Genomic DNA, 144,179 nt, shown 5'->3' with positions numbered 1-144,179 from the left:
ATCTACTAAAAGAAAAGGATTGAAGCTGAGGGAAGAATCTTCTTTCGCCTGCCTTCAACCTCATTCATTCATTCATTCATTCATTCATTCATTCATTCATTCATTCATTCATTCGATTTCTATAGCCGCCCATCTCGGTAAGTGATAAGATGCTTAGTTTAAGTGTAACAGTTCTTTTAAGCTGCCATGAGTCTGCAAAGATTGGGTGGCCTGCAAATTTTAATAGTAACAGTAACAACAACGCCATCAGCATCAGCAAGTAGAGATTTCAACTTAACAATGCAAGTTGTTCATAGATGCAATTCTGGTTAGGAATGGAAAGCTAAACAGAGGATATTGTTTGAATTCCCTGCATCTCTTTTTGGGGGAAGAGAAAAGCACAGAATTTGAACATTCATATGTTAGAATGTGTTAAATATAGCCTGGCTTTAAATAAGAAAAAGCACGGGGACTTTTTAATTATTCTCTGGTCTATTGGTATAACAAGGGCTGGGAGGTAATCGATGATTACCCTCATGTTTTACACCCCATTTAGAATGTATTGATTTTCTTTGATTTAAAACTTACCTGTGATGCCCTCCCTTCCCTCACCTGGGATTCTGGGATGGTGTACCATAATTAATTAAAACTCACCCTAATTTGGCGCAAAAGATTTATCTGTTGTTATTCCCATAATGGTAGCCTTGGCTATGAAAAACAACAGAAAATGAATCAATGAATAATGTTAAATTATTTATTAGCACCCCATTCTGAGTGTCAGGCACATCATCGAAACACAGATCCCTATTCCATGAGATTATCATCTGGATTCTCCACAATTTGGAAAAGTGTCTGATTATTTATTTATTTTTATTTATTTTACAACGCTTATAGCCTGCCCCAGTCTCAAATGGCTCTGATATAACGATAAAGTAAAAATATATAGCCCTGAAACCAAAAATTAAATACACAAGTTGAACACTTTCATTTAAGGAGACATTGGAACAATAGAGCGTTAGTTTGCCTGCAAAAAATATTAACAAGGGAGGGGATGGATGTCCTTTTGGGGAAGAAAGTTGACCCCCCCCAAATAGCTGCATTATTTTAGTTATTTATTTATTTATTAAATTTATATGCCCCCCATCTCCCCCAGAGGGGGTCTCTGGGCGGTTCGCAATTAAAACAAAACCTCAAAAGCAGTTAAAAATATAAATATAAATATCCACATTAATTTAGTTAAAAAGTCAAACTATAAAATGACCATGTAGATAAAAAAGACTAAAAACATTCAAGATGCCGGGGGGGTAGAATCAATTACCCCATGAGCCAATTCCACTGGTGCAAGCCCCCATCAGGTCCCCAGGCCATCTGGCATAGCCAAGATTTCACACATCTCCTGAAGGCCATGAGAGTGGAGGCATGCTGCATCTCAGGTGGTAAGTTGTTCCACAGAGCGGGGGCCACGGCATTATGACACGTCATTTATCCTATTTTAAGAAAGTTGGAAAAGCTGAGCTTGATCAGATAAAAACTCATCCGGTTCAGCATCTGGTGTATCACTGTGGCCCACAAGCAGATTAGGACAATAATATTTCCCTATTCGCAATAGCCCATGAATGTTTGTCCTGAGGAGGTATTCTTTATTGGCTAGCCCAATTTTTGTGTATCAGAATTGGAAGTCACTCAGAAAACTTCCCTGTGTAAATATGTCCCAAATCACTCCAATTTTTCTTTTTCTTTTTTACTTCAGCTGTCTAGTTTAGGGAAGAAGTGGAGAAACTCCATATGTTCCTGCCACAGTTAAAACACGGAGAGTTGGAAATTCTTACTAGCTCATGGCAGCCTTTCAGAAATCTTCTCTGTTGCTGCAGGAGTGCTATAAATCAACTTTATTTTTTATTTTATTCCACTTGGATGCTGCCCAACTCCAACCAGCTCTGACACCATTGGGCTCTTAACCTGGGAGAATCCATATTTTCATGCTGAAAGAACCAAGGAGAAAGGCTAAGGGTTGCAACTTCTTCTGGACCGAGGACCGTTTTAAGTTTCAGAAAGAGTGCCCCAAAATAGATGGGGGAAGGGGCAGTCCAAGAGAAAATCCAAGCTTGATTTCATTTCATTTGCATGTACATACAATTCAGTTAAAAGAGTTGATTTGTTACTTTCCAATGTTGCATGTAATATTTATGAATATTACTTATGAAGTTATAATTTGGTGGCAGGTCTTGGAGAACTTTGAGGTACGCACCTAAGGTATATGCTCTGTTGTTCTAGTCTTACTGAAGGTCATATGTTCACCAGATTTCATAGGCTAAAGATCCATGGAAAAATATCAGGAGGTTGTTGAATACGGCTTTTATTTTGGCAAAAAAAAAAAAAAAATGCAGATTGATGTGTCTGTTGAGAGTGTGCACCACACACACATCTCTTCCCATCTGAAATAGCTTTTACTTTCCATGAAGTAATCCAACCTTGATTCCTACAGAAGACTCTTATTTGGCTGTTCTGCTGACTGGGCAACTAGATGAAATATTTGTGGCAGAAAGAGAAAATAAAGACTGTATAGTGGGAGAGAACTGATTCTCCATTCCATGACAATGTTGTCTAATTCCCCATAAATGCGCTTGATGTTTGAATGGGTTGAAAAGCAAATTTCTCCCTGTTCTTTTCCGGCTGTTAAATTCCTGCTGTGTAAAGTGTTTCCTATTCAAATTGCTGCTTGTTTAGGACAATTCAGCCACAGAGTAAGTGAGCTAATTGGTGCCCGTGGGACTCTTTTACACTCTGCTCAGTTTGATCCACTTACAGACAACTAGTGAAACTATTTTTTTTTGCCTTTCAGCCCTTTCCCATAACTTGCCATTTTTCCATACCTTTATGGCTTCTATTTTGTACTTGAGCCAGCTGCAAAGTTATTGGGACAAGTGTCTTAAGCAGGGGTACTGATGATATAAAATCACTAGCACGACTTCTGGTTCTGGGAACTGAGTCAGGTGTGGGCTGCCCATTCACACAACACAACACAACACAGCACAGCACAGCACTTCCATTTGTTGTTGTTGTTGTTTAGTCGTTAAGTCGTGTCCGACTCTTCGTGACCCCATGAACCATATTGCGCCAGGCCTTCCTGTCCTTCACTGCCTCCCTGAGTTTGCTCAGTTTCATGCTCATTGCTTCAGTGATGCTATCTAACCATCTCATCCTCTGCCGTCCTCTTCTCCTTTTGCCTTCAATCTTTCCCAGCATCAGGGTCTTCTCCAAGGAGATCTCTCTTCACATTAGGTGACCAAAGTATCTGAGCTTGAGCTTCATTATCGATCCTTCCAATGAGCAATCAGGGTTGATTTCCTTTAAGATTGACTGGTTTGACCTCCTAGCAGTCCAGGGGACTCTCAAGAGTCTTCTCCAGCACCACAGTTCAAAGGCATCCATTCTTCGGCGCTCGGCCTTTTTTATGGTCCAGCTCTCACAGCCATACATTACTACTGGAAAAACCATAGCTTTGACTATGCGGATCTTTGTTGGCAAGGTGACGTCTCTGCTTTTTAATATGCTATCTAGGCTTGCCATGGCTTTCCTCCCAAGGAGCAAGCGTCTTTTAATTTCATGGCTGCAGTCTCCGTCTGCGGTGATCTTGGAGCCCAAATAAAATAGTTCAGCCTTAAATGTTCTATCTTTCTGTAAGGTAAAACATCAAAGCTCTGTTCATTTTGATAAAAGCCTACAGGTAATATTGTACCAGGGTTGTACATAAGTTTGATTTGGAGATTCATTGTGATGATTCAGAGTTTGGAGATTCAAGGTGAGTATTCAGAGATTCAGTTTGATTCTCTGAAGATTCAAAGTTTCGAGACTCAATTCAGAGGCCCAGTGCAAAGATTTAGAGGTTCAGCTCAAATCACACTGACTTTCCAAATTGAATTGGAAGAGATGGATTGAGTCATTAAATTGGATGTCTTCAAATCAGTGCAGCTCGTCTGAGTATATTTGGGCATGGACCCAGATTTATTTTTAATTGATTCAGAAACCTAAATCAGGGTGACCCAATTCAACCATTTGATTCAGATGTCTGATCTGAACCAATTTTACAATCTGCTTCTATTGAATTGGGTTAGATTGATTTTCTGAATCGAATCATATCTGTCGACGGTAAGGTTAGCTTTGGAGATGACCCTATGTCCTCTTCTTTCCAAAGCAGTAGCTGCAGCTTCACAAATTTTTATATTTCATATTTTTATACTCTTAAGAGTATAAATTAATTTATGTTCTTGGATTTTGCACAGCATTGCAACCTAGACAGGCAAACTGAGAAAAGATTGACATCTTTTTATCAACTATAGAACAATCCATTTTAATTCCATGCTTATTTAATTATGTCCCTGCTATGTCTCTTTCTCTCTTTTGCATTGTGGCTGATCCCTCTCCTGCTGTGCAGGAGGAAGAAAATCAAGCAACAATACTTTTATTTCCTTTTTTTTTTGTCCCCAAGCCGTTCAAAAATAGCCTTGTAACTATTTTAAATTGTCAGATGCAACTGTACGTTCCTTGGCTGTGATAACGTAACAAAAGGCCACCATCAATATAGCTGAAAGAAAAAGTTACCACTTTGGGCTGAGTTAGCTGCGTGAGACCATAGAATATTGAGGTCCAAAATAGTATCCTTGTTTGTTACACATCTAGCAACAGCAAGAACTGGAAAAAATGCCTATAAATACAGAAACTGGAACAAATAAAAGGAGGGTGTGGAATTAAATTTGTTTTTCATAAAACAACATTAGAAGAACACTGCTAGGTTCAAGCAAAGCTGTGTTTCATCTAGTTCTGTGTTTGCCAGCCAGGGTTCATCAGATCATTTGGTCTGGGAATGCCGCGAGCAAAGTTCAGGCACCTTATTACTTGCACCAGTTCCCATGCAGAAGAGGCCACCTATCCAACTTCAGCTAAGATGCAGCACCAACCTTTTTATAGCCCAAGGTGGAACTTCAGCTCTTCAGTTTGGCCAGGATCATATGAATTGAGAAACGGTTGCAAAATCCCGCTGATTCTGTATTACTCTTGCTTTCCAGGCTCCCTTATCTGGCCTGCGGAAATCCAGATGACTGTATATGTATGGTGGAGGAAGGTCAAAGGAGTTGGTGGATTTTCACAGCTGGGTCATGCAGTTAAAAAGAAACAAAGATGCATTTGATCTTTTCTATGTCAGGAATTGATGGGAGTATGAATAAATAGTGCATGGGTGTCATGACACACTTATCTTCCCAAAAGTGATAGATTTGTTTGGTGTTTGGAATTGAAATAAGTTGTTTTAGTGGTGATGAAGAGGCAGCCATCTTTGGCTGGCTTGCATACCTGTGTTAAAATATCATGCAAAATCTAGGAAAACAATAGCAATTTTTACTGGAGTTTTTATACCAATAAAGCAGAGTTAGGAAGAAGAAGATAGAGGATAATGACCTTCAGCCTCATCCGTGGCCTTGGCCTTCCTGTTAGCCAAACATTTGGAGTATTACCAAAAAAATCGCATATGGTTTGCTCTTTGGGGTGTTTTAAATGCATATTTAAAGGCAAGCAGCGTCTTTTCCATCTCAGTCTGTTGATAGCTAGCCTTGGAGGCCTCAAGACCATGGAAATAAGAATACGGATTCCAACCTTGCTTAGAAGATGCACAATTTATTTTGCAGATCGTTCCTCACCAGAGAAAGGTTGACCCTTGGATTCCTGGTGTGACATAAATCCTGAGATGAGCTGTCTGAGTGCAGCCTCAGCTATCCAGAAATCATGGCCTCAGTTAGGTTTTACATCATGCACCTTGGCAGATTTAGGGAAGATGCACTTTTACTGCTTAGGAGGCAAAATGTCTGTTAACCTTTGTCCTCTCTGTTCTTTCTCAGTCTTTATTTTCAGAAAGGAAGGGGGGAAAGGTAAAAACGGTGCTTTCCTGATTAAGGTGGCTGTATCTTGCTTCCCATTCATTCACCATGCTACATTTTGGTAGACTGTGGTGGGGCGTTTAGGATTTCCTCCTTATATGCACCTTGGAGGAACTGTGTGGTTCATGAGAAACGGTTCTTAATCTATGTTCAACATTTCTATCCCATTCTTCAACCACCGATGAACACATATAATCAATGAAAAAAGCACCTGCTTACAATCTAGAAGGCAATGCAAGAAGAAAGGAAAGATGCTTTCTTTGTTCAGTCCATATGGACCTTTCCAAGACTTTGAAAGGACCAAAGATAGAACGTTCATTTAAGGATCCCCCGACCCCCATTTTCTTCTCACTGCCTCCTCCATCACTATACTTTTTTCTCCATTGTTCTTTCTCCACTGAAGTCAATAGCTGTGATGGAATGGGTTGGTGAAGGCCGCACTCAGGGAGATAAGCATTTCCTTAGCCCCCAGAAAGAGCGTGGGAAGGTGAAGAAGATGAGACTGGCAGCACCCTAAGGAATTTGCAGTGTTTGCTTGCTGGCTTGGGAATTTTGGATTCAGTCTGGCAAGATTCTGTCTTGAAGGTGAAAGCTAATAAAGGCTATACAACTAAATCTGTACTGTCTTGTGGAGTTCCTTGGGCTGAACCTGACATCAATCTTGCCAGTTTCATCCTCTTTGCCTTCCCGTGCTCTTTCTGGGGGCTAAGCAAATGCTTATCTCCCCAAGCGCGGCCTTCACCAACCCATTCCATCACAATAGCCCAGTAATTGGGAGCGGGTTGGAAGACGAAAATGTTGAAAACTCTCTTGACATTATATTTTATTCCTGTTGCTGCCTTGAACGGAAAAATTTTGATCCATCTAATCATTTTGGATACCGAACGTCGAGAATAAGGAAGATGACCTTGACGGAAATATGCAGGAACTGTTACCTAGGCAAAAGGGGCTGAAACGTTGTTTAAGCCCTGAGGAACAAGATAACATTCTGAAGTGTCTCAGGCAGACACCTCCCTAATCCACAGGAGTGTAAGCAGGGGGAGGAAGTTCAGCACAATCAGGCTTGCAAGAGTCTCTTATGATAGCCAATCTTTTTTTTTTTTTAAAAAAGGAGTTTTAACTTTCCTGTGGAGTGGATTTCCTGCTGTGGCCTGCCCAGTGGGGCTGACACTGAATGGCATTTTGAATGGCACCCTCTCTTTGAAAAAGGTGCTGAGTACACACCAATGCTGTTATAACTAAGAAGAATGTAGATTTCCCTCCCGTGTCTTCCCTTCTAGTTAATGACCGCTGATTGCTAAATGTTGTTCATGATGTACTTGCTTTCTGTATTGCTAACTACCTGTCTTGACATCCTTCAAATGCATTCTTCTTGTGCTTGCCTTTCCTCGTGTTATGCTCTTCTTGAAGGCTCAGAGAAATGGAATTCAGAGCAGAGAGGGTTTAGTGGACTGTAATGAGCAAATGATCTGAAGGAAATTGAAATGGATGTTGTATTTCCATGATGGTGGCCACTTTATGACTTGGAGAAGACTTCCAAGATTATTTCTGAAAGTCAGCCCAGAGAGAAAAATTGTTAAAGGAAATTATATGTGACACTGAAATTACACTAGTCTGATTATTGCTTGTTTAAAGGATTATTTTAATTTAATTGCTCAATTAAACTAAATTATATTTTACCCAAATGCTGGCACAGACCCAGGATGGAAATATCTGATTTTCAAATGTCCACCCTATCAGCCTGAGCTCCTTTTAAAATGATTGGGCTGCTGCGAATGAAGTGGGTTTTTTTTTTAATTAGGATATTGCATGTTTTCTTTTGAACTGATTGTTTTCACAATCAGTTATAATGCTGGACAGGTAACGTAGGCTTAATGAAATATACCCAATCATTTCTGACCTTTGGATGCAGAAGGAAGCACTCTTTGATTATGTTTACATGGGAAAATTTAAGATGATTAGAAATGAAGCCACACTGGGAGATTTAGTTTTGGAGTAGGGTTTATCCTCCATCTGTTTGAACATCTTGCGTTTCTCAGTCTTTCCTGTGGCATTGTTTATTTGGAACCAGTTGATTTCTCCGCAAATTGATACACCAGGAGTGATTTGAAGAAGTTTGAGTAAATAGGAGGATTAGAATTTTGGTAAGAGACTTATAGGTGATTGTGAAAGTTCACCTTCTAGAGCAAGGTCCCTTGCACTCTCACATGTTTTGAAGAGAAGACCTCAAGGAGACTCCATGTTTTAAAGCTGGGCAGGTAATGGTTTAAATTAAACCCTTCCCCAGTCTGCTCAAATCACTCCTAGCCCATTAGGAAAAATTCCAGGGAATGGAGTGAAATGTTCAGCTGTGCAACACACCTACAAAATGCCCTTCTGGATGTAGAAATAGGTGAGCTTCACGTTCTCTCTTTTTTGAATGAGTCTAAACCTTAAGCTCTTCTTCCATCGTTTTTGAAATAAATTTGCAATTTTTAAAAAATTCTTTTTTTTTAAAAATGACCGAGATTCTCACGCATTTGCACTAGTCAAATTCAATAGGGGCGGTTCTAAGCATGCTAAATAATGTTTTGCACTGGGGCTATTAACATAGGCGATTTTCAGTGGGGAGAACAAGAGGCCGAAAAACAGATGGGGTGAGTTTTCTTCTAACTTCACATTATTTAAATGAAAATGTTATTTCAGTTCAAAACGAACCAAGTGGGTGTTATCCTAAACTTGTGGCAGACAACTGTTTTGTGGCCAAAGGTGGCCCTAAATAGTTTTGGGGAGGTGGAGGGCCAGATCGCATATCTGGGTGGAGTTTTTTCTCTGGAAGTTTGGAGATTTTCTCTGTGTTTTTAATTGAGATAGAACTCATGCTACAAATGTTCATTTGTTTCTTTTCTCTAAATGGGAGGGAATTGGATCATCAGTTTTCCACTGAGTAAGGAACTCCGAGGATGCGTAACCAAACCAAAACTTAATCTCACTCCTACTTACATGCCGTGCAAACAGACCAGGACTCTGCTCTGTCTACATCTCACCATTCATAATCATCAGTATTTCTTTTTAACTCCGGTGCAAATCCAATGTCCCCATGAAATTTCCTCCTTACAAGAACACTTTAACCAGAGCTGGCTCTGTGCGGGACCCTGCGCTGTGTCTGTTTCTTAAATGAGGATATCAGTAGCAGCTGATTTATGAAAAATGCATAAGTGTGACTTGGGAACAGCTTGTGCTTTCACACTAAATAAAATGAAGAGACAGAAGGGGGAACTCAAAATGTCTATGAATATATTTGTGTAAACAAATGACTGCCATAAATCTTTTTGCATGACTGATTTGCTTTGTGGTACATCCCAGGGGGAAGTACTGCAAGGAGGAGCTCTCCCCCCCCAAAAAAGTAAAGTAAAGTAACCCTACAACCTACTTAGGCAATTAAGGAGAAAAGAAGAAAAATGGGCAATATATAAGGCAGATTTAATTACATAGTTAGTATGGAATACATTTGGTCTCCAGGAGAAAGAAGAGAATCCTTGAGTGTGGTGAACAGTGATGGATGAGCTACTGGAAACTTGCTTCAGGTAGATTTGGATTCCGCCAAGCTATTTTTCACCTGTCCATTCACAAACTTCTGGAGAAATCATAGAATAAGTTTACTCAGTTTATGTATCTCAATTCATTCAGGCCACATTATGCGCATGACAAAACAGGGATTGTTTCTTTAACCCTCTCCTCCCCAGGTGCCAACCCCCCTTCACCTACTCATAATGTCTCTTCCATTCTAACACAGGGATGTGCAAGCTGTAGCTTTAAGACTTCCTGGAGCCCCTGAAACTCCATCTTGCCAATATAGCCTACTATTGTAAGGCAGGGAATCTATAGAGACAGTAGTATGAAGGCTTAAAAGGCTTGCTGTGGTTTTAAAGAACAAAGAATAGTCTCAGAATTAATGGGAACATATTCCACTTCATCCATGGCACAACCCCACCCATTTTGCATCCTTGTCCCACCTGGTGCAGCCCTTGGCCCTCACCTACCCAACGCTTGTCCACTGCTGCTCTAATAGAAGCCAGATAAACTGAGGAAGACCCAGACTTTTTAGCAACTACTTCAATAAGGAAAGCGATTCTTTTCTAACCACAGTCCTCACCAAGTTTTCTTTAGCGAGATTTGTTAAGATGAATGGGATGGTGTTGCAAGAATTCCAGCAATTGAACTAGTTCACATTTAGAATAGATACACACTTGAATGCATTATGGCGAGACTTCTGTTTTATTTTTATTTTTTTCTATGATCTGGCAAGAAGGCAGATTTATTGACAATTGAGAAGCTTACAGCTGGCTGTTTATATGATGGTCTCCTGAATCTTTATCAGTGTGGGAATCAGCTCTTGCATGAGCATCACGAGCTCCTGTTCCTTAGAACAATAGGATGAGCTATATCTCTAGTTGTACAACTGAAGATTAAACAACACTGCTCTATCTACTTCTGCCTGTTCCTGAATGTTCTTTTGACTCAAATTTAGGTGGCAAACTTATAGATGTGCAACCTAAGTTCTACGTATTTGTTTTAAAAAGTGTTCATATGGAAAATAAGTTGATGAGACTGAGTTGGTTGAACCAGGTTTTATAGACCCATACTGAATGTAATGGAACTCTAATTGCTGTTTTGGTATCCTGGATATTCTATCCATCATGCATTCAAATAATTGTTACTGATTAAACCTAGAACCCATTGCAAAGGAACCGCAAAGTGAACTAGAGATCATTTTGGTTCCTTTCCAAAGACCTCAGATATGCTAATCTAAGCAGGATCATCTCAATTTGCCATGAAATGGAACTCTTGTCCTCCTCCGTGTTTATGACAATGCATCTCAACAAGAGTTCAGTGCATCAGGCCAGTAGAACTTCTTTATGCTTAATCAAAGGTGTACCCCATTCCTTACAACCAGTTAGGATGAATCTATTCATTCATCTGTCTTGTTCAGTACTGTCTTCAAAAGCTTTTCATGGTCTCTCAGAAGTTACAGAACTAAACATGGGACCTTCTGCGTAAACTAGTGCCTTCTCTGCTGTAGACCCTGCCCTCTGGAACATTCTTCCTCCAGAGATTAGGATGGCCCTGACCCTCTTGGCCTTTCAGAAGGCCTTGAAGACCTGGTTATGTGCCCAGGCCTGGGGCCCTGAGTGTGTTAAGGGCCCCGTTTCCTGGTTATATTAACATCTCTGGTTATAGTTTTTCTCAGCTGCTACATATATTTATTTTCATATTGTTTTTGTACTTGGTTTTAACTGATTTTATGATTGTTCACCACCCTGAGTTACTTGTTTGAGATGGGCAGCCATAGAAAATGAATGAATAGACCATCTAGCTATAGCCCTCCCTACATGGAGTGTTCCAAGGCAACAGCAAGGTAATCACATAAGGGTTATTCTGTAAGAGCTGCAGATATGCTCCTTAATGGATGATGGAGGACAAATGAAAGGTGTAGCAGAATTATTCATTAGAAGCACAGCAGTTGCTTGCTTCCAAATGTTTTGAAGTCATGTATTTCTGGTTGTTGAACTTTCCTGCTGCTTGGAACACCAAGCTAACTGCTGGTGATGCAGATCCTGTACTTAGCTGACTGATGCATTCTTGGTAGAAACTTCACCATCAGTAAAGGATGCTTCCTTTTCTCTCTGAAAGCTGATTTCCATTTCTGTTACAGAGCTGGTAAGATGAAACCTCGTACTTCCAGAATGCTATCCATGCTTCAGGGCAACTCATGTATTCTTCAGGAGGCACGGTGCTGAGAATTCTTTCCATATTTTCTGTCCACTATATTCTCCCGGAAACAGAAAGGAGAAAGTTAAGATGGTAGCCACAACCACGTGACACGTGTAAAAAAAAAAAGGTGGGTGGGTGGGACTTCAATCTTATGGTTGTAGCCAAAACCAAGAGAAAAAAAAGGTTTGTTTCCCACCCTCAGTATGAGCTTTCTCCAAAGATTAAATATCAACCCCCAAACTTGGGTTTCTAAGGTTCAGATTACAACTTTTTGAGGGTCCTAGTTGGGTTTAATATCAGGTTTCTGATCAAGATGAGTGCATCTCTGGCTAGGTGATTCATTCTGAGCAATTCATGTTTTGAAAAAATATATACGTATGGGAAGAATGATGGTGCACCTTCCCTAGAGTGAGCTGATACAGGAAACACATTTCCCAAACTGCTGCTTAATACTGAAATATAAAGAAACATAGCTTTTTCTAGTTATTGACGAAGGAAAGTGTGTCTGATTCTACCACTTTAATCAAGAGAGATAGTGATTCAATAAACCTTTTGCCTGTAAGTTTTCTCCAATTACACCACAATGTTTGATGGCTAGTAACCAGCTCTCTGCCATTTGAAATCTATGAAAAAAGCTTAATTAAGCATTTATGTCCAGCCATTGGCAAATAAATTTATCAAGCAATTAATGATTCCTACCCACCCACCCAACCATGCATAGCATTCACCCTGTTATTATGATAAATATTACTATTATTACTCCAATATAAACTAAAGAATAAGAGATCATGGCAGAAATCTGTGGGTGAAAAGAATAATACTAAGGATTTGTGGGTGGGAAGGGTGGTGTTGTCATCAATTCCTACGTACAGTTCTGTAATTAAACTAATTTGTTTCGGAATTAGATAGTGACTTAGACAATATTATTGGTTGAAGTGACAGTACTGGTATACAATGATGCTACAACCAGGCCTTGAAGCAACCAGGCCTCAATAGGAGAGACTATCTGTAGCTCAGAGTTGAATTGTGGAGTTCTTGGTGGTCTCTGAGCTTGGTTGTTTGCTTGCAGACATTTCATTATCCAACTAGGTAACATCGTCATCACAAGGCACTTGCGATGATGATGATGTCACAGCACAATGATGACATCACCTAGTTGGGTAATGACATATCCCCATGCAAACAACCAAGCTCAGAGAGTGCGAAGAACTCCACATTCAGGCCTGGTTAATCAAGACGTACTACATCAAGTCCTCAAGCAACCTCTTCTTATGAAGAACTCTGTTCCTAAATAGTCACTGGCTTGCACACGGATTCCATCAAGTTTATCCATACAGTATGAAAACAGTGCTCAACTCAACACGAAGATGAGCAATCTGAGTCTTGAAGTGCCTTCTCAATTTGTTGCAGCAGATCTCTGAGGGGTCCAACACTAGCTTTTTTTGGTGGAAGATGTCAATAAATGCTCTACCACCATAAAGAACTGTGCCGTAAGTGGAGGCAATTAGAGTCCACGAAGTATTCATAGGTATGCCTTAGGCATGATTTGTTTGCACTAGTGTGTGTTCAATTGGGTCCCTGACAAGTTGTACACCACACATGCTGTGAACATCCCCAGGATGTTTCATCACCTCAAAGTTCACAGAAAACTAGGGAGATAGCTGGATCTTACAGTATTGAAGTTGTACTAGGAGCAGTTGTGTCAATAACCCATTCTCTTTCCCCATTGTGTAAGGCTAACAGGGCCCCTGGTGGAATCACCAGTTGTGGATTCTGGAACTTTCCTCAGAGGATTCCAGTTTTCAGAATCAGACTTTATACAATGATGTTTCTGGGCTGGATCATCAGAATAGGGTTCCCGTCCCTTCAGGAAGGGGAAACAATGCAGATGAGTGCAATTGTAATCTATCAGAATGGAATCCACTTGTTTTATAATCTGAAGAACAAATTGAGGATATGTCCTCTAGGACCACTCTCATGTAATGCTCTAAACCCAGACTTGAGACTACCTTAGCCATCTGTGTAGTTACTAGCAGCAGGGTGAGTAGGACACAAGCATTATCTAACTTGTCCCATTGACCCAAAGGCCCTTGAAACTTGTCATAGGCTGATTTTCTGATGAGTGAAAGAGCACCACCATCCACTTCACCCACCATAAATAGAGACCTCCCAGGTAGTTAATGGTGGATGACAGATACTCTCAGGTGAAGGTCTTCATTTGGTTCAAGGCTGTCAAGTAACCAGAGCATTCAATAGATCCTTGTCCAACAATGGAGGAACAGGAAGGGGCTGGTAAATTCAGAGTTCCAGAGAACTTTCACCTGTTCCTCTGATACTGAAATCCACAATTGATTGGAAGTCAACTGCAGATGTTGTAGTCAAGAATAGCCCTGTAGATGTTCTTTTTTTAAAAAAAATGTTATACAACCAAAGAATTTATCAGTGATGAGCTGAAATATCCTCTGATATAAGCCAGCACAGAAATATGATTCTCAATGGGCCCTTTCTGGATGCTACTTTAAGCATTTCAGCACAGCTGTTCTGTATTTCAAACCAGTCACATCTGGATGATCTACAGGTAAGAACAGACATTAAGAATGGATACCCTGCATGTTATTAACCATACCGATTGCTTCAGTCCTCTTCCAGCATGTGAAGTTTTTCAGTGTTCTGAAATATATGTTTGGACAGCTACTTGGAGAAGCAACAGAACATATCAAGAAAGAGCTTTTGAAATATAGGAAGCTGAACAGCCAACATTTTACCTGGATCAAAGCCATTTTCAAAAGGGAGTCACAGGGGTGGAAGACAAGTGTTCTGGAGTGTCCAGATGGTCATCACTGACAATTTACTAAGAAACGCAAAGAATGAATGTTGGTACGATTCGTAAGATAGCTTCCAGAGATGAGGAAAAAAAGAAGATAATATAATAGGTAGCAGAGATTTTCAGAAAAAGACTGAAAATGCACTGAGGAAGAAAGAAAAACTTCATGGGCTCATGTGTTTACCCCGTTGGTAACTTCTGGAATTGGCATTTAGAGTAGCAATGGAATTCCATCTGCAGCTACTTATTCTTTCTGAGAAGTTCATTGCAGCGTGTTTCTTTCCCAATTGGTTAATTTTTAAGCAATCCACAGAAAAACTCATATACATATTCATGGGCATTTCTCCTGAGTTATGCATTTCTGTTTACCCTTTTCTCTTAATGTAATGCAACTGTTTCCAAACAATGCTTTTTGTGGGTGTATTGTTTCTACCAAGATGTTTATGGTGGTGCGGAATGTTTTGATTTGAGAAGAATGTCAGAAGTTCAAGAAAAATCCTGATTTTCAATTGAGGTGGGAAGTGAATTATTCATGTCCTCATCCATACTTCTGATTTTTTTTCCTCCTCCATATTGAAGACCTGGAAGTAGTAAATCTCTGGTGGCCCAAAGTTGCCACCAAATTTTGACTAGAGCAAAACATTGAGCAAATATGGAAGGCACCGTATCAGGTTGTCTAGAAGGTGATAGCATCAGACTGACCTTATCTAGATTCAGAAACTAAGTAAGTTAATACTTATTGGTTAATACTTGGATGGGAGTTGACCAGGAAACCTAGGACTGTAAGCTAGACTAGGATGTTGAAAAATGTAATGAGCTTCTCCAAGTTTTGGAAAGAGGATGTTGGTTTGCAAAATATTACAAGTGCAGGATAATGAGTAACCACCTCCCCAGTATCTCAATGAGTGGTTAGCAAGAGGCTCAAGAAATCACTCTAATGAACTTAGAGAAATTGGGTGCTAAAGTAAATATATCCAGCTGTTCAGATGTCTGTAACCTAGTCCCCTTTCTCTTTCAATAAATCGGATTAAAGAAGTCTCTGTGAGAACCTTGCTTTTTGTTTCTAAGTGGCTGCTAAGGGCTTGACAACATCCTGGAAGAAGATAGTGGTAAACCACTTCCATATTATTGTCAAGAAAAATTGCGTTCCTGAGGTCGCTCAGAGCAGAAAGAGTTGTGTCACCTACCTTTATTGTACCCGATCAGATTAAACCTTTGAACTTAAGAAATAGACCTTTTTCCCTGCTATCATTGGAGCCTCCAAGTCCATCTCTCTTCCTGTTTCACAGTTCAGTGGTAGATGTGACAAAACAAGAGGGACAGAAGGATCACCAACCAACACAAGGACCTGAGAAATATCATTCAAAGTTTCTATTGATGCCATAGTAGCCATCTGAGAACAACCATGTGGCCAAGCAACCCTTGAGTATAGCATTTTGTGTTGCAGAATGGCTACTGGGTGCATTCGAGAAGCTAGCAAGTGTGAACAAGGTGATTGTTCTGTTCTCTGGAACTCCCCACAGCTGGTGTTTAGAACATCTTGCCTATCATTTAGGAAGTATCTGATAAACATCAAAATCTGTAACCCCTGTGAGTTTGATCTGCTATGGATTGGGATAGTCCTCTTTTAAGACCAACTGAACTGGCCATCATGCCATCTGATGTTAGCAAATTCTACAGGTTAACGATATGTTAAGCAGTATGACTGAGTGTGTTATTCTGAGTAATGGATTCAGATGGAGGGGAGGGGAGGGGAGGGGAATTCTCCTGTAGTTCAGCATATTACTCCAAGCCAGAGAAAAATTTAGGATCATAACATTATCTCATAACTGACAAAGCATCGCAATCTGTCAAGCTTATCTTTCCAGATGTGAATTTCAGTGCCATCTATAATTCCATCTGAATTTTCATGCTTTGGATTTACTGAGGCTTTTCCTTGTCCAGAGAAGCAAGGCAATTAATGTTAGGCTTAGTTGCTTACGGTGCGGTAGCAACAGAAAATTGGAGTTATTAACCACCCCAAGAGAATGGACGACACGTTTAAGGCTAAGACCTTTTCCTTTTTTTTTTTTTTAACTTGCTTTGCTGAGTTGCTGTGCATTTGGCGAACTTATGATCATGCCATGCGAGGAAACAAGAATGAATAATACTTTCTATTAAAATACAGCTGTGTAATATGATAAAATGTGTCAAGCCATTATTCAAGGCAAAATCCTCAGATAAATAGCTTTCTCCATTTGTTTTCAACAGGAAACAGTTGAACCCATCCAAAATCAGGTACTTAAAGTCAGAGTTGTCATAAATCAAAGAAGAGAATTAAGTTTCAACTGACTCAGCTGACCTTGAACCTCAGCTGAGAATGTTGAAAAATAGAGGCATTTGGCAATCTAAAATTCAAATATGCTGTAATCAGTAATTTTTTTTCCAGGCAAAAGGACATTTGGATCCCTTGAGTTGGTTAAACATATTGGTCTTTTAAATCCGTTTTTGTTTATTTGTGTTGTTTTTCCATGCAGAAAGTTGAGCCATCTGCTCGATCCATCTCTGTCAGTAGTAAAGAGAATATTTGCTGGGAAGAAGCAAATGCACATCTCGTAGAAAAACTGTCCATTGTTATTTCTGATATTTGCTTATCAATATGAAAAAAGAAAGACAAAAGTCAACTGTAGACGATTTTGCTATAATATATAAAGATGTACATGCAATAGGTTGAGCCAGGGGAAGGACTATTTGTCTTTTTGTAGGCAGAACAAGCTTTGGCAATTCTCTTTCTGTGTTGTGGAGCAGAACATCTGAAAGTGGAGAGGGCTAATATGTATGCCAGAAAATGGGTTGTGGTTCTCCCATCCTTGATTTTAAACACCCGGCTATTCAAAGGGAGCCATAACAGCTCCATAAATTTTCTTTTTTTTCTCCAGCAGCCCTAGAATTAAAATGATAAATGTGATCTCAATATACAATTGAGAATAGAATGAATGAAAAACTGGTATTTCTGGTGCTGCTTTGCCCAGCTTCCTCCTGAGTCAAGATGTTTAGGAACTGAGATCACAGCATAGGAAAGTGAGCGGATCTAACAAATATTTTCAGTACAGATTGGCAGCAACTTTCTAGGGAATCAGAAACTTTTCAGCGCTACTTGGAGATGCCAGGAACAAACTGGGACTGACTATATTCAGATCAGAGGATTACTGCTGACCTATGGCTTATCCCAATGGCTGTAGAGCCTTGGCCCATCTAAGCTAGTTAACACGAACAGGCAGCACACTCTGGGCTTTCAGAAAATGTTCTCAGCTCTACCAGGGACCTTCCACAACTAAAGCTCATAGACCATGCATTGATCAAGACTAATGTTGTCTACTCTGGCTGGCAACAGTTGTCTGTTGTTGGTGGTCATTTTCTGTTGAATTTGGGACTTTTGCAAGAACACATATTCTTCCACTGAGCTACAGTTCCTACCCAAAGCTCATTAACCACTAGTCCATCTACTATATTGTCCACTTCTATTGCAGTGGCTGTCTAAAGTTTCAAGAAATGTTCTCAGCCTTATCTGGAAGTCTATTTGCTTTCATTCCACCCCATCCCTCCCAAATCAGCATAGAAATGTCCATAAAGTCCCCCAAGAGTCAAGTTTAACTCAAGGGAGAGTTGATTGCAGGATGTTAGGAGTTCACTGTAAACATTGTTCTCTGCTCTTCCTGGCTCATATTTCTAAAGCACTTTGCATTTATAAGTCCTTCAAGTCCTGTTAAACCCATAATGGGTGTGTGTATGTGGGTGTTCAGACACACACATACACACATGCCTAGTCCCCTCCTTTTCCTCTTCTATTTTTCCTTGCTAGCCAATCGCGGAAGCTTTCTTCTCATTTCTAATCAAGTTGCTATCCTGAAAAAAAATAAAAAATCAAAACCTCCAAGAATGATGAAATGCTGCAAGGTTTTTGTCTGGAGATTTTTCATACTTGTAAAAGGAGCATCGTAAATAACTTACAGGAGCCAATTGGGAAGTGACAGGTTTTTCGTACTTGTTTTGGCTGTTTTTTTTCCTTTCTCCCTGTATTAAAATTTTCACTACCTTAAGACAGAAGCCTACGACTGTAGTGATCATAAATCCAATTTCGGCTTATTCTACCCTAGGCTCATCTCGGTGAGATGGGGTATGTGCTGGGCTAGAGATTGAGAAGAACAGAAACTACGCCTGCACTTAGAAAATCAGCAGGAGAAGGAAGAGGATTCTAAAATAGCCCCCTTGCTTACCTCTCTTATTTTTTGCTTTGCGTCTGATCGTTTTGCATCTCTCCTTGAAATCTGTTGACATACGGCGGATTATGCATGAATCAAAGATTCTCCAGCGCTGGAAGGAAAGGAAAGAAAATAGAAAAACACCAACTGGACTTTTCAAACAGGGCAGGCTCCCCCAAAGGAAGCAGTTTATTCTTTTTACCTCCTTTGGATCAGCCAGCTGCAAAGAGCAACCTTGAGATCTTAGCTGAGCAGCAGTTTTGGGGTTTGTCAATGGGCCCCCCAAAGGGGCACCCTTGGACATCGTTAAGAAAGACCCACGAAGCAATACTTTTCATTGGACAACGAAGGCAATATTTTATTTATTTATTTATAATTAGGATTTTTAAATGTGATAAAAGGATAGAGAATCAAGGGAAAGATAAGGAAAAGGAAAAAAGTGGGGGAAAAAATATAGAATTATGACTTCCGCCCTTCCTTCTATTGACTAGTTACCATCTTACTCTTCTGCTCCCTCTTTTTTTCCCTTATTTTATATTTCCCTTCCCTTTGAACCCTTTTTAATCCCCAAATCATCAATTCGGTCTTTTCTTTTTTCAACAAAACGTCCATATAAAGTTTCCAGTCTTTCAAAAAGGGTTTTATGGGTTTTTTCCCTGACCAACAAAGACAGTATTTCTAAGCTGGGGATTGACTCTGTGTGTGCTCCTTTGTGTTGGTAGTGCAGCATTAAGGCCCTAATTTTTCTTTTCTTCTTAACAGAGTCTTCACCTACCGGTCAAAGAAATGTGGTGCTCTTGACGCATAAAGGTGGTGAGTTTTTCTTTTGGTGTATTATTTCAGTAGCAACTCAGTAACTGGTAGGAAAGAAATGGAAATGAATGTGAATCAAATGGGGAAGAAAGTTGAACTGTCTGAACTCCCCCCACCCTTCCAATTCCAGCAATCTTGGCAAATTCCAAGCTATGTTTAGGTGGTTGTATCAACCTGCTCTTCCAACAACGCTAGTCATAATATTGGTGTAGACTAGCCATCTCCACCAAATGTGTGGTCCAACTCCCAGAATTCTCAGCATTGGTTATCCACGGACTTCTGGGAACTGAAGTCTGAAGTCCTGGAAGGGGCTTCCATAAAATTGAGTGGTTCTGCATGCAAGTCAATTGCTACGCCCATGTTGCTGGGGAAATTCTCCTGGCCCTTTGGTTGAGAGAGAGACGCACACCCCACCTATCACCCAAGCCTGTTTTTAGCCTTAGCTCTGACATGGGATTACATGAATTATATTGAGCAATGCATGCTTACTGGCGAAAGTCTTGCCTCCTTGTGAATCCATTTGGGGCTTGATGCTTTTAGTTCCTAAGTATGCCTGAACATTACAACGTGGTGTGGATTGCTATGGGAGAGCGCAGGAGAGAAGATTCTCTGGAAGAGTTTTGCAGGAGTTTATGGCCTGGTTGATGCATTGCACTCAGCTCTCTCTGTGTGATTGTTTTTATTTTATTTTGGCTTATCTTGGGCTATGACTAAGCTATCATGGTTTGTATACCATGATTTATAGCTCTGCGTGTATAAAGCCAACCCATGGTTCATATTGCATCTAGCTTCATTTATATTAAACCAGGACCAGCACCATGAAAAAGCCTGGTCTTCTCAACTGTTAGTAGACAACAACAACTATTCAATCCAGTCACAACAGAGAGAGAGTTGAGAAGAAAAGAGGGCAATTCTGTGCTGAAAGACCAAACTGAATCTCCATCATACTTTCCTTCTCCTTAAACGATATCAGCCTGGACATTTATATAACAACCTCTCTTTAACTTTTAGAATTGATGCCAAAGCCTGTTTTTTCCCCTCTTTCATCCCCATCCCTTTTTCCTTTTGTGCTGTTTGTATTAGATTGTAAGCCTACAAGCACGTTTGTCATCTCCCTTTCCCCCTTTCCCCAACTACATGTAAGCCACTGACTGGGCACTGAAGACATAAATAGGACGATGCTAATAGAACAATTACTTGAGCCCCCAAGAGTGGTTCCCTAGTGCCAAATTTGGATTTGCACATTGGAGAAGAACAATGTCAGCTGTCGTCGACTACATTTTCCAGCTGCCCCAGAGAGATTGGCCATTAGCGAGGCATCCTGGGTAATATAATTCAGCACCATTTGCAAAGCTGCAGAAAGGTTGGTTAAACTTTAGGAAGCACATTAAAGTCTTCTCTTTGCAGAACGCCAACTCCTGGGGTGGCTTAAAATAAAAAAGCCACGAGACCTGAATCTCAAAATCTCATTATTGGTAGTGGTTAAGAAGAGCATCAGGCAACAGTACTGTGTGGGCTGGAAGGCAATAACCCTGCATTTGGTTCTTGGAACCTGTGCTTGGAATACTGAACCAGGGTGTGACTCAGTTGCCTGCAGGCTGCCTCTTTGTCCGTTGGCATCAGTGATGTAGCTTGAGGGCTTGTCACCCAGGTGTGATCGTGTGCATCAGAGGAAATGGGGTTGTCCAGTGTAGTCTTGCAAAGAAGCCTTAGGTCTTCCATACTTTGCAATGTTACACACGCTGCTCCCAGGTTCGGCTTATGGTCACACACTCACACACTCACAGCCTGTTGAGGCAGGCGGATCTTGTCAGCCCCCCTTGCTTTCTACCTGGGTTTTCCAGAGAGGTGCGGCTGAAGCAGACGGACACACAGCCCTGGTCAACAGCCGGGAAATAATTAGGGATACACACAAATCACTTCCAACCAAACACTGAGGCACAAGAGGTTCTTTGTAATACACGGAGACCCAGTGAATAAGGCACATTTGCTCTTTCTCATACACACACACACTCATCCACACTTACCCACGTCCTTCCCAACTAGGCTACCAGGCACTAGCTAGAAGGATGGAAGCAGCCAAGCCTGGATCCAAAGGTGACTCAGACGACTCAGAAGACTCCAAGGACTCCAAGTGGGCAGGCTTTGGGACCCCTTTTATCCCCAAAAAGCCTTGCTTGGTTGATTTACCAACCAAGGTAAAGGTTGATGGGATTGGAGTGAGGGTTTCCATGTGCTCAGGCCCAACTTCTTTTGTCTGGTTCAGGTCCTTTGTTTCCTTAACGACTTGCTTCCTCCTTATCTACCACGACTTGCTTCCTCCTTATCTACCTCCCCGAAGGGATCTCATAGACAAGTTTCCTGGCTTTTGTCCTCTCTGCTTACCTGCCTGCTTCATCTTTAGGTTATGGCAGCTTCAGCCTAGTCTCACAGCAACATCCCCAAATCTAATGGAAGAGGCTCCCCTCTCTATCAGACCCAAGTAACGCGTGGGGGACAGGAAACCTTAAGAAACAATTACTTCTCTCTCTCTCCCTACTCCTTTGGAAAAGCCATTTCCCTCCCCCCTAATTTTAGTCTCGGGGCCTTGTTCCCTCACCCTGATGCATTTATATCTTGCTGTGACTACTGCAAACCCACTCCATTCCAAGATCCTTTTAGAGCGGTTACAGGGTGTCCCAGCCTTTGTAGCCTGTATTTCCAAGGGCGAGACAAATGAGCCATGGTTTTGCAGACCCACTGCCTGAGATTTGAATGGTCATCCGAAAATCTCACTGTAATAATACTTCCTCGTACTCCTCCACTGTTGGAATGATCAATAAGCAATGAGAGAACCACAGTGGCTAATAGGTGGTGGTGGTTAGACAAAACATTTTGTAGACAAGGATGGAAAACAAAATGTTCCCTTCCACCACCATGCTTTTCTGAGAAGCTCAAGTGATGCCACTATAGTTTCTCCCTAATTTTACTTTGCAACAAGCCACGCCCTAGATCTTTTTAAAAATCACGGAGAGCAAATATTGACTGTATTAAAAAATATGACTTCTCTGGTTCAGCCAAAAAGAAAAGCCCCCCGCATCAAACCAAAATACAATTTAGTTCTAAAGTAAATGTAACCCTGACCTTAGAGAGACTCTGGGGGGAAACTACATTGCAAAGGATTTTAAAATTATTCATCAATATACCCTAAGCGTCAAACCTTGTTTGAAACAAGCCATTCTTTTCTGCTGCATTTCCTGTTGAGTGTTATTTATATCTGCTCAAGTATTTATCGGTATCTCTGCAGTATTTGATGATTCCAAAGACACAAATCTCAACTTGAACTTTTATTTAGGTCAAAGCTATAAAGGAAAGGCTCTTATTTGAAACCTTTTCATTGATCTCAGAGAAATTCTCTGGAGCCAATTGGTTCTGGATTAAGGCCCCAGGATTGAAAAAGGAGCTTGGGAAACTTGAAGCACTTTTGATGCATCAGAGTGTTGAAAAAAGTGCTCTGGATCTAACCAAAGTTGTTTCTTGTCCTTTTTCCAATCTCCCCCCCCCCCCCCGCAAAAAAACTTCTCTCCAATACTGTTAGCATTACAATGGGAATCGTAGGATTGCTGAGAATTTAAGCACTGTCATCTGTCTATTTTTCTACCTCCTCTCTTCCTTTCTAATGGAAAATTAGTTATACAATACTGAGAGGTTTATGCTAGAGTTTTTTCTTTTTTGTTTGGGGAAATCAACAGATTTTTCATAGGAAATTCCCTGCAGACAGAAACCTAGAATATCAAGGAGAGCAGGTCAGCCATGTTTTCTCCCTGATAAATTACTTTTCTCATCTGCAGGGAATTCTTTTAAAATATGTTTTCAAATACTGAATACCCACCACCAAAACTGGCTGAGACCACAAAGACCTCTCTCGTTTACAGTTGCATAAACTCATTACTATGCATAGAAGCAATCGGTGACTTTAGCATATATGGAGAAGCCCCATTACCAAGTTCTTAACTAAACCATCACCAGTAGGTGATGCTCTAATATATCAAAAGATAGGAATCTATCCAATAAATGTAATGCAGTGTATTTCTAATATCAAATGGATCTTTTTCATTGAAATTTTATTCATATGATAGCTGGTTACATTACTCTTGTTACCTTGGGGGTGAAAAAGAATGAACAGAGGTTGTATTGGTACATGTTGCACTCTTTGCACAAACATGGTACACAACAGCTAAAGGCCCATCAGATATCATGAGAGTGTTCACTGCATAACTTCACAGATTACATTGAACTATGTTTCTTTTAACAAGGCACAGTAGTCCAAGTCACACATTAAGCTTGGTTGTTTTCTTGCAGTCATTTCATTACCCAACTAGGTAACATCATCAGTGCTAGTGAGGGTGGGGTTTGCTCCCTGTTTACATACAGTGGCTTGCCCTGCCAGGGTTGATGGGGGTGCAGCTTTCTCCTTGGTAGTTCCTTGTCAGAGTGCCCCAAAGAAAGGGGCAAGGAACTACTAGGGAGAAAACCACATCCCCACCAACACTGGAAGGGCAAGCCACTGTATGTAAACAGGGAGCAAACCCCACCCTCCCTCGTACTGATGATGTTACCTAGTTGGGTAATGAAACATTTGCAAGCAAACAACCAAGCTCAGAGAGCACCAAGGACTCCACAGTTCAACCCCGAGCTACACACATTCTCATCTATCTATCTATCTATCTATCTATCTATCTATCTATCTATCTATCTATCACTGCCCATCTCACTGCAGAGCGACTCTGGGCGGTTATGTTAACTATACATCATGGTTTACAAACCACAGTGACTGGATTCACCCATCTTGCCACATTAAAAGCAGGGAAACCACATGATTCCGTGATGGATTAGTGAAATCTCTGAACCTAGCCATTCTCTCTAAACTAATCGATGGCTGTGATAGATAAGATGATTGATCCAGTTGAAAAAAATAACCTTGCCAGAAGCACATGATCACAGATCCCCCCGTTAAACTGGTAAATGGCCATTTTGATGGCTCTCAATTCCTCCTTTTTTTTAAATTGGAGAAAAAATGTACAAACATCTGTGGTGGCCCCAGTCAAGGGAGGTTTACCAACCCCCAACCCCATTCTTCCCATCTTTCAGATCTTCTTATGTAGGCACAACATGGGTGAGATCTCACAAACAGAGAAAGAGACAGAGTTCCTAGAGCTGCCCCATTTTTTCTGGGCTGATCTAGGATTTCATCTCTCTGCTGATGGCTGCAAGAGAGGATTAACAGTCCATCTTTCATGATGGACCAGGATGGTTAGCTTAACCCAAAGCAACCCAAAACTTAACTCTGCTGACTGGGTTATGGTGTTCACATGGCACACTTCCCTTGCCCACTTCCCATTAAGCGTTTTATGTGAGCAATCAAGCAACTCACAGCCCACACGTCCCCAAAACAGCATCATCCAGCAGGGGGGAAAAAGAGTCTGCAGGAAACTTAGCAGAACCTCAGCTTTTGGAAAGCTAATGAGAAAGAAAGAAATCCTAAAGGGGGCTATGGAATGTATTTTGATTATGGAAGAAATGTTTTGATATCCAGGACCAAGCCCTCCAGGGCCAATGGAGCAACTCACCAGATTTTGTTTGCAACCAAATTCAAGCTGCAGTCATAAAATGATCTTAGCCATCAATATGCCTCTGGGCCTCCTCTTTGCAGAAAGGAATTAGAGACAGTTGGTAGAAGTAACCCATTGGTGAAGGAAGAGCACCCTTTGCGTGCTCGGAGGCTTGGTGTTTGGACATTCATAGGTGTTGGAATCACGGTCTGGCACTGGCGAGGAACGGGGTACCTACCTATCCCCACGTACGGAACAAAAGCATTTAGAAACAAGCCCCCGTTAACTCGGGAGCGGACAGAGAAGCCTGCCGCGCGCAGCCCCACCTCCCTCTTTGCCTTGGCGGGGGCAGAGGAGAGATGCCAGCCAGCTCCGTCCGCCCCGCAGCCCGCAGGGGAGCCAGTCCCTCGGCGAGGCCGCGCGAATGCAGGGGAGTTTTCTCCCTTCGCCTTATCCCCCTCCTCCCTCCCCCCCACCCAATAAACCACGTGACTTCGCCCCTGCGCTGTGCGAGGGGAGCGAGACGGAGAGGGCCAGCCACCGACCCGATTACAACCGCGCACGCAGGCGTGCGAGGACGCGCGCAGGGCAGGCAGGCAGGCAACCATCAAGCGCGATCGCTTCCCCTCCCCACGTTCGCCGCCCCCCGCCAACCCCGACCTTTGTACAGCTGTGGGCGCATCTCGCTCACCCCCTCTCCCTCCGCTCGCCGCTGCCCAAGCCGGCTGGCCTGCGTCGGCGGGGTGTCCTTCCTTGGGGCTGCCCCCCACCCCGCCCAGGCGCGCCGCACCCCCACCGTGGGCGAAGGGGGTCCGCAGCCTCTCTTCCAGAGCCGCCGGGGGCGGGGGTCCCTCCGGACTGGGAAAAAGACGCCGGAGGCGAAGGAGGTGACAGCTGCTGATCGGAACGCCGTGGTGCTGAAACGGACAGCTCCTTTGCGCCGGCTCTGCTCCGATTCGCTTTTGGCTGGTCCCTTCCTCTTTCGCATCCAGAAGTCGAGGGAAGGGGCTTTCTCAAGACTCCCTTCTGGCCCCCCAAGTTCCCCCAGGTCCTTCCCTTCACCATCCGCGGGCAGGGGCTGCTTGCCTTCGAGGCTGCCGCAGCCCCGAGAGCTGCCATGCCTTGACGCCCTCCTGACCCAGCAGCTTCCATGGCGGTTGCAAGGAAAATCAAAACTTTGTTGACAGTGAACATCTTGGTCTTTGTGGGCATCATCCTCTTCTCAGTCTACTGCAGGATCCAGGACCGCTCCCAGGAGCTGGTGCAGATTGTCCGGAGCGCTGACCGACGGATGAGGGGACGGAATGCCAAGGTGGGCGCCCTGCTGGATAGGGAGGCCATTCTGCAACGGTTGGATCATCTGGAGGAGGTGGTGTACAACCAACTCAATGGTGAGGAAGGGAGTAACATAAGTGGGGTTGGCAAAGCTGTTGGAAATTTGGGGGAGGGGATGTTAGATTGCTGATTAGTGCTGTCTAATATCTAGCTAAGTGCATGGTATGTGAGTGAGAGACAGGGGTGTCATATGCTGAATAGACCTTATGGAGCTTTCTAAAGCTTGGACAAACTGTAATATCTCCTATCCAGTCACTGACTTTACTAGGAGGGAGCAAAACTGGGCTAAAACATGGGACTTTCAGACCCATATTCCTTCTGGACATTATTTATTGTGGAATTCAAAGTTGAGGTGGTGCCAGAGGGGTTGCTGAACTTTTAACACCAAGAGGAAGTTGGAGCTGATGCGATACTTCAAACTTACTGCCAATTATTTTTAAGTGCACCTGAGAACAATCTGGATGAACATATATCAACAAACCTCAGACTGTACATAGCTGATAGAAAGCTATAAATACAGATCAGCAGCAGGTTTATTTTACAATCTCAGTTTGTCCCAAGGAGATTTTCATTCAATTTGGCCAGAGGACTAGAGTTACAACTCAAAAGTCTGTGGTCAGCTCCTCACATGCTACAGGGTCACGTCTTTGGCTTCAAATGGTGTAGATATGTAACATTTCTGCCTTCATTTCCTCTCTGTAAAATGGACTTCCATGTAAATGTGCACCTCCTGATTTCTCATTGCATGAACTCTGTACAGCTGAATGAACTGAATTTGCAGAATTGAGAGCAATGGGGAAGGGAAGATACTGAGATCCTGTATTCAGTTGTGGAGAAAGGCTGCCTTATGCCAATGATAAGGACATCTTCCTTTGGTAGTGGAAGATACAAGGGGAAGGATGGCCCCGTTTGATTTGGGTGTGGTCCTGTATCATCAAGGTTCATAAGATTGGTTGGTGGTGAAATAAAGGTAGAAGATGGGAGGTTCCATATTGGGACAATGATGTGCTTGATTGAGGAGCATTGCCTTGATGCTTTGCTGGAAAGCAATGGGGAAAAGAAATGGATACAGGTTTTGGCCAAGTCCCTTCCTTCAAACTGACTCCATGCCAATGGCTACTTGGTGTCTACAGTTCTTATGCCAAGGCCATAGAAAACCCATCTGTTTGAAGCACTGCGGTAGGAATGGTTTGTGGCAACTCCTTTGCACGTCTTAGTTTTGTAGTTTGAGGCTACAAGGCGAACAAAGTTGTGTGAGAGAAAAGCTGGCCATCCTTAAGAAGTTGGGGAGGATTGCCCAAACCTGGCTCCATGGTGGTCAGAAACAAGTGGAAGTTTGGCTCAAGTGGCTTGAACTGAGGCCCAGTGAACGAAAAGGAAGAACTACTTGGTGCTGAAGCCACCCTGTTTAATGACTAACTCTGTGAGTGAAAGAAGCAGCATATAGCGTCCTTTCTGTTGTGTCCCCAGAGCCAATGCACGCTGTGAAGCATTTTCCAAATTTTAAAACTGGATCAACAGGAGCAGGATAGACTGCTATGTTAGAAGTAAAAATTACCCTCTTTTCTGCTGTTCTTCAACAACACATTTCTTTAGCTTATTAGCTACCATTATTATCCCTCGTTCTCATGAATAAGAGCAAATATAAACTTTTCCAGTTTCTTATTCTCACTGCCATCCCTCCTCCTTCCGCTACTTTGGATAGTGTTTAATAAAAACTAATTTGATGCATATAAATGATATCACATTTACTGCTTGGTTTAAATCAAGCTGACACAACCTGATTATGTTGGTCCTAATCTTTCTTCAGAAAGTGGCCAATATCTGACAGGAGCATTTGATTTTACAGTTAAATATCAAAGCCTGTGACATGTGGTACTTTAAGGATGTTTTGCAAAAGTCTGAGAGGAGTTTATAAGACAAAGGGTCTTACTTCAGGTTTAGTGGTGCTTAAACCAGTGTAGGCATGTGTAAAGTGCACTGATTTAAGTGAGAATTAAACTGCGCTACTCATTTCACAGTTGGGTCAGACATAAAATGGAGGAAAACTTAAAATAGGTAATAATCACAATGGATAATTTGTCCCCCTAACATTTCTGTGGGTGCAATGCTCCCGGCCCTATTTGACTGACCCACAAAAATCAGTTTATTGAAATGGGTTGCAAGACAGGTTTGATGGTTTCTAAATTACGGGTATAGCTCTCCAGTGATTTACAAGACATCTGTGAGGAAAGAAAGTTACCAATGTGGGAAGGCTTAAGAATGTTTGATGACTATTGTTCTGTTCTTTCTGCAACCCCCTTGGGTGCACTTTGCATGTGAAAGAAAGAAGCCATTTACCTCTTTTTCATCTAGACCAGGGGTTTGCCACCCATGGCCCTTAACCCCTCCAAAAGGGGAAAAAATGGGCTGAAACATTTCAGCCATGCTCCTTTTAATAAGAACACCACATCACTAGATGCCTTTCTGCATCCCTTCCAAAGACCAAAGAATTTGAATTAAGCCCCTCAGCCCCTGAAATGTTGCCCACTCCAATTTAGGTGGTGAATAGGGAGCGTACAATCTTTCTGGTGTTCATTGTCTCTAATTCCTATTCGTTCCCTGTGGCTTATTCTCTAGTTACAGAGGCTGGAAGTTGAATTCTTAGTTGGAGAGCCATGAGTCCCTCAACTTTGGCCTACACCTAGCACATTCCAGGAGAATTCTTTGCGAGGGTTTACACACAAACTGTTCCAATATACAAGCGTGCCCATGATCTGCCATTTTGAAAGTCAACAGTTTCACTGGTGTGAAAATGATATGGCGCGAGTAATTAATGGATGCTAGTTGGCAATTTAGCCCATAGTGTAGAACTCTGGTCGGTAGAAGGGAGTGGAGAAGATGTATTATATAAACCCCATTGTACTAATCAAATTAGATCTATTGGTTCTTCCTATTTTGGGGCACTTTGTATTTTAAAGCAAAACACTGTAGAAGACCACTAAGTTCTACGTGCATTCATGAGGAATAAGATTGCAAATTTAAAATCAAGAGTTAGTCATGGTGTGTCTCTTTGATTTCTTTGTCAAAAGATTTGCGCACAAATCTGTTTGATTTCTTTGTCAAAAGATTTGCACGCAAAGAAAAAAATACAGTGCATAACATTGTTATGTGGCCTTTGCCTCATGAGAACCTGAGCATTTTTTAAAGGTGCAAAACTGATTGAAGATGGAACAGATATGTCAATGATTATTGGCTATACTTGTTAGCAGAACCTCCATACGTAGGACCAATGTATCCTGAAATATTTGATGGTTTGGAGAAAACCCCTTAGTTTCATATAAGCATTCCTTCCCACTTCCATGGATGTCTGATCCTTGATTAAATTGCTCATAAACATCTATTGTGTCTTCTTCTGAATAGCCCCTTCTTGGAGCAGAACAAGAAAGCTGTTGTTAAAAACAAATGATAGCCAGGCATTTCTTAGGACACATTATTGAGATTCAATAATTTGCCAACAGGTTCATTTTTTCCCTTACTGGCAAATATATATGTTTTTATCTTGCGGGGTAGGTGATTTTTTTTTTTTTTTTAGCTGAGGGACCTTTAATCTAGAGTTCCTTTTCTCTGCGAAGCTTGTTTCTAATTTTCATGCCATTGTTTCTGTTGTTGTTGTTTATGGGTTTCTTTTGCTTTTAATTGTTATAAGCTATCCTGAGCAATGGAACTGGATTGGAATGGCAAGGGAACCAAAAATAAGACAGAATGTGTTTCACTTAAACTATGTTCGTTAACCACAGGCAACTGTTTTATTGCTGGGAGATTTAAATTCCACTTCCTACTTTGACACAGATTCACTCAACAGCCTTGAGGCAAGTTGCTAATTCTTAACTTAATTCTTTCAATGAGGAATGAAGGAAGGAAAAGCTGTAACAGATTCCCCAGCAGTGGAAAGTACTATATATAAACCAGTCTACAGATGCCCCAAGATTCTTCCCTCTCTCCTCCCTAATTTATTTCCCCCTCCACCTCCAACATATTAAGGAAGTTTTAGGATAAACAAATAAAGTAAACTGTATTTTCCTCTGTGTATGTGGGTCACGGATGGAAACAGGCTTGATTTATATTGTTTGAATGAAATTTGCAGGAAGGAGGGAGTTGGAGATTGGATAGAAGTGTCTCGTTTATACCCTGCTGAAAAAGTTGGGCTGCTTGGCACGTTGCCTCTATGCACCTAAGTTTGCGCACTTCAGTCTACCCACTCCTGATTTCTGGATCTGCAGGGACTTGATAATGCTGTTCCTTTTTGTTTTGTCTCATCCTAACTCTTTCCAAGCATGCAGGCAGTTAAAAAAAAAAAAAGGAGGTTGCTAAGATTCCATAAGATTCTTTTTGCTTAGTTACGCAAGCAGGGCCTAGGGAGGTCCCACTCGGGAAAAGATGCAATGAAAATATCTCCTCCCCCAAACATGGAATTAAAATGAGGTCTTCTAAACCCAGTAGGATTTACTTCTTAATAAAGATGGGAAACAGGCATGGGCAACGGGGGAGCTGCTTGCACTCCAGCCCCATTTTGTGACCCCCAAACCACTTCCATATTGCACTGCTGCAATTCAGAGACAAAATTGTTGGTCGGCTGGTTACTTGGTTTACAGTGGTAACCAATCAAGTGTTGGTTGGTTGCATCTCATGAGGTTTGATGCACCAGTTGTGCATTTTCAGCCCTCCAACTCCCCCAACTGTTTTTCCCAGTGATAACCATGATATCACTGTTATGCCCCCGTAGCACCATGTTGGAGGCTCAAAAAAATTATCTTGAGCATAAAACAGTGTTCAGCCCTACTGTAAAGGTTTGTGCTGTCAAGCTGCTTGCTAAGCTAGAAATAACCCCCCCTTAACACAGTGAGATTTACTGTTGAGTAAATTGGCACAATATTGCACTGTGCATGCCTTGAGTAACATATGCTACCTGTATAACTTAAAATGTTCTGATATGGAATGTTGAATTGTACTATACTTAACCAAATTAGAGCCAGGCTTTTTTGTTTGAGAGAAGTACACACACACACACACAAAAGAATATCTCTTGACTAGCACCATCTGCCTAGGCTGATTTGGTGCTTCAAACAATTATTGCCAGTGATTGATCTTTCGTCTCTCACATTCTTAGAATATTCATCTTTCAAAAAGCTTCTAAGATGTGTAGTTGGTGCCTGGCTGTTGCCATAAACACGATAGGTGGAGTGGCAAAAGGTATGTTACTGATTTGTAGGAATGGATCCATGTAAATCAGCTGAAACTCTGCCTGAATTTTGCACAACAGCTCTTTCTGGTACACTTCATCAGTCTGCACCTCTGTATTGGTTACTGTGCTGTTTTTGTCCCTTAAGAGAAAGGGAGAGTTGAGCTGACCACCATTGGGACTCTCAGAGCAATGACAAGACCATTTTACAGCAGGTCACAGTAGGCTTGGACCTTTGGGAGCAACGCTGTTTGAACTCTGCTTATTTATTTTATTCAAATAACATTCCTTCCACACACACACTCAACCTAGGGCTAGGCAGCAGGATCATAACAGATCCCCTCACTTCTTCCAGTTTCATCAAGATTAGACATGTAAGCACTGGGGGCATGGAGACAAAGGCACCAGAGCTGGGAGCCAAGGATGCGGTGTGCTGGTCTCTTATAAATTGGATGGTTGCCTAGAAGTGGCTCACTTGAATACATTTTACACATTGTATTTCCTCCAATGTCTGCAGTTGGAGTCAATAAGAGAGAGAGAAAGAGAGAGAGATCTATAAAGAGATGTCTGCTTCTTGGGAGAAAGTCTATAATGAATCTAGGCCAAGTAGCAAAGCATGGAGACATCATATTGTCAGCAAACATATAAATAGTCAAGGCCATGGTTTTCACAGTTGTAACACATGGCTGGGAAAACTGGACCATCCAAAAGACTGGACAAAGAATAACCACTGCCTTTGAACTGTAGTGCTGGAGAAGGCTGTTGAGAATACCTTGGACCAGGAGAAGGACAACTCATCCAATACTAAATGAAGTAAAATTAGATTGCTCACTGAAAACACAAATAACAAAACTGAAGTTTAAATGTTTTGGACCCGTAATGCCAAAGCAAAAGGCCTCGGAGAAGACCTTGATGCTTAAAAAAACAGCAGGCTGTAGAGAAAGAGACTGGCAGAAGACAAGGTATTATCACTAATATCTCAAGCATGGGTTTGAGAAGGCTCAAAACAGTAGTTACTGTCAGATAATCTTGATAAACTGTTGTCCTCAGGTCATGAAGAGTTGGAAGCTACTGAATGACTGAACACCAATCAAATGCATAGATCGTAATTATGACATGTTCCATGATTAGCAGTTGGGGCAATTTAATATTAAATAGGTTAGCAATTGCTGCTCCTTTGTTCGCTCCAGAAAACTCTAGGAATTCTACCAAGGGTTACTATAAATTCACAACAAATTAACACTCTGCTCATAAATGATAACTCTCAAGTTTTTTTATCCTCCCGGAGTAAAATACCACAAAAGGAGTAGGTCTGATAACTTCCCCCTTCCCAAGTGTGCTTTTTGGAGGTTACTGTGATCACAAGAAATTAGCCACAGAAAATTGGAGGATTAAAACCTTGACAATAAAAAGTACAATGAGTACAGACTTTCAGAATCAAGCAAAAAAGGAGAAAGAAAGATATTTCAGTCAACAAGTAGAGGAAAATAATAACAAAAGGGCGAGTGAAAATCTGGTTTAAATATCAAGAAGACAAAGGTAATGTCAATCAATAGCTTAATGAACTCACAGCTTCAGCAAATAAGTGATAAGCTAACTTTGTTTTCTTGGACTCAAGAATAGATGATAATAGTATGCTGAGGTCCTCCTAAACTGGGAAAAACAAGGCTTCCAGAGAAATGCAGAACTTTTAGCGAGGTCAGCAAACTACTTTTTGGCCACTGGCAAATGTTTAACCACACCAACCTCTAGAGTATGATAATACCCAATATCATATCTATATCATGACAGGTTTCTCATATAGACATCCTCAATACACATGAAGAAAAAGCAACTCAGGTGTGATCTAACCATAGTTATACCTGCAGTACAATGCATTCACATTTAGCCAGAAATAAGTCATCCTGAGTTCAACAGGACTTAATCTCTTGTCTGATGAGTTCACGTCAAACCGTAGGCTGAATGGACTAGATTTCCCCTACAGATCTTTGCGTCTAACTGCATAGACAATAATTTAATATGAAGAGTTAGGGGTGGGAAAAAAAAAAAGTTTCATCTCTCCAGCGCGTGCACAGCTCTTTTATGCCAAAAGCAATTCAGAGGGTCAGCTTGCAATTTTACTGTAATTGCTTCTCCCCCTTTTTCTTTTTTTTTCCAGTCGTCTCTTCCAGTAATACACAACAATCAATATGGCATGTAATTAAATTTCATTCAATCTGAAAAAGATGAAGAGAGTTTTCATCTTCTTATTACGCATATGCTTTGCACGTTGTCCTACCCATGGCTTTCTTATTAGACCTCGTTGGCCTATTAGGGGTGGCAGGCATTCGAAGAATAACTTTTTGAAAATTCTGGCAGATTATCGTTCTTGCACATCATAATAATTTGATTGTGTTCTCTTTGAGAAGATTAAATACAGCAGTAATTTTAGGCTTGATGAATGAATCCGATTCCTAAGTGACAGCCTTGCTGATGGAAGGAAGAAACCGTGTGGTGCATTCAGTTGAGACCACCAGGAGTGCATTTTAGAGCACTCCGCTGGTTCTACTTAGCTGAAGGGAAGAGAGAAAAAAGAGGAGGGCAAAGCGTATTTTGGGGATAGAAGGCCCTAGAATAAATGTTAGCACCTCCGCTTAGTAAGACCGGGACCCTGTAAAGAAGCGTAACTTATCATGACCTTAACCCTGGAGTAATTTCCCTCAATCTGGATGACCTCCAAATGTGTGGACTTCAACTCCCAGAATTCCACAACCAGTATTGCCATTGCTGAGAATTGAGGGAGTTGAGGTCCACACATCTGGAGGGGAAGCCGTTTGGAGAAAACTCCTCGGAATCTTACACAGTGTGTGAGGATTCAGATGAAGTCAAGGGTGTTGTTCCAAAGTAGATCCTTCACAGGGTCTCTTCTTCAAATTTAGCAGACGAGTCCCTAACTAGAGGACCATTTCTTCACCATAAAAACGAAACATTGCAAAGTCAGGCAAGGATGCATTGAAGTAGGCAACTCACTTTGGAAGAGGCAGGGCTATACCTTGGCTAGTTTGCCTTCAAATGCCCTCTATAAGCACCAACTCCTTGCTGAGGTATCGTCTCCCCATATAATTATGGGCGGTTTTCACATGATAACTTTCCCACGACTAACTGAACCATGGTTTAATCGATCCAATTTTGAGGTTTGCACAACACGCCAGACTATAAATTAACCCCAGATTGGGTTCACACAAGATGCAAGGCTAAAATGTGGTTGGCTAGTTTGTGTTTCAACGTATTCTCTGAACATGCCCACTACAAGGGACCAGAATAGTACATCTGCCTGGGCTCTCTGGTTGCTCTCCAAGGTCCTGATCTGGCTCTGAAATGTGTAGGTGTGGTGACTTAATGTCTTAAGGGCCTCCTGGATTGACAGTATCTATTACACCTATTAGGCCTCAGCAGTGTAGCTGAAATTCACCTTGATGAAGAGCTTTGTGCAGTAGAAGTGGACACTTTTCCTTGTTGAGACAAAAAGGGATATAATTTGCCCTGACAAAGCACTTTACATCACTGTTCAATCACATCTAGCCATTTGAACAGAAGAAGCCTAGAAGCTGTTTCTGAAGTTTCTGGTAGCTGATTGGAACTCCTCTTCCACCTACTGGAATTGCTGGGACTGAACAGAGACCAAGTGATGTACAACCACAAAGAAAATTGAATCAGTCTCAATTGAGGGAGCTTAACGGGAGTAAGAAGCAAACGTTTGCTAGTTTTCCTTTTCCGCAGCCCTCTCCCAAAAGATGACTCCACCAACTTCCCAGTGGACAGACCCAAAAAAGATCAACATCCATGCATGCAAACATCCATACGTGTTTGTGCTTCCCAATGTTTTTGCAATCCATTTTGAACAAGTTTATAATAAATACCTGGAGTGGCTCTTGGCTGGTTTAGCAATGTAATAAAATGCTTAAAGCCAGCTTTTGGACACCTTGTGAATGCTAGTAGAATAAGGGAGAGAAACCCATTTTTCAGTGTGAATTCTAGTGGGTATTGGTTTCATCTGTGTGTGTTTAATTGCAGATTTCAGTTTAAATGGGATGGGAGAAATTGAGTAACTAACATGCAGAAATGAAATGGTCCAGATGTAGACTAATCTGTATATTTATTATCCATGATAAAGCTTAGCAAATTATTTCCCAGTGCAATTTAGCTCTGGGTGATGGAAATTTTGCAGCACACACCTGCAGTCAACCTTCTTGCCTCCATTAAACTTGCTTTGTAGTTGTGACAGCTGTATTCCCCATTAACATTGAACTTGTTTCTTAACACACAAAATAACAGAGTCAGTCTGTTAAATCAGGCAAGATCTGATTCAAATCATTGGTTTGATCCAGGTGTGCCACCAAATTTGATTTGGACTTACCAATCAGTTTGGAAAGTTGATCCAATTTGAATATCCAAATTAATGTATTAAAATGATTTGAATAAGACATCCAAATGGGTTAAAAATGTGTTTTGTCCATGCATGGATGTGTCCAAGTTATCCAAATTTATCCAGAAATGTCTGATTTAATTCAGTCTGATTTTCTGATTTGATTCAAATAGTCAATTTAATCCCTGTGAATTGAATCTCCAAATTGTATCTTTGCCTTTAGAGTGAGGTAATCATTCCTCCTTTATTTGAATTCAGTCATTAAAACACAATTAATACATTTTGGGCTTCATGTCCTCCCAGAGTTGCTGAGAGTTGGGCAGATGATGATGATGATGATGATGATGATGATGATGATGATAGGAAAACACTCATCTCCAGTCAAAGTATTGGTGATGGTGAAATTTAATCTGCATTAAATTTCGGTGAACATTTGTATGTATCTCTATCTGTACACACACACACATACACAGACCCAGTGGTGTGAGAGAAACTCCATTGAAAATAGAAATAGTTCATTTCTTCAAAAGGTTGGAGCATTAAAGTTCTGATTCAAGAGGGAAGGTGTAACCATGATTGTGGGTTTTGCATTAATGATCCAGCCTGGGCATGTATTTTGTCTTGATACACCCTGTACCTGGTGCAGATGTTTAATATGTTGGCCTGTGTTGCTGGTATTATTTGCTAGTCAGCCAGGCAATGGCTGAAACCATGGGTAGCTCTCCCATCCATTTTAGTTCCTTGTTACCTGCACCTTGGGGCTCTTGGTCAGCCTTGCTTACATGAGCAAGAGGATCAAATTGTGCACTGACTGACTAAAGAGTTGTGGAAACGTGGCTTTGGAAACCGAAAGGCGTGCTTCCCTAAGGGAGGAGACATTGGTTGTTAGGAGCAACGCTTGCTCCAAACACCTTCATTCCAGTGTGCATTCTGGTTCCTTTAGGTGTGTGAGTATCAAACCATGATCTCAGCCTTGAAACCTGTTTTTCCTCGCAGGGGCTATATCTAACATCTAACAGGAGGGTAAATTTGAGTTGTCTAGTAGGAGAAATGAGTTGACAACAGCACAGTTTGACATCCCTCTAGAGTACTTGCAAAAGCCAAATCTCTTGACTGATTGTGTCTCATGCAGTTCTTCAGGCACTAGCAAAACGCTCTCTGGTTGATTTTACTGACTTACAGCTTGTTTCTTTGGGGGCCAAGTCTGGTTGAGCTCTGGACAACCAACCAACCAACCAACCAACCAACCAATCTACCTACCTTCCTTCCTTCCTTCCTTCCTTCCTTCCTTCATGATTTTTTTTTAGAAAGAACCGCATTTGAATATGGAGCCAAATCTTTCAGTCTCTCTCTCTCCCCCCATGTAACTTTTTATTGAGAATTTGGATTATAATAGTAAAATCTAATATAAACTAAACTTAAAGAAAGAAAAGAGAATAGAAAGAAGGAATAAAAAGTGCAGGGAAAAAGAAAAAAGAAAAGTAAGAATATAATAAAGAGAAATAGCTAATGAAGTGACTTCCAACCTTCGTCACAAGTATAAACAAATTTAATAACTCTTCACCCTCTCTAAAGTTACCAACATTTATCTCTTCATCCCATATCCCACTCTTACCTATAAACAAATCCACAAAACATAATCTTTTCAGTCGTGGTTCCACAGGAAAGAATAAATAGAGTCCAGGTATAGAACACCTTTTTTTGGACCAGTGGGTGCACTGGGAGTTTGGAAGCAACTTGTTGACTGTCCTGATCTCATGAGAACATATCCCACCAACCATGTCACGGGCAGACTTACCTTTTCCATCCCGTTCCTTTGGTCTTGATTTAAGACTCAGGAGATCCCTGCCTCTGCCTCAGGCCAAGACGGATGTTGGAACCTGGGTTGGTATAGATCTTGCCTGGTTATTAAAGTTACTTGCTAGAATGAACTGTAATCAGTGGAGATATCAGGGATTACAGTACCTCCAACCCTGACTCTGCTTGGCTGCTGGTGGCAACTCATGGATTTAGACTTCAAAAGATAGCAATTGGCAGTGGGTGTTGCTGGTGGCTTGGATGGGTGAAGTTGCAATGCATGTAGGAAAGGAATGGGGGTTGCATCGTAATGCTGCTTACATCATTCTGATGTCTCTCTCCCCCTTCCTCCATCCTTTGCGAGGCCACCTCATGGCATGAACATCAAGCCATCCTCATTAATAATCATGCGCTTTGATTAAATATTATCAAACGGCAAACCTTAAGTGTTTGCTTGGGTTGTTTCCCGGTATTGTTAACCAGCATTCGTGCACTTAACAGGAACTCATGCACATTGTGTTTTTATAGGCTGTGCGAATCTGGATGAAACATACGCTGTTTTGCAGGGTTTTACCAAGGCATGGATAGTAAAACTCTGCCCAAAAGCATCTGGATGCTGTCATGTATGTGGATTTACTTTCTTGACTTTCTCACCATCCATTGGTAAGAATCAACAAAATAGCTACAGTAATTGAAAATATTAAAAGCTGAAGCTGCATTTTGGCATGAGAAGGAACATTGGAAGTGTCCCCGCCTGTTACTCAAGGTTGAGTTCTTGTTTGCCAAGATGATTTATTTTGACTAACTCATCCTTATCTCCTAGTTTTTTTGGGAACGAAACCTGGAGCTGTTTTGCCTTTCCTGATTTAATTGGTGGAAAGAAGAGACAATTCTGTTCCTTTCTGCCTCTGAAAGCCACCTGGCACACTTGGGTCTCATCAAAAAGTATTTGCTAACATTTTGTTCTGAACCAAAGTATATTTATAGAAAAGAGCAGGGCCTGTGTGTGTGTTTTTTTTTAACCCTCCTTTTTCTGGGGAAAGGTTTCTTCATTCTATAAATACACTTAGATGCAATTTTAATCTGGAACTGATGGTCATATTGGATGGTGGCTGTGCACTGTCAAAGAAATAATGAACAAGGGGCTGAATCTATAATTGGAATTATGTCCATAAGAATCCTTCTCAGAAAAGGAAGACATCATGGGAAAGGTGGCTTAAATTCACGGAGTATTTTAGAACTTCCTATTTCCACCTATCCGTACTTTCTTGTCCCCATCCTGAATAAATACTATCCAAAGATTTGCATTGGAAGAAGCGTTTGATCTTTTGCATTGGGGAAGTTTGCTTTGGGGAATTCGAAATTCTCATTATATTTATATAGTTGCAGACACATTCCCAACAGTCCTCCTCTATCTACTTAGCTATTTTTAAGTTTGGAAATGTGCATAACTAAGTCTGGAAAGAAATTAGTTGAATGAAAAATCTTGCTCAGTGGCTGAGTGGGCTGCTACCACACAGTTACGTTTCAGGTGGTGAGAGTTGACTCACTTATTGCCAACCCCACCAGGTAGACCAGACCAGGAATCAACTCTGCAGGAAGGCTAAGACTGCTTCTTTTGAGAGTGGCTACAATAACAGCATCTTCAAAGTCTGATTATGCTGCACCTCCTCCCCTTCTTATACCCAGGTGAATTAGGGAGGTCTCTGAGCCACTTCTACATACTTTCTGCTTGTTTTGGACTTAATTATTATTTTCCCCTTGTTGTTTTGATAACAGATCTCACCTACAGGTAGCCCTCACTTAACAACTGCCCTGTTTAGCAACCATTCGAAGTTACAATGGTGCTGAAAAAGTAACTTTATGACCGATCCTCGCCCTTATGACCATCACAGCGTCCCCATGGTTACATGATTAAGATTTGGGCACTATGCACCTGACAAGCATTTACAACCATCTCAGTGTCCCGCAGTCACATGATTGCCGTTTGTGCACTTCACAGTCGGCTTCTGACAAGCAGAGTCAATGGAGAGGCTGGCAGTGAAATTGTAAGTCATGGTCATGTGATGTCTTATTTATGATCCACAGTGACTCGCTTAACGACCATGGCAGAAGTGAGGTCATAAGTCTGTCGCAGTTGTATGATGTCTCACTTCACGGCTGTGTCACTTAGTGCCGGAGTTGCCAATCCCAACTGTGGTCAGTAAGCGAGGGCTACCTGTATTTCTATCAAGGACATCTTCCTTATTCTCTACGCTTGAACCCTTCTTTAATTTTCAGACTCTGCCCTTCCTGAAGAGAGAGATGCTGCTTTCTATTCTTTCTCTTAAGGAAGGCTTTGGCCACAACCCCTCTAGGATTATCTGGGTTGAACAGGGCAGGCCACAGCACCTCCTGGCTCACAGTTTACTCACTAAAAAAAAAGGCCATTAATTTAAGAAGCTTAGCAAAATGTGGCCAAGATGCTATAGTGTCTTGACTTCAGAAAGAAGGCTGATGTGAGGAGCTGGAAGTGGGATGAGGCAAGCATTCTTGCCAATGGAAAACTGCCTCCCATCACCAGCTCTAGCCTTAATGGTGCACAAGTCTTTGCAGGGCTGCTTCTTCCATTGTGGTTGAGTCAGAAGGAATCAGCTGAGCTACAAAAAGTAAGGATACAGGTTTAGCCCAAGTAGCATGTGTGGAAGAGCTTTTGCTCTCCTCAATGACATCCATGGGACCTTCAAAATCCTCATTTCAGCCTTAACCTAGATCTCTCTGGACCTATCAAAAGTTTTATCTCACTGCTTTTCTTAAAAAGTTGCCTCGTATCCTTTTCATTCTTTTTCTTTTGAGATGAAATCATACAAACTGACTTCTCTGGATATTAGAAGTCCTCCGATAATTCCTTTTTCTTGACAGCTCAGGGCTCTATGAATCTTTCAGTGCCACCCTGGAATATGAGTTATGTTTTGTAATATTCAATCCTTAATTCATCTCATCATCCTCATAGTCATGCAGTTATTTAAAGAAACTGAGTTAAGGACTAACCATGGTGGATGACACTGTTCATCAGAAATAATGCGCGCACACACACTGATGACACGCTGATAACAGTTCCATTTCTTGATGCAAATGCTTGATGAGATAAAGCCCTTAGGATATGAATGAAGGTGAATACAGGTGACAGGCCCATCTTGCGTTATGGTGTGCAGCCAGAGGTGAATTCCATGCAGAGACTTAATTATGGAACCCTGTGGGTGAAATCAATTATATGACTTGCATCTGCAAATAGGATGCTGGTGGGTTGTCTGCAATCCAAGTTACCCCTCCAGAAAGGGAAGGCCAAAGATTTCAGCATCAGTGAATGCATTAAGACTTGCAGATGCCTGAGGCAGATATTTCATCCCTTCAGACTTCTGAACACCTCCCCAAACAGACCCTACCTTTTAGAGTGCAGTCTGTGACAAGCTGGATAACTTTGGCGTAACCTTCTAATAGATAGACACTATGCACTTCTGTTCCAAAGTGTTGGAAAGAACCTGTAAGATTATATAAGCCAACCTTCTGATGATCGAAGGATTCATTGTTTCATCGTCCCCGTAAAACAGCCCTCAGCCTTTTCTTAAATGTCAGTGTAGGAGGATACACAGTGTGGTCTTCTCTGCTGTCCTATTGTAACCCCTTATCATCTGAATCCATGACTTGGAAACTAGTCATTGGAGTCAACAAAATGATTGGCTCCATAATCAATGTGATTTGGCCTCTAGCTTCTCACTGGTTCATCCAACCAGGAAGGTGGTTGATGGGTACCCAAAACCAGTTACTAGTTAGTAATAGGGTTAGATCATTTATTTATTTATATGTCACCCGATCACAATGACTCTAGGCAATTCACAATAAAATACATATTAGCATAAATCCTATTCCTCCCCCCATAAAACCAACATCTTATCACTAAATGCCAGAATTACAATATAATCCCAACAGAAAGGCAGCTCATCGCCATCCCTGGTGCTTGAGCATTTGTCAAAGTGGGAGATCTTTGAGAGCCTTCCAGAACTCCATTAAAGAAACAGCCAAGCAAATCTAAGGTAGTAAATTGTTCTGTAATGGCCGGGCTGACACAAAAGTCAGCTTCTGAGCTCCCATCCCCTTCAACTCTCTAAGCATCCCCTCTTGGCATAAGCCCATAGGATGGGTGGCTACCAGTCAGGAGAGATGGTCCTGAAGATAAACTGGAGCTGAGCTATATTAGGCTTCATAGGCAAACACCACCATTTTGAAATAGATCTAGGAATCTGTTGGCCACCATCTCCTTTGTTATAGGATCAAGGTGGCATCTCTTTCTTCTTTACAAAACATGGAATGCTAATCACTTTTTTTTTTTAATGATTGGTTTCTTAATTCTTTGTTTGTTTGATGTAGGTGGGTTAGAAACTAGGCTAGAAACCAGGAGATGGTGAGTTCTAGTCCTGCCTTAGACACGAAAGCTGGCTGGGTGACTTTGGGCCAGTCACTCTCTCTCAGCCCATGATGGCTTGGGTGACAAGCCAGTCAGTCAATTCCTGTTGCAACCAATGGATCAACATTTGGTGGTCTGAAAAGCAGACCCTACCCATGCGGGAAAAATGCTAGAAAGAAAAAAAAAGTTTGATGTAGGTGGGCTTTAGCTCATTTCAGTTTTAGACTTGACTGAAGCTAGTGTTCTGTTTTCTGCTTTTCTGCTGGGTTTTGAATGTGTGTCTTGCTGTATCTTGATTATTTTTCTTTTGACTTTGTATTATCTGGGATCTGTCCACCAGTTAGTGGTTGTATCTCATAAAGCTGGTAATACATATAACAGATTTCCCATATCTCTGAGATAAGATGAGAAGGAGAATGCCAGATGCTCTGCTGTTTCTCAAAAGATCAGCTCATTGTATCCTTTTGCATTGCCTTTGTTCATGCATTGTACTAACCATCATTTGTTGATCATGACTTCTTGAATAGCTCCATCTTTTTGGCTTGCACAACACGCTAAGATAAAACTAAAAACGTTATGACTTAGCAGTCATTCTGTGCAATAGTCTGAAATTTGCACCCTCAAGCACAGCGTTGCCTGTCTTTGAATAAATCACCCAAATAATTTCACTTCATTCTTAAACTAGAGAAATATACAATCACATACCCTGGACATCCATCACCCCATAATTCTCTCCATTTTCTTTTCTGTACAGGAAAAAACAGCCTAAAATGTTGTTGCCTTTTCTTAGATTGCGCGATGGCTTTTAGTGAGTTGGTTGGGTTAATTGCTTGTTTTCACTAAGCTCCCTTCTGCTGTTTTGTGCCTTTGGCTTCGAAAAGTCCACACTGCCCTTTTCAAAATGGAGTTCACTTCTTGTTTGCACCATTCTCAGATGCCTGTGGGGCATTATGCTTTTATAAATAAATATGCATTTTTATTATACTAACTCGTTTTCCAGCTGGCTCAGTGTTGAGAATGAACGGACATATTCTTTCCCAGGGATGCTGAATCAAGAACAGCGATAAAAAAAATAAGGCCAGTTGAGAAGGAATTGCACAACCCAATTGTAAGGTTATCTTCTTGATCTTGAGTAGATTCCAGATTAACCAGCCAGATGTATAGGATGCAAGTATTAGCATTTCTATGTTATCCTGAAAATGTTACTCAGCAAAGTAATAGCAAGGGTGAAATTAATAATAGGGATGCACGAATTGGTCTAAATCTGCTCAATTCCCATTTTGTATGCCTTTAGTCATCACACTGAAGACTGAGTTTTATTTGCAAGAAAATGTTTGTGCTGCCTTATTAATATTTCAATCCATATAGAAGTCTGAAAAAGTATGACTTTTCCCCCAAGTAATTGTTTTATTGCATTTTTTAAAAAATTGATTATGTGCTGTTTTTGACTCCTGGGGACCACATAGATTCTCTCCATGATAATCTATCCCTAACCTGTTCTTTCAAGTCTCCCAAGGGTACCCCATCACCACTGTAACTGAGTCCCTCCACCTTGCTGCTGGTCATCCTCTTCTTCTCTTTCCTTCCACCTTTCCTAGCATTAGAGCCTTTTCCAGAGAGCTGGGTCTTCACATCATGTGTCCGAAGTAGGATAATTTGAGCCTGGTCCTTTGTGCCTCCAAGTGAGAACTCTGGATTGATTTGGTCAATGATCCATCAGTTTATTTTCTTGGCTGTCCACAGTATTCTCAGGAGTCTTCTCCTATTTATTGCATCATAAGTTGTCAATAATACATTATGAAATACAGATTATTAATTCGATCCTTTTCAGAGAAACTGTAAACCAGAAGAAATTCTCCTTATGCAGTTTTGCTTCCCAATAATAACATGGGCTTTTCAGCAAGCTGGGCTGATTCATACACAAGCTGAAATTGTGTTCAGATTTTTTCAGGCATCACTACTATCCAGGTTTAACAATAGGTAGAAGGTTTGTCTGAGGAGCAATGAAAACCAACTCATAAGAAATAGAGGCCTGAGGAGAATGCAGTTTGAATGAGTAATCTCTGACTCCTTTCCAATTCAACAAGTTTTATCCCCTTCTTTTTTCATGCGTGCAGGATCCCTTCCTAATTCCATGTTTCATATCTGTATGTATGCCTGGCCCTATCATTAGGCCAAGGGTACCAATGTCCTTGGTTTGCAGATGATGGGAGGTGAAAACAAGACATGAGGTTTATGAACTAGACCATCTTTCAGTGCAATGGAAGATGTTGTCTTCTCGCCAGACACATAGTCATGTTTAACTCTCAGTTTAGTTCACTGTTGTACATGTAACAGGAATGGCTGTCATCTTTGCCTCACAGCAGCAAAACATCTCTCCAAATCCAATTTACTGCACTGTGCTGTAGTCCAAACAGCCTCCTTCTGTCATTTGTGTCATTGGTATGTGCAAGTCGACTCCAGATGGTTGTGCAGAAGGTGCTTTCCCCCTCTCGTTATGACTTCAGAATATTTTGGGGCACACTGGACTTCATGAAAGTTGGTTTGCTTGCCTGAAATGTCCTTGGAAGAACTTGGACGGGTGTCTGACGTTAGATCATCATGACCGTTCCTGCTATAAAAAGCATTTGAAACATACCGACTCCTTACCTTACTAGTGAATGAATTGATATGAAAATAATTAAGTAGGCAATTGAGGTGCAGCAACTGCTGCTAATGATTCCAGAGAGGCCCGTTTTAACACTCGTGTGGTCCTTTTCTTGCGGGTGGCGTGTTCCTTTTTAATAGGCAGTACAGCAAGATCGGGGGAATTATAGCCCCCTTACTTTTTTTAATATCATCATATAAATCTTTCCCATGGGTTTTGCAGAAAGCATTATGTGCCAAAGTTGGGCACTGCTACTTTCCCCAAGACAAATCTAGGGGCTTTGTAGTGGCCATTGTCATAGCTGTGTCCGTTAATGATGGAGAACCTGTGCCTTTGCAGATGTGGCCAAATGACGATTCCCAGGAGCCACAGCTTTCCTTGACATGCTGGGAGTTGTAGTTCTACAACTGAAAGGCCAAAAGGTCTCCATTTCTGGTGTGTACGCACAGACTTGCTCAAATCAGCTGGAGGAGACCATGGTGGGAAATAATTAAAGAGTGGAAGATATGGTCTCTGAAGAAGAGGTTCTTGCTCTCAGGGATATCCAAGCAACAGCCCTCTGGAGTGAGAGGAGCTAGGACTTTCTCAGCCAAAGGTCCAGCTTAGGGCATGCTGGTCTCTTTAGACTGAGAACTTTGATGTAGCCTGGGGTGCAAAGTCCACTGAAGCACCGGCTCATATTGCTGATCTGTGAATTTTACCTGTCTGCAAAACAGTGGCAGACCTGAGCATTTCTAGAGGAGGCTGAACGGCTGATAAACGTACGAAATTCATGCGTTCGCCTTTTCTCATAAAATGCTCCGACGTAACGGTATTCGAGCTGCAGCTGGTATAGATGTGTGTGTGTGTGAACAACTCTTGCAGCATGCTCTGATTGTAAAATGCTCGGCTTTGGGGTTGGTGGTTATTTCCTCATCAACCGACTTGAGGGCAAGGCTGACTTTGCATGCTAATGTAGACGTTCAAAGAGTGAAAGGAGCTGAGAGGAACAGACCTGTATGTTCTTCTGTAAAGCAGAAAAGACAATCTTGGGGTAAATGGACTAACGTTCTGGAGGTGTAGCCTTCACTGATCTAATACCCTCCAGATACCTGGGGACCGTTATTTGCAGAATTCCTTGCCAGCATGGCTGATTTCTAGATGTTGTGGTCCCAGCGTGCTTGGAGAGCAAGGCTAAGCCAGTGCAATCTTAAACAGCTCTCTCTGTTCCCTTGAATCACTTGTTATCTGGCCCCAACAGCCAGGCATAATGAAACAGCCCCCCCTTCCATCGAATGCCTGAGCCAGCCCTTAGGAGGCAGAATGTGACTTTTAAGTTCAGGCACACAGAATCCAATCGATCTTTTTTTTTTCTGCAGCCTGCCTGAACACGCCATCTCCTATCATGCAGTCTTCCCTCGCAATAAATTAAATTATAATCTTGAATAAAATAATAATAATAATAATAATAATAATAATAATAATAATAGCCAAATCTACAAGAATGAAGAAGAGTAAGAAGCATGCCATTCCAACCTGCACAGTTGCAGATAAGGCTAGTGAGTGGGTGCAAATGTAAGATAACAGAATAAAGATGAAGGGAGGGGAAGGAAGCTGGCGGGGGGGGGGGGTGGAGAGAGAAGAGGAGCTAGGAAAAAAAAGAGATGAAAGTCCTTTCTGGAAATTCCTGACAAAACTCTGCAAGAAAACTGAGACTCACAGGCACACAAATGTATTTTCTTTGATCTACATGAGCCTACAAGTGTTAAATGTAGAGACTGTTGGGGAAATCTGGACACAGCGTGACTGCCAGTGAAATGGAAAGACAATACATTGGGGATTAAAAGCAAACACACACATCTGCAGTTGAAAAACGTATATCCGTCGATTGAGGTGGAACATTGTCATTGTGAATGCTCCTTAAAGTAAAAGAAATCATAGGGCGTGTCCGTGGCTTCTACTTAATTGGAAAGGCTGGGTCTATTGTAGTCCAGCACTTGGCCAGCATTGCCTGGATCCAGAAGCTACAGCAGGGTTGGACTTTGCTACTATTTGGATGGGAGATGACCATGAACCTTGAGTCTTTGGGCTAGACTAGCAAGTTAAAAAAAAAAACACTCAAAAAGAGACAATAACATACCACACATGTTTTGCTGCCTACGTGGACATCCACAAACTCTCCACTAACTGAGTTTGATTTGAAACATGCTGCATGATACGTCCCAGATGTATCCACCAGAGTTTGCAGTGTTCAGATCTGGCACAAGACCTTTGTTGTAGGTCCCTCTAAAAATGAGGAGCTATCAATATTTTGTTTTCTGAACCTGTGGGGCTCTAAAGACAGTGCTTATCCCATCTCCTCCAATTGTGCCTCCTTATTGGCAAGGCTCTTCAAATTGTTTCCAATTGCTTCTTATAATCCGATGGCAAGAAGAGTCTTTAGTTTCCTTGAAAGAAAAGGTGAGGGAAGAGGGAAACATGGTTGACACGGTTGCCTAGCAGCACTACAGGTACCATAGCATTAGCATCACTTGCCTCTCTCTCTGATGTTGAGGTCATCATTCATCTCAGGAGTCTCCTGCCTGTATCTTTGCCCTCCCAGATTTTCTGAAAACTACCAGTTATAAATATTCCACTCTTCTGATTCATACCTTGAGGTGGGAGTCTTAAAATGAGGGAGAGAGAGAAAAGGAGTCTTGGTGTGAATTTATTCAGTACATATAGAATCTTCTCCACTTCTTCACAACATGGATTTTGCAGATTGAAGACGATAATTGAGAAATGGGATCATAAATATTCGAAACAGAAGGTCTAACCCCCACCCACCCCACAGGAAGCATTTCTTGATGATGCAAGCATTCAATGGTGGAATAGATGTGAGGGTTTTACCTTTCTGAAAAGTTCAAAAAAAAAAATGTAAGCAAAAGATGGAAAGGCAGTAGTCAGAAACGATGTGGCTGCAGGGTTGTTTAGCTTAGAAGAAGAGACAGGAACAAAGTGGGAATGTGATTGTGCATAATGTGAACGTTATGAGAGACAGATAGATCAAAGGAATGGATTTCATATAGTCAAACTGAGGTATTGCTACCACTACAATGATCCTGGTAATAGAGCTATGTGACATTTTTCAAGGGCCACTTATAAAGCCATCTAACCATTGGACTGAAAATAGGTGAGATTTGAACAGGGAGCTTTACAGATTAGTCACTCTATGTTAGTTCTCTGGTGTGTCATTGTAATGGAATGTGGGAAAGACCTTGGGGGATGGGGCGAAGAGACACCGCCAAGGAACGGTCAGATAAGAGACAGCATAGCCTGCAGCAGGATAGTGGGAAGGGCAAGAGAATCAGAAGAGACCCTACCTAGAATCAGAAGAGGCCTTGCACTTTCAGATTTGCAAGATTGATGTTGGCCTCGTGGGGTAAACCAAATAGGAAACATGACCAGATGAGCTACTTCTACTTTATTGTAAATCTACATTGATAGAATCTTGCAAGTCTGAAAGTATCATTCTCCCCGCCCGCCCCCCACCATCTCCTTTACAGCCTGAGAAATTAGGGAGGGTCCCTTCTGATTCCCTTGCCCTGCCCACTATCCAGCTGTGGGCTAGGCTGTCTCTTATCTGACCATTCCCTTGGCAGCGTCCCTTCGCCCATTCTCCCAAGGTCTTTCCCACTTTCCATTACAGTCATTTCGATTCATCTGATGCTGCATGATACACCCCAAATGGGCCAGCCACCAGAGTTTGCAATGTTCAGATCCAGCTTCCCACTCCCATTCCATACACCAGAGTTATCTGGATGGGCCACTGAGTCTTTGACACTGGGGATGGAACAATGTCCTCCATTGCGCTTGAAGGCAGTAGACTAGCTTAGGGCCAGAGGACAGATGACATGCCATCTCCATCATCACCATACTTTCATCTCCCAGCACTGCCTCCCTACCCTCTTAATATGGCCGATCCAGCTAAATTTCTAACCCTCAAAAATCTTCATTTCTAGGTGCCAGTAATGGCAGTGGGATAGTATTTCACCAAATATATGCATGGGTGTGGTTGCCGCTGCTGTGAAACCTACTTCTAGCACCTTTTGCGTTGATCAGTTGTTGACCTTGATGATCTTCTGTTATTTGTTTATCTTCTTCCAAATTATCTCTTGTAATTAGAATCCATCTCCTCATCTCCAGGGGAAGCAGGCTTCAAATGAGGATTGCTTAAAAGCAATTACATTTTGATATTGGAGATCTGTACACATAAAGGTAGTATCACTTCCAATTAAAAAATCGTAATGAATTTTATGTCCTGAGAGACAGAGGCTAAGCAGTGCTATTGTTTCTACCGGTACCACTGGGATACAAGAGGAATACAACACAAGCCTATCTGCATGCTTTTTGTTAAGGTCTCTGGATCCTCCATGAGACCTGGATTCAACACCAGCCAGGGTTCAAACCTGAAACCCATTATGAATGATAGGATTTAGCTGGGGAACCTGGGAAGGATCTCTGAGACTACGTGAAGTTTGATGTCGTGAAGTTAGCAATTATTGTTACTTAGGAGTTACAGGCTCTAGCAAACCATGTTTCCTTCCTACCATGACCAGAACCTTGATTTATCCAGTTAGCAGCTATAAGATATACAAAAGAAAAAGAAAGAGAGAAGGTCTTCATATGAGATTCAACTTAAGAGCCATGTTTTGTATTAATTTTATTTGCTAGATGTACTGTATATCCCACCTTTATTTGAACAACTCAAGTCCATCCACCTATTTTCCCCACAACAGAAATCCTGTAAGGTGGATTTTTGGGCTGAGACAGAATGACTAGCCCCAGAATCACCCAACTGTCTTCTGTGCCTGAGGGACAGGTCTCCCAATGTTTAGTCCAGCATCTTAACCACTGTGCCAAAGGTGACAAACCACAAGTTTAGCCAACCACATTTTTATCTAAAGCATGAATGTTCAAGGAATGTTCTGAACCAATTGCTAGTCTTATAATTTCCCCTCCCCTGGTTGCTTCAGTCCCTGCCACTTTTTTTTTTTCTTGTCACACCTGAAGGCACTCAACACCTTCTCAACTCAAAGTTGATCTTCCAGCTTCTGCCATTTTTATCTTGTGGAAGTGACATGAGAAACGTCAGGAGGTGAACTCAACTCCAAAGAGATATTAGCTTTACTGTAATATTGCAAGGTAGTACAGCACGCAGGAGGGTCGTTGGTTGGCTTTGAGGGGTAGAGTTCATACCTCATCACTTCTGGCTTTGAATAAGTCCCATGGGAGAATTTCCTGCTGGATATCTTCTTTTGACATTTAACTGAAGTGTCAGCAGCCAGGAAGTCTGCTTCAGAAAAAGGTGGGCAGGTGAAAGAAAATGTTGATAAAGCACTAAGGATCCTCAGAAAGTTCTCATATCTTTCCACTCCTTTTCTTTCTCTTCTTCGGTATGTGCATTCTGTATTTCCTATACTGTAAAGCAGGTTGCAATCTTCACATTTAATTAACTGCTGTTTTTCCTGGTTGCTGTTGAAAACAACATTGGCTTCATTCTCTCACTCTAAATGCGGCATGTTGGGCCATGATGCTTTTTCGGTTGAGGGATGAGATGATGTTGGAGAGGCCCTCCAAACCATTAATTTCAGGCGACTGTTCTTTGGTACCAGGCCTGTTTTTTCATTAAGCAGAGAGCTAGTGCCAGATTTATGATCCTCAACAGTAGGAGTACATCCCACTGCCTGGCTATAGGAACAAAAATCTACAGTTGTCCTGGGCTTCTGCACTAGCCAAGGACCAAGAAACATGGGAATTGGTGGGGGTTGTTCCTTCCTCCTGTAAAGAATGAAGGGAAAGATCAGGTTGGATCCTTTCATCACCTAGAGAAGGACCCAATGCAAAGAGGTTGCATCTCTCTCCACTTAGATTAGAAGTGGGTGGCCTATAAACCATGTGCCCCTTCTGATGTGCTGTTAAACAATTGTCAATCCATTGCTAATTTCTGGTGGTACCATTTTTTTCTCACTTTTTCCCAAGGGAAAGGAGGAAAAGTGATCTCCTAAGGCTCTGCAAATTTTAAAATATTCATTTTGCATTTAAAGAATCCCTCAGTATCAGAAAAAAGACACTTTCATCCATGATGTCTGGTGTCTTCAAAAGCAACGAAGAGGAGAGTTTGCCCAACCGTAAGCTAGATAGAATTTAGAATGCTACACACCAGTTGTTCTAGGATAGTGTTTTCCACCCAGATCTACTAGAGGCATAGAATTCATTCCCAGAATTCCCACCACATGGGGAATTCTGGGAGTTGGATTCCCTACAGCTGGAAGGTACCCAGGTTGGGAAAGGCTGCTATAGGAGGAAGATTATAGCATCTGGGTCCAAGTCTGCCTGGAGAAGTCATATGAGGGACACTCCACTCCCCACCAGAAAGACTGTTCTGCTCAAATCCATGATTGTAGAAAAGAAGGAGATCTCTCCATGGTACCCAGTTGTAATCTAGGCAAATATGGGTTAAATTCCCACTTGCTGTCATGTCTTTCTCCAAGGAAGACACAAGCTAAGGGAGATCAGGCTGTCCTCATTTGGATCTAAAATTCCACAGCTCATTCTTTTCATGCTGGCATGATCCAACTGGCTTCTCAGCTTCATACTTCGTCTGCCATGTCTCTCATTTCCCTTCCCGGGTGTGTTAGTCTTGTTTTGTTTGCAAAACTGAGGTAAGGGCCCGCCTGTCACTGTTAAAACAATTATTTTCTTATAAAAATTAATTGTGGAGAGTTGTTTTGACAATCCTGGCAGATGTAAAGTGTGCTGTCAAGCAGAAAAGATGGGAGGGGGAGCAACTTCTACCTCTGGATATGCATGTACTGTACATGCGTGTACAGGTGCACATGTCTTGTGCTGAAAAAGCCTCCTGTGATCTTTTTAACAGTTCCCATTTAGTTTGATGGTGCACAAATTGCTTTTGATTCTTTTTTCCTCCCTTTTCCTTTGGAGAACAAAATTTCTCAGATTCTCATAGCTGGGTGCAAAGGTCTTCTACTGATTCTAGTCAGAAAGAGGTGGTGGAAGGTTGCTCATGGTATAATCAGCTCTCCCAGGAACTCTCTCTGGGGCTCTTTCATCTTGAGAAACAGGGAGCAGCTGGGGAAGCTAATTTTGTGTTTGTGCAAAGAATTAGATCTTGTATTGGACTGGAGATGTGTTTTCTACTGGAGAACCACTGAGGTCTGGATTGTACCAGATGGCCTACAGGTATCTAGTGCTATCATGTTCCTCCCTCACCCCCCCCCCCCAAATCCTTTTGGAAACAGATTTGTGATTTGTAGCTCCATCTACATAGTTTCCTCATGAAGAAATCATTTTCTTCTCCCAAGCTTTCTCAATCAAGGTACTCCTTAGATATGTGGGTTTTGGTCCCCCAATTTGCTACTTAAAGTATTAATCCTCTGTCAGTTGTTTCTTTGATGTCTTACATATGTTTTCCTGGACATACTGTACATGATTTTTTTTTCTTTTTCTTTTCTGTTTTATTGCTCTTTACTTTTTAAAGTGTAAGCTGCCCAGGGTGGTTTGGAGTTGGGCAGTCTCTAAATTTAATAAAACAAATTAATCTTACATGGCCATGACTGGGAATCTCTATGCATAAAACTGCCGGATGAATAAATTAGTCTTCCTTTCTTAACCTCCATGGGACCTGGATGGAACACCTGGCTATTCTCCTCCTTTTTGCATTGCTGCGTTTCCCCCCAACTCTTTTCATTCATTTGCTCCAAGGAAATCTCTTCTGTTAGAGCAGGCCTGGTCAAATTCCTTCCCGTGCTATCCCCAAAGAACCTGTGCTAAAGTACTGTCTTTGAGAACTTCAGATGCCCAAATGCAAATTGGAGATGCTATGCACAGCAAGGAAAGACTCCAGAATTTGAGGTCAGCTTGGCTGGGGGTCTACCATTTTTTTTTTTAGTATGACCCAGCAAGCAGTACGAGGAGCTGCAACTGTTGCTTTTGAGAGTCAAACAAAATCCTTATAATTATGTATGGGCCTCCATGCCTTCTTTCCGCTAAGAAAAATAATAACCTGTGTGATGTTCTCCACAGGCTAGATGCTTTTTGTCTCTCCTTAATACATCCACTTTTCTTCTGTGAATAGTCTGACACAGTTAAATGAATGCTTTTGGCAAGTCAGTGGTTTGTGGACTGAAGTTACAAGAGATGACTAGGCCGTGCCCTCCTGCCTCTGGGGAACTCCTTTCAGGGGAGTTGATCTGAAGCTCTCCAGAAAGCAGTTTGCTCATGGAATAGTAAGATTGATCTGGAGAATCAAACTCTCTCGGGAGAGAGAGATTTGGGACTGCCTCCTACAAATGCTGATGTCCCCTCTCTGATTCTGAAAAGGAAGCAAGACCCCAGCCCAATCTAAGACTGGATGCTTGACCTGATGCAAGGAATTTTGATTGGTGGGGTCTAGGCAGAGAGCCTTTTCTGCTGTAGCGCCCGCCCTATGGAATATCTTGCCGCCTGAGGTGCAGTGTGCCCCCTCCCTCATGGCCTTCAGGAAAGAGATCAGATCCTGGCTCTGCCAGAAGGCTTGGGGGCCAGAGGGGGGCCCGCACCTATGGAGATGGCTGGTGGGTTGAGGGGTTGTCCCCCCCCCCCAGCATCTTACAGGTTTTTTAGGGCCAAATTATAGGAGGTTTTTAGGCCTTTTTTATATATGTTTTTAACTATTTATAGATTATGTCTATGGCTGGCGAGTCCTGTGTTTTTTATTATTATTGTGAGCCGCCCAGAGTCACCCATTGGGGGAGATGGGCGGCATACAAATTTGAAAAATAAATAAATAAATAAATAAATAAATATGGGGGCAATTGAGTTGTGAATAAACACCGTTTAGTCCCGAGCGAAGATCTACAGTTGAGTCAGAATTCAATGAAGTTCTTTCTGATGGCTTGTAGCTGACAGAACTTGGGCTTGAAGCTCCTGGATCCAGGGGTCTGGAATAAGGTTGCTTTTTCCACCTTGCAGTAGCTCCGCGTTCCTTGCGGACTCCATAAGCCTAGGTAAACAGAGCACAACAACTGCCCCATTCACTTAACCAGCTGTGCCCAAAGAAATAAACCACATTATAGCTTAAGGCAATGGCCTGTTTCACTCTGTATGCCAAGATCGTGTCAGGGTTTCAGCCGATATCTTGAAACAATTTGGAATCCACGACTGAAAGTTGGCTATAGCATCTTCAAACTACTAAATCAACCTTGTTTGCCCAGCATACTTCATAACTTCAATGCTTAGCCCATTAGCCATACTAGATGGGAGGTACAGGAGCATTCCACTGACTGAGAGGTGGTCCTTGTGGTCCGAATGAACTCGAGACCCTATGGCACATGTTCTTCAGCTGCCCTTTCTATGCTGATTTATGGGCAGACATACTCTTATATCTTTGTAACAAAAACCCAGTCTCCAGTGAGGGAAGGGCAGTTCCCCAAACGGGGTATCACTTGAAGATTTGGGTCACAGTGCCTATCTCATCTGACCATTTTCCATGCTGCCTGGGGCTGAAAGGAGTTGTGATGCAAATTATCAAGAGAGGAAAAGTATCCTGGCCATCACATCATGCTGCCTTTCTATGGCTGTACTCAGATTAGACTGTTAACCTAATTATTGACTATTTCTGGGGTCACACTGGACCTTGAACCATGAAGTCACCAAACCAGCTGCATAAAACACTTAGAGAGAGAAAGAGACATACAAGCGTTCAACAAACCAAGCTTAACTTGTGGTATGAATGTCAACTAGGTCTTGACCTGAATGGATTCAGTATGAGCACAGCCTTTCCCTGTTGAATTAAATACAGGCAACCTAGTTTGCATTTGTTGCAGGTGATGGCTTTACTTTGTAAACAACTTAGCAAAATTGTAGGGGGCTGGAGCGCATCCCTTCTGGACTCTTCTTAAAGGATTGCCCATGCCCGTTGTTGGGGTGAGGTGCCTAGTGAGAGAATATAGAAATATTTTGTATTTGCACAATCCCATCTTGCTCATTATGAATGCCTGAAGTGAGCACCTGGGATTCGTAGGAGAGCAAGCATTTCATCGCTGTTCAGTGGAATAAGACCTGGCTAGTGGCAATTTCCTCAAAATGAGAGGAGCGTTGCAAGAAACCCAAACACGTGGCATGACTCTGGCTGCATTTTAAAAAGAGGAAGAGTGCCAATTTATTTCCAGCCAGACAAGGATGTGATTTTGTTTTAAAAGAGAAGTTTCTCCTGGGATGGTAGGACAAAGAAGGAAGTGGTGGGGGTGATGCTGGGGGGTGGAAATACCTAAATATTTGTAGATGTGATAGACGTGAATCATGCCCTGAGAGCTCTCTGAGTGTTTTGGACCACAGCTCACCTAATTCCTTACCGTGGGCCATGCAGAAGGGAGGGTTTCAGGTTTATTTCATTTGTTTTTTGGATTCCTAGCCTTCCTCCAGAGTAAAAGAAAGTATGCACAGCATTCTTCCCAAATTTTCCCCACAACAGCAACCTTGCAAGTAGGTTAGGCTGAAAAGGAGCAACTGGCCCCAAGTCACCCAGGGTTCTTCCATGGTTGAGGAGGGACTTGAACCTGGGTCTCCCCACTCCTAGTCCAACACCTTCCCCACTACACCACACTGGCTCTTGGGCTGAAAAAGAGGGATTAGCCCCAAATTCCCCAGGAAGTCTCTGTGGCTGAGGGAGGACTAGAACTTGTGTTCTCACCTCCCAATCCAACACCTTATTGTACTGCTCTTCCTGTCCAGAACATCTGGAAGGACTCCAGTTGGTCTGTGCCTTCAACTCACTCCCATGATTTTCTAAATTAAATGCATCTATATTTCCTTCTTTTCTTTCCAGGTCTAGCCAAGCCAATGGGATTAGTTGAAGGCCCTGGAGGTTTGGGCCAAGGAGGAATGGCTGCCACACTGAGAGATGATAGCCATGAATCTGAAACTAAATATGAAGAATATGGTTACAATGCCCAACTAAGCGATCGGATTTCATTGGACAGATCTATTCCAGACTATAGACCCAAAAAGTAAGTAAATTCTCGGCATTGCCACCATTTATGAAAATTGTTCTGTTTCCTGTAATGATCCTAAGGATTGATGGAAAGTTAGGTTAGGAATGATCCTAAAGGTTGTGGAAAATTAAATTAATGATATACTGGAAAGTTATAATTTGTAGCATATTAACGATATACTGGAAAATTATAATCTGTATGACATTGATAAAACTCTTGTTTTTCTCCTTTGTTTCATACTGTTTTATCCCTTTCTTTTGTTCTTTTTAATTCCTGTTCATATATGTTCTCTTATTTGTTGCATATTTTCTCTAAAATACCTTGTTAAAAATATATTTTTTAAAAAAAGGTTGTGAGAAAGTAATGGAAGGTCTATGTCCAAATAACCAAGTAACACCAAAGTTGAATACAATGGAAGCCAGTGTTATATATCTAACTAATGTAGGTTGAATTCAAACAAGCAGTTAACTAGTGGTAGCTTACATTATCCTACTTGGAAATCGCATTATCTGTAACAGCCAAGAGTTGAGACGGTTTTACTCGCCTGGACCATAAAGAAGGCTGAGTGCTGAAGAATTGATGCCTTTGAACTGTGGTGCTGGAGAAGACTCTTGAGAGTCCCCTGGACTGCTAGGAGGTCAAACCAGTCAATCTTAAAGGAAATCAACCCTGACTGCTCATTGGAAGGATTGATCATGAAGCTCAAGCTCAGATACTTTGGCCACCTAGTGCGAAGAGAGGGGTCTTTGGAGAAGACTGTGACACTGGGAAGGATTGAAGGCAGAAGGAGAAGGGGACGGCAGAGGATGAGATGGTTAGATAGCATCACAGAAGCAATGAGCATGAAACTGAGTAAACTCAGGGAGGCAGTGAAGGACAGGAAGGCCTGGCGCAATATGGTTCATGGGGTCACGAAGAGTCGGACACGACTTAACGACTGAACAACAACAAACAAAAATACCAATCAATGGGAAATAGTTGTAGGAGAGGAACTTTCCTGTAATATCTTACCAGTAGGACTTCCATTGACACCTCATTGGCCACAGTGAGAAGTAAGATGCCATTTTGGGCAGACCTTTGGCCTGCCCATCAAAGAGCCTATTGATTTGTTTGTTTGTTTGTTTGTTTACTTAGGCATAATTCTTATTATCTGCTTTCCATGATCATTACTGTATTTCTAAAGTGGGTGGTGATGGCAATAAAATGAGGAGAACTCGAAAATTACATTTTAAGACCACAACATTACAGCTTAGTTGAAAGCTGAAAAGCCCTGAGACACAAGCAGAAAGAAATTAGGCAAATCTGGATGAACAAGCTTCTGTTTACAAAGCCTGAAGGTTTACAGCCATAACTAAACTTTCAAGAGGCCATCCTCATTTAGTCTTCTCTTTTTCCTTTTCCTTCTCCTTCTCCTTCTGCTCCTCCTCCTCCTTACATTATTATTATTATTATACATTTACTTTATGTCCTGTGCTTGTAATGGTATGTGGGAATGACCTTGGGAGATGGGAGAGAGGGCAGCAGTTGGATAAGGGTCAGCTCAGCCCACCTAAGGAATGGGGAAAGGCAAACATTGAAGGGACCCTCCCTAGTTTCTTGGGCTATAAAGGTGATGGGGGAGAAATGTGCTTTCAGAGTTGTAAGACTGATGTCAGCCTTATGAAGTAGTCCAGACAGGAAGCATACCGAGAAGTACTAGCTCTACTTAATTGTAAGGTTACATTAACAGAAAGTACATCTCTCCCTCCTCACCTTTACAACCCAAGAAACTAGGGAGGATCCCTTCTGAGATGTTTGCCATGCCCCCATTCCTTCTGTGGGCTCAACTGCCACTTATCCGACTGTTCCACTGATTATGGCTCTTCCTCCTGTCTCCCAACGTCATTCCCACAGACCATTACAGTACTACTCAAGGCAAAACAGTGAAGGTTGTGTTTAAGTCAAGGTTAGCCTATAATTCTTGGCAGTTACACATAGCTGGTTAAATATTTGGACATGAGTCCACAGAAAACACCAGGGATGTACGTCCTAAAAAATATCAACATTCTGGATGAAGATGATAACAAATCACATTTGTATGGCTTTACCTTTACTGTTTTTAAAAGTAGAAAACAATGCTCCGTATTGTTTTATTTTCTGTGACTTTATTCCTTTCCATCCTTAAAGGTGTGCTACGTCTAAGCATTGGTATTTTGGGGTATCTCACCAAGACAGAGACCAAACTTTGCTGACACATAGACTTAGCAGTTGCACTTGTCCAGTAGATGAACCTTGGTCAGTTTTAACCTTGGCATTGCAAGTTTCCCATATAGCTCTTTCTAATACACAGAGCTTTAATGCTACTCTCTTCTTTTTGCATATTTCTTTCCCTGACATCTTCCTTTTTTACATTAATTTGGCTCATGCTGGCTTTTTAAAACATAAATCTCATGATGTAAGACCCTCTTTAAAAGAGAGTGGGTCTTAGTTTTCAAAAAGATAGACACCTCTGATACATGCTTTGGGGTGCCCACCTTTCCAAAATTAGCAGGTCTCACTTTGGCAGGCACCACAAATGTTTATCCTCACTTGAAGTGAGGTGCAGAAAACGTTATTACAAAGTGAGACTTGAAAGCTTTCCTTTTCTCTTCTTCTCATTGTCCAGATGAGATTCCCTCTCTAGAGGAACCGAAAGCTGCAACACATCATACTTGCACTGGTTTATTCAGATTTGTTGTTGCCGGTTGTTTGCAGGTTTGGGAGGATATTTCCAGGGAAACTGACAATGTATATCAAGGAAATCCTATTTATTTCTGTGCCTCCAGTTACTCAGATATTGTTGACTTGACGCTTGATGAAGATTTGTACCAACAGCCGCCATCTTATTTGTTCGTCTGTTAGCATAGATTTTAACACTGCTCCAATCTCATGACTTTGGGAGGTATTCTATAACCTTCACAAGCAATCTAGACATTCCCTCAGTAAAAAGCAGTCAAAAATAAATGAAAGGATGGTCAGCTTCTTTCTCCACTAGACCCCAGAAGCACCAACAGATTTTAAGGTTTTAAGAAGCTTCCTCAAAGCCAGAAGTGACCAGTCTTTAATATCATTTGAAGCTTTTCCAAGAATATTCCAAGAATTCTCTGATCTTGTCCATCACCTTATCTGTTGTCTTCTCTCTTTTCTATGTCTCTCAACCTCGTCAACCACTCATCAGCTTGCGTCGTAAAGCATGTGAGTTGCTGTTGGCTAATCATCTCCATAAGGCATTTATTTGGTCCATGAGTAATTATTTGGTTCTATTTGTGGTTCCTGGTGCTTTCATTATCCACCTTTTCCAAACGTTTCTTGTATCCCTGGGACATGTGGGGGCTAGAAGCTGGAAGGAACTAGTGACTCATACTTAATTGTACTTGGGAGTAACTGTCGTTAGAAAAGAACTTCACGGTCATTTTTTTCAGTCTACTTGATATTTTATTACAGAAGCACAACAAGAAAAACTCTTAAGGCTTTCTCCCAATTTGGTTGTATCATAGTCCCATTTATAAACCAACATGCACCATTTTATATCCTTTGTGTTCCTCTGCTTTGACTACCAGCACAACCCTATCTTGAATGGTGTAATTACGGTTTTGTTTTCATTATGGGACTTTCAAAATATGGTGTACCTGTGTCATTCTGATATTTTCCAAAAGCAGTGCCCTCCTTCCACTGTCATCAGGATATGACAATCAGATAATATCTTAATGCAACCTAAGGAACGTGACGGAGCTAAGCCATGCTCTGTAGACAGGATTGGAAGGAATACTTAATTAACTTCTAATAATCTCTGTTCCAAAATTCACACTAGAGATTTCCAGGCACAATTGAAAGTTTAAATAAAGTGCTTTATTAAGTGGGGAGAAAAGGTAAGTTGGGCACAGCAGAGTTTCTTGGAGAGATCCGAGGCAATTTTTGGATAGCTAGGATGAAAACAGGAGCCACTGTGGTGTAGTGGTTAAAGATACTGAAGTAGAAACCAGGAAATGGTGAATTCTGGTTCTGCCTTAGGTGCAAACCCAGCTGGGTGACTTTAGGGCAGTCACTGTCTCTCAGCCTTAGAGACATTTTCTAACATTTTTAGAAATGGTTTACCACTTCCTTCTCCTCTCAGCCTTCTAAGCCTTAGAGGCTGAGAGGGGAAGGCTGAGAAGGAGAGGCTTAGAAGGCTGAGAGGAGAAGGAAGTGGTAAACCATTTCTAAAAATGTTGCCATGAAAACTGCATGGACTTGGCCACGTAGTCACCAGGAGTCAAGACGGACTTGAAGGCACTCATACAACAATAAGATGAGAACAGCCAAGGCTTGTCCAGGGGTGTGGGGAGGGGGGGACAAGGGAGTCAGACTAACATCAGCAATGCAGTATGGTGAAGCAAGCATGTAACTTTCCTACAACCATCATGTTGTTGTACCCATGGCCAAAACAAGTGGTGCTTACAACATGACACTGCTTCTGTCATTCTGATGCTATTCTCTTGCAATGTGGATCCACCCCAATGTGATGTCTTCACTAAACCACAGTTGCTTGTGCTCTGTGAATCAGGTCACAACTCTTGGAAAAGTTTTTGCAACCAGAGAGGAACTACTTCCCTCTGGTATTTTCCCAACCCTTTTCCAGGGACATCTGGATCATCTACATCTTTAAGAGATGCTTATCCACTATTGTAACTGGCTTATTTGATCAGCTGCTGCTGCTTCAGCTGGTTGACCTGAGTGGTTTGCTAAATTGTCCTGATTAAGAAGCTCCTTTTCACCTGATAGTTAGCTTTCAAAATACAAAAATGTGAAACTTCAGCAACCAGGACTTCACAGTGAGGTATGATTAATGCAGAAGTCGTGCATCAGCTCTGAGCTGATTTTTGATACCATTCCAAGTTTTCCTCTATGTTCTCACCACCCTTGCTTGGCCCATTAGATACAAAATTGATTTCTCTTTGTTTGGCCCTAGCTAGGCTTTCTAATTAAACACCAAGTTTAATTATATCACAAAAGGGTGCAACGTAGATCTTAATTACTACCAGCAGCCCTTGGGGAATAACAGAAAGACAATGGGCAGACTGAAATTCAACCGAATGGTAAAAAAACAAACAACGATACACTTTATTCAAAATCCGAATGCTAGATTGAAAATGTGCTCCGTCCCTTGTTTGAGGCATCTATGCGGTCGTCCGAGCAACGGTGGAATCCAGTGGGTCTAATGAGGTTTAATTTTCGACCAGGCTGGGGAAACTGAAGGACAGCTCAATTCTTTTAAAACATTCTCCTTGCCTTTTCTTCATTCTCAAAAGTCCCAGGACGACGAGCAAAGGCTCGATTGACTTCAGAGAGTTTTGCATTGATCGGGGGTCTGCCATTGGTTCTGCCCGTCTTTCCCCCGAAGTCCTTTTCTTTTAGAAGGCCCCAGGAGGGACGGCAAGGAACATTTCTTTCTGTTTCAGCCCTCTCCCCTTCCCTTTTGAAGATGGAAGCCCAGCAGCAATGCCCTTCCATCAAGGCTTGAAAACCCAGCAGCAATGAAGGAAGGAAGCAAACGTCGGTGGAAACGAGTAGAAACATCTCCACTCGGCTAAAATCAGTGACATTTTCCCAGGGCTGCAACCGGTGAGCAGGGTGGCAAATCAGGGTGAAAAGGAAAAAGAGGGCTCAGCTCTTGTAGAACTGCTGTCCAGTTACAGAAGGCAAATGTCCATGCCGTGACAAACCACCCCAACATTTTCCCGGATTATTCCTACTTCTGCCACAGACAGGCTGGCCACCAGCCAGGAAGATAATGCCCAGTTTGACCGTGTCCTCATTCAGATGAAATCTAAGGCAAAGAGTAACAGCCTTCCCCATCTGGTGACTTGTCTCCTTGGTTTGGAGGTTTCTTCCTCTTTGTCCCTTGAGGACGTTGCAGCCCCTCGGCACGAGACAGACATGAAAGTGTTTAGGGGCATTGGTTGGATGGAACATACTTACTGGCTGATAGGAATGAAGTTGGAAATCTACGCCTGGGTGCTAGTTAGGGCAGGGTGAATGTTTGGGTGTTTCCATTTCTCCTTCCCTGTCAGCCCTCCCAGGTAGACCAGACAGGAAACATGACCAGATGAGCTAATCCTACTTTATTGTAAGGCTACATTAACAGAATCTTGCAAGTCTGAAAGTACAAATCTCCCACTGTCACTTTTAACAGCCTGATACGTTAGGGTGGATCCTTTTTAAGTTTCTTTCTTTGCCTGTTATTCACCTGCGGGCTCCTCCCCACTTTTATCTGATTGTTCCCTAGGCAGCATCTCTTCCCCCATCCCTCAAGGTCATTCCCACCTTCCCTTCCCTTCCCTTCCCCATCTCCATCTCCATGAAAAAATTTTTTTCTTCTCCTTCTCCTTCCCTTTCCTTCTTCATTTTTATGGGAAAAAAATCCTCCTCCTCCTCCATCAGCTACAGTATGGTCCAGTTATTATGCCAGTTGAGATATTCCTCCCACAGGGACCTTGCAGCCAGTATTCACATGCATTTCCATATAATGTGCACGATTGTGAGGGGTGCCCTTGCAGTTTGCTAGGTTATCCATTTTCTGTGTGTCAAGTTAGCCACACTCAATTCATTTTTCTGCATACTCTAATATATGCATCATGTACAGTGCATACAAAAGGCTTTGATATCTGTACACAATCTCCAGAATGCAAAAAAAGCAGGTCCTCAATATCAGTGGCTATTATACTTGTGTCTTCCTTGTGAAATTCACAGGCACATTCAAGTAGTGACTCTCTCACAAAATACTGGACCGGATGGCTTGATCTTCCATAGTTCACATTGCATTTTTAATTCTCTATATTGACAGAGCTGCAATTGATTCCTGTTATAAAATAACTGGAGCTCTGCCATTACAGTACGTAACATTTCCATTTGTCCTAGTGAGAAAGCAGACTCAGACTCCTGGTGACTTTACGCACATGAACATAGAGTTTGTGGATGTATTCCACCTTCACAGTCTAGTCTACAGATTGGTATTCTCTGGCAGTCTCCCATCAAAATACTAACCAGGCCTGATGCTGCTTAACTTCCAAGCCCAGAGAAAGTCAACCATGAGCCGCCATCTTGCTTTAGGATGGATTTTGATACTGGCAGAGTGATACAAAATCTAGTGGTTTTTTTTAATCCAAAAAAGTGTTTCTTTTTAAACCTGCCCATCTCCGCCACGCAAACAGCATCCCTTCAAACAGCATTCCTCGGCCATTTAAAAAAGAAGAAAAGGTGAGCCTCAGTTTACCTTTAGCATTTGGGAAGTTTAGAAGGGAAAGCAGGAACACACCCAATCTGCAAAGCTGCTGGTTAGCCATTGGGGGTTCCATAGCTTAGTGACCCTAAACTGAGCATTGCTGAGGTGGCTGCAGTTTCTGTTTCTCCAAGTTCCTTGATTTCAACCAGCAATCTCAAATCCAACCAGAAATCTCAAATCCAACCAGAAAAAATGGTCCCAAAATGAGACAATTCACCATCATGTCATTCATAGCAGCAAATGGTTAATTATCTGTGCACTCTTGGTTTTTAATTGTATGTAGTGACAGTTTATATGAGACTTCTGCTGGACTTTCTCATAAGTTCCATCTCCTGAAATTCAGCAGACTTGAATTCTATGGCGACATGCGTAGGATTGTACTGTGAGTTATTTTAAGCTATATCTATCTTTTAATGGAACAGAATCACCGAACCAAAGAAAAGATTTTTTAAAGAGAATGCATGTTTGTTTTGATGTAACAGTTGACCTGGGAAATTCACACATTCAAAGCTATTTTGAACATTCTACTGTAATTTGCAAATTTTTAAGGATCTACAGTTTCATCGGCACTGAGTTTATGATTTTAATTGGACCTGAAAGTATCATTATAAAAGCACGAAAAATATGAAAATAAACAACCAGAAAGGTAGAAATGTACTGCATGTAAAATGTTCTAAATGCAAAGCCATGAACACTTGCTAAACAGCACTGAATTTCCTCTGGAATGGACTTGTGGTCAAAACTAGTTCTGTTTCATGTTCCGCTAATGGTTGAGTTGCAATTTGCAAGTAAAATCTATCTGTTGGGGTGGAAAATAATATGGAACTTAGAACATCTACAGAAGTCAGGTAGTATAGAATTCCCAGGATAATCCCCTCCAGACTGCAGATTGGGAAATCTCTTACAGGTAATCCTCGACTTACGACCACAATCAGGACCAGAATTTCTGTCACTAAGCAATGCAGTTGTAAAGTGAGACATCACATGACCGCATCACTTAGTGACCGCAGTCCTGGCAGTCCCAGTTGCTGTTGTTAGCCAAGAATTGTGGGTCGTTTGGCTTGGACTGGGGTGGGTACTTGCCTTTCTGGGTTTGGTCCCTCCCAGCCTCAAGCCTCAGTAAGGTAAGAGACTGCCTCCAACTCCCCCCACCCACCTCGCTCCCCCCCATCTCTGCCCTTCTGGTTGCCCTGCACCCTGCCTTGTGGGAGGGCAAGCAGCCCCAGAACTGCCTGGCTCTGGGGCTGTTTGCCACACCCTGGGAAGCCACAACGGCCCCAGCTCAGTCCCAGTCCCAGTCGCACTCACCACCTGCACTCTGGGACTCCTGCCACCCTGCACTCGGCCACCTCAGATGACCTTCGCTGTCTTCTTGCTCCAAAAGGCCCCTTTGTGAAAAGCTCCTGGGTGGGGCTGGGCTGGACAAAGCTTTGGCTTGCTGCTGCTCAGGGACTGCTTTTGGCTTTTTAAATATCTTTTTTGGGCTGGGTTCAAATACCTTGGACAACCCTCCGGCTGACCCCATTCCAGGACTCTGGACAATTTTAGGGCTGCAAGTTGTTTCAGCGATGGTCAGAATCCATTTCCAAGCATTGTGATTGAGCTTAGTAGGGTTTAAAATTTTCCATTAAAAGGGCTTCATTCAAAATTAGAACTTTTCTAACATTTAATGGAGCTTTCTGTAGGCCAGCTGGCACGACCTGGAAGGGTAGTTTGATGGCCCAAACTTCCTGTAATAGTTGGGCTTCTGTTTTAAAACTTGGAGACTAGGAGGGGAGTTTCCTAAAAACCCAGTACTGTCAGTAGTCCTGTCTGTCTCTTCCTCTCTAGTACTGTAATACTCTCGAGTAATGAGAAGGAGACATGCTTTGAGATCTGTTTGGCATATAAACCCAAGTCATGTCCAGGTTAAGTCCCCCTTTGTTCTCGTTGAAATCCATGGTTCAGTATTCTGTATCAGCCAGGCTCCTGTGACTTCTCTAACAAACCATGAAAGCAATCTGTGGCCTAGTGTGAAATGTAAATCCAACCATGATTGGACTATGGGATTCAGTTTCATAAGGCATAGTGATGTCCACCAGCTTCCATTATTTTAAAGAGGGACTACACCAGTTCATGGAGGTAAATAAAACTTTCAGTTAGGGGTGGTCAGTGTTCCAGAGCTGAAGCTGAAAAATATGCTTGAGGGTGGGCTTCTGCCTCCACCCTCCCCCTGTCAGGGCTTCCTTTAAGAAGCACGGTCTTTTCTCTTTAGTTCTTGGGTTCACACGGTAGTTGCATGACCCCAGAAAAATAGGTCTTTGAGACGAAGAGCCATCAACATGCACCTACACCCACTCTGAAGCACCTTGTTGCACCCCATCAGTCCTCCTTAACTCAAATGCATGTTTTTGTTGATGACACGGTTACTGTGTGAGCCCAGGAAAAGGCATAGCTTTTTAAAGGAGATGCCAATGAGTGCAACCCCTGCCAGGACTAAAGGAAAATTTCAGTTTGGATCCAAAGTGCTGTGCTACTAGCCATAACAGCTGCATGATACCTCCTAGATAGAGAGATGCCTCTAAGTATCATTTACAGTGGGAAATAACAGTGAATGAACACCACGGCTCCTCTGGACATCTTTCAAGCATCTTGAAGGTATCTTTTGGTTGGAAAAGAATGCAGGACTATCTTATCTTACCTTATCTTGGCTCATTTGCTTCTCCAATTGAAAGCTTCTCCGATCCCTTTATCTCATCCAGCAAGATCCTTTTTCTGTTTTGATGAGAGAAAGAGAGAGAAATAATAATTCTGAGCCATCAGCTGCTGCTTTGTTATCACAAGCACAATGGCATTTTATAGTTCAGCGCATCCTGGTCCCCTAAGAACATTTCCAACCGTTGCCTCCTATCAGCGCCAGAAGGAGAAAAGGCACACCTGTAAATTTCCGAGTTGTGTTACGTTCCAACTATGCCACATCAAAGGATGAGTGGAGTAATAGGATGTGGCTGGCAGGGTCTCCTATTTCCATTCTTCCTCTAAGGTAGATAAGCACATCTCTGTTGGCTAGAAAGTAATCAATGGCCAACCTCTTTTGTAATACTGCCATGAAAATTTCATGGATGCATTGATTTAGGAGTCAAGTTCAATGTGATGGTATCTCTGCTTTTTTATATCCCTGTTTGGTGAAATTCTTTAGTCTGTTCTCTCCTTCATTTTTGGATGGGGCTTCACATTAGGGTTTTCAAATGAATTCCTAGGTAGCCTTAACTTGTAGCATGCGTGCATATATCAACAGCAACATCAATATCAATATCAGGAGAGAGTTAAAGGTAACATCCCTGGTGGATAATATTCCATCTACTCTAGCATTCTTTTCACGAGTTTCAGTCAAATCCAGATAACTATGTCTGTAGCCATGAGTCTTTAATTCAGATTTATGCAAACCAAGAAAGCAAATGCTCAATTGCGTCCCATTCTCATCACATGAATACAAGATATTCACAGTGTTCAGGGAAACAGTACCCTTTTACAATCTATTTCCTTGGCCTTCCAATAATTATCTTGTATCTTTACATCTGCTACAGCCCAAGAAGCAATACGTTAAACAGTCTGGGCAACGTGACCTCATTGGAATCAAGCTGATAGAAACTCAATACCTTGTGAAGGAGATTGTTGTCGCGTAGATGAATATAAGGGATAATGAAGCAAATAATGAGGGCATATTTTCAAATTGAGACTGGCCACATCTACAGAATTGTTCCACCAGAAAGATTTCTTGGTATCTCGCATTGATCGGTACGATTGGTGTGGCTTGAAACCTTTGTGGCTGTGAAAGCTGATTGTGCTTAATAAAACAAGACGATAAGGTAATAGATACCTAGTAAATATGTGTGTTCAAAAATATGGGGTTCCCACAGAGATGTGGTGCTTCTATATCCTCACTCCCTTCATCTCATCTCATCTAAGGTAGGCTTCTTCTCTTGGAAAAACCATACAAGGTAGGCCACATCTGGCCATGCAGATGGGTCATCTTTATAACCACAGTGTTAAATCAAATAGAAATCTTAATTTTGTGCTCCAAAGTTGAAGTAACAAATAGGATAATGAAAATAACCCAGTTCCCCCAACATGAGTCAATTAAGTCAAGCTTCTAAAATGACTTAGCAGCACCAGAATATCTGGATCATTTTGGATTGTTCTTGGCTGCAGAAATCTTCCTAGTTATTTGAATTTCTATCAGATCTATGTGTACTGCAATCCAAGAGTTTGCATAACTTTCAGAAAATCTGGGTGATGTTCATTGTTCTTTCAATGCCCTATGTGTAGGACAACCCTAGTTCCAATAGAAGCGAATATGTGTAGCTCAGGGTTGAACTGTGGAGTCCTTGGGGTTCTCTGAGCTTGGTTGTTTTCAAATGTTGCCTAGCACTGAAGATGTTACCTAGTTGGGTAATGAAACATTTGCAAGAAAACAACCAAGCTCAGAGAACCCCAAGGACTCCACAACCCTAGTTGTCAAAGAATGATTGAGAAAAAGTCATGGGGATGTAACGTGAAATGCAAATGTTATTTTAAGTGCCTGCTATAATTATCAACTGGAAAATGGCTCTTTTATAATCACACCTGCGTGCGTGAAGGCACTCACTACTGTACCCTGTAACACCTATGACTTTTTTATTTCTGCCAAGATAACAGTAGACTTAGAAATGAACTTATAAATTCTGTCCCATGAATTAGTTAAAGTAATGCTTTCTCTCTCTGTGTCAGTCTTGAGTCCTGGTGACTGCTTGGATGACCCCTGTGGTTTTCTTGGCAACATTTTTGAAAGTGGTTTGCCCTTGACTCCTCCTTCCTAGGGTTGAGAGAGAAGGACTGGCCCAAAGGCACCCAGCTGGCTTTCATGCCTCAAGCAGGCCTAGAGATCATGGTCTCCCAGTTTCCAGCCTGATACCTTAATTCCAAGCTCTCTAAATAATGCTTAGCTATTTTAAAAAATGGATTAAAAAGGACCCACTGTAGAGGTTGATGACCCTGTTATCAAGAGGGAGGCTTGATTTAAGCAGATTTCGAGTAGGTTTCAGAATTGGCCTTGATATTGACAAGCTCAGTTTGTGGTTGGCCTGATGCTCACAAGCTTGATTTGGAAGTGACTGCAGTGTTTGTAACTTTGATTCGGAACCTGTGTGAGCATTTATAGACTCACTCTGGAATTAGTCCACTGCTTATAAGATTAGTGCATAAGGGTTCTGGATGTTTACCAACTCAATTCAGAGCCAGGCAAGATGATAAAAACCTACTTTGGAGTCGGTCCATAATTCTAACGCTCAATTTAGAATTGGCCTGGGTATTTAAAAACTTGATTCTGAATTGGGTGCATGTGCCTTCTAGTGAGTGTTGACTCCTGGTGACTGCCTGGACAAGTCCCTGCAGTTGTCTTGACAAGGTTCTTTGGAAGTGGTTGGCCATTGCCTCCTTCCGAGGGCTGAGAGAGAGAGACTGGCCCAAAGTCACTCAGCTGGCTTCATGCCTAAGATGGGACTAGAACTCCTGGTCTTCCAATCTCTAGCCTGCTGCCTTAACCACTACACCAAACTGGCTCTGAATTACACTACTACTACTGGCAGCCCTGGTTCAGAATTGGCCCATTACTTATAGGCTTCATTGAAGTCCACCATCGATAAGCTGTCTCTCTGCCCTTTTAATGCTTCTAGCTTTCTTCTCTGCCCTCTCTTTTGGTCCACTCCTCCTCCCCCAGTAGGGTTCTTTACAGGAAAACAAAGATCAATTTAGCAAGGTATGCAAGTCAGCCAACAACATCTCAGCCCTGGGGAAGGAGCAGCCATGAGGAAGAGACTCCAAGTGACTGCTCTTTGATTCTGTTTGGTATAAGAGGGAGCGGAAGGAAAATCTGGTGTGCTGTCAAATTTCACTTATTGTATCCTACAACAAAAAAGTAGCATTCCTGTTGTCCTTACAATGTCTGTTTCCTAACCTGGCCTACTTCAAAGGGCTGACACATTCTTACTTGCAACTAGTTCTGTAGGATGCACATACAGAACAACGTACTTTCCTACACATGAGTTTATCATAGCCTGAACTCAATTTCTGATGACTTCATGGATTCATCTATTTAGGTGTCTTGTCAGTAATATGGAAGGGTTTGCCACTACCTCTATTTCAGGAGGTTCTTTTTATTCTGCAGTCTATCCTACAGGTCTCCCATCCAAGTACTAACCAGGACTGATCCTGCTTAGCTTCTGAGCTTAGAAATGGTCCGCTAGATATTGCTACTTCCAGAGACTAGAAACTCTTACTTAGAAGCAATTCTTATTGAATTCAGTGGGCCTTTTTTCTGCTGAAAGCATGCATAGATTTACAGCCACAGAGCTTAGCTGGCCATCATCATTTCTGAAAAAAGATGACACGTTTATTTAGAGAAATAGTCTAGTTTATTGTTTTAAAGATAATTGGTTGTATTTCCCATTGCCTGAAGTGTTTGGCTTTTTGTGAAGAAATATTTGTCTGACTGAATAATAAGTTTTGTATTTCCGTGTTTCTTATTATGCTCTGACCTACGGCTGAGACAGTAAACAGATGCAAATTTGTGCCAAAGAGGCTTAAATTGGTTTAACAATAATTCCCTTTCCATAAGGAGCCCAGGGAAATGTAGTTCAGCGAGGAGCCGAGGGAAAAGAGGATTTTCAATCACTTCACTGTGCGGTGGCTCCTGAGACTACGGGAAAGGGATCAGCATGCTTTTGGGGTTAGTCAGCACTTTTGGAATTGTGGAAGTGCTGGAAGATGTACCTCACCTTCGGTGGACCTCAGATATGTACTTTATCACCCCAGCTGAGCCATCTTAGTTTCTTCTGGGCAAGTGGTCACGTTTTCAAGAAAGCACAGGAGTACAACCCCCTTCCATTTTATTTACTAAGATATGGGCCACTGAACCACCACCATCACCTCCTATCCTCCTCCTCTTCCTTCTTCCTTCCTTCTTCCTTCCTTCTTCCTTCCTTCTTCCTTCTTCCTTCTCCCCCCTTCTCCCTTCTCTTGTCTTTCTTCTCCTTCTCCCTTTCCTTCTCCTTCTTCTTCCTTCTCCCTTCTGAACTATTTCTGCCATTAAAGAGATGCTGGAGGTGGCATTTTACTTTGAACTCCAGCTAGTTAAAAGAATATATTTTTAAAAGTCATTTATGATTAGAGCTTGATGACTTCTCCAGTTCTTAGGGAAGTATGAAAGTGGTATCAAACTAAGGCAAGTAGAATTGAGGGCTGAGATACACATTGCCACAACACGTAAGGGGGGGGGGCGCTTTTGAAGAGAGGCTCTGAGTCTCACTTACACACAAAGGTGCAGTTCTAAGTTGGGAGGGAATCCAACATCCTTGAGAAGGGGAGGTTGAAGTGACCGCCCATCCCAGAAACCATCAGAAAATTACCCCCTGTGCCATATTCAAGGAACAAGTGGTTCTAACAATTTTCCTTTCAATAGCATTTCTTACAAAATTGCCAGGCAGTGGTTCTGTTTCTTTCTTTTTCTGTAAGTTTGGGTTTTGACTTTTTCTGCACAATTCAGCTTACCAAGCAGGAGCAACCTGCTGAATAAATTATATATAAGACTTGAAAATGGAGGTGCCTAAAATATTATTTTCTTTGCGTTGTAGCAATATCTTCTGAACCAACACCCTTCTGTGCCCACCCCCAAATCTTCAACTGGAAAAAGGGTTTTGTTCAGTCTTGGCTTAGTTCACAGTTCATATTCTACTTTGAACACCGTAGACATCAGCCATGCACAGCTAAAGTCTTCTGCTCTGTCAGATTAAAGGTTAAGCAGAGCCTTGGGCTCAGAATGGAACCAGAGACCTGCTTCTATGCCATGCAAGTCAAAAACTCTGTTCACACAACATACTGTAGGTAACCAGGATAGATAACAACCCTACCATTCACACATGCTGATCTTGGTATATCTTAACATTGATTAGGATTTGGGGTTGCATTTGCTTTTTTTCTCCTGTTTGCTTGATTTTTGTGGCTGAGTATGTTGAATGAACCCAGCCTGTTTGCTTATAGTTCAAGATATTGCATGAACCCATAAAACGGGCTAATTCAGTTCAAGCATGTTGTACAAACACAACCCAAATCTCCATTAGACACCTGAACTCTTTTCATTTTATGCCAGAAAGGAATACTGCGGTCTACGCACTCATATGGCCAAGCCTGGTTTTCATAATGTACAAACCCAAATCAAGGGGGAAAAAAGAGTTTATTTAGTAGTGACACATCCTCATTTGAAACTATAGTTTGTTGTTGCTTTCAACAACTCCTGGCTTACTTTAAATATCATTTGTTATTGCAGCTAAATCCAGAGCCCTACCTTATTGGTTTGTTTTTCTACTCCATTTATTTCTTCTAAACAAAAGAAATGGAGAACAAAGCCAGAAATTGTCTGAACAAGCTGCAATTGATTTGATCAATTCCAAGAATACTTCAATAAATCAAGGTTAAAAAAAAATCTTACTTAGCATTGCTTGTAAACATATTTATTGTGATTTTTTCAGCTTCCCTTTCCACCTGAAAGGCAGACATCTGCAAGAAAGGTCCTGCCTGTTTTCACACACATCCTTTCTTTTCCAAAACGTGACTTGGAGTTTCAGCTTTTCAAAGTGAAGTCCAGAATCCAGACGAGTGGATTTTGCCTGAGAAAAAAAGCAGGCTGAAAAAAATGGCTTTAGAAAACTGCTGAGGTTTGCACACCCAGATTAGGACTGATTTTAGTGTGATGTTCAGTTTTACAAAGCCCATTATGGATGCTGATGAAAGAATGGGTTATTGCAATCACAGGATTTGAAGATGGATCTAAAGGAATGTCTAATTCAATCAAGTGCTCTTCAGGTGAACTTTAATTGCCATTAGACCCAGTATGCATAGCTAATCTGGAAAGCATTAGGTTCCTGCTGCTGGTTTAATATCTAACGTCTCCCTTAACTTGAACCTCCACGTTTCTAATATAAATCCTTTATGCCTCGATAACTGACAATGCCTGCACTTGTCTGGGTGCCGAAGGTTACAAAGATGAACCATTCTCCAGTTGCTGGGGTTTTTTAAATCAGTGGTTGAAGAGTGGGTCTTCTGTGAAATATGCATGATGCCCTTCAAGAGGGGCCTGTCTATTAAGTGTTTTTATATGACTTTACTGAGATGAAGCCAACCTGGCAAATAATTGAATTATTTTCTTTCTTAGACTCCCATTCCAACTCACTGCTGCATGGAGTCCTGACAGGGGCCTTAATGAAATCCCTAATGAACGTTGCAGCTCTCCGGGCACCAAAAGTGCAAATGTTTGCTTTTATTTCAGAACACTGCAATTCTGAAAAGTACAAGGGGTGCTCTGTGGTTCTGCTTCTCACCAGATTCATCCGAAGGCCATAAGTTGTATAATTACTAGGTGAAGAAGAGGTAAAGTGGCTAGGGTCACTATATTAGGTTCAGTGGCCATGAGGTTCTTTTCCTTCTGAAATTGACATTGCTGGGAGCTGTTCTTCCTGGTTGTTGCACAGGGAGATAAGGTAGTAATGACCACTGTGTGATCCCACCAGGCAAGCAGCTGTCACTAGCTATTATTTTGCTTGGCTGTTGAAGAAGAAGATAGGAAGGACCAGAACACTGGCTAGGCTGGGAATCAATTGCCATTTGGCCCCTCTTTTTCTGGAAACAGTTCTCTTGGGAGTCATTCCATCTGACTGTTGAGGAGCAATAGTGGAGGCCATCTATCAGCTTGTTTGGGACACCATGTCATCTGGCTCCTCCCCACCAAGAACTGCCTTCACATACAACCACACCTCAAATAGTCCTGAGAGAGAGCAAGAAAAAGAGGATGATTTGGTTCTCTCCGATTCAGAGCAGAAGTGAAATGCAAACTCCTGGAGACAGAAAGACGGGCAAGAACCAGCTATTGGTGATCAGAGATGTGCCTCACGTAGCCTCAAAGGATCAAAGGATACAATGAGTGAATGTCAACTTGGTAATATAGGAGGGACATTCTGCCATATAAAGGCAGGTGAAGGGGATAATGGGTTGCTTCTGGGGAATCTTTCAGTTCTTGCATTCCACTTTTTGGTGGAAATTTAGCAAATGGGCTTCAGGAAATAAGTAGTGTGTACATAGCTTCAAGGATCCAAAAATTAAACCAGCTGCCTCAACCAACGACAACGGGACATGCCATATTTATCAAAGATAGGTGGGTGAGTTAGGACTATATGTCTATTTGTCTCTCCAAAGTCTTCTAGGGGGTTGGAAAAAGCCAATGGCCTTTGCTTCCCATGAACATGCATTTATTTCCTATTTCTTTCCCCTTCCTTGCTATTCATATCAGCAAGCATTTCTATTAGCTCATTAGCTCTGCACTGCAATGGTTTATTATTCACTTGCTTTGTTTTCCTCCTGAAAGATTCTTGGGTGGTGGTGGAAAGAAAGTTCATTACTCGGTGGGGGGAAAGGCCATGGAAATACAGTCATTAACATTTTTCCCCAGAAGCAAGAACACATTCTAATTAGGTTGATTAGGAAACATAAAATGGAGACAGAAGGTTTGCTTGCTGCTTTCAACAGCCCAAGAGCCAATTCATTCTGCAATCAGCAGATATTCTTACTTGAGGACATCAGAAAACCAGAGACCAAGAATTTGATCTTTATCCTCATAGAGTTAAGGATAGGACTTATCTCCTGTTGAGGGAGGAAAGGAAGAGGAATAGGATGAAGTTTGTAGCAAGCAAGAATGGATCATCTTGCCACTACAAACTCTCAGCAGGTTACACCCAAATTCCTTCCTCTCTCAGCGTATCACCAATTGATCCAAGTTGTTCAGGGAGAGAGAACTTCATGGGAATCATGCTGCCTGTTCTGGGGCATGTAGAGAAAGCTTTAGCTGTGTGTCATCTAATATCAAGAAAATGAGAGATAAGGAAAAAAAATGGGCATAATACATGTGAGATTGTACTAGGTCTTGAGTACGGATATATGGAAAAGGAAGAATCAGTTTCACTGTTCTTCTGGGTTAGTATGAGACTCTTCATAGGAACGTGAGATGCAAAATATGATAAGTGCTTTCAGGTGTCATGTTAGTCTAAAACAGTTTTTCTCAACCTTGGAAGCTTGAAGACGTGTGGACTCTGAAGTGTGGACTGTAAATGTCCACACATCTTCAAGTTGCCAAGGTTGAGAAACAGTGGTCTGAAAAGTAGGGGCAGGTAAAGATGGTGGGAGATGCTAGCTGTGACATATGGGAAGAAAGACCTGCACTCCTAAGGTAGCCACTCTAAGTGTGGCAAAAGATGCTGTCCTTTCATATGAGTTGAAGAAAGTGTCCACTGCCCATTCAGAATGGAAAGAGGTGTCACTTTGCCCTTTACCTCCAGCACCAAGATATTTTGGAAGCGAAGATCAGATCTGCTTCAACTAAGATATGAATTGATCAGGTTCTTTGGGCGTTCTTCTTGCCAATACTCTTCTGAGGGAAGTTGGTGGGACTGGGACATCCTTTTAAAAAACGTCCTACTCTGTAGACATCAATGGGACTCAAGTTATATTCTAGCAGGGAGTGAAATGTATTTCAGTAAGGGCAGTGAAAACAACACGTTCTCTCAGCTTTTCAATCTAGCAGAGCAAGAATGAATTGAAGAATGAATAGTTCTTGGATCCTGCCCTCATCACCATTACAGGGTACCTGGTACTCCTCCATTTCCTATTGTCTTCCCACTCCCAAAGATGAGTGGCTAATGGTTGAAAAAAAAAAAGTGATCATTATGTTGAAGTGATGAGCGAGGAGGTCACTGAATTTGACAAGAGGAAAGAAAGTCATTTCCCGTGGGATCATTAGCCTTAGTTTAGAGAACAGGCTCTGTAATTGCTATGGTAATTGGGCAGTAGAATTGCCTGTGAGAGCATGTCGGTTATTTTTAATGTTAATTTCTGTGCAAGGGCAAGAGCTGGAATGTTAGTTTCATGAGGTGTGTGTTGCAGAAGATGTCAGAAGTGCCTTTCTGAATCAGATCAAAAACTCGTCTGGTCTATTAGATTGTCCCAATCGTGGCCAGGAGTTCTAAATTCTAGTTTACCCCTAAGGGCTACTTTTCACGTAAGGGTTGATCCTTTAATTTCTTTCTTACAATCATCTTGGGCCAGAATGATTAACAGGCAATATCTGGGGAACAATGTCCTCTTTCAGAGGAGGTCACATCTGAGATGGATAGGAAGGAGATGAATGGCCATGCATGATTGACGTAGCTGTGAAATAAAGCACATGGACAAAAGGAAGATGGAAGCTAAGATGTTCCTTACATGGAGAAGTTCTTAGTCCTCCCTTTATTCTCTGCAGGTGCAAAGAGATGTCTTATCCTGATGATCTTCCCCAGATCTCGGTGGTCTTCATTTTTGTAAATGAAGCCTTGTCGGTCATCCTGCGCTCAGTCCACAGTGTTGTGAATCACACCCCATCCCACTTGCTCAAGGAGATCATTCTGGTGGATGACAACAGCGACAATGGTAATTGTGCATAACACCTGCTGGTTTGTTTGTGTTTGTTAGACTTGCATCATCCCTTATGAAAGAAAGCAATTTGGGGTGGGGTTGCGGGAGAGATGGCTGAATGGGATGGACTTCCTGATTTCTTTATACATCAAGATTCCATTGAAATGCCACTGGATGTATAGGAAGCCAAATGTATAATTTTTGTCTCTTTTCCTATCTACAGTTGAGCTGAAGTTTAATTTGGATCAATATGTTCATAAAAGATATCCAGGTCTGGTGAAAATAGTTCGCAATAACAAACGGGAAGGGCTGATCCGAGCTAGAATCCAAGGCTGGAGAGCTTCAACATCTCCAATTGTTGGTTTTTTTGATGCTCACGTGGAATTCAACAATGGCTGGTAAGATGCTGCGCTAGGTGGGAAAAAATTACTAAGAGAGGTGGTGTGCAAGGGATCAAGAATAAGTCCTGAAAACAGAATATCTATCTGAAACAAATCTTATTTATTGGAGACAAAGAGTAAGTTCAAGGGGCTAGTATGCTTCATCTCAAGAAAGGGGAAGGATTCCCTTGAGTTGAGCATGACTCTTAACAGCTACGTTGTTTCTTCATGCATCAAGATGTCTAAATAATTTTCTTGACAACAATATGGAAGTGATTTGTCACTGTTTTCTTCCAGGATGTCCCCCCCCCCCCCAGCTTCCTGGTCTAGGCTAGACTCAAAATCTGGTGCTATCTAAGTATTGACCAAATCTAGTCTTCCTTGCCTTGTTTTGAGATCAGCCAAGGTTAGCTTGATAATGATATAGCAGATGATAGAAAGATACATTATACCCCAACCGGCTCATGGGTCAGAGAGAAGCACAAGAGGGTTGCCTTGTTCCACTTCAGTAGGAAGGATGCACAAAAGTCCATCTCTTCCAGAAAGTGTACATAAAATTGTCTTGTATTCAAAATGGGAAAAAAATATGTAGGTTAGCAAAAAAAAAAGTGCAAGGATACCTGTCTTAGGAGAAAGGTTTTTGAAATTTTCAGCTGATGCAAGCTGAAGAATTGGAAAAATGAGAAAGAACAATGAACCGTACCCTACAGGTCCACAAAGCACGTCTCTTGCAACACCTATTTACCTCTTCCACATTCAAACGAATATGTTGTTGGTTTGCTTCTTCATCCAGCTTACTTATCTAGTTTATAGTGTTTGGGCTACATATTGCAATTTTATAGGTTATTCTCTGCTACTACATTTTATATTTTGCAATTTTATGCTAGCAATCTTCTATTTTCTCTTACAAATATGATATTTTACTCCTCCTCCTCCTCTTTTTTGGAATGGTTGTAATGTGTCTTGTTTTACGCTGGCCTACGACTAACATAAAACCCAAATAACCCCACAGCTTATTTAAGAGATGTTAGAAAAATACCATTAACGTATTTCGGAAGTAGGTTTTGAGATTGAGCTTTAGGACAGAAAGTATTCTTGAGTAAGAAATTCATTAGACTGTTTGATGAGCAAAACAAACCAACAGAAATTTTCTCTAATGGGCAATCAATAAAAGACCTTGAGATGGTTCTGCACTGACAATTTTATGACGGTGTTGTTTGAAATGATCTCTTCAAACTCTGCTAATGCTCTCTTTCTTGATAATTTCATGCCGATTAAAGAAAATCTTGTTCAAACTTCCCATTCTATCAAATGGTTGCCTGCTAATAATGGATGTTTGCGACTGGCCAGGTCCATCATGTGGACGCTTTGTGAATGCACACACTTCTTTTACGCTAGTTTTGTGAGAGCATCGATGAGGTGCTTCCAGTATTCCGAATACATCTAATGCCGGCACAGCGATTCACATGTTGTGTGAGGACTAGGAAGACCAGGTTCTAACCCACTCTTAGCCATGGAAACTAACTAGGTTACTCTTTCTTTCTCTCTCATAACCTAACCTACCTTATGGGATTGTTGTTGTAGGAGTAAAATAAAAGCAGAACCCCGTGTAAGCTGCTTCAGCTGTGGAAAGCAAGCAAGATTCAAATCTAAATTTAACAAAATGGCAGTACTATTACTGGTAATAATAATAATTATGTGATGGAATGGAATGGAATGGAATTATGAAGGCCAGGCTCGGGGAGATAAGCATTTTCTCGCCGCAAGAGCGTGGGAACTACAAGAGGATGAGACTGGCACCTCCCTGAGGAATTCACACACTTGTGGCTGGCTGACTTAGGAGCTGGGGTTTCAGTCTGGGAAGATTCTTGCTAGAAGTTGTAGCTAATAAAAATAGCTGAACTGATTTTGCATTGTCTCTTGGAGTTCCTTGGGCTAGGCCTGACATCAATCTTCCCAGACTGAAACCCCAGTTCCCAAGCCATCCAGCCACAACAGTGTGAATTCCTCAGGGAGGTGCCAGTCTCATCCTCTTGTAGTTCCCATGCTCCTGCGGCGAGCTAAGAAAATGCTTATCTCCCCGAGCCTGGCCTTCATAATTCCATTCCATCACAAATTATAACAATAGTAGAGTTGAGTCCCCTGCTCTGTACATGAGTAAGTCCAAATTAACTTCTTCAACAGATGTTTGGATCTATTCAGTGGTGGGGAACTCACTGTATCTCAGCATGACTGGTTTCACTGTTGAACTGTCTTCAGTCAGTAAATCAACGTCCAGATAATTCCTGTTCATGGTTAGGTCAAGAAAATAGAATTTGATACAGTGCAGTTCCTCTGCCCTCTCCCCCTCCAAAAACCCTTTAAATTGTTCTGTTGTTTCCCTTGGCTTGTCTTTTATCGCTTTGATTCTGACTGAAAATAGAAAGATGATCTCACTCTTTCCCCAAACCCAAGGGACCTTCTGTTGCCATTTTTGTATCTGTGAAATTTCACAGCTCCAGCTACCAAAGAACTGGGAGTGAAGGTGTTCAAATGCAGCTGGTTGTTTTGAAGAAGTTTTTAGCATACAATCAGCATGATGTTACTCAATTCATAATTTAGAAGAAGGAACGCCGTACAACACGCTTAACCAGGTCAGTTACAGATCTGGAAGACGCATTTGCGCTCTGGGATAAGCCTGATTAGTGTTAACCCTGGTTTGATTTTTTGGTGGCTCAGCGTATAGTGCAAACCCAGGCCATTTGGTTAGCTTAAGGTATGGTAAGAACTTGGAGAATGGGTTAACTTGGTGACGAGATTAAATGTGTGAAGTGAGCCCATCCTGGTGAAAAGAAGACAGGAGGACCAGAAATGTGTTTTTGTCTCTGGAGCAACAGAAAACAAACCAGCTTATTTTAAGAGCCATCTCTTCAGGTTATGCTGATGTCAGCCCTCCAAGGAAGACCAAACATGGAAACCAAAGACATGTAAGCTAATACTACTTTTATTATAAGGTTATAGCAACAGAACCTTGCAAGTCTGAATGTGCTTCCCTCTCCCTCCCTTTATCTTCATGAGAAATGGGAAGGGTCTTTCCTGAGCTGCTTACTCAGATTACAGTTCTGCCCCGGACTCAGATTTCTTTTATCAGGCTGTTGTCTTGCTTGTGGCTGTTCTTCAAGGTTGTTCCCTCTTTCCACTACATCTAATCATACTGCACTTCACCCTTTCTTTTCCAATGCAATCATTTTCTTTAACTTTCCCCTGGAGGGTTTGGTCTGTAGATTCCAACCCTGACTTCCTTGACTCTCTTCTTTGCAAGTTCACCCTGTCCGTTTCTACACGGCAAAGCCTAGACAGAGAGACAGCCCTCTAATTTTATTTAGCCAATAAAGTGCCCCATTTTGCTTTCCTGATTTGCCTGCTATATTTTCTGTAAACACAGTCTAGAATTCATCCTTTTAGCAGCCCCATGACAATGTGACTCAATGTTTAGCTTGCAGTCTACTAAACCCCCTAGATCCCTTTCACTTACACTCTTGTCAAGCCATAACATCATCTTGATGCATTTGAAATTTTTTCCCTAAGCTTTTTTTAAAAAAACCTTTGTGGTTCTTTCCTTTCTTAATTCGTTCTGCCCTATTGAAAATAAATATTTCGCTAACCTTTGTTGAAACTTCTTTCTCCCTCCCCCCCACCCCCGTTCTTTGAAAGGACTATAGAAGTACAAAGAACTTGATGTAGATTTCTCTTCTCCCTGTAGTGAAAACAGATTCCTTTTGTATTGGAAACTACATAAACGGAACCAGTATATTTATGGTGTTGCTATGGAGCTATGTAAAGCATGTGAAGAGGATGACACATTTTCTGGCCTTAGAGAGCTACATTCAGCTGTTACAACAAAAAAAAGAGGGAACGGTCCAGCAATATCCAAAATGACAGCTCTACTGGGCAGATTTATCAGATTTATCTTCTGATAAAGGATTTGAACATTTTTTTTCTCTTTCTGTCTCAACAGGAGACAGCTACATGGCTGTTCATTGCAGGAAGGGCCTGGTATTAAAATGAAAATTGAGCTGAACTGGACAATGGGTGTTGGCTAATGCTAATCCTAGCCCCCCATTGCAGTGAGAAACATTTCAAAAAGGGGGCAGAAAAATATCAAGGCCTGGGTAACAAGCTCATATCCCCAGCTTCTTCCCAATCGTTAGGAACAATTGTTATATCATAGATCAAAGAAGTCCAGCCTGGGCCTGAATGTATCCCCAAGCTTATTTTTGTATCCCACTCTCCAAATCTTCCAAGATCACACTGCTCAAAGTCAATGGCAAACCACACCCATTTTTCTTTTTATAAAACTAAGGCCAAAAATAGGGTGGGTGGGTGGGTTTGTTGAACCTGACCTAAATAGTTCCCTGCCTTTAAGAAAGAAAGAAAGAAAAGAAGCAGATCTTCCTCCCAAAGAGGGTAACAATTTCAGCCTTCCGGTATCTGAGTAACTGGTGACTCCTCTTGTAACCCTTGAAGGGTGGGGAAGTATTCCTGTCCCATCCTTGGAGAAGGAGAAGAAGGAGGAAGAGAAGGAGAAGCGGAGGGGGAGGTGGTTTTTAACAAGAATTGTCCACGCTTGGTAATTGGGTGAACGTTTGGTATCTTTATTATGAGAATAGCTCAACCACCCAGGTTGCTTGAAGGCCATGGGGTTCAAAGGTAAAAGCACTTCATTCTTATTGGCGTATCTTTGATACTTCTGTTCCATGTAAATTAGCTGAACTTGACAAGGCAGATGTCCATCACGGTTGCTGCCTGCCTGCAGTTCTCCTTAGCTGCAAGACTCGGTGAACTGTATTTCTGCAATAATGATGTAAAGCATTCCTCTTCTTCCCATGGCATCCCTGACAACTGCCTGTGGCTTTTTCCTTCAGGGAGCTGTCACTTGGCAATTAAGGAGCCCAAGGTGACTTCTCTCCTCACTGCACCCAAGTAACATGAGAATCGCAGAAGCTAAGGGCTTCTTTTCTTTCCTGCATCGATTGCTTTGGGAGTCAGGGACTTAATAGTCTAGGTAAAATAGGAATTGGTGGAACTGTGTGTGCTTGTGTATGGGTCTGTTTGTACAAGTGTTGCACAGAGCACTGATGAAGACATGTACATTGTTGGTAGAACTAGGAGAAGAGGGCTCATTTGCTTTGAAGGTGGAATGTCTCCATAATGCCCGTCTGGTCTAAATAACAGAAAGTGGATTGGTGGAGAACTTAAAAAGGTGAGTTTACTGGGACTCATTCTCAAGGCCCAGAGATGTGTAACTTCTAATAGCTTGAGGGCCACACTGCAAAAACACGGTCTCTTTTGGGTGGGGTTCGAGAGATTTAAGGGATGAAACAGGAGCTTCAATTTCTGCAGGGCTTAAAGCATTTTGTTCACTAAAACCCTCCATAATGCCCCCACCCCCAAATACAAAAACTGTCCACTCTGAAGTTCTGGAATCTTTCTGCAGTCCTCCTCTAAGCCATGGGAATGACCTTAAGTCCACAAATTGGCCATCTTTGGAGTTGTGTAGCATGAAGAACCAACTCCCATCCATAGGAAAAATAACCCAAAGAGATGGCTCTTTTCTGCATGATGTAGGAGATAAAGTTAAGCAAGTTTAGATCCTACAGGTTGGAGTTATTTGCAAGCATATTCATTACAACTGTGCATGTTCTGGAACTTATTTGGAAGAAGGATTTTAGAATTCACGCGAGCATCCGCGCAACCCCTCGCTGCTGTTAAAGCATCATCTCCCATGTCTGCATGAACTTGGAAACACAAGGAGCTGCTCTAAGGCAGTGTTTCTCAACCCCAGCAAATTTAAGATGTGTGGACTTCAACTCCCAGAATTCCCCAGCCAGCATGGTGACTGGGGAATTCTGGGAGCTGAAGTCCACACATCACAAAGTTGCTGAGGTTGAGAAACACTGCTGTAAGGCATTGTCATAACTCTTCAAGTAGGGACATCTTTTTGTTTGTTTGTTTAGACTTATCTAGATGTATGAGATCCAATTTTTGGGGGGGAGAGGGAACCACATTTGAAGCAGACACAGCCTTAATATTCATTCCTGTGGTCCTGTTTATTGCAGGGTTTTCTTCAACAATGTCGTCCTTTGTCACAGTGCCTGGCCTCCAGAGATCCATTTGCCTCCCACCCTGACAATGTTCAGAAAGCCACCCAAAACTTGGCTGTTCTCATTTAATATATTGTTCACTATCTACAGCCTTCCCCCCGCCCCCTGCCATGGCTTGAATGTATTAACCAAACAGTCTTCAGTTAAAGTTCAATAGATAGATGTGGGTTTGGAAAATAGATATGGAATATTTTCTAATATCATAAGCTGCTTGGAACATATTAATGTCATGATATTTCAGATTGGTGGTTTATCTGTCCCTGTTGCATGGCCTATACCTGATTCTTCCATTATAGATAATAGATTTCTTCCCTTCTTTCATAAATACATAAGAATAAAACGGGGATATCAAGAAAACTTGGCTGTTTTCCCACACCTTGCAGCAGGCTGGTAGGTGAGTCCGTGAAGGATGATTTGATGGTTATATAGACTTTGCCTTCTGGAGGCCTATGATCCATCTCTTCATTTATTTACTTGTAACTCTTCCTTCCTTCCTTCCTTCCTTCCTTCCTTCCTTCCTTCCTTCCTTCCTTCCTTCCTTCCTTCCTTCCTTCCTTCCTTCCTTCCTCCCTCCCTCCCTCCCTCCCTCCCTCCCTCCCTTCCTTCCTTCCTTCCTTCCTTCCTTCCTTCCTTCCTTCCTTCCTTCCTTCTTCAGTATAAGCCACCGAGAGTTGTATGGAGCTCAGCAAGCTTTTCAACTGTATTAAATATTTTTTAACAATAAACAAACCAACCATCTTGATTGTTTACAGGGTAGAGCCAGCCTTGACACGGATTAAAGAGGACCGCAAACGGATTGTCCTCCCAGCGATAGACAACATCAAGTACAATACGTTTGAAGTGCAACAGTACGCCAACGCTGCTCACGGCTACAACTGGGGACTCTGGTGCATGTACATCATTCCACCGCAGGACTGGCTGGACAGAGGAGATGAATCTGCACCCATCAGGTGATTCTCTACAAAAAGGAGAGTTTTAAGGGCTGTTTCTGCGGGATTCTCAAGGCAGGTGCCCTGAGAGAAGATGATGTGGTAGGCTATGAAAACCAAGTGGCCATGTTGGGATTGGCTATCATTCTGAGCTTGCCCTTTCGTTGACCATGGTAGCACTTACTATTTGGAAGACGGACAAAGCAGCTATGGGTGGAGAGAGGATGCAGTGTGGGTGTGGCTAGTTGACATGGACATGGCTTGGGTTTTCCATATTTTCCCCTTTTTTATTTTTCAAGGACAGGGTTTGGAATTTTGCTTTATTTGCCATATGTGTGTGAAGCCTGTTTTAGGGGTCACCCTAGAGATGAGTTCATTTCCTTCCTCCAAATCTTAGGAAGCTCCATTACTGATTTCTCTCTCTCTCTCTCTCTTTTTACGGTTCTGCCATTCAGATTTAGCGATATGGCATGAAAAAGGCCTGGAGGCCACATGTGATCCTCAAACTGGAGGTGGCAGGGGGCTTCATTTCTTAGGAAACTGATTATTCTTCCATGCAATCGCTTCGAGGAGCTGTAATCTCCTCGGGGCCATGCACGGTGATGTATGCAGGAAGGGCCCCGTTGAAATTCCTCTCTCTTAACTCTAATTTTCCTTTCCCCTGTTCTCTTTGTTTATAGCTGTTGAGGGAGACGAAGATGACTTAGGCTATGGGATGCATCATTTGCAGTGGGTGGTGGAAATGAAGCCCGAGGTTGCTGGTGGCCTTAGAGACATTGTTAAGCTCCTCAGCGTTTCCTCTGCTGCTCTATCTAGGGCAGATATTCCATCCCCAGCAGGCCTGTTCTTCCTCTCAAGGCCACCGCCCCCCAACTCAACCTGGCAAATTTTCCTAAATGATGCAAATAGAGTCTTCGTTGTATCTTTCCTCTTCTGGCTGCCCAACAGAGGGACACAATGGCATTAAATAAACTTTATTTATCAGTGAGCAGGCCTTGGTCCTTATCAGGAACCTTCGACTCTTTGTGAAACTCAGTATGTAGGCAGATAATAGCTCAGGAAATCTCAACGTTCCTTGATAAACCTAACCTGCCTTTCTCTGTTCCCCTTTCAGAGCGCAGGCCGTCATTTCATTGCCGCTATTTGCATTCTCTCTCTTTTTGTTATTGATTCCAGCAATGGGGGGATGAGAGGTTGGGGGGTTGGGGGGACTGTGCTGCTTTACGTTTAGAGCCTTCTCTGCACCATTCTGATGAAGGTAAAGAGATGGGAGAAATGTGTTGGGTTCCTATTTTCGTGCCAATTTGCATTTCTCAAATTGATGGCTCAGCCAGAATGCAGCGAACCACCAGCATGCTCCTGAATTTTGTGACACATGGAAGCTGTATATATTAAGAAAGGATGTACCCCCTGCTATAGATCTCAGATTGCATTTGCAGTGGGATGGCGTGGGGGGAACCACCCATGGGGAACCAGTTGATAAGTTTCTCCACTCATATGTGGAAGTACTGTAGGTCTCCATCCCCCTTCCTGCTTTAGCATCAGCTGTCTCCATGTACTCTGTGGCAAAAAGGAAGGGAGGGAGCGGAGAACGTCAGGTGTGTTCTCTAGAATCTTTTATTGCCAATATCCAACATCTCCCCCTTTTCCCCATCTCATGGGGGTAATTGAGGCAGAGCAGCAAAAGCAATGGCTATCTCCAACAACGAATGGCAGGTGGGATAAGGACAAGAAGCTCATCATACTTCCTCTCTCCTCCGAGAATGCATGGATGGGCTGAGGTTTTTAGATGCCCCCAGTGGTGGGACACAATGTCCTCTGACAAGTATGGAAAGTGCACCCAAACTCTACACTTTCACAGAGAACAATATTTGAGCCAGTCATCTATAATTAGGGGGGAACTGCACAATTGTGATGTCGGGACTTGATGCTTCCATCTTGACCTCTTAATGGATTCCTTCAATGGGTTTTGTTATCAATAGTCCCTGGAGCCATTGGTCAACTATTGCAGACGAATGTCACTCTGGCCTTGAGAAGGGATGGGAGAGGTAAAACAGTTGCTCAATCCTGAAAAAGAGAAAGCGTGAGGAGGAGACTCAGAACAGCCCACCTTGACCTTGCTGTGCTTAAAAAGGGGGCGGTGAAGACTTAGACAGGCTTTCAAGATCCTGTTAATAGACCCTCCAATGACAAAGTAATATTCCTATGGCTGTTTCTTGACTTGGCCTAAAGACTGACAACTCTTTCCAGTCAACCTTTGCCCTATCTACCTTGATGTTTATCTCCTTACATCAAGCAATGCTCCACACCCATGGCTTGATGTGCCATAGAACGAGGCAAATGAAACCCTGGCAAAGAGCCATCTGCAAGCCTTCCATGTTAAGTGTGTTGGGGTGTGCTTATTTATCGGCATAAGCTTGCCATGAAAACCAGCCTCCTTCTTCCCCAGCCCAAAGCCCCCCACTTCAAGCTGAGCTGGTAGGTTTGCATTATTTTCATTCTGATTGGAATCCCTGTTTCCTTTTCTTCTTTCTCTCTCCTTGTCAGGAAACACATCTGGGAAATGAAAACCATACCTGTGCTGGAATAGTAAAAGAGACAGATGGCAGGGCTGATGTTTCCTCCCTCCTGGAATGTCAGATTAAATTAGTGCATGAAAGGAGATGAGATCTGTCAGAATGGATAATACCTATGATCTATCTATCCCCATGTCCTGCCTGTCAAAACCAGGCTGCTGTAGTCAGATCATAGTCAAGACCTAAGGAGACCTGAGGATGCAATCACCCAGTGCACACCACATATGTAGAAACTGTGTATTTCTCCATCATGCAAGATTTAATCTTGATATACAGGTAGTTCCCGGGTTAAGAATGCCTGGTTTACAGATGATCCATAGTTAAGAACAGAGCCTATTGTAGCAAAATTCAAGTTAAATACACAATGATTCGAGTTAAACACACAATAATTCAAGTTAAATACACAATAATTTGGCTCATTACACAATTCTACCGATACAGTATTATATAATAATACTGTTCCGGCTTACGTACCAATTTGATTTAAGGACAGACCTTGGGAACGGAACTCTTGTGGGGGAGTTGGGTGGTGATATAAATTTGGCATATAAATAAAATAAATGAATAATCTCGTTCTTAAACTGGGGACCACCTGTACTTGAGGGAACATTTGCAATTTGTCCTCACCAGAGTGCCAAATATCAGAAAAACCCTGTTGGGTTATTTATTTATTTATTTTTCTTTATGTTATTTAGAAAGCCAGCCAATTAACACCTTTAGCTGTTTGGTCCTCCAAGAAAAAGAGCTTGTGAGAAAGAGTGTCTAAAAAAACACAGAGACTCTGTATTTTCAAGATGATGAGTTTGGATCCCATATTTCAATAGGGGCCCTATTCCTATAGCATGCTTAATCCAGTCCACCTGTAACCCATCAAATCTCATAATCTGTCTAATTCCTGGGTTAAAAGTGTTGCTTTGGAAATTACAGAATCCCTGACTATTTTTTCCAGGCAAACCCTGGTATTTTACCCTACTCTTTCTCCCCAACTCTTTGTCCTGGAGGACTAGATCTGTGAAATGGCTCAGTTGACTAGTTTTAGGGTTCTCACAAACACAACTGATTAGGTTAGTTTAAACCTGTGTACAACTGAGTCTGTTTTTAACCCCCTTGGGGTTCATTGATCAGGGCAATTGACCCTTTTTGATGTTTTTGCCCCACATCCTAACTCCTACATTTGACCCAGTTAAGTATAGTTTTGCAACAGGGCCAGTAAAGAGTTTGATTGAGCAGCTGTCTGGGCTAAGTGAATCACGGGAACAGACCAATGTCTGTTAACCCAAAACTAGTTTAAACCAGTCATACATTTCTCAGCCCTTACTCTCCATAAGGCTTGGCAAAAAGAGTTTGTACATTTTTAAACGTATCGCACGAGAAATCTTCCCCATACCAGAGTTTGTTCCGGGCTTATAATTTGTGTAAAGTAGTGTTTTAACATTGGTGAGCATGGGTAATACACTGCTTCGCTGTCACTTGAGCTCTGAGCTAGAAAAAGGAATTTGAACAGGAAATGGGAATAATTCCATACCCAAAGGATGTTAATTTTAAACTCCAGTCATTCAGTATTCACTTTAATCTTAAAACATGGTCTTTTCATGCCCCATTCTGTGAATTAGGTGATTTTAGCTTTTTATTTGCATATTATTGAAAGACTTGTTAAGAACTAGTTTCACATCTCCATACAGCTTTGAGAAAAACCTGTTTCTTAAGATTGCAGTTGAATTCTTCAGTGATGGGGGGCGGGGGGGGTGGCAGGAGGGAGGGGAGCTGTCCTTAGCGCTGAATTCTAATTTTTCCTTGTTTGGTGGTTCTTCTGTATTTAACACAATGCAGCTGTGCAAGCTGCCATCTGGGAAGGGAAACTGCTGTGCACAAAAAGATTTTTCAGCCCCGATTGGGACAATGTTCTAATCAAATGGGCCATTCCTTAATTGCTTAGGATGTATGTCTGGTGCTGGTGCTGGTAAAATACAGACTGTGGTCACCCAACCTGCTTAATCAGGACAATTGCAGTTCCAGTAGTGACATTTACACACATGGAAGTGTCTCTAGAGCCCAATGCTATTGCCTGCCCCTCTTGGACATGCATGCAGTTGTCATGACGCATGTATAAAAAAGGTGGACCTTCCACCGTGACGTTGCAACGCTGCATTTGTCATATTTGACCCTGCTGGCAAACACCTCTGATATCATGAGGTTGGATATTGTCACGCCTTGTATATGCTGGTGTGTATTCTATCATTTCACTATACGGAGCCAAGCCAGAACATGAGTTAATTTTATAACCGGGTTAAAGGTGTTGTACAAACATGGCCAGTGGCTGGGTTCATACAACCCCTTTCACCAGGTTATTTGAAAAAAATTAGCCAAATGTGTAAAGGATTGTTTCTGTTGGATCATTTTTTGACATAGGATGTGAACTCAGTCCCTTTGGTTAATTTCTCATTCTTGTACAGACCCAGAAAACTGGGGAATTCCATTCACTAGATCACACATGTTGTGTGAATGCAATTAGTATCAACAGTGACAACGCAACCAAGGATGAAGATTTTTACAGGCAAACCAATTCGAGATTAAGACTTAAGAAACCTCTGTTGGTTGCATTCATTTCTGACTTCAGATTGCAATGATGCCAATGGGGGGAAAATACCTATTCTTTGTCAGATTTTTAATGCCATTGTATTCACAGCCAGAAAAGCAGAGTTAATTTCTTGCTGAATAACTGGATAAAAGCTAAGAAAAACCTTCTGATCAGACTCAAGACTGTGCTTCTCACATAGTGATCTTTGACAAGATCACAAAATGATCAAACAGTCACCATCTTCTGCTGTGTTCAGATATATTCTCCATACCTTTCCTTGTATCTCAGAAGTAAATAGTGCAAAGAGACATGGCTTTCTTTAGCCCAACAAGGATGATGATGATGATAACAATAATCATGATAAGTAAATAAATAAAATTGGAAAACCATCCACAGAGAAACCAATGACAAATCATTCCCATATTGTTGCCCAGAAAATTAAATAGGGATGTCTCTTAAGTCACCATTAATTTTAATTTTAAGGAAGCTATTACTTTACTTGGAAATGCTGAGGACCGAATCTGAGATGCTCTAAAAGAGGCATTTTTCACTGAGTTCCTGTTGTACCTGATAAGGAAGTTGGGAGGGTGGAAAACTCTGTTCCTTTTTCAGACCATGCCAAGTTGTTCTGGGGACGGGGGTGGTTTGGAGGCTTCCAGAAGTAAATACTCCAAGTGGAAATAGTTTGACATAGTGTTTTAGGTGAAACAGGCCTTCTGGGGAGCCAGGCTACCCCTGAACCACCTCAAACCACCTTCAGGTTGGAGGATTTATTTCTGGAAAACAATGAAGCCCCAACCCCCCCACCACTACCCCTGGTATGTTCCAGAGGGGGAATGAAATGCCCAGAGTTCTTTGCCCTGATGACTTGTAAGAGAACATCTGAGAAAGGAAAGGGTGAATTTGAAAACACGATGAGTTTATTTATTTATTTTTATCATTTCAATGTATATGGCCACCCATCTCAAATTCACGGCTCTGGGCGGCTAACCATCATTAAAACCAGCATAAAGGAAGACCCGATGGATGCTTCAGTCTTACCAGGTAAAAGAGCCATTAGCCATTCAGTTAAATGATCTGGGAGAAACCGATTCCAAAGATTTGCAGGTTCAAATGGTTTATTCTGGCATGGAACCCGGTCAATGGAATCTTGGTTCCCTGGTTGTGCTTGACATGAGTTTTGCATGGTGTATTCAACCATTGGTCTATCTGGCCAGTCTTGCCAATCTTGACTAGCACTGGCTGCCGACCTTTCAAGCAGATGCCTTTTTTCCGCCAGGTAGGTTTTGAACCATGGGGAGAAGTTCCAACGTCACCTGCCCTCCAAGGAACCTGTAGTTCCTTTCTCATGCCTTTGTTGACTTTAACCTTGCATCCTGCAGCCTCATCCTGCGAGAATTTCAAACTGTGCTCACTGAATAACATCTGGAAGTCATGTACACAGATCGAGTGCACAGCGGCTTTCTCCTCTCAGGCGTGTGGGTATTGATTCAACGTGTAGCACTTCAAAAACTCCATCCCTGCCAAAACTGGAAGCCATTACATTGTTCCTGTGTTAGATTGCTCCTGCTGCTGTTCTTAATAAAGCTGCTAGGCGAGGGCATCGGATTATCTGAAAGCAGTCTGGCCAAAGTTTGATCTCTCTCTCTCTCTCTCTCTCTCTCTTTTCCTTCTTCCCTCCCTCCCCTCCAACTTATTTATTTATTATTTATTAAACCAATTTATATAGCTGCCCACCTCCCCACAGGCGACTCTGGGCGGCATACAAAAAAGCTAAAAACAGTCAATAAATACATTAAAGATATAAAAAACAAAACAGAGAATAAAAGGATGTTAAAAATAAGGGAGCTCCCTCACTAATTCCTCTGTACCCTGGGGTCCCCAGGCCTGCTGGCATAACCATGTCTTGAGGGACCTCCAGAAACTCAACAAGGACAAGGCCAACCTCACCTTGGGGGAGAAGATTCCACAGTGCAGGTGCCACAGCAGAAAAGGCCCACCGCTTGGAGCCCGCTAGCTCCCTAGGCCAGTGTTGTCCAAACATGGCCACTTTAAGATGAGTGGACTTCAACTCCCAGAATGCTGGCTGGGGAATTCTGGGAGTTGAAGTCCACTCATCTTAAAGTGGCCAAGTTTGGACAACACTGCCCTAGGCAATGGAAGCCTTAACATGCCCTCTCTGCTGGATCTGGTAGGACAGGCAGATGAAATTGGGGAGAGGCAGCAAAGAAAAAGAATGACTTCCTAGGGAAAAATGATTAAAATATATGCATCTTGGAAAAGGTACATTTCTCTATTTCACACTGGCCACTCATCCTGGCTATTTCAGACCTGTTCCTTTTCCTTCTCCCAATACTGGTCTTTTTCTGCAGTCGCCTTAGCTTCACCCCCAACATTTCCAGTGGAAAGGTTAAATAGCAAGGGATGGGAGAGACCCCGGGGAGAATTTGGCACTTTAAATTGATGATATTGGCCTACCAAGACAGTCAGAACTAGTAGAATGCAGCTGTCTTTGTGGCTATTGAAGTCTGCCCGACAGAACGAATACCCAGCCTATGGATAGGACCTCAATCTTTGGAAATCTGCAGCTGGAAAGGAGTGCTATAACATTGAAAAATGCTTGGAAGGCACCCTTGGAAACCCAGGTTCTTTATGGGCTTCCTCTTACTTGAATTGCTGGTGAATATGCATTTTTGGGGTATCCGTTAGCAACTGTTGATACTTATTTGCTTTTAGTTGGCCCAGGTGCCACAAGTCCCAGCTTGCATCATTGCTGAATGTCGACTACTGTCCAATGCAAGAAATGTCATGGAAATGCACGTTGCTAGCTAATACTGATCAGCCACCATGGAGAGGCCATGTTATATTTGGCTTCTCAGCCTGTGCTGTAATGCCCCTGATGGTCTGCCTATCCTGCCTCCTTGATAGTAGGTTATCTTGTGAGTGATTGGACAGACACCCACAAAGGACACACCCAGAGGCTTGGGGACAAAATCAGGGACTGAGTCTGGGGGGCACACTTAAAACTTTTAACCTCTCTATAAGCTACTTTCCCTCTCTCTGGAAAGGTCTCCTTTGAGACAAGCTCAGCTTTAGGTGACTACATGGGACATAGGTCCTTCTGGTTTTCTTGCCCGCAATGTAGAAGTGGTTTGTCACTGCATTCTTCTGGAAGGCTTTCCAATGTCCCCAGATTGGCTTATTGTCTTGGGAGTCCTGGAGGTCTCCCAACCAGCAAGGAGAGCTGTAAACCTGGAGAGTGATATGTCTGATTGGAAGATGGAGCACTGATTTGGTCTCAGGTTGGTCTGCTCCTCTCTGGCTTGTTTGAGCTGGTCTATGATGGTAGAAGGTACTCTCAGAAAACCCAGGTTTGAGAAGTCTAGACGGGCATAGTTATGCTGATCTGTGACTGTAATCAAGATCAATTTGATTTGATATAGCCGGCTATGTTCATTCATTGGGCATTGGTTAATTCCAAAAAAGCCATCTTTTATGATGGCTTTTTCCACCCCTAAAACCCCAACTTGCACAATGCAATCCAGAAAATCCATGTTTTAGTCTCACCAAAAGCAACAGGAGAAACTCATTCCAACTGATTCCATTCATCTCATTTCAGTAGTGCAATAAGTCTGGCCTTGGGACCTATTCCCTTCCCTCCTTCCCCTTCTTCCCCCCCGTTTCCAAACCAAAAGTGAGCAAGAAAAAGTCAAAGGTCCTTTTCTTCTGCACCGCTACCTTGTTGATGATTTTAGAATTTTGCTGGGTAATACTGAAAAGAAAGCCATTATAAGCCACAATAAACCTGGCAGGAGTTTTGCTTGATTCAATTTATCAGCTTTCTATATGATGACTAGAAGGTTGATTGTTATTATTTTTATTAAATACAAATTGATTAGACTTTTTGATGCCTCCCTGGCAAGGAAGGGTCTCTTTCTTATTATGTGTTTGTGGGGAATGGGGTATTAAAATTCTGTTAAGGGAAGCTTTATAGCTAGCACCTAATAAACAGTAAACTGAATCATCATGAAAATAGAGATTAATAGCCTTCTAATACTGTAATGCTCTTAGAGGTATGGATCAAGGACAGGTGAGTTTAAGGTCTGTGATGAGTTAGTGCTGCTTTATGGAGCCTGACAAATTCACCTGGCCCACATCTACAAAGTCATAAGTCACGGCCAGGGTCTGGCAACACTTCCAAAACTTTGGAGGCCAGATTTGGACATTCTGATTGTTTAAGTTTTGTCATCTCTTCCTCTTTTTTATTAAAATCTTGCTGTTCTCTTTGTCTGGTTCTCTCCCTGACTCAACAGGACACCAGCCATGATTGGGTGTTCGTTTGTGGTGGATAGAGAGTACTTTGGTGAGATCGGCCTGCTTGATCCTGGAATGGAGGTTTACGGAGGAGAAAATATTGAACTCGGTATGAGGGTGAGTGGTACGTCATTGTCTTCATGGACTGACGCTCAGGGAGGATCTGAAGAAATGAGCCTTTCTCTGTTGGCTTGGCCATCACCAGCCCCTGTCTTACCCTTACCACCCAGCACTGTAACTGTGATTTGAGCTTCCCTGCTTGCCTCTGCTTGATTTCTTTACAGTGGCCATCCCAAAGGTAAGGTCTCCTTCAAGTCCCTTGACTCTTGGTGACTTCGTGGACAGGTCTGTGCAGGGTTCTGATCAGTAGTATGGAAGCTATTGGTTATTGCCTTCTCTGATGCTTTTCAACTTCCCAGTCTAGGTTAGACTTGGGATTTCTGGAGGTCTCCTGTCCAAGTAGTGAAAAGCCTGACCAGCTAAGCTTCTGAGCCCATAGAACATCATCTGTTGAGGAGAATTAAATAAATCTCCCTCCCTTCTCTTCCCTTCCCTTCCTCTCACCCTGGATTACTGCTTCTTTAGGCTTCTTTGATGGCTTCAATGGAATTGCAACAGAACTGTTGTTTCATTCATCCCTTTAGTTGTCTAGAACACTGAGCACTGCACAGCACAATTCTTTGCTCTTCTCTACCGCTAGCAATTTCAATTATGCAACTATATGCCCGTTCACTCTGTTTGCATGATCCATCATTTGTACACAAGGAAAACTTCCGCTTCTTTGGGTGACAGTCCTGAGTGTTGAACCTGCCCAAAATGGCCCAGTAGAGGGCTAAAGCCACAGTCATCAATAGCTCTTAACAGACAGGAAGATTTATTTTCTTACTTATTAAAAAAAAAACAAACTGTAGTATCTGACAAGCCTTATCTCACTCCCTTATTAGCTGAAGCTGCAGAGCACCTTGATTAATTAGAAAAAGGAGTGTATGCACATTAAAAGTAAACCGTATGATTTAACCTAATGGAAGGAGTTAAAAAGATAGAGATTGCTACTAATCATCCTAAACAAAGATCTTTCTCCATCAACTGGAAGGTGCCAGACAGAAGGAAAATTGAGTTGGTTTTCTCCCAACTCTGTTTTGTCCTTCAAGGAAGGCAGAAAAAAACAGGCAGTTTGGGTCAGTGAAGAAATGAATTGATTGTGGAGCATGGAGACCTGGGTGCAACCAAGTGAAAAGAGATGGGATTTCCACCAAATGGCTGTGCTGGTCCTTGACCACATAAAGATTACTTGGACTTGTTCCACCAAGTGGTGGGAATAGATCAAGTAGAGTTCCATCTCAATAAACAATCTGTCCAATGCATTGCATCGTGTATAAAAACTTGATGATGATCCCAATTTGGTTCTGTTTGCTTTGAGGGGACTCTGATTTTCCTTCTGGAGCCACCAAAGAGGCAGAGAATGAGATCTCTTAGACATGGGATTTGGCCAAATTCAGCTCACACTCTTAGTTGGTATGTGCTATACCTTTGAGAAAGGCAACTGAAATGATGCTGTCAGCAGAAGAGCTTAACACCAAGACAGGCCAGCAAGATGCTCTTATAAGTATTTGACTCCCAGGTTTGCTAGAGATTTAAGCTCAATTCACACATTGTGCTTAGTCATTGTTTTAAGCATGCTTTGTTGAATAATCCATAGTGGCTTGGTTCACACAAACGCTAAGCATAAACTATGATATACAAGTGGCAAAGGCTGGAGGCATATGTTGTATGAAGCCAAAACCAACCAAGCCAGATTTGGGCTTTGAATGGTCTATGAAGTATATAGACTCTGAATGAAACTCAGAAGCTGCAAGATTATTTTCAGTGCATAAACCTGGACATTCCACCTAAAACTGGTCAATGTAATATTCTACATTGCTTGAAGCATCAGAGTTGTCTTCAGAAGTAGATCCAGGTAGAAAGTGCTCTGATTTCCAAACAAGAGGTAGGCAGGTAGGTTACCTACTCAGGAATCACTACAGAGAACCAACAGCCGTACCAAAATGGTCCTCTGTCTCATTTTGTTTGCTTCATAAAATTCCATATATAGGATCAGTAACTGCATGAATTGTGCATCGTCTGGGCCTTGCAGTGACAGAACAGGGGTATCCTTTTAAGTTGAACGGTTGGTGATTACATGCTCCACAGTCTTTTAATTTCTTGTGAGTGTGACTGGCCTCCAACTGAAGTTTACTCTCAAGGAAAGATTACTCACAGTGGATGAAAACAGTACCCCACTGACAAGGGAAGTCCTGTATTGTTCTAGCCATTGACGTCCACTCAAACTTCACATGTTGCCTTGTCTTGGATGGCCACGGGGAAGAAGGCAAAGAAAACCTCAGGACAGTGAGGCCAAATTATGAGTAGATGTTACAGGAAACATAGTAGAAGGTGGTGTTGTTACTGGAAATTGCCCAGTAATTCTTTGAATGCCCTGGGAGGTGCTGCTATTCGTGTATCTCCCACGTGTACTTTCTACGTGTAAGCAGTTTGTCCTTTGACTACTTATGGATATCTCTGATTTATTTATTATTTTTTCATCAAAGGATTGCTTTTGCTTTGTTCTTGATTTGATTTTCCTGTCTTAGAATAAGAAGATTTCATGCTCCTTTGAACAGTCACTGCTTTTTTCTTTCTTTTTTTTTTAGACGAGGTCCCCTTTCTGTCGCAACCATTTATAATAGCCTGGCCGTTTACCTATGCTGAATTTAAACTCTGAACTCTTCCTTTTGTTGCATTAACTGATAATGTAGCAGCTTCTGAAAGCCCCAGCGTGCGCCAGATCAAATCCTCTCTCTTGAAAAGAAAGGTCACTGTCTCCTATTATGTTGAAAGGCCCACGAGTCACTTCCATTTTGGTAGATATGGGCAAAGACTTTACCTACATATGTAAGGCGCACCTCTGGCTAGTGAATGATAATGCTGGTGGTCCATTCACAGAAGATCCAGCGTCTCTGGGTGGTCTGAATCTTTATACTCGGAAAACAGCCCCTTCCCAAATTCTTAGGACAACTTTGCTGTCCCACTGTGGACCTTCTTTGCCCTTCCAACAACGTGTGAGGGTGATCTTTGGAATCCCCGCATTTACGAATGCATGCTTAAGTTATTTTGTGAGCTAGTCCAGCTGGATGTTTTGAGGATATGGATTTGTAGACCACAGCATGCTATCATTCTCTCCTCTTCCTGAAAATAGCCTGATAAAGACCAAAATGTATACTACAAGTACTCAGGCAATTAATTCCATAGGCACTTAGAGCTGTTGAATGATGAGCTGAGAAACAGAAGCAGTGTGGAAAATTAACGCTGTAACTCTAAGTCAGGATTTATTTTAACCAAGGTTCATTGAACAAGGCAGAGTTGCTCTTGGAGGTGAACAAAGATGTTGTGCTTCTCTGGCCAAATCCTGGTCTCTTTTCTCCATATCTTCTCTTGGTACTCAAAGGAAGTAGGCAGAGCACCAAATCAAGTCAGGGTTCAGATGCAATGGCAGATCATGGCTTGAACAAGCCAGAATGTATGAAAATAGATATGAAACCTTGGCTTGTTGCCAAAAATAAACCTTGGTTATTTTCTTAGGCTGGGTTTGTACTTCATACTAATCCCAAATCAAATAATTTTCTTAATAGCTTATTCATCTATGGCAGGCTTCCTCAACCTCAGCAACTTTAAGATGCATGAAGTTCAACTCCCAGAATTCCCCAGCCAGCCACCCATCGTAAAATTGCTAAGGTTGAGGAACTCTGGTCTATAGTGTATTAGCCAGAAGCTGCAGGCAAGCCAGAAACAACTTACTGTTAGATATGCAAAACCCTGGCCTGCAAGTCTTTATGGTACCTCCTGTCAAGTAGAACCAGTGAAGAGAGTAACTTTTGCAACTGGGGTCCCTTCACAATCCACCATGTGGCTTTTGAAGATCTTGGCCTTATTTTCCAGTTATGAGTGTTTACTGAAGTCATGCCCCAAATTTTCTCATGATCCAGCAAAATAAGGACTTTGTGCTCTGTCTTGAAGGCAAATTGGAGGGGGTGGGGGAAGAACTTACTTCTCATGTAAGGCATATTTCCTGGTCCCTGGTCCAACTAAGCAAGACCTATACTGGTTTCTTTTCTCTAACCTGGAAACAATAGAGAAATGTGCTTTCCTGTGCCTGCATCTGTTCATTTGGTCCTTTGTCCCTGCTTTTCATTTCATGGCCATCATGAGTAGCTCTGGGAAAGTGTAAAAAGGAGTTAAGAGGAACAGAAGATGTTTGCTGTTGAGGGCTGGTAACCTATGCAGGGCACCATCTGCCTGACCTTTGTTTCATTCAGAAAAACAGGTTTATTGGAGGTATTTCTTGAGTGTCACATTTAGAGAGGTTGAAGGAGGCTGTGAAAAAAGGGCGAGCGGAGACAAGTGAAGCGTTCATTGATCTAAGCAAAGCAAGAAGAGCTTTAAGTTACTTTTCTCCCTTCCTTCTTAAAAATGCTTTACTTGGAATGGAAATTCTACAGCATTAGACTTGGATTTTTAGGCTACTTTTGCAACCAGTGTGGTATAGTGGTTAAGGAACTCACTGGCTGACCTGTCATTCTCTGTCTCAGCCCAATCTCCCTCCCATTCTCCTTATGGGGATAAAATAAAAGGCAATCCCTATGTAAACTGCTGTGAGCTTCTGGACACAAAGTAGGTTACACATTGCATAAATAAATAACTTTATCAAAACTCAATGTCCTTTCTCTTTGAAAGCTCAGACAAAGGGGAGGAGTCAGAGCTCAACCATTTGCTTGCAAATGGATGACCTCGTTCAGTAGCTATCAACATTATGGAGCTAAGGAGGCCAACGGCTTCAACTCTGCCTTGTGGTACATCTTCCGACTGCTACGAATGAGAAATTAGATCTCTGGAATGCAGAGCCTGAAAGCTGGCATCGTTGTTTTTGTCTTTGGTGAAAATGCATCGTACTGAAAATGTCCGTTTTGGTCATTTGGTCATAAGATCAGATTCGTTTGGAAGGATATCATAGCCAGCATAATCTTCAATAGCAGGAATGGGGCTGTGTATTTCTCCCAGCAGGGCTTCAGCGTCCATGAGAGCACAAACATGGAACTTGCCTGCAAGTAAAAGCAGCCACATGTTTTTCCACGATGGTGCAATTCTTCACAATACAGGGAAAAAGCACAGCTGCTTTAAAACGTGGCAGATGTGTGCTCTGTGCACTCCCTTTTGAAGAACGAATGTGAGTTGTTGAACAGCCCAACTGGGGAACACAAACAGGTTTCTTTCAGGTTGAGAAATGCATCTGTTGAAAGAAAGTAGTGGAGAAAGGTGTGCTTAATCGTAGTTCAATGTGAATTTTGAGCCGTGTTTTCTTGTGCGATAACACAGAAATGGGGTGTAACTCTCACGATTGATCCCAAGCCCGAACGGATAAACTTCCCCCCCTTCTCATTTTAAAACCCTTTGAAACTGATCGGGCTTAAAGACCACAATTTGGTCTACTCGGTTTGTATTACTGTTGTTCTTGGGCCTGGAATTTTTTACGCCGCACGTCTTCATCGGTTTTCTTGTTTCGTTGTTGTAAGATGTATTTTCTTCCTTTTTCTTTTTTACTTCTCTCAGCAACTCTGGCTTTTTGAAATTCTTGGTGAGAAGCAGTCGGAGGGGGATCCTGAGGGCAGCTCTGTTCTTTTCTTCTGTGTTGATTGGATCTGGATTAATATTTTCTTTCAGTAGAAGTGACAGCGAGGGTGATGTAGGAGTGCCATACCAGCTTAGCACAACCCCTTTGAGCTTTTTAATTAAACCCAGCAGTCTGACTGTGTTCCCTTTTGAAGTTCTGCTTTTGCTTACACGTGTCCCCAGGGCTACTTTCATAATGCCAGCATGTTGCTGGATTCTCTTGGTCCACCTGATAAAACATGGAGGCTTATAAATAACTTGTGCAAATCTTCCCGAGAGTTTGGGGGGCAAATTTAATGCACTGGCTACTAATCTTTAATTTGAAGAAGCCTTCTCTACTGGAACCCTCCCAAGCAGGGTTGCGTTTCCAAATAACAAAGTTGCATTTGAGGTAGTGGAGAAACTGATAGGGTTCAGGAAGATGAGCTTTGAGTAATTAATGACCACAGGCATGAAAATAACGTGGAAGCAGTACCGCTCAGGTGGAGGTCTTCACCTGGGTTCTTGCAGCCCACCCCTTAAATCCTAGAGAGACGTCACAATGCACTAATGGTAAAGGATGGGTTTTATAGTCACCGAATGCTTAAGATCCCCTCTACTCATCCCCATGAAGGAGCCACAGAATGAGGTGGGAGAAAACAAGATGGAAATGGACTAAGGGAGTGGAGCTACAAGACTACAACATCTTGCCAGTTGCTTCAGGTTGGTGCTGGAATAAAAGTAAAATCTACCTTAAGTTATATTCAGTTCCTGAAGATTTCAAGGACACATCCAGGTAGGGCAACAATACAGAAGTGGTTTGTCCTTGCTTTCTTCTAGAATTGTGTGTTGTTGTTGTTTTAATTCTTGGTATTCGTCGTGGTCTCCCTTCCAAGTACTAACCAGATCTGACCTGGTTTGACTTTTCAAGATCAATGTTGACTTGGAAGTTCTCATTGCTTTTCTTGATCTTGGTAGCCCCCCTTGGTCCTGAATCTGTGCACTCCAAATGCACTTCCATCCATTGACCTTTGTTGCTTCCTGTCATTTAACTGTTACTGATCTGGATGACTAAACCTCTTCTGGGTAAGGGTACGAAGTCATAGGAAGGAACAGGAGGTCACAAAGCCAAGGAAACGTTGGCAGTAAATATCAAACACTAAATTGGAAAGTGTCCACACTTATAATTCTCCAGGCTGTTCTTTTCCCAGACAGCTGTTCTGAACCAGAGAAGTTTGATTGGAACTCCAGTAGGAAAGAAATTGTATATGAAGAGTATGCTGTGTTTAACAAACATGGATTTTCCAGCAATATTTTAGATCACACAACGTAGCCATGCTGCTACTGATTTAGAAGGCGCTGTCTCAATATATGATAATTTTCTCTGTTCTCTTGAGCAGTTTTTCCTGGGAGTTAACTCTGGCATCTTTCATTACAGACCCATCTCATTTGAAAGGGCAGTTGTTCACTCAGAATATTAACATAATATCCTGACATTCAAAAACTTGTCTTGTCTAATAGCCGAGATTAAAAAGAAGAACCTGGATGAGTTTCCATCTTTTCAAGTTAGTTCCAGTTTGAAATACTCTGTATGGACTATGAAAATGCATTTGAGTACAGTTTCTCCTATACTGTTCCATCACTGATCTTGGAGTGCTTAGATAGCTCTTCAAAGAGGACTGGAATAAACAAAAGTAGCTAAAAATATATTGCAGCCTAGTTTACAAATAATCAATATAGAGGTGCGTACTCATCTCTTCTCCAGTTTCTCCATCTTATACCTGCAGTTCAGGATCGTAATTTATGGCTTCAGGCAAAGAAGGATAATTGGGTAGAAGCATAGAATGTTGAAGAATTTTATTTAAAAGAAAAAAAATCATTACTTCCTCCTATAGTAGGGCTCTACTATTTCAATATAGAGTTGGAGAAGAGCTTGAAGGTCATCTTAATGCAGGAAGTCTTCAACAGTTGGTCACCCAACCTTTGCACTTGAAATCCTCTAGAAAGCTTCTTGCCTTGATTATCCTGCAACATTTTGCCCAATCCTGCATTCTGCTTTTCCAAAATTTGATTTAAGGATAGTTTCTGACCTGAAATGACATAATTGAAATCATCGTGCACGAGACTGGTCTAACAACTTTTAACCGAGATATTGCCAGAGAAAAAACATGTCATTATTACCGCAACAGTTGCGTAGATAAAGGGCAATCTATTAGGGAAAAACCCTATCTGTTCAGCTAATAAATGCTGAGCAATTTTGTCTACGTTTGCCCTGCATAAAAGAGATTTCATAAGCTGCTTGTGGTGTTCATTTTTCAGCCAAATAATGTCCCCATTTTTAAATATCTTCAATTAAGCAGAAGGTGTAAATCTCCTCAGCACCTTCTTAAACTGTCCATTGCAGGAATTCTAGGCAGAATGGCCATGAATGATAGATACTGAGAGGACCACAGTTTCTCCAGTGCATGAAACACATTCCTATACACGTGTACTCAGAAGAAGCATGAATAACATTACAGTATAAAATCTCAGACAAAGATGAACTATTTGTGACCCATCAAATCAAACATAGAATATACAAACCCTTTCCCCCTATTCTGCAATTTCAAGCAATCGCCCCAAATGAATCCTCAATACATCACAGAATATGGCTGATATGTTATGTCAGCTGAGTACCCATTAGTTCATCTTGAGTTCACACCTTTTGATATCTTCAAGGAATCTGATGAACCCCCAGATGAGTGATGTGTTTTTTGGGTGCCTGATGAGTCTGGTCACACCTCTCTTTGGGTTGGTAGAAGCTGATGAAGGGGGATTGGGAATGCTCTTGTTGATTAAGGTATTATGCAAGCCACATCAACGTGGAGAGATTTATTATGCACTGGAACAAAGTTCAGGTTCAGTTGTGGCCATAATTAGCTATTAAAAATTACAATATGGAATGTTTCGCCCTCAGGATATCCCGCTTTCTCCTTGTCAGCATGAGAATCAGCTTTAAATTGTTCTTTGAAGCTGGTAGGACTATTATGATCGAAATGACTGACAAACCTGAACATCCCTCAACCTCATCCAAAATCAATGACATTCCTTCAGGCCAAACATTAATTTATAGCCCCACCGCATGAGTGTGTCATTCCGCTAATGAATTCTCCAGTGAGTGTAGGTGTGCTGAACAACAAAGATAAATATCCATGTGCATGCAGGCATAATATAGATTTATTGCCTCTCTGCTGTCGGTGGCTCGTGCGGTTTTGCTCTGATGCCAGGCATTTTAATGCAATTTTGCAGGTAAGTTGTTTGTATTCTGATAGAAGGCTGTTTTTCAGCAAGACAGGGAGAGGCTAAGAAGGCATAAGAGAAGATCACAGGCTTCTTCTTTAACTGGTCCTCAGCTGAATATTAGCCTGGCTTTTGTCATACCAAATGATGGGTTATATTTTATGTTTTAGGTTACATTCATTCAATAAATTTTATAGTGGTGTACAAATTAACACATTTATTTCTTTAGAGCTCTTAATTTCTTATTGCTGTCTTACAGTTGATTGATTATGTGCTGTCAAGTCATTTTTGACTCCTAGCAACCACATAGATTTTCTCCATGATAATCTATCCCTAATCTGGTCTTTCCAGCCTCCCAGTGGTGCACCTATCACTGCTGTTACTGAGTCCATCCCCCTTGTTGCTGGTCATCCTCCTCTTCTCTTTCCTTCCACCTTTCCCAGCATTTGAATGTTCTCCAGAGAGCTGGGTCTGCACGACTGATTGATTGATTGATTGATTGACTGAAGTGCCATCAAGTTAGTGTCAATTCTTAGCAACCACATAGATAGATTTTTTTCTCCATGAAAATCTGTCCCTAATCTGGTCCTTCAGCTCTTTCAGTGGTGCCCCTGACCACTGTGATTGAGCCCATCCAGTTTTGTGAGTTGTGAAATACAGCACCTGTGGAAGAAAGGGTTGGAAAAGAGGCAGCTGGAATTGTGTGCCTGCCCCTTTAATTCTAAAACACCCCAGCATCCAAATGAGGGAGAGATGGTATAAAAAGCCCCATGTGTGGAACAGCTGGGTGTGGTAGTAGTGGGTGTTTTGGTATGCTGGTTGTGGAGAGGAGAGGCAGAAGGAAGCAAGGGAGAGATTAGCAGTCAAGACATGTGGAAAGGCCAGGAGCATTAGTACCTGGAAATAGTAGTAGATATTCTAGGGATAGTAGTAGTTTAATAGTTAGAGTGGTATAAGAGTAAGTTGAGCAATAGAAAATAGGATTGGTGAAAACTGTATTAGTGGGACACCTGGGTAGAAAAAGGACACTTTTGGTGCTGTGCATATTGATTTGATAAGTAAAGGAACCCCAATATAAAAGGGGAGAGAAAAGCCTCTGGGTGTGTAGTATCTCATTGGGAATATCTTGATGAGTCCCCTCCCTGATTTACCACAGTCTAGTTCTTCTCCTTTTCCCTATCTTTTCTCTCCAGCAAGTTCCCAAGAACTAGATTGTATCTCTCTCTCTCTCTCTCTCTCTCTCTTTTTTTTTTTTTTATTAAGTGCAAGCTACTTTGGTAACCTTTCTGATCAATTCAGGCTAATTAAGAGTAATTTTCCTCTTTTTTTTTTTTTTTTGGAGCTAATTTACCTTTCCAGGACTGCGTGAATGCCAGAAGTATGACTAATAATGAGCCAACATTCATAGAGCCAATTAAGAGAAAGTGAATCAGGAGAACCCATTAAGCTTGATAAAGGCCAATAAGAAATAAAGGAGTTGACTTCCCCCTTATTAAAACTTCAAAGCTGAGTAGAGAAGGATAAAGCATATGGTTTGTGCTTGAGAAGTAAGCAGTGTCCAACTCCATTCAAACCATCATGCTCTCCATTCTTCTTGTCCTTCTCTTCACCTGTCCTTTGGCCAATTAAAGCCTGATTGACCTGAAAACAAAATTATATGGTGAAAAACCACCAAGTTGAAGAATCCTTCAAACTTGTGCAATTATTCTATGACTAGACACCTTCTGCTGTTCCTTTTCCCTCATCCCTTTATGGTTCTCTGCTCTTCAGTGGGCAAGAATATTTTGGCTGCAATATTCATGCACAGTAAGCTCAAAATTTGAATACAGTAAGAGGGCAGCTCCTTTGGCTGATCTCAAATAAGCTAAGCAAGGTCAGACCTTGGATGGGAGATCACTGGTGAATCCCAGAACTGTTAGGCTGAACTGGGAAGTTGAAAAAGGCATTGGCCTTTTTAATAACTATTCCTGTATTATTGCCAGGATTCCAGCTCTTTGGAGAAGTCTATAATGCTGGAAAGGTAGGAGGAAAGAGAAAAGGATGACTAGCAGCAAGGGGAAAGAATTCAGTTGCAGAAATGATGGTACACTGTGGGAAGACCTGAAGAACCAGATTGGAGACACATTGTCCTGGATTAAATCTATGTGGTCACTAAGGATCGATGCCAACTTGATGGCACTCTGACCATTAAAGACAAACATGCAGGACCCACCACCCACTCTAACCCAAGGCCTGGGGAAAGCGTGGGTTTTCAGGTTCTGCTGGGCAGAAGTCACAGAAGATACTGTGGTAATGTCCACCAAGCCAGGTCCAGTGGATTACTTTAGAAGATCTTAACTCATTTGGGTCTTATATACCAAAAGGGTTTGCAATTATGAGTTCCTTTTTGCAGCTCCCTAAACCTTACCCCCCAGGACAGCATCACTGAATATGTTTGGCAAAATTGAAAACCAGTGGCATGCCAAAAATAACAAAATCCTAGCTCCAGCTTTCTGGATTTTTCTCCTTTGTATTTCTATGATTTAGAGTATTTTCTGAATCAGGTGCCTCCAGATGTGCCGTGCTTACATCTCATTGAGTCTGGGGGCTGCCATTTTAATTTCCTGGCGTTCCCTTGATCTACCAGCGCTCCAGGGCATTTTGGAAATTTAAGCTGCAACTCCCAAACTTTTTCTTGAGATAAGGATCAGTGCACGAAAGGCAAGGAAATAGGTGCCTTGTGTGCTGATGCTCAAAGAACAAACTCAAAAGGATTTCAGAAGCAAGACTTTCATTTATGTGACACATCTATTAATAATGCTGGAGCTATCAGAGGAAAACAGACCACTGTTATTAGTGACTGGGAAACCTTTTCAAAAGCTCCATTCATCATCCAAATAATTTACTAAATGGTCTGTGATTGAAACTGTTAATTAACTGGTGCAAAGCTTATTAGTGATTTTTTTTATTACTCTGTTCTTTTGCTTTGCCCAGTGGCAAAAACACAGAGGAAATGGCTTTAAGGGAACAAAGAAAAAAATGGGGGGGGGGATTCTTGGCCTTCCTGGTAAAATGTGAGGGCCCCAGGGCTAGAGATAAAGACCAGGTATAATAAAAGCTGCAGAGATGATGTGCAAATGAAAGCAAAAATGAACTTATGTCGTTTTAAAGTGGTTTTTCAAAATGTGAGTAGTAGCACGCTACCAAACCAAGGAGATCCTCCTTTCTGAGTGCTTGGAGAACCTTGGAGTGGTGATAGGAACGCCTCCTTTGCTTGTGGCTAATAAACAGAAAAGTAGGCTAAAGTTGCTATCTCTCTGGGTTGTAGACAAAAGGCCTCTTGAAGTGGTCCACTGTAATCAGGGACATTATTCTGAGTCTTCTCCAGGGAGAAGAGAAAATCTCTAATTAGCTGTATGATGCCTGTAACTTGATTATTGAACTGATCCATTTTCTGGGCTCAGGCAGTGCATTAAAACATAAACTAGTCAAACAGACTCATTTCCTAGAACACAGCCAAAAGAAGTGGAGCTCAGTTGAAAACATTCTTAGTATGTTGTCCAAATGCAGATAATAGGTCTTTAACTAGCCTGGTTGAGCCTATAATTTAGCCAACGTGCCTTTCTTACCCCTCTTCAATTTTTATTTGCTGCCACTGTAAAGAGCAGCACAGCTTTGTTGATGGGCTGGTCACTGTTTTGCAACTTCTGCCCTGACTCCTACTGAGCATCATTCAGGAGAGGCAAATGGCCCCCATCCAATATGGTGGAAACAAACTTGAGGAAAAATCTGGAAAATTGGGAATGATTGGTGGTGGTGGTGGTGGTGGTGGTGGTGGTCATGATGTTGAGGTTCCACCAAGTCGTTTTTGACTCCTAGCAACCACATAGATTTTCTTCATGATGATCTATCCCTAACCTGTTTTTTCAGGTCTTCCAATGGTGCCCTCATCATTGCTGTATCCAAGTCCAGCCCCCTTGCTGCTGGTCATCCTCTTCTTCTCTTTCCTTCCACCTTTCCCAGCATCACAGACTTCTCCAGAGAGCTGGTCTTCACATCATGTGTCTGAAGTAGGATAATTTGAGCATGGTCATTTGTACCTCAAGTGAGACTTCTGTGTTGATTTGTTTGATGATCCATTAGTTTGTTTTCTTGGCTGTTCATGATATTCTCAGGAGTCTTCTCCAACACCCAAATTCAAATACATCAATCCTCTTCCTGTCCTGCTTCTTCAAAGTCCAACTTTCACTTCCATAGAGTGTCACGGAGTACTGTGGCTTACACAATTCTGATCATAGTGGGAATAGACAAGGAAAAAAAAAATCAAAGCAATCCCCAAAGCAAAGTGTTCAATGGAATCTTTTATCAGCTCTGCTTTTGATGTGCCAGAAATGCACAACTCTCCTTTACCTGAGAGCTCCCATCAGATTTTAGAAGCATGCAGGCAACCACATTCCAGAAAGTCACAGAGAGGAACAAGAGAAAGGCTAACGTTTTGATTTCACTTCCATTTATATGGAAATTAGGATTAAATAGAGCTAAGTGGGGTAATTTAGTAACAAGTTTTGGATTCTCAAAGCTGCCTCCAGATGATAATGCCACCCCCCTGACTTTGGGGAGCTTTTCACTGCAAGGTTGGAGACCTCAAGTGCAGATGTAGTTGGGAGGGGTTCGTTTAGGTTTCTCTCCCACCCTTCTTTCTGAGATTCTTACTTAACATTATAGTCAATCAAAACACTTCTCATTTTGCAATTCAATTATATGCACGTGATGAGTGTTCTTTGTGGGTTTGCAATCTTCTGCTAGTTGTTGATCTCAGCAGAACTATGATTCTGTTTATTATGCTATTAGGGAACGAGATCTTCTGAACACTGAGAAATAGTCACTTAAAAGAAGAAACTGGTTTCCGGCCAGAAATGATTAGATTAGCATATTTTAATTAGGCTTTTATACTTGGCATACTTTAATTGAAGGCAGAAGTATATTTATTTACATGCTAATTTAATATGTTTCTAGGAAGGGCATGAATTTGGAACACCGCTCATATGAAAACTCCAAACAGCCATTTATTCTTTCTCTTAAAAAAAAAAAAAAACGGAGAGAAATGGAATAAACCCTAATTCCGTGGTAGGTATTTCATTATATGTCACTGCCTTCCTCCCAAAAAGATGGAATTTATCTACAGGAAAATGAGAATAAAAAGTACAGCAATTTGCATCAAATTTATACATGCAAACATGTATAATCAGCTGTAGATTTAGAAATAATTGCTATAAATCCAATAGAGACACGTCTGTCTTCCCCGGAGGGCTGAATGCTGACTGCATAAACTGTCTGCCCATTCATTCTACCACTGGGATTCTGTGAATTGTTGAAAGGAGAATTTTCATCTCAGATGTTCTGCTATTTCAGAACAAAGGCCATGTATAAAAGCCAAATATATTGGTAATCAGATAAACCTTCAATACCTGTAATCGGACAGTATCTTCCATCCCAACTAAAGTCAACCAGGTAGATGAGGGTTCCCAGAATCCTCTCCTTCACCATTTTGTTGCCACCTGAGACATCTGACTCCCTCAGGCTCATGCTTCCAGCCTTACATCTTCTGGTTCTTCATCTTCAGACTGGATAGCCCCTCAAATCAAGGAAGACCTCAAGCAGTGGTCAGTAGCTCCATAGACAATTAGAAAAGATGATCTGGAAAAGGAAGAAATGACAAACCATTTCTGAAATGAAACTCTATGGGTTTGTCCCTGAAGTCACAAAAAGCCAACCTCAGCTCATAGCAGTCTTTTCCTGAAGCTTAGCTCCAGCTGGCCAGCTTCAAGGGAACTTGCTTGCTTGGTTTTCTCACACACACACTGAGTATAACTGCTATGCTGAAGATTGTAGAGCAGAAGAGATGGTCTCTAATTTCTGTCACCAGCAGAGATGGGATCAAGGGCTTCATTCTTTGCCTTCCAGGAAGAACCTCCCAATTGCAAAGGTTCACCTTGTTGAATACCCAACATCTGGAGAAGGTACAGTCTGGAAGGAGCATGTATCTCTTTACCCAGTTCAAAAGTGCACACATCTTAACTGCCTTTTGCCCTGAGCTGCAGAGATACAAAGACTAATGGTTAGGCACCATCCAGTTCAAAGGCTGTTGGAATGCTCTATGTGTGTGTGTGTGTGTTGCATTATTACTATTGATATTTTAGATTATTATTACAATCTGTACTCTGGCTACATATATGCAAAAGGTATATATTCCAAGCACCTGAGATAGGGCTGGGAAAGACCTATCTTTACCTGGAAAAACCTTGGAAATTATTTGCAGAGGGGAGAAATATGAAAAGAACACTAGCTTGTACTAAATTTCTTCCTCCTTGTCGGTGCATTTATTTTAACACTGGCAGTTTGTTAGACTTCCATGTTGTAGTACTTTTCATACTTGCTCCAGATCAGACCCTCCAGGTTCTTCCGTAGTGAGATGAAGGAACAGGAGATACAAAAGCCCCATACTAACCAAGTTGAGCATGTTACCCAAACGAGGTTGCTAGGTCTTCAGCTGACTTGGTTAAAAGCATAGTAAGAATACAGCCGCTGCTATATTTCATGGGCTCGCCCCTAAATAGAAATCTCAGAATGAAGAAGAAAATGGGATTTATTTGATTTAATTAAACCTGAATCCAAATTCAGCTGATTAAAAGGGGTTAATAAGATTGCTTCCCAGGTGTTTTCTGGCGATTAAAAATATCCATTCAGGAAAAATGTTAACTGGAGAGAGAGAGAGAGAGCAGCATTCAACATTTAGAAATGTGGTCACAGTTTTGGGTCCTTGGTTTTGTCTAGTCCAAACTGGTTAACCGACACAGTGGCTAGATTGTTATTTCCGTTGTTTTTCTTTGATCATATGATTGTCATTTTCCTGCTGTGTTTATCCATCAATGCAAACTCTGTTTATAACAAATGTCAGACAGCGTGCCTAGGAGGACAGTTTTACATTTTTATTTTATTTTTTTTATTTTTTTTTACAGCTCTCAGAGTCAATGATTCTGTTTGCTCTCCTGCTGTTAATATGATGTGAACATTCAGGAAAGAGGTTTACATCGTGCTTAAGGATTGTCCAATAAATACAGCTGCACAAATTGGCAGCAGGCCCCACACAAACTCATATAAGGGGAAGATTAAAACAGGTGCAGTCTCCCCCTCTTGTATTTCCATAAGATCAAGCTGTAAGATCAGCATCAAGCCATAATAGCTTGTCACTAAAAGGGTAGAATGTAGGACCTTGTCTAAGTAATTGGTTAATTGAGTTGGATATTGGCCCTGTTTCCACAACACAAGTCAGCCAGCCATCTTGACGTCTTCGGTGGCTCTCTTTTGTGTTAGCTGCAGAGAATCCTCAATGTCTTGACCATCCAAGTTTCCTTTCTGGTTTTTCATCCTCCTGTAAAGGAGGCGGAAAGCCTACCACATCCACCTCTACTTCCTGCCACTTATATTTTATTCCTTGACGGGTGAAAAAACAAAACAGAACAAATTAAAAAAAATCATGGGGACATAATTGGAATAGGTGTCCCTCTTTTACCCTCCTGGATGTTGGTGAGGATGAGTGAAACCCGAAATAATGATGCAGAAGAATGCCTAAAGAAGTCCTGTAAAAACAGGGCCTCTCTAGGACTTTGACTTGGCCATGAATATTGTGAAGGGTGGTTGATGGTTTGCACAACTTAGGTGAGTTCGAGTGGGCAGAGTTAGTTTAACCCTATGAAAGAGTCGAACTAAATATAACCCAGTCTGGGTTACTGAAGCTCCAGAAAATATCACAGCCAGGTTTTCTGAATTCCCTTTGATCCTCTGGAATGCTTTTGAATCTTTTGAATTCTGGCTAAATATCTTTCCAACGAGATTAGTGTTGGCAGCAGTTACATCAAGTTGTATAATTCTTTAGAAAGATTTCAGGCTCTCCTTTATTCTGCCTCCTACATGCACACACCTTCTCCTCTGTTATTACTGTACAATTCTAGCTTGCATTTTGTTCCCCTACCTCCAATGTAAATTACACGTTGGTCTTTATAATATCACCCTGCTGCTTTGAATAACTTAGGAAAAAAATGAGTGGAAGTTGCTTGAATACACAGAAGTGATGATTTGCTCACATTACCATTAAAAAGTAATTTTAGATTCTCCATTATTGGCAGAGTGATCCTTTTGAGTGTGTGTGTGTGTGTGTGTGTGTGTGTGTGGTTTGTAGGCATTAAAATGGCCATGCTTTTGAAGGAAGCTAAGACATATCCCTTTTGTGTGTGTGTGTGTGGAATGGCTGGCAGTGATTCTGTGGTTGAGCAGAAGATCCAAGATTCAACCCTCAGGACTGGCAGCTAGGGGTGGAAGAAACCCTACTGAAACTTTGATGGTATGCAACAGATATTCAATATTGGACTTAATTAGCTGTATAGATAGTTGGACTGTATAGCTGACTTTGGCTCCAGAGTGACATTCCAAACCTTGGTGGGACCAGAGCCCATGTTGAGAGAGGGTTCAAATATTTTAAGAGATCCAAGGGTTCCATAAGCATCTTCAGAGCTTAAAAACACCCATTGTGTTTCGTGCACTCAATCTTCCTCCCCTCCCCATGCCAAAAGAACTCATTTGGGGGGCTCTCCCCAATCTAGAAGCTTTGAAGGGCCCCAGAAGGCATACAGGTGAGCCAAACATGACTCCCGTTTTGTCCTCATGAGTTAGAAGACTCCATATGAGGATAGATGATCCTGGATGCCCATCCCAGTGTCGTTCAGTGATGGTGTGTCTGGATATAACTGGAAAAATCCAACCCTTGAAGGGGAACTGTGTATCTTTGCAAGTCTGCATGACATTACAAGACCCATAAGATAGATGCCATTATGGATATATGCTGACCTAGCTGGACTAAAATAAAACTCCATGGTGTCTGTAGAGTTTCTCCTGAGGGTCTTACAGTTATATGGCATTTTGCTTCCACAAACATATTTCAGGAATACAAAGTCTGCCCTTCTGCTCCTCAGACCTTAGGAAATAGAACTTGGTGGGTGGAGTGTTAATGATCTTGATGTGCTGACAGGCCAAATAGTCTTAAATGGAAACATTCTCTGAAGGGTTTCACTCTGCAATAACAAGACTCTCTTTGAGATGTTACTTTTTAGCAAGAACCTACCAACCAGGGGTGTATTTCTTAATAGCCATCTATGGATATGCATATTTTTTCCCCTCCTGTTTGGGGGGGGGGGGACTTTTTCGATCTAACTTGCTAAGCAGGTTTTTTTTAAAGCCTTGCATCCTCCCATCATTAATATTGGAAGTTTGCTGATGCTAATCCATATGGTAGCCTTCCTCCACGAGTCCCAAAGGCCGTGCAATTAAGCTAGTAGAAAGATTATTAGGTAAAGGTGTGTGTGAGTATTTTCAGAGCTGCAGTTGTGTTTTTCGCCATTTTTAAAGCCAATTCATCTCTGTCTTGCGTTAAATGGTGGAATGCAGCTCTTTTTCCATATCAGCCTGAATTAACGCAGGTTCTTCTTGCCCTTTCTTTAGGATTGGGGCAGGCATGTTCTCTGCAATTAGGGGCTGCTCCTTCTAATAAATATTTAGGGCAGCTCGCGGTCTCAAACATCATGGCACATTATGGAGACCGTGACTAGCATTGCACGAAGATTCAATTTGGAGAATCTGTACAAACATGATTCGGTCAAATCTGCCAGTTAAACAGAATCTTTGACTCAAAGCAAACGCACTTCAATGGATGAGCTCATTCAGAAGGGCATTAGGGTGGTTTTTCAAATTGATTCAGTTAATCGAATTGAATCAGAACTGTGATGAGTCAGATCAGACTGGAGCTGGTCCACATCAATCAATCCACTGATGCCACCAGAAGAGGTGGAACAATAATTTTGGATCCTTTTTTTGTTGGCTTGTTTCATTGGAGGAGTAGGAGGATAACGAAAATAGATGTCCTAAGCCCACTGGAGGCTTAACACAGTTTTACTTCTTGGACTTAACATGACAATTATAGTTCTATGATTCAGCCACTTATTGCTGAAATTCAGCATTGCAAACTTGGAAGGTTCTGAAAACATGAAAAAGCTTTTGGATAGCCATATGTTGCCCGTGAATTTCGGTTTCCCCATTCCAGCTCTTTTTATCCTCACAGAATCCTTGTAAAAAAGTTTGGGGCTGCAGTGAATGTTTGCGTGATTGACTACCTAACAGTCTCAAGAGCAGGCTGAGAACTGAACCTAGATCCCTCTGGACCAGGTTTGATGCTGTAATTTGGCTTCCCCTAGGCTGGTTCCTCTGAATGTTTGAAATTAAAACTTGGGTCATCCTTGACTATTAGGCATAGGGGCTTGGTATGGTAGGAATTGTGTTCCAAAGCATCTGGAGGCACCAAGTTGGGGAAGGTTGCTTAGATTGCCCCAGATCTCAATTATGGTGGAACAGCGATGCTAGAAGGTTTGGAAGAAATCTATTATACAGAAGACGTCTTGGTAGTTGTGGATAGCTTGTGTCCTGCCAAAGCAATAGTCCCCATCAGGGTCCTACTTTCCCTCTAGGAAGGAACCCATGGCAGCAAAAATTGTTCTACCTCTAAAGGTTCCTCTATGGATCCACCCCAGGACCTTCAGTGACCATCTTCTTTAAGCCAAAGAACCTTTCAGACCTTTGGAATGACATCTCTCAAGCGGGGGAAAGAGACCTGAGATTATTCTACGCTCTCCTCGTGACCATTTAGGAAAGCTAGGGGCCAGAAAAGCTCCTCCAAAATGCACCCATCAGCTGTATCCCCTCTTTCCATACAAAGACCACAGGCCAAGCCTGTGAAAGTGCTGCAAAGAGATTAGCTTTGCTGTCGTTACGATACGCATCTTATTTCAGGGTGCTTGCCTTTAATAGCCTATTAAATAGAGGCCGGATATGATTGGCAGAGTAGCAAATAAAGTGTAGTCGTAAAGTTTAAAGACTTGAGGGGGAAAGAAGAGTTACCTTGCTTTTGTTTTGTCCCCCCCCCCCCCGAGATAAAATTGTCAACTAACCCTATAACTGAATCCTCTTCAGCCTCAAACTCTCCTGGGCCCTGAAAATTGAGAGCCTAATAGGGTGAAGAAATGTTTAGCATCCGTTGTAATTCTGTGACAGATCAAATATGCTGTTGGACAATACTGCTCTCCTCCTTCCACTATCTTCTGGTCCTCCTTTGCTTTTATCAGACCACAATTGATCTTTATGTGTTGTATTAGAACGGACGTAACAGGCTACAGTCTCTTTAGCAATGGTGTCCATTGTGGTAGCTAAGTCGTAGCTAAAACGCATTGGGGTTCAGAGGCGAATGACTGAAATTGCTATGTTTATCTGGAATTGGAGCTATCACAGGTTAGGAATAGAACGTAAGACACAGCATTCTCTTTTGTTCTTGGGAGTTCCACTTACCTCTCGTGGCTCAATTTATCTTAGGATTTAATTCTGGAGTGCCCAGCTCGGTGTCAGCAATTATTGAAAGCTGGCTGGTTTTGAAAAGCTAAATAGAGTTTGGTGTAGTGGTCAAAGCATCAGGCTAGAAACCAGGAGATGGTGAGTTCTAGTCCCGCCTTAAGCACAAAGCCAACTAGGTGACCTTGGGCCAGTCCCTCTCTCTCAGCCCTAGGAAGCAGGCAATGGCAAACCACTTCTGAAATCTTGCCAAGAAAACTGCAGGGGCTTGCCAGGCAGTCGCCAGGAGTCAAAACTGACTTGAAGGCACACACAGGAGTTGGATCTGGGTAGTAGGTCATCCGAGGTCATCAGGGCATTCCAGGGTTGCAAGCTAGCCCTAGAAGTTGAAAAAACATCTCTCAAGATGTCAATGGCAAACTGCTTCCATATTTTTGCCCCCAAAGTCTACATAGATAGATAGCCCCATAGGAGTAATCAGAAGTCATCTACTCCAGAGAAATGTTACATTTTTTAAATGCTAGATAGTCAAAAGACCGCACATTCCTATGCATCTCCTTCCTGCTTCATTCAATAGGTCTTTATTAGTCTGGGACTGTAAATAAAGTGCATTAATGAATGTATGAACGAATGGGGCCAGCTCTAAGCTTAATATCCACATGTTCCTTAAATAATTTAGAAACTGAACTGAACCGAAGCTGAACTGAAAATACTTTCAGTAGCAATGGGGGTTTGGAGGATGGAGGATGGAAACAGTCAAGGCATTGAACACCCCCCCCCCCCCCAATTGTCTCAAATATTAGCCATTGATGCTGGTTGTGTAGCATTTCAGTGTTATTAGGAAGTCATTTTGCTTAAGGTCATTAGCATAAATAGATCAGCCTGGTAGAATTTGCATTGCAAAAGAACATCTTGAGATAAAGAAGGCCCCTTTTGGGTCTCATCGTCAACAACTACATTTGGGTAGTTTACACACCTGAAAAATTTGCCTCACATGTTCTGTGTGCGCGCGCATGCATATGGTATATAACTGAGAGTTTTGCAACACAGGCCCACAAATGTTACATACCCACAGATTTGTACAGAAATATACAAGCCTATGTGCAATCTCTGCTTGCACAAACTCTCTTTTGTGTCTTCCTCTTGAAGACCAGTTTGGAAACAACATGGTTTTGCACCAAGGATGCACAAAGAAGGTTGTGAAAGGAGAACCGAAAGGCAAAACTGACAGTGCCTTTAAGATATGGGTGTTCTCTTGGCCCAGGGTTTCATGGACCTATGAGCCCTTTTTCTACAGCCTGAAGGACCTCCTCTAACCCTGGAGCTGAAGATGGATAGCCAGTGAAATCATGCTAGGAATTAGTGATTCCAACCACTGTTGGGGGGCTGTATTTTTCCATTGACTGACCACTATTTCTGTCTGGCCACACATCTTCATCAGATCTTCATCTTTGAACATTCTGTGTCCACCCACAAAGACCACAAAAAATGTCAAATACTGTTTTTGTGTATGTGTGTGCAACACTTCAAGTACGTTTTTATGCATGCCTTTTTCCTAGTAGTTGCCCCGCTCGCAAGCAACATTTCCAGAGCCTGATACATTCTGGTGTAAATTCCTTATGCTCCTTTTTATCCATTAGTTCTTTTTATCAACACTTCCTTTATTTATTTATTTTCACTGTGTGGTCTAAGCGTCTTGAAGACTTTGATTGAAATGGCAGGATAGGAACATTTTAAATAAAATAAAATAATAGTAAGTCAGTATTGAAACTCCTCTGGTGTTCCATGAAATTTCTGTAATCCTGTCCAGGCTGAAATTGGAGCCTTTAAAATTTCCTCTGATAATATTGGAACCTGACTTCTATGTTGTCTTTCTGTGAATGGATCCATCAGAGAGATTCTTCATTCTGCCTATGCAATTTACGTTGCCAAAACTCTATTTGCAACGGGAAGAGAAAATTATGGTCTTCACAGAGGAATACAGTTTTTTTTAACAGCTTCAAGATATTCATTCCTTTTGAGCACATAAACTGATCTACTTCTAAAAGACACTTGGCTTTTATTTCCTTTTCTTCAGACTGTACTTTTGGGGGGAGGGGGGCAAATGTGTAGCTAAAAGAATGCTGAGCATTGAACAGCAAGAAACACTTTGCACTCATCCAACGTTCAGAAGTAGATTTTCTCGTTTTGAGTTAGATATGGGCTTCTTAATCCCTGGTTGAGATATATGGCATAAGGCAGAAGGTGATTTTCTTTTTTCTTCTTCTTCTTGTCCTTTCTTGAAGCAGGAAGGACAAATAAAAAGAATACAGCAGAGATCTGTGAAGTTTGAGCCACTGGGTTGCCATTTCATGTAAAAAGTCTTTGAGGCTCCTTCACAGGGATGGGTTGACTTTGAGGCCAGCAAAATACAACTTGGCTAGGGCAGGAATGGTACAAAAGTTGCCACTGAGAATGGCCACCCTGTGCCAAATCCCTTTCTGCTCATCAACTCCAGTAATTGAATGGCGATCAGTGTGGAAGAGAATTAGGGCCATCCAAAAAGTAGGAAGCAGGTCTAGCCTACTTTGGAAGCTCCCTAGAGAGGTATAAATAAAAATTATGAAAGAAATGAAATAAGGAATGTTCTAAAATTCATCCCAGTGGACTACCAAGAAGTTGTGAGCTTCAGGGATGGGTGAAATATAATAGAGGAAGAAAGAGGAGAGGAAATTAGAGGAGGAATCAGGAAAAATGATCTTCTAATGGCTTGTAGGAGATGTCCACAAACTCTTCTGCAGGTGGGTCCACCTGTATTCATCCTGGCGAGTAGGTCTGAACCAAAGTTATGCGCTGGCACTGTAAGTTGTCCTGTCTTAAGCAGCTGGTCCTGAACAGCAACAATAGAAATGAACATTCTGCCAAGGGTTAGCTTGCTATTCCAAACGATCCCAACAAGAATTGAGGAAAAGAGGCTGAACGAGAGGTGAAAACTGATAAGCAGTTTCATCTGGTGAAACGAAGGAGCGAGGATTAAACTTAAGGTTTTACAAGATGTAAAGGAAAGAGGAGGTGCCAAATCTGAAGTGAAATCAGGTCAGCTGTTTGACTTGGAGTACAGATGGAATTTTAGCTCATATGACAAGGTTGCATCTATGGAAGGAAGAGGACTCGCAGAAGACCTACATAAATATTTTTGGGTTGATTGACAAAGAAGCACTACAAGTATAAGAAACCACTCTGTTAGAAGTAGCTTATTAAAAGTGTGGGATAAATTAAAAAGAGAGAGAAATACAAGCGTACTCCTCTAGCTTCCATATTAAATATGTGTTTTCATGAAGAAGAATATGTTGAGTAATTGGGCTGTCTACTGTAAGAAAGCATTTATGAGTCCAGTCCTAAGTTACATTGCTCGGCGGTGTAAGACAAGCATGGTTCATTTGAGTTGGAATGTATCTTGGTATCTTTCTGTATTTTTGGGTAGTATCTAGGTTTTAAGTAACATGCCTTACTTCCTTTCCTCCTTCAAATATAATTGATTGTTTCAGAAAGACAGGAGATTTAGTTGTCTTTACAGAAAAGAACCTTAGCTCATAAAAAAAAGATCCGTTTCAGGTTATTCTCTAAACACACCGGTCACAGGAATGGTGTTCTTTGTGAGAATTGTGCAAAATGGATTTTTCTTTTTTTTTCTTTTTGAGATTGGATTAAAGTATGTGGGTCATTTTTAAAGTACCTTTTTGAAATCTTATCTTCTACTCCCTCACGTTGTGCCAGACTATTAATTTGCCTGATTTATCTCTCTGCTCATAAAACCTGGTTCTGCACAGAGATAAAGACTGCTGAGTGCAAGATTCTCTAGGAAATATTTCAGTTTTGTCATGATTAAGGGATTTTCTTCTATAAGGTTAACAAAAGACTGTCTCCTTCTCTCAAAGTCATGACTTCTGATTTTTCCCCCCCTTAACTGCAGGTTCTCTTTCTCTCTGTAAACTTCCTTTGGAAAAGCTAAAAAGTTTACAAAGATTCAGCAAAAGCACTAAGTGCCATATCCATTAGTGTCAGCTCTAGAATCATATATCTTTTCCTGCTCTTCCTGGGGCTTAGAAGACGGAATCCTAGTACAAATAGGATCAGCAGTGAAACATTTCAGGAGGTCCTTGATAGATTCCAGCCATCAATTGTTACCCTTTCAGAGCCTTTATGAATGTTCTGTGAATCTTCATAGTTTCTCCATCACTCTTGCTAATAGCAAAGTCAAGTGGTGAATGCTTGTAAAGATTAAAAAAAGCTCATCAGAAAATCAGAAGTTTTTATTATATAATTCACACACAAACACAACACACACTATACATATATATAAAATTTGTTGTTATATAATACCTATTATCTCTTGATAGCGTCTATCTGTGTTCTCTTTCCTTCCTTTCCCAGGCTCTCTCCTCTCTCTCACAAATCCCACCCATCTTTGATTCTAACCCTGCCCAGGGTCTTTGTGTGTGTGTGTGTGTCACCCACCAACTGGATTAAGAGGCTCTTGCACAAACTTTCAAGAGTTAGAGCTTGGTTTCAGCACTGTATGTTCTAGCCAAGTGTGGCCCTCAGACCCAACAGTTACATAGTCCCGCTTTATGGTTTCTGAAATGGACCCCAGTAATGGGGGGCTTACTGAAATCCATAGCGTGGAGGGGAATATTGAAATGCATAAACTATGAAGCATAGAATTGGAGGCTATATTTCTGTAGAGAGGTGTGTGTCTGTGTAGAAGTGTGATGCTTAGGAAGATTGTTGAAGCATCTTCTTAAGCATCATACATCATTAGCAATCAACATCGATGGGCAATATTTGAGACAAAATGGGGAGGGGGGTATTCAATGCCTTGACTGTTTCCCACATCCATCCTCCAAATCCCCATTGTTACTGAAAGTATGTTCAGTTCAGCTAGGTTTTTAAACCATTTAAGGAACATATGGATATTAAGTTTAGAGCTGGCCCCATTCCTTCATACATTCATTAATTCATTTTATTTACAGTCCCAACCAGCAAAAGACCCATTGATTGGGGTAATTAGCAGCCCCATATTTAAACTCACATTTATGCTTTTGTTTACAGTTAACCAAAGAGCAATATTTATATTGGGAACAAATTACTGAGATTGCTCCTTGTCCTGGCAGGATCCCTTCTAACTTGAGATCTGTTGGGCTAGTTGAGAACAGCCAGGACTGAGATCAGAGCTGATGCTTGAAGTTGTCCAAGAATTGAAGTCAGAAGGTGGAAAGGATTTGTAGATCCCTACTAGCACCCAAGGTGATCTGTAGGTATTTTATGAGGAAGGGAATGTATTACCCTTCATCTATCTTCCAACCAGCAACCCGGTATAGATATATGAAAGATATCTAGCATAGGTTTCAATGCGGACATAATGCTGCAATTGACCAAATGGATTTATTTATGTGACCAGAGAAACATTATCCATGCTGAAGCCATTCTTCATCTCTTTTTTCTCCTTAGGTCTATTTTTTTTTTTTTTTTTGAACAAGGTAGAACCCTGGAAAAAATTACATCTTGCTTTTTTCCTCCCTCCCTATTCTCATTCCACTGAGATTTTACTTTTGAAATGTCTTTTTCCAGGTTAAGGTTTCAAAGAAATTCTCAGGGGTGGAATATAGTGTTTGGGCCCTTATTTAGTTACTGTGTGGCCAAGAGGAATATATGAATGGTCTAATTTTTCATTGTGCATTGATCCTCCCTCCCTAATTTCCTCCACGTCAGTTTCATCTCAAAGAGACACATCAGAAAGGAATTCATCTCAGAGGGCTTTTTCAGGACAGGAAGCTTGAGAACCTAAGTAAGGTGTCAGGGAAATAGAAAAATAGAGGACAGAGAATTACAATGCCAGAATATGACTTTCTGCACCATCAACACTAGAGATAGGTTTAAAAAAAAATTGCAAAGAGAAATCTGAAAGAGGTTTTCAAGCACTCTGAGAATGAAGTAGAAAAACAGAATCTTCTTTTGCAGAGGAAGAAAACTTGAGAAAGTCAGATTTTGGCATAGGTACCCGTTTCTCTGGTCCAGAGAAAATTTAGCTTCAATAAATAACTATTTATCTTGCATTTATAGATGAGTTGGACCATTTCCCTTAACGCCGCGGTTTAGTGCTTTTTTAGTCTCAACATATTGCATTACCATCCATCTTGGGAGGGTTATAAATATGTCTTATGTAACTTTAAGAAAAATGTAGGAAGCCCTGGGCTGTAGCAACCAGAATTTTTTTTTATGCAGGATATTTATGTGATGCCTTCATTTGCAAATGAAAGGAAACATATTTATCTTTTTAATGAAGAAACAACCTCATCAAACCTCTCTATATCAATACTGAAATTCAGTTTTCAGCGTTTCTTGAATTTGAGATAATTGCCTTTGAGTACGTCTAACCCTTTGTCCATTTAATCTTTGAGGGGGGTTTTACATTGCCTATAATACAAGGATGAATGTTTCATTCGATTTTATTTTAGAGCTGACTGTTTGGGGAGATCTTTGGCTAAGGTCAGGGGTAGAAATTGCACCCGTGAAACCTGAATCAGCCCCCATGAAATCTGAGAAGAATTTAGATTTAGAAAAGGTCTGGATATTTTCCATCTAATAAAAGTAACTTCCTTCCTTCCTTCCTTCCTTCCTTCCTTCCTGTTCCTCATCTCCCTCCTTCCCTCCCTCCCTCCAAAGTTTCATCCCCTTGCATATAGATTAATGGACACTATTTCCCCACAATACCTTTCATTACTCAAATGCAAATTCAACTGGCTGGTGATATACTGTGCAAATCCTAGGAGATGGCAAGCAGGAAATAAATATCATTTCACAAAATAATTTTTAAAAAACAAACGTGTAACGTTCAGGCATTCCCATTTGTGAAATAATTCCTCTTTATTGAGAAATATGAGAAGAGAGGTGGCCGGTCAAGAATATGCCCATTTCAGGGGGAGCATGAGAGATCATGAAATGTTGCGAAACAATTTATTTGGGAGATGTTTAACATGCCCCTAAAAACAATGAATGGATGCAGACAGATCCTTTACAGAAAAGGCAAGCTTACAATGAAAAAGCAGGAGGAAATGAACAAGAGGTTTGCTGCCCTAAATTGCCTATATATAGGAGTTTCATTTGAAAGTAAGATATTTGCTGGAATTCTTGTGGCGGTAACTTTTGCCTTCCTTCTAATAAAACGAATGGAGCTGTTAGATTCATTCTTCCTGCCACTGCACTACTACATTATATCACTGTGATGTTGCAGGCATCAAGTGTTCCAGACTGTGCGTGGTAAATCAAAGTATCTGTCACTGCTCTTAGTCAGCATTGCAGTGAAGGCAGGATTATCCATCCCAAGTAGCTAGGTGATCAGTCAAAGCCAGTTCAGAGTAAGAGACAGAAACGATCGCCCTCACTCTGAACTGGCTTCGTGGTGTCAGTTATAGGATGGCGGTACCCGACCAAATTAGAACACTTCTCAGCCTTGTTTTTGACATGGAAGACATCTGACACTGCATTCCACAGCTCGTCCATAACTTCAAAACAGGAGCCGCCCTTTGCCCATGCTGCAGTGATGCTTAATTCCCTCCCTCCACCCCTCTCATCCCTCCCTCATAATGCGCTTAATTTTCCCACAGGTCTGGCAGTGTGGCGGGAGCATGGAAGTCCTGCCTTGCTCCCGGGTGGCCCACATTGAGCGCACTAAGAAGCCTTACAACAACGACATCGACTATTATGCAAAGCGCAATGCCCTGCGCGCTGCTGAAGTTTGGATGGATGACTTCAAGTCCCATGTGTACATGGCATGGAACATACCAATGACGGTAAGGGGAGGGCGAGGCGTCTTTCCACAATTGGAACATTCCTGAACTCTGACTTCAGCCAAGACCCCCAGCTTACAGTTTCCAAAGGCAACTCTTCTGTAATAGTTTACTGTAAACCTCCCAGAGTCACTCCACAGTGAGATGGGCAGTGACCGATCTGAAATATAAATCTAAATAAAATTCTTCAGAATTCCCATTTCTACCATTTTTCTTTCTTTTCTTTTTTAAGTTTTTCTTCCCTTTTGTTTTTTGCCTGGGAATTCTGCAGTGCTGTTCTCGCTCCCACGGGGAGGGTTTATTTGTAGGTTTGTTCTTTTGAAGGAGAAAAAACAGAGAAACAGAAAAGCACCGGCTGCTTTCCTTTTTCAATTCTACTCTGACAAAATGATGAACCAGCCCAGCTTTGAACTTAAAAATGCCCAGTGTGAGTTTGGGATTTCTCCACCTGTCTGTGGCATAGATAGATGTGTTAGTACGATATGGGGGGACACTGGATCTTGAGGATGTGCATCTGGGCAGCAACTTTGCACATTCAAGGTTGCAATTCATTTTTTACTGAAGGTTTACTGGAGCTCTTTAAGTTGAAAACATGGCTCTTCCAGAGGATTTGAGGGACTGTCCTATCATGATGCCACGTCTTCATTTTCTAATTTTCAGCTTTGCCATTTTAATTGCCATTTATGTTTCGATTGGTATCTTCTTTTTTAAGACTTAATTTCTGTAAGCCCCTTGAATCTGGCTGGTTTCAGGCAGTTAGATCACCTTGACAAAGGGAGAAATACAACAGGTAGTGTGGCACCAGATCTGCCATTATATCTGTGTCCTTGAATTTCTGCCTGCTAAGTCTGAGGAATAGACTGGGAGAAGCCTGGCCACCACCATATTCAACCTGGTGAAATGTTCATTGCCCTACCTCTGAGTTTTTGATACTGCTCCCCACGCCCACAGTTTTACTGAGATTTAATTAATATTTATTTCTTGTTCTCAACAACATCACTAGATTCAGAAGCTGCTTACGTGGCTAAGAGATGAAGGAGAGAATTGCGTAGGTTGGTAGAAGAATGGGGCTGTAGACAAAGCCAACAGTTGTGTTACCTGGATAACAAACTGCTTGTAAAACCAGCCTAGTAGAATTTTGTTTTGCTGTTATGTCTTTGTTCCACAGAACCCTGGAGTTGACTTTGGAGATGTTTCTGAAAGGGTTGCTTTACGGCAGCGTCTTCAGTGCCGGAGTTTTAAGTGGTACTTGGAGAATGTCTATCCTGAAATGAGGGTTTACAATAATACCATCACATATGGAGAGGTAATGTATGAATTCCTGTCTCTCAAACCTATTGCTCAATGTTTTTCTAGTCTGAGACTCTCCATAGCTGAAGGGTGCCAGGTTGGAAAGAGGGATATACACTAGTCCTCCCTTAGCGACCACAATTGGGACCAACAACTCAGTCATTAAGCAAAGTGGTCACTAAGTGAAACTGCGACCGTGCTTACGACCTTGCTTCAGCTTTCCTTTGCTTTACAGACCTGTGAAGGTAATAAATGCAAGGATTGGCCACAAAGTTACTTTTTCATCACTATTGTAACTGCAAATGGTCGCTAAATGAGACAGTCACTAAGCAAGGACCACTTGTAGCTGCATCAGTTGAAGCATCTCTTTTCTCCTAGCATTTCTTCCATTCAGCCCTTACCCAGCATAGTGATGGTGGTGATGGTGGGAATGGGGTGGTGTTTTCTGACCCCACCTCAGGGTTACATGCCTGACCCAAGCAGATGTATATGGTTGGTCATATACCTATCAATAAAAGCCAGCAAGGATAGTTTTGGGAGGAGGAGTTGAATACAGCTAGACTTGAGTAGGTATGGAAAAACAATCTATCATGAATTTAATTTCTGATTTGCAAGTTAAAAGGTGTAGAGGGCATAGGGAAAGACAGAGGAAGAGCCGCTACCAAGACAACAGTCAGATAAAAGAAATCTGAGTCCAGGCCAGAACTGTAATCCGAGTAAGCATCTCAAGCAATTCCCTCCCTAGTTCACCTGAAGATAAAGGGAGGGTGGCGGAAGCACATTCAGACTTACAAGATTCAGAAAAAAATGGGTGTGGAATGATGCGCGTCAGTTCAGGTCCATTAATTCTCTGTGTCATAATATACATTTCTAGCGTTTCTCTTCTCACCTCCTCCACACCAGCGTACAGAGCGTTTCATGCCCAGTTACTATAGCTTTACTATAAAGTTAGATCCATGTGGCATAGGTTTCTTAGTCTGGTCTACCTTGTTGAGCTGGCAAAAGGGAATGAATAGGTCAGCACCGCCCTGTTCTGCTGGTGCCACCAAAGTATTTTGTATCACCAGATAGGAGAAATAGAACCATTTGCAGCTTGTGAAAAAGATGTCAGGTTCCAACAGCTCCAATGAAGAATGTTCTTCTTCAGCCAAGACGGCAAAGCTGTGCCAATTAGTCACAGCTTCCTGTAGCTAAGCTGTTACCAAGATGTCAGTTTTCACCAGGCAGTGTAAAGGATGGAAGGGACCCTCATTGCTGCCACCCACAATGAAAAAAATGGGTGTGGAATGATGCGCGTCAGTTCAGGTCCATTAATTCTCTGTGTCATAATATACATTTCTAGCGTTTCTCTTCTCACCTCCTCCACACCAGCGTACAGAGCGTTTCATGCCCATTTTCTCCATGGTCATAAGTAGCACATCATAAATTGCATTTGATCTTTGAGTATTGTGCTTGGGGTCCTGTGGAAGGGGATTGGAAGAAAAACTCTATGGGATTGGATTCCATTTGGTAAAACGTATACGAACGGAATGCAGCAAATATGTTAGATCAGGATACCCCCAAGGTGTTAATCATTTTCCACTTTTGTAACACCAAGGGAAGCTGCAGAGGGATGGAGAGTCACATCAAAAGAGGCAAAAATCTGTCTCTTCCAACGCTCCAGCTGAAAAGCACCCGAAGAAATTCAGAAATAATCCTCAAACACCTTAAGAATAAGGGGGGAGGAGGAAGAGGAAGAGGAGGAAGAGGAAGAAGAGGAGGAGGAGGAGGAGGTTCTTTCCATGGGGAAAGACATTTCTGAGAAATTGCCCAGACAATTTTGGCATGGCACTAACATTTATGCTGCACAACATAATTGCTAATCAGGTTGCGAGTGTGATGTACAACTAGGCCTTTGCTGGTTGTCTCCTGGAATTGTGATTTGAAGACAGCTTCCACGTTATTATTATTTTTTTTCCCCCGTTCAAAGGAATCATGATAAAAATAAGCCTTGTTGTCTTTGGCCTCTGGAAGATGGAGCAACTAAATATACGGTGAAGGATATAAAACTTACTGAAAGGTAGTAAAAATATATTTTCCACCCACCGAAGAGACATTTTTTTTTCTTTTTAAAGGCTGAGTCATAAAAACCCATCACATCTTTACCCCTGAATAACACCCTTTGTCGTAAAGCAACTCTGTTCCCACTTAAATTTTGGCAGCACACTTTGAGAACAGGCAGGACTCAGTGCTTTCTAGCCTTGGAATTTGTGATGTGCTCTCCAACGATATTTTATATTGCCTTTCAGAGAAGAGGATTCACGTAACTCCTGAGACGCTCCCCCATTAAGCCAGGTTTGATAATGGATCGTATTGGTTTATTAAAGATAAAGTCATCTTCCATTTTATTGCAGTCTGTGAAGATTTACGAGATCCAGACTTGTTTAAAGGACACTCAACTGGGAAATGGGATAAGAAACCATCATATTTATCAGCCACAATTTGGTTTGGATTTATTTATTGTTTTATCACAGTGGAAGGAAGCCAGACTCAGGTTAGTTAAGAGACAGAGGGATGTCATGGTTTCAGATGTTGGAGACATGGGTTGAGTCCCCATCTGTGGTCCATAACTTCAGACCAGCTTGAAAGAGAGACTGTATCAGCTTCCAAAGGGTAGGCCAACAAGGGCCTCCAAGCCATGATGGCTACTTGGAATGGCTTATGTATTTTTCTCAAACTTCCAAGAGTGATAAATTGCACCCAATAGAAGGAATTCAGATTTTTCATCAGCGTTACTCTGAGGGGTAATCAAACTATGCTATTTCCGATGCACAGTACCGCCTCGTCGTCTTTCATAGCTCATCTTGCAAAGAAAAGCCTGCTCCAAGTTATGGTTCCTGTTTCGGGGTGGGAAAATGAACAACAGCTGCTTCAAAGGATAATCTGTAGTCACCTTGGCTGAGGAAGAAGCTGGCTGCCAGGCTGTGAGCTGATTAAAAGATTTATGGCACGTGAGAATGAGCAGAAGACAAACCTTTTCTTCTCTTAAAGAGCCTCAGAAATGGACCTCATGGAATTTATATTGCCAGTTTACAATAGGATCACCTGGTGGCTCTGAAACCATTCACCCATTAATTTTGATGTTCATTTTTCATACCCTTGTTTTTGCCAGTTATGAAAATGATGCTCCAGTTCTGGGGGGGACTAATACCTTTAAATCTGGGGCTGTATTGGTTTGGAATAGGGAGTTCCCCCAGTACTAAGCATTAAGATTTGGAGCTCAACATGAAGGCAGCCCAAAGAGAAACAAACAAAGTCTTTAAAAAGGGAGTAAATGAAGAGATAAATAACGTAGCGGTTGGGGAGAAAGGATGTTTTAGACAGTGTCCTACATGTGGGGCTCCTTCAGTTTCTGCTTTCTCCCGTGAAATTTTGGTGCGATATTCTTGGATAAGCTTACGTTAGGGTATATGTTACTGTTTAGCTGGGTTCATACAATGTGCTTCATGAAGTCAGGCCAAGCCTTAGCTAGGGGGACATTGTTTCCTGTGGGTCTGACAAAGCTCCAAATCACACCATTTCTGGCCCCCAAATCAGGCCCATCACAGCATTCAAGAGGATGGATCATATACTTCTGGAAATAGATTGTCACAAGGTGTTTTAGACATATCCACCTTTCTCCTTCATCTCTTACCTACCCCGGTTTTGATTTCAGGTACGCAACAGCAAAGCTAGTGGCTACTGCCTGGACCAGGGAGCAGAAGATGACAATAAAGCGATCCTCTATCCCTGCCACGGCATGTCCTCCCAGGTAAAAACGCACCCTTGGATGCTCTTCTTAGGTCAAAGATCAAGCTGGATGGAAATCTCTACCTTTGAGAAGGGGGACTGATTCTCTTGCTAGATTTGGAGCTAGGAGTTTAGAGAGGCCCCACAAAGTCTCGAGGAATTCCTAGCCAAACTAGAGGTAGATTCAATGCAAAACCAGCTTGCGTTCCTTGGCCGCAAAGAGGTGGGTGATACAGTCAGACCATACGAGTTTCCGTAGGAGGAACAGTTTTAAAGAAGTAGGGATTTGAATGGCGAGATGAGAGTTTCATTTTCAACAACTCTCTTACGTATTGTGGTTGTGGTTGACTTAACGCCGGTGTTACCTTTGATTTGGTTTTGGTCTCAGCTTGTCCGTTACAGCACCGAAGGATTGTTGCAGCTGGGCCCGCTGGGATCCACCGCGTTCCTACCTGACTCAAAGTGTCTCATAGATGATGGGAAAGGAAGGACCCCCGCGCTGAAGAAATGCGAAGACACGCTGAGACCAGCCCAGCGACTCTGGGATTTCACACAGGTATTGCAGGCATGTTGGAATATCCAGGTACAAGTGAGGAACTGGAGGAGAAATTTTATTCAGTTCAGATATCACACTTTCCAAGAGCCCTTGACAACTTCCTGTTTTCCAAATGTATTGGGACTGCTATTCCTACAAATCTCAACCACTATGGGGGTTGGGAATCCTGGGAGTTTCATGGAATTCTGGGGGCTGCGTGGATGCTGAGGATTCTGAAGTTCCATGGAATTCTGGGAGCTACATGGAGGCTGAAAATGGTTGGACTTATAACTCCAGCAAGTGTGGAGGGTATCAAGTTGCGAAAGGCTATGGTACATGAACTGTGTGATGGAATGGACTTATGAAGATTTTCTGTCTAGAGGTTGCAGCTAATAAACACAGCAGAACTGAATTTGCATTGTCTCTTGGAGTTCTTTGGGCTAAACCTGACATCAATCTCCCCAGACTCAACCCCAGCTCCCAAGCCAGCCAGCCAGCCAGCCACAACACCGTGAATTCCTTAGGGAGGTGCCAGCCTCATCCTCTTGAACTTCCCACACTCCTGCGGTGAACTAAGAACACGCTTATCTCCCTGAGCCTGGCCTTCATAAGTCCATTCCATCACAACTGAAGATACTTGCATGTGGAAATATTCCCAGCTCGTTCCCATTATTGTGAAGAGTCTCAAAAAAACTGACTTTCCATTTAAGGGAAATACAGCAATCAGTTATTTTGATTACTTTTTTTTTTTTTTTTGCCTCCCCCACTTCTCTTCCTGCTACCTCCAAGCATTGCCAGACACTAATAGAAGGGGTTTTTTTTTGAAGGAGAAAACAGCATACTGGTAGTCCCCAATTTAAGAACAAGTTCCATTCCCAAAGTCTGTCCTTAAGTCGAATTTGTATGTAGGCTGGAACAGTATTATTATATAGTATTGGGTAATGAACTCGAACCCTTGTGCATTTAACTTGAATCATTGTATATTTAACTTGAATTTTGCTACAACAGGCTCTGTTCTTAACTATAGGTTGTCTGTAAACCAGGCCTTCTTAACCCGGGGACTACCTGCATTTAGCTCTTCACTCACCTTCCCTTTTTCTCATGCAACACTCTCCTCTCGGGTGGCCTTCTCTTCTTGTTCCCCCCACTGAACACCCAGAGCCAAACATTTAAATTCTTCTTCTCCATACTAGCAAGCAACCTCTTGGTCAGGTTTTCACACTCTCCTTTTTTAAAACCCGTATTCTGGCTCTCTCTTTCTCCATTTAATAGTCAGCAGAGTTATTCCAGCTAACCGATTTTTCTTTCCCTTCTAAGTCTTACAGCATGTCATTTCCATATTTTGCTTTTTTTCTGTTTTCATCTAAGATGGGAGGGGGTTCTTCCCCCTCCATCCACCAGCAATTTAAGTCCTATTCAGTTCTGGCTGCAGATCTGAGAGTGCAGAGACCTGGGGCAAAATATGCTTTGATAATAATCTCTGCACTTGGTTGCTAAGAATGATGCATTTAGGGTCTTGACCTCATAATTTTATAAGAAAAGGCTCTTTCAATGGTAACGTGGATCACTTCCCTTGTTTCCAAAAAGGGGAAGCCAATCTTGCTATGATTAGGGCTTTTCTGTTCATTCTGCTTCTAGGAGGTCCCTACCCCGATGTCCTACCTTGATGGCACCACTGGTTCTTAAGCTCCCTCTGCAGAAAGAGTTCTTGAACCAGCACAGGATTGCCAGATGTAGCCACTTTTTAAATTTTGCACAGTTCTTCACTCAGTTTGAGATCAGATGAAGGATATGGTCAATAAATAAAAGGGTGTGGGTCACAGAATCCAGGCCAGGAAAAAGGTCTGAGATAGACCTGAGCAGCTGGGACTCTCATAGTTGCTTAACAGTGCTGGGATTTGACCTGTTAATGATGAACTTCTCTGCTTTTTTTTATTAACAGCCTTTTGAAATCTACACCACCAAATTAATAGTTGGGTTTACATAAAAGCCTTTATCCTGCAATATCTTTGTTGTGATTTGTATTACTTTACCTTTCTTTGCATTTATTGGATTAGTTTTGGAAAGTATGAGAGTTCACGGTCCTTCACTTTCCTTCCCTACAGAATGGGCCCATCATCAACCGAGATACTGGCCGGTGTCTGGAAGTAGAAATGTCTAAGGATGCCAATTTTGGACTCAGATTAGTAGTACAGAGATGCTCGGGTCAAAAATGGATGATCAGAAACTGGATAAAACACGGAAGACATTGATTTCCAAGCCTAAAAGAACAAGGACATCTCTTCTCAAAATCCCATATGCGTCAATCTCTCCGAAGGTTGTAGATTAAATAGGACTAAAATGAAGAAAAGATGGCGAAAAGGAGAAGACCAGTTGCATATTTGGGGCGTTGTTGTTATTTTTTTGAAAGGAACAATGTGGACTGGCCCTGTCTACGTATAGAAAGCTAACATGTCAGGGAGGACGCTAATCTAGGACCTGCTCCTTGATATACTGGTTGGGTTGATTCTGGGAAAATTTTGCCTAGAGGAGGCTCAGTCTTGGGAGCCTTAACCTGCCCCCATTTCAGTCAGAAGCTGAGTCCAACCTATCCTTGTATCGTTGGATGATCAAGACTGACTTTTCCAAGCTTTCTCACTTTGGGGGATTCTTTCAGATGGTTAAAAAAGAGAGACAGAGAGAGAATGGATGATAGAATCAAACTCTACTTTGGGTCTCATGGGGGAAAGAGGGAGGGTAGCCATATTTGGGATGATTTGGTAGGACGGATTGATCTCGTGCCTCGCTGAAGACGGTCCTGTTCCAGGTAGATTTTGTAGCTTTAAGTTGATGCACAACTCTTATGGTGAACAGAACCATGTGCCTTTTCTGCTGTGCTTCCTATCCTGGGGAACTGGGAAGCCACACAACTTCAGCATGTCTGATTAACTATTCAAAACCACCCCAAAGGCAACAGTGAATAATCTGTAAATAAATTACACTGCCCTCCCCCGCGAAAAAAAAAATCTGATACATAATACGTTTCCAGAGAGTTGACGTGGACCTCGGTTTATCACACGAGCCCCGTGATTGCTTTACTACTGAAATCGGAATGAGAAGACAGATGCTGTGTTTCAGCCATACCTTCACACCAACCTGCGGAAGGGATTCTCAGAGGCTGGGGGTGCTTTGACTTGGGGGTCTACCGCCTGTGAAGTTCTAATGGTACCTGCAACCCCAGGTTTAAGGTGCAACTTCTAAGGACTTTCCAAAAGTTTCCGCCCAACTGTAATTTTAATATGTATTAGAAGGGGGCATTATTAAATGCCCGGGGAGTCATCCTATTAGCTGCATTTCATTCACTTGCATTAAATTTTAATTTACCACATTCATCTTTGTCCTAGCACCACCCTCTTTGGGGGAGCATGGTGGGGCTACTCAAAATTTAAGTCTGGCCATGGATGGTTTCAGAGCTCCTGCAGGAGATAGTTCTGGATCCGAATTGCGTAGCCTCCGCAAGTGGTTGGGTTCAGCTGGAGCCCAGGTAAAAGTGCCTTTGATGCAAGTTGGGTGTGGCACCAACCTTTAGTAGAACTGGTTTGGAGGCTGACAGCTTTGGTTCCTACAATCAGATCCTATCAAAGCTATTTCTAAGCTTGTGTACCAAGAAGGAAGAATTGATTTTTCAGAGACGGACGTTTGACCTGGTGTTAAATCAGTTTTTTTTTTTTAATGATTCTCTTTCTAGCATTATGGTGCCTGATATTCAGTCTTATTTGCTAGATGCTACAACACATCTCTTGCAATAAATCCACCTCTTTCTGTATACCCACATACTTTTCTGACCTGAATTAACTTGTGCTTGTGCACATGTGTCATGTCCAAGCATGCTTTTAAAACCAGCAGAAAGAAAGCAAATTGGCGGTCCTACGTTGGTTAACAATGAACAACAATGAGATACCCATGCCAGGGGCTCGATTCACACCCTAAGTTGTACGAAATCCACTAATTTTTGGCTTATTTTATCCCACTGCATGGGGCTTGAATCTTAGTTAGGGCCTGTTGCTAGCATTTGGTGGTAAATTGTGGGTAATGTCACTCCTTAGTAACTACTGTGTGGGAATAGCTCCGTATCACTGAAAGGATGTGCTGCTATTTTATCTGACAAATTCATCCCTTTGTAAGGCTGAAAAGAATCGTGCGCATCAATAATTTCTTCCCAATTGGCTCGAGAATAGAGTTGGGGGACGTGGGAAGTAGACTTGCCTGTGGCTCCCATTTTCAGTGGATTGAGTCTAAGAACACTGAGCACTGAATTTCCGAAGCTCCTCAGTAACATTAGAATCTGAGTAGGTCCTTCTTCTACAAAAGTTCACTTTGACAGTTCAGCAAAGAATGTTCAAAGGTCCTGGGACTTCCCAAAGCAAGAGGTTTTCCTATAGAAGCCTTATGCGCGTGGGAAAGTGCTTCTAGGTCCAAATGCACAACGCACAAATGCACAAGCTGAGCACCAGGTACTTCCAACCGAAGCTGCTGTTCATGAAGTGGATCGTTAAATTGAGACAGACCGGGCTTCTGTACTTTGAAGAGGAGACAAAACCAGACATCTCTGGGAGGAGAAGAGCAATCTGCAGGTCCCTGCTTGTCCATCTTTTGGGGAAGCTGTGCTGCGTTGAATCATTTTCAAAGCCCTGTTCCTCTTCATTTTCAGGATCCCTTTTCCTCTCGGAAAATCTGCATGTAGATTTCTTTCATGGATGCTTTCCATCTGTGGATGTCAGAGGTGAGAACTCATCTGTCCGTATGAGTGCACCTAGTCAAAATTCATTCCGGCTCTATTCACCTTTTGCCCATCAGGGAAGCCAGTGGATTGTGGGTGAGAAAAAACCACTAGCAAGCTCTTTGCTCTTTAGAATTTTAATTAAGGGGTCCAGCAAGGTGAACAGCTAGCTAAGAAGTCATGGGATGAGATAATAATATCTTGGAATGCATATATCACCTCTGAGCTTTGGTGCAGCTTATGTTTTAATAATACCTTCTTGTTCTAGATATCTTCCTGAAAGCCATATAACTTCTGAATACTGATTTGTTTGCTTTATGAATTGCTTTTCTCTTTGGAGACCATCCCTGGAAAGACTCAGCCATGACTGGAATTGTCAAAGACAGATTTTGATTAAATTAACCAATGTTAAATTGATCACCCCATGCCCCCATTGCAGTGCACTTTTCTTTTTCAAAAAATGGGTTTCCTCAGCAGGAAATTAAGGGAGGAGCCCTAAAATCTAGCCCAAGTTTCTCCCTCCATTGCCTTCATGTCTGATCTACATAATCCAGCATGTGATGGACATAAATTGGGTTCCTTTTGATCAATGTTTTTCTTGCTCCACGTTAAAATCCATAGGCAACCTACTATCCTCTAGATATTTTCTAAAGAACTTCCACAACCTCTTGCTGCTGACCGCATGCCTGAGATGGATGGCATTGTTTAACCTACAAGCAAGCAGATTGCCTACTTTGTCTAGTTGTATAACTGAACAAATCACCTTGCTAAGCAAGCAAGTTCCATATATATGACCCCCATCAGGATTATTCTTGTTGTACATTCACCCCAAGAACTTGGTTAGAAGGTGGCATATAAACTCTGATGTCCACCTAAGTTATGGTTCATATCATCCTGATAAAGACAATATTCTTCTGCTGAAAAGCCCAAGCAAGTGGAACTTATGAATCAAGCTAGAATTTGGCCATCACATAGCTGATCAGCAATGTGTAGTTGAGGGAGATGCTTAGCTAAATTATGGTGCCTTTAGAAGGACTTTAAGAACTTGGGAGGAGGGAGAGAGGAGGTGAAGGGGAGGAAGAAATGGGGAAGAGATGGAGTGATGAGAGGCACAACCCTGGGAGAAAAGGAGGGTGGATTTGGAACATTGGAAAGGAGATGATCAGGAAGTCAATGGAGTTGGAACACTGAGAAGGAAATTTTCTTGAGAAAAAAGGCTGCAGGAGGAAAAGAAAACAGCTGGAGTGAAATGATTTGGGTCAAGGTGAAGACCACAAATGGAGCATGTAAAGCAAAAGGAACACTTACATTGGCTGTAAAGAAGCAATGCTGAATCAATGGAGTGACTGAATGTTTAAGGTAAGTCTGTGAATTCAGACATCGCCTGTCCATTCAGATGGGAAGGACAGCCACCTCTTAGTCACCTTATCTGCCAGACCAGGAACCTCCAGAATCCATCGAAGGACAGTAGTCTAGACAGCACCTCCCCTTTCCATATTCCAGAATATAGAGGATTTAGTGGCATAACAGGAATGAATGTTACCTTCAAACCAAGATTTTGATCTTTGTGGAGGGCACCTATGGTTGACTTGGTTCTCCTTGAGCAATGGCAACAATTTTGAGAAAGGAAATGAATAAAGATCATTCCTCTACTGCAGAATGAAAAAGATGAATCTCAGTCTTGTGACTCAACAGGCTCTGGCTGGGTGATTTGATCTGACCAAGCTGGCAAAGTTGCAACAGATGTGTGTGTGCAACATGTTCAAATCCATCAAAGATCCGGCACTTTCATTCCCATGAGGAAAAAGGTTTGGTGGGGGGTTTTTTGGCTAAGGTGGTTGTGCAAATCCAGACCATTTGCTTACTTAAGTGTATTGAACAGTTCCAGAAAAGGGGTTATTTTCAGTAACCAGGTTAAGTATGCTGTGTGAATGCAGTGCACAGGAACCGCGGTACATACATGCCAAGTGATAAAGATAAGGTCATGTCATTAGAGGCAGGATAATTATGTTCAGATTCACAGCTTCATCCATATTCCATTGGAGAGAATATCTTCATTTCTGGCTTGTATTTAAAATGGATAACATAGTTATCTCATGTAAGAACTCATTAAAATTTAACCTGAAGACAGCCTTCAGCAAGATACAGAAATGTGTTTTCTCTTACACTTTCAAGGAATGGTTATGGGCTACACTGGAGTGCATTAGGGACAAATGAGCTGCGGTTGGTTTTCATTTTTTCATTTGGAATTACCAAAATTGGCAAATCTTTTAAGAATCCAGACAGCAAGTACTTGAGAATGTGGAAGAAATTATAACACGTGCCATTATTTTTTATTTTTCCAATATGTATAGGACAGGCAGATACAAAATGGTCATCTCTGTGCTGGGAATAACACTGCCTGGTGAATTTTTGCACAGGCAAAAAATGGTCAGGTTTAACTTTTAAAAAAAGAATCAACCAAGACGGGCCATCACTTTGAACAAAACCTTGCAAACAGAACCGAAAAGAATTAAACCTTGGAGCAAGTCCTCTGTATGCAGATCATAAAGTCTGGCTTATTATTACACCTTGCCTTAAGGTCACAAAATAAGGTAAACTGCCCAGAGCACTTCAGATTTTGGGCAGCTTAACATTTTAAATAAATTAATCAGGATTCCATGGCTAAGTGTCCATTCTTGATCAGGCAGGGATAAATCAGTCTGCCACAAGTCTAAGTTTTGAGTGAATGAAACTCCGGTATAGCTCTTAGATTTAGAACAAGTTTTGGTTTCCCAGCCCACTCAAGGAAGAGCAAATGAACAGCTGATGTACTATATCAATGCTTCTGGGTTAATTTCATCCTGAGATTTAAATCTTCCTTTGCTTCAATTCCTTAATCGTGATGAAAACCAGTTGAGATTTTGTGATGTGATAGATGTGAGAGATGGATGGATGGATGGATGGATGGATGGATGGATGGATGGATGGATGAAGTAAATAGAGAGAGATGATTGATAGAGAGGAAAAGATGCCCTCCAGAGAACTGGAAAGGTGAATGATCTGTTCATTCCCATCTCTGTATTTAATTTTTAATGGCTGAACTCTTCCTGCTCGGCATTGCAAGACCCAGTCGCGTTACCATTCCGTGAAACGGATTTCTTCTGATTGTCCTGAGAAAAGTTGATGATCTCATTTCACTCAGAAGTAAAGCAAAATGACTGCGCCTTCATTTCTGAATCAAAGGCACATCTCATTTCTTGGTGGCAGAAGTGATGTCGAAAGGAGATAGGATGGCAAGAACATCTAAGAGGAAAAGTTAAGGAAAGAGAGCAAGTTCTGAATTTCACACCCCTTTGCAAAAGAAGGATCAGAATGGCTCAGGTAGCTGAAGATTTGCCAAATTGTCATTCAATTTCTCTGCCCCCCCACCCACACCTTAATATTCTTCCTCTGAAAAAGAGGCTTTTAGTGGTATCCTTGGGATATATTAGAATTTGTTTTGAACAACATAGGAAGGCAATTCCTTTTCCATCAGACTGGAACAACCATAGATGTTGTGCAACTAATATTTTTAAGTGTTCCATTATCTCTCCCAACACAAGGAAAGCTCCTTGGTATGAAACAGCTTTGGGTAAATCAGGCAAAATCCGATTTGAATTATTGTTCTGAAGCAGAAAATTGATCAGATTCAATACAGACATTCACATGGAACCATCAGATTGGGCCACTTGAATTCAGATTTCTGAATTGGTTTGGAAAACAGCATTTCTGTGCGTGTGGCAGAAGCACTGAGTCTCCAGATTGACTCAGAAGGATCTGGTTTGATCCTTGATTTGACTTTTGGACTTGGAACATTGATTCAGTTCAGAAGTTGGATCAGACTGCCTTTGAGTGGAATCTCCAAACAATATTTGCAGAGCCTTAATATGAGGGGATGAGGATCTTCTAGTTTGACTGTAACGTTCTCTGGAAAAAGCAAGGAATAACTGAAGCCCAACTATTCCTTGTCTTGAGTAGGAGCATCACTCAAAACCCATCTGAACCCATCAAAGGTGGGTGGATGAGTTCCACCAACTAGAGGTTCCTCATCACTCTTTCTCAAGCTCAACAAAACGCCAAGGAAAAACACTTCTTCAACATATTCTAATCACCCTTGTCACAGGAAGCTCCTGATAATGTTGATTACAACCTCCAAAAACTGTTCTATCATTTTTAAAAAAACATAACCTTAATACTCATCAATGTGAACCAACAATTGCAACCAGGTTGCAATAGCAGTGGCCATGTTACATATATAATCACACAAATGGGGGCAGTTTCCATATCTCTACCTATTATAATTATTTTTCACCCATCTCCCACCACTGACCTCACTAGGATTTGTCTGTTGCAAGATACACAAGGCTTTGCATGCTTCCATTCATCGGTAAGCCAAACTCTCCTCGACAGACATACTGTATCTTCTCACAGAGTTTTCCAAAAGAGCATCGACAGAGCAAAACAAGCCCCATGCCCCAAATTTCTAATCCAGCCTGCAAGCAAACTTTTATTGTTTTCTCGCTCTCTTTCCCTTCAAGTTGAACCTTGACAACCCTTGCCAACAAAATCAATACCCTTATAGATTTACTATTGTTATTATTATATTATATATTTGGTCAAGAAAAAAGCTATACTTTCTTCTGCTTTTTAAATAAAACGCTACATGTTCTTTGAGACATTTTCTGCAGTGTGGTGCCAAGTAATCCAGATTTTATTAGGCCCTTCGCTTGATGCAATAAAACTCTGTCCATTTGTCCTGGCACTTGACATTCTTAACTACTGAAAGCGTATTGATGGATCAATGTTTAAAACCACACTGTTCCAGTAACACCGCTCTGCTTATGGGCTGTTCTAACAGAGGCTGTAAAGTAACACCCTGAATATATAGCTGGTAATTATATTTGTTTCTCAGGCGGTATCTCCATTTCCTGATCTCTATCCCTGAAAGAGAGAATTGCAGACTTATTTTCTCAAAAAGCCAGCTAAAACATTATTTATGTGACTTGGGAGGATATCGTTTGATCAGTGTTTAATTTCTTCACCTTAGGTATTAGTGTCTTGCAGGAAAGAGGGGACGCGTTTTTTTTAAGGAAAACAGAGAATTCACGTGAGGGCCCCAAGGCCCTCCATTTCTGGGTGTTTTTAGGTTATGCAAACATGAGAGTCTTAATCTGCTGTGGAAATGGCCATTTTGGGGGTGAATTTCAATGCTCACAGAGCTGCAAAACTGGATCCAGAGGGGGCAGGTTTGATCTGCTGGATTTACCTGGATTGATTGATTGATTGATTGATTGATTGATTGATTATGTGCCATCAAGTTGATGTTGACTTTTAGTGATCGCCACAAGGATGACCTCCCGGTCTTCCAACAGTGCACCCATTGCCACTGTAACTGAGTCCATCCCCCTTGCTGATGGTCATCCTCTTCTCTTTCCTTCCACTCTTCCCAGCATCAGAGCCTTCTCCAGAGAGCATCATGTGTCCGAAGCAGATAATTTCAGCCTGGACATTTTTGCCTTGAGTGAAACCTGTGGGTTGGTTTGTCTGACTCATCTCCTCTGCTCATTACTCAAAGGTTAAAAGAATGAGACGGTCGCTGGGGAAAAAAGATGGTCACCTTAGCTGGTAGATAGACCAACATCAGTACGATGGTGGCCTGTGCTGCCTGGCTGGAAGTCGTCTTCTCCTCTGCAGTCCTGAGTCTGGTCCCTGTTAAATTCTCTCTTTGGCTGTCTGCATTCCTCTCCCTTCCCGTGTTACCAGTCACTGTAGATGTAAGTCCAATTAACTGAAAGCCATCTTTATCTGGACATGATGATAATACAAAGACTCAAGGGCAGAGAATTCCTTCATGCATTCAGCTGATTTGAAACATCCTGTTTTCCCTCTGGAGAAGGGGGCTTGCTGGGAACAGAAAAGGAAGCCATGAAAGGGCATTGTAACCTTTCTTCTGAACAAGGCCTCCCACTTGGCAAAGCATAATAGGGCTTGTTCAATCTGGAGCCTTTTCGAAGGCCTTCTTGCTGTTAGATTCTACGATCCTGCCCTCATTTAAAATATTTTTGACAAAAGCACTGATCCGCTTGGGTAAGGCTCTGTACTGCAGGTGGAACCACTTCTTTGGAAGACTCGGTGGGAAATTAGATCCATCAAACCGCAGGGAGGAGAAAATGGCAGCGATCAGAAGCACAATATCTCCCCCCCCCCCCACAGTGGTGGTGTTGGTCTTCACACCCTGCCGACTCATGAAACAGCATTGTTATATTGTGTGTCTGTGTGTCGCTGGATTTTGGCTTCGGTACAGAAGGGAGGAATTGACAACCCTTCTTTCTACTCATTTCAGCTTCGTATGGATTTATTTCAGATCTTGGGCCAAATTAAAATTATTAGAAATACCTCCCTTTTCCAAGTCCAGGTAGAACACTAGCTGCCTTCCAGATGTGAAGGCCTACAACTTCCATTATCCCCTGCCAGGATGGCAGTTGGCTAGTAAAAAATTATACCCCTACAGAGACCTACCTTATGTATTTGGCTTTTCCAGTGGCCAACTTTTATGGAGTTTGGGGCAATGTGGAAGTTGCAAAAACCAAAAAACCCCACACAATTTTGTTCTATAAATTGTGATATTCTGGATGAAGATGCCCTGCCAGATGTCTCCTTTTCCTTCATCACAATGCTCAGTAATGCTTTTGAAAAAGATGCTAGAATTATTTATTCCTGGGGAATCATTTCCATTCCCGGCTTCTGCCTTCTGTCTTGGCAGTTCGTCCATCCATCTGTCCGGCTGACCGGATGGATGGACAGACAGATGGATGGACAGATGGACGGACGTCCGTGCGTCCATCCTTCCGTCCTTTTAGGAGCTGATTGGGTATTTGCAGGCCTAGATGGCAGAACTCAGGGGCACAGCAGAAAACACTGGGGTGTTGCTTGGGAAGTTACTGGAAATTGTAATGTGATTGAGGACGATTGGGGGGGGTGTCAAAAAAATCAACACACAATGTACAAAACAGTGGGGCTTCAATTGTGCAATTGTAACTGCCATCTTGAGGCTGCTTAATGTGAGTTGTATGCCTTCAAACCCCAAAAATTTCCAGAAGGGTTTGCAAACATGCCATAACCTGCCTTGACAGGTAGAATGATGACCCTAAATTGCTCACTGGGTTCTGTTGGGACCAGCCCTACCATTAGACCAGGGTGAAAAAGGGACTGTGTACCCCACAGGCTGATCTTTACCCCTTAAATTATACTGTTGACCTCAGATGCAGCAAGTGAACAATCCGTATTAAAATGAGACTTACTGGGCAGAGGAGATGATGTGCGGGTATAAAATATCATCTGCTTGTTTATCTTCCATAGCAAATGTCTCAGTGGTTTTGCCCGGCAGCTTTATTGCTTCCTCAACTCAAACTGAAACCTCTGCCTGCAAATCTGTTGAACTGAAAAATCACAATTTCTAAATCCTGGAGGCCCATCTGCTCCCACCTCAGTGGATGCAAAGTTGGATGCAAGAATGAAGTTGGATGCAAGCATGAAAGCTCTTTCCAAAGTCATCATCAGCTGCAATGTTTGATGTGAGTAATAGCAAATAAAGAACATCAGTGCACAAGGAATCCTCACATGAAAGGGATTGAATGTCAACTGGCTTTAATTTGAAGGAAATCCATCTTTAGTTTGGACCCACCCCTTTTCTCTGTCCTAAGCAAGCCCACATTTTGGAGTGAAGTTCTTTGCCCTTCACCTAAGCATGAAGGCCAGCGCTGATGCAACCCAACTTGAGTTCCCTGGTTGTAGGTCAAGCAGTAAAGAAACCAGAGCAATACCGTTCTTCTCAGATCCAGCATTATCAGGTGAGATTAATGTTGCTTCATCTCCTTGATCTAATTTGATCTTAAATTGATACCCCCCCTCATCCATTGATACCCACTCAAAGGCCATTGACCAATTGTGGCAAGGAAGGGTTGTACATCACACCATTCACTGCAAAGTTTATCCTGGGTCATGCTGATTCCGGAGTCACTGAGCCAAAACGAGGGATAAATTCAGCCAAGGTGATCCAGCAACACTGCAGAAAAATATACAAAAGGGCATGGGCTATTTTTAAGTAGGACAAATGAGAGTAATTTATATTCTGGGCCTCGTTGTTGGAGGATGTGTGTAATAAATACAGGCAAAGGGGGCACAGCACTTCCTCTCCAGTGGCTTGTAAATGATACAATACTAAAAGGAATGCAAATGAAATTAAAATAAATAGCAAGAGAAAGAGAAAGGGGATAATCAAGACAAAGCCAAGGTTGGCTACATATGCAAATTAAGCAAACAGGAATGGTGGGTGTATACTTGAATGCTTAAATATGTTCTTGATTAAGTCTAACGAAGCCTATTCTTACTTTGGTTGTTACATTGGATGTTAGCCCATGAATGTCCCCATTAGTTGACCAGCTGAAAGGTCATAGTAGCTTTGATTTTTCTCAATTATGCATCTTGGTAGCTGAAAGAAAGTAGCTGGTTTGGGACTCAAGGGAGGAATTTTGACCCCCATCCACAATGTCATGGGAACATAGGAACATACATACAGGCTGGGTTTGGGAGACACTGGCTTAACGTGGCCTGTGAAGCTTCTTGCACAAACCAACAAACATAAAAACAAAACCAACAAACCATAGCATAGCATATTGTACAATCAGATCATGGATCCATTTAGCTAAATAGCTAGGCTGGTTGTCCAGAATCTTTCCTATTTGCAAATGCTGGGAATAGAACCTGGGACGTTCTATCATAACCGTTCTCTCCCTCATTGAGAGAATCCAAATTGGGCTCACAAGTAAGTGAACTTTTTTCTGACTCTTCTTGAAAATGGCTTATTTTATTAAACAAGGCTTGGTAAAAGGAGTTAAGCAAGGTATACGTAGATTCAACCAACCCTAGTTTAAAAAAAAAAAAAGCTTAGTTCTGTTGCATTCATACTGTTGACAGAATTAACCCATTTCTGGATTTGCATAATATAATGCTTCAAGTTATTGCCTTCTTAGGCACTCGTGGTTTTGCACTGGCTTGGCCCTGTTCTTTCTGTTTCTAAGACTGAGACAGTTTAAAAATTTGATTAACCAGTCAATCAATACTCATTCTTAGAAAATCAAACTGGAAAACAGCCATAGTAGAGCAGTTCAATTGGAAGTTTGCTGATCAGTTAAAAAAAAAAAAAACAGCCAAGAAGGTTCCTGAGCGTTCCTTGGACAGCAAAGGTGATAAACAAGCAAGTTCTGGAGCATATAAAAGCAGACATATTGCTGGAAGGCAAAAATTACAAAATTCCACCTTATTTCTTTTGGTCACGTCATGTGATCATGGACTGGAAAAGGCAGTTATGCTTGGAATGGTCAGCAGTAAAAGGAAACGAGGCCACCAAACACCACGGTGTCTAGACACCATAAAAACTGACACCAACCAGAGCATAAAACCACTGAAAGAGCCATACAAGTTTGGAAGAATGTGAAGAGAGCTGGTCCATAGAATCACCAAGAATTGGACATGATTGAACAGTTCATCATTATCACCAAGTTAGGTGTGAGTGCAGCTGGGAGCAGTGGTGTCCACCCTCCCCAGCTTATCTTCTGGCTAACTGGGGAGGAGCAGTGATTGGCTATGCTCACCAGGGAAACCATTTTGTGAGAGCACCCGCAATATGTTCTCAAAATCCCAAACCGTTGAGCAATGCTGGGCTGGAGAATGAGCTGACTGTGATTCAGCCTGGCTCTCAATGCTCTTCCTCCTTTAGCTTCTTAAACTGACGGATCGTTCTCTTAAAATGTGCAACTTCCATATTGTAGCCAGAGAATCAGAATTCCTGTAGCTGCTAGCTTTGCTCATCAAAGGTTACACAGTATTGACCAGTGGCCAGTTAATTACCTTGCAACTGAGTTAGAGGCGGCTTTTAAGTAGTTAAGTCTATTGCTCACACCCCCTGAATTATTGACAAAAAATAATAGCAATTAGAGGAAGGCAGTGCTTTCGATCCATTTATAATTAAGATCAATCAGGTGAGGAACCTTGAGAGCAAAATCAAGCCTGTAATCTAGTACTAACTGGAGAGGTGATTAATTATGAGAGAAGGATAGAGAGGAAAAATGGATAATATTGGTCAGTCTTCAAGGGCTTGAGAAGAAGTTGAGGAGAGGGCTTTTTGGTTGAACATGCTGTCTTGCTGATCGCTGATGCCTGACATCTTGTGGTCATCTGGATTTATTTCAGCCCAACTCTGATACCTTTCGTTTAGAACTGTGCAACGTGACCCTCACCTCCATCCAACGGAAACTTTTACTTTTACCTTGGACACCTGAGTTAATTCACCGCCTTTAGTTCCAGACTATTGTGTTTGGATTTCAAACACGCTACTTCTGATTCTTACTCTGTAGGCTAACGCAGACTCCTACTTAGAGGAAAATAAGAAGACACCGGTTGTGGATTGCAAAATGGTTTTTATTGTCATATTTTCCTCTTTCATGATGAAGATATATTCAGAGCAGAGAGTTTATGAACAACCAAATAGAATTAAATTGTGGATAGACTCTGCAGTTGCTTAAATTGAGTTTTTCAGCTGTAAACAGGACGTCTTGGTCATTAGAAATCTTGAACATTGGTTGTAAATGGAGTTGAAATATTGGAGGAGGAAGAGGAGGAGGAGGAAGCAGTAGGTGGTAGCAGCATTCATATTATATGGTCTCTGGCTTTCATTTTGCTTTCATTTCTGGAGAAGGAGGAGGAAGGGAAGGGAATTATAGAAACAATACCGATAGTGAAAGGAGCTTTGGGGAGAAGAGTGATCAGAGATAGATAAAGGTTGGCAAAAGAAAACAGCATTATATATTGCTAAATATTGTAAACATATCACAAGCAGATGTTTGTTGTGATTTACTTTTAATCTCATATTAACCCAATAAATAAGGATGAATAAGCTTCACTTCAGGATCATAAGGAAAGCTGGTTAATCATCCTTTCACAGAGGGCTAAGCCAAGGCAACAGGATGGATTACATGCTTCTCCAGATCAGCTAGGCAATCTGCAGAATAGACTCCAAGTGCCCTCTTAACCAGGACATCAAATGCCATAATCCTGTCACTACCCAATGTGCAGGATGAAACTGTACACCTACATATGCTTTCTTCGTAATTCAATTTACCAACAGCAACTGGACTGGATCTTACGTCACCAGTGACAGGACAGCATCCTCAAATTAAACAAATTCAGCAGGCCGACAACTTGATCTTCCCAGCAGAGGAACATAGCAAGGGAGGCCTTTGTGCCCCCCTCACACCACCCAGAGTCTGCCACCAGTGGAAGCAGACTCATCCCCAGTGGTAGGGTTGACCTTGGTCAAACCTAAGTCCAATTGTAGAGAAAGAGGATCTGTGTCTAGATAAAACATCTTGTGTTTCATAAAGATATGTGTGAATCTATTTCTCTTTCCCAATCCTCCCCACCCCACCTCAATTTTCCTTCATTTGTCCTCTGAAGCCCTCCTGAACAGTTTGACCAATGGCCCTTCTGCGATGTTCAAGAAGTTCAGCCAGTCACAAGCTGCGGTTTCACCATCGTTGAATCCTTTATAAATTGCCCTGTTGTGGTTAATCTTCTGCTGTGATAAATCCAGCCTTTCTAGCTCCCTCATGTGGTAAGCATTTAGGAAAAGTAAAATAATAAAAGGGTACCTTTAAAAAAGAAAAAAGAGCACTGAAGACTATTAAACACAAGACTTACATCTTACTTTGCTAAACCGAAATGGAATGTTTAACTAGCAACTGATTATTTTGACTGCATCCATCTCCGTACATTGACATTCTAATGTTGCTTTAGGGGTAAGCCTGTCAATTATTTTAAAAAAAGTAATTCTGTCTTTCAAGAGGAATAAAAACTCTAATAAAGAATATTTATAGCACAGCATAATTTTTTTTTGTCTCTAATGGTGGCCGCCTTAGACATCTGCAGTGTGCTCTTACTGTAAGCACAGCATTTCCTAAAACACTTACAATTTATTTTTGGAGATGCACTGGCAATTAACTTTTTCCAACATGCTACTTGGATGGCGGTGAGAAATTATTATTACACCAATCTTTCCTCTCTTCTCTACCATCAGCAAAAGGACAAGGACCCAGTCCTGCAGAGCAAGAGAGCTGTTCGTAGGGGAATCTGCGTTAATTTTGAAAGCAGAATCTTCCTAGAAGTAATGGGATTACCAACATTTTCTTTCCATTAATGTTCTGCTTCTGATTTAATTCAGGTCCTTTTTAACATTACCTCTCATGGGAATTGATTCTGCTGTTAATTGCTAGTACTTTGAGGACCATCACTGGCTCCTTGGAATGATGGAAAGCTGGCTTTCTGCGTGATCCTCGTTCAAATCCTTGAAAATCACCATGATATCCTGGGGCTTGCCATTCATGGCAAAGCAGATGTTCCTGAAGGAGCTGGGACGGCATTGTGGTGGAGATTGGTGGCCAGCTGGTGAATTCTGGCTGGCGAAGTCTTTCTGGAAAAAGGAGAAATCCTGAGATTGCCCACTTGTACTCCAGACAGCTGCTCCTTGTGAGTAGACTGCAGGAACTGAGGTTTTGTGGTCAACTTGTGAATCGAGCAGCTGGGAGTTGAGGGATTTCAATCAAGCTCACAGCTGTAATGTATCCTATAAAGACATAAGGTTCACCGAGCCTCATTTCTTAATCACTTTCAGAAATTGGTTCTTAACTGCTTTTTAGCTATAAAGAACCTTTGGATTGACAAGTTTTATAACACCAAGTGAGTTTCCTTCAGTGAAAGAAGTTTTAAATACACGTTTAAGGACTTAAAAAAAACTTTTTTTGGAATAAACATGAAAGGGTGATTAGAAAGTT

The 144,179-nt window shown here is 41.9% G+C and overlaps 1 protein-coding gene across 3 annotated transcripts; it reads left to right on the top strand.

The window, feature by feature from the left end:
- Positions 1-26,072: 26,072 nt before the first annotated feature.
- On the top strand, positions 26,073-130,323 carry GALNT9 (polypeptide N-acetylgalactosaminyltransferase 9). 3 transcript variants are annotated; one of them, XM_007426103.3, is made up of 11 exons: positions 26,073-26,523; positions 55,828-56,008; positions 75,631-75,797; positions 76,006-76,180; positions 83,058-83,255; positions 92,702-92,819; positions 120,737-120,922; positions 122,088-122,225; positions 125,904-125,999; positions 126,366-126,533; positions 128,618-130,323. In XM_007426103.3, exons 1-11 carry the CDS (start codon positions 26,283-26,285, stop codon positions 128,762-128,764), a joined length of 1,815 nt encoding a protein of 604 aa, XP_007426165.1. In that variant the 5' UTR covers positions 26,073-26,282; the 3' UTR covers positions 128,765-130,323. The 3 variants fall into 3 exon arrangements, with proteins under 3 accessions (XP_007426165.1, XP_087991445.1, XP_087991444.1); XM_088135319.1 differs by lacking the exons at positions 26,073-26,523; positions 55,828-56,008; positions 75,631-75,797; positions 76,006-76,180 and adding an exon at positions 78,669-78,795; XM_088135318.1 differs by lacking the exons at positions 26,073-26,523; positions 55,828-56,008; positions 75,631-75,797; positions 76,006-76,180 and adding an exon at positions 78,670-79,128.
- The last annotated feature ends 13,856 nt before the right edge of the window (positions 130,324-144,179 follow it).

The sequence above is a fragment of the Python bivittatus genome, unplaced genomic scaffold (genome assembly GCF_059951505.1).
Source record: "Python bivittatus isolate LINGU-HERP-01145 unplaced genomic scaffold, Pbiv_v1 ctg000100_np1212, whole genome shotgun sequence".
Classification (NCBI taxonomy): Eukaryota; Metazoa; Chordata; class Lepidosauria; order Squamata; family Pythonidae; genus Python; species Python bivittatus.
Note: the sequence above shows the minus strand (reverse complement) of the source record. Positions and strands in the feature narration are given on the sequence as shown.

What these genes read in the sequence shown, in the direction of transcription:
- GALNT9 (XM_007426103.3), top strand. Translation starts at nt 26,283, where the DNA reads ATGGCGGTTGCAAGGAAAATCAAAACTTTGTTGACAGTGAACATCTTG. An exon ending in CCAGACTATAGACCCAAAAA is followed by an intron (nt 56,009 to 75,630) that starts GTAAGTAAATTC and finishes TATTCTCTGCAG; the next exon opens with GTGCAAAGAGATGTCTTATC. An exon ending in GACTCTGGGATTTCACACAG is followed by an intron (nt 126,534 to 128,617) that starts GTATTGCAGGCA and finishes CCTTCCCTACAG; the next exon opens with AATGGGCCCATCATCAACCG.